General features: G+C 35.9%; 17 protein-coding genes, 1 long non-coding RNA gene and 1 pseudogene across 30 annotated transcripts; 14 read left to right on the forward strand and 5 right to left on the reverse strand.

The window, feature by feature from the left end:
* Positions 1–3,315: 3,315 nt before the first annotated feature.
* On the forward strand, positions 3,316–7,765 carry LOC113697756 (DNA-directed RNA polymerases II and V subunit 8A). The gene is made up of 5 exons (XM_027217336.2): positions 3,316–3,454; positions 3,753–3,855; positions 5,316–5,473; positions 6,555–6,643; positions 7,353–7,765. The coding sequence occupies exons 2-5, from the start codon at positions 3,783–3,785 to the stop codon at positions 7,462–7,464; spliced, it is 432 nt and encodes a 143-aa protein (XP_027073137.1). The 5' UTR covers positions 3,316–3,454; positions 3,753–3,782; the 3' UTR covers positions 7,465–7,765.
* Positions 7,766–9,782: 2,017 nt separating this feature from the next.
* LOC113698752 (polyadenylate-binding protein 2) lies at positions 9,783–15,540 on the forward strand. 2 transcript variants are annotated; one of them, XM_027218682.2, is made up of 6 exons: positions 9,783–10,142; positions 10,261–10,363; positions 11,601–11,671; positions 14,349–14,540; positions 14,938–15,065; positions 15,156–15,540. In XM_027218682.2, the coding sequence occupies exons 1-6, from the start codon at positions 9,948–9,950 to the stop codon at positions 15,202–15,204; spliced, it is 738 nt and encodes a 245-aa protein (XP_027074483.2). In that variant the 5' UTR covers positions 9,783–9,947; the 3' UTR covers positions 15,205–15,540. The 2 variants fall into 2 exon arrangements, with proteins under 2 accessions (XP_027074483.2, XP_027074482.2); XM_027218681.2 differs by having other exon boundaries at positions 9,916–10,142; positions 15,160–15,540.
* Positions 15,541–16,712: 1,172 nt separating this feature from the next.
* On the forward strand, positions 16,713–22,435 carry LOC113697954 (probable serine/threonine-protein kinase PIX13). Of its 3 annotated transcripts, XM_027217590.2 has the most exons (11): positions 16,735–16,873; positions 16,983–17,363; positions 17,465–18,124; positions 18,234–18,362; positions 18,718–18,740; positions 19,503–19,913; positions 20,277–20,602; positions 20,937–21,072; positions 21,174–21,346; positions 21,532–21,661; positions 21,803–22,435. In XM_027217590.2, the coding sequence occupies exons 6-11, from the start codon at positions 19,607–19,609 to the stop codon at positions 21,859–21,861; spliced, it is 1,131 nt and encodes a 376-aa protein (XP_027073391.1). In that variant the 5' UTR covers positions 16,735–16,873; positions 16,983–17,363; positions 17,465–18,124; positions 18,234–18,362; positions 18,718–18,740; positions 19,503–19,606; the 3' UTR covers positions 21,862–22,435. The 3 variants fall into 3 exon arrangements, 2 of the variants coding, with proteins under 2 accessions (XP_071913868.1, XP_027073391.1); XM_072057767.1 differs by lacking the exon at positions 21,803–22,435 and having other exon boundaries at positions 16,713–16,873; positions 16,983–18,124; positions 21,174–21,427; positions 21,532–21,665; XR_003450061.2 differs by lacking the exon at positions 21,803–22,435 and having other exon boundaries at positions 16,714–16,873; positions 16,983–18,124; positions 21,174–21,445; positions 21,532–21,666.
* Positions 22,436–25,325: 2,890 nt separating this feature from the next.
* Positions 25,326–31,718, forward strand: LOC113697798 (proline-rich receptor-like protein kinase PERK9). 2 transcript variants are annotated; one of them, XM_027217386.2, is made up of 9 exons: positions 25,332–26,167; positions 26,326–26,454; positions 26,830–26,852; positions 27,435–27,818; positions 29,532–29,863; positions 30,268–30,406; positions 30,507–30,679; positions 30,881–30,977; positions 31,054–31,718. In XM_027217386.2, the coding sequence occupies exons 1-9, from the start codon at positions 25,551–25,553 to the stop codon at positions 31,380–31,382; spliced, it is 2,223 nt and encodes a 740-aa protein (XP_027073187.1). In that variant the 5' UTR covers positions 25,332–25,550; the 3' UTR covers positions 31,383–31,718. The 2 variants fall into 2 exon arrangements, with proteins under 2 accessions (XP_071913869.1, XP_027073187.1); XM_072057768.1 differs by lacking the exon at positions 31,054–31,718 and having other exon boundaries at positions 25,326–26,167; positions 30,767–30,961.
* Positions 31,719–34,566: 2,848 nt separating this feature from the next.
* On the forward strand, positions 34,567–37,189 carry LOC113697799 (probable serine/threonine-protein kinase PIX13). The gene is made up of 6 exons (XM_027217387.2): positions 34,567–34,881; positions 35,260–35,513; positions 35,771–35,906; positions 36,012–36,184; positions 36,359–36,494; positions 36,642–37,189. The coding sequence occupies exons 1-6, from the start codon at positions 34,740–34,742 to the stop codon at positions 36,956–36,958; spliced, it is 1,158 nt and encodes a 385-aa protein (XP_027073188.1). The 5' UTR covers positions 34,567–34,739; the 3' UTR covers positions 36,959–37,189.
* Positions 37,190–38,963: 1,774 nt separating this feature from the next.
* On the reverse strand, positions 38,964–42,072 carry LOC113699522 (phospho-2-dehydro-3-deoxyheptonate aldolase 1, chloroplastic-like; annotated as a pseudogene).
* A 1,864-nt stretch (positions 42,073–43,936) lies between these two features.
* Positions 43,937–45,373, forward strand: LOC113698645 (uncharacterized). Its single transcript, XR_011817629.1, has 2 exons — positions 43,937–44,455; positions 44,866–45,373. It is a non-coding gene; the product is annotated as an uncharacterized lncRNA (long non-coding RNA).
* Positions 45,374–47,102: 1,729 nt separating this feature from the next.
* Positions 47,103–51,917, reverse strand: LOC113698120 (phospho-2-dehydro-3-deoxyheptonate aldolase 2, chloroplastic). Its single transcript, XM_027217821.2, has 5 exons — positions 51,247–51,917; positions 50,317–50,594; positions 49,779–50,055; positions 48,681–48,926; positions 47,103–47,911 (listed from the first exon to the last, which is right to left on the reverse strand). The coding sequence occupies exons 1-5, from the start codon at positions 51,775–51,777 to the stop codon at positions 47,648–47,650; spliced, it is 1,596 nt and encodes a 531-aa protein (XP_027073622.1). The 5' UTR covers positions 51,778–51,917; the 3' UTR covers positions 47,103–47,647.
* A 4,043-nt stretch (positions 51,918–55,960) lies between these two features.
* On the forward strand, positions 55,961–59,557 carry LOC113698058 (uncharacterized). The gene is made up of 3 exons (XM_027217729.2): positions 55,961–56,816; positions 57,953–58,063; positions 58,993–59,557. Exons 1-3 carry the CDS (start codon positions 56,145–56,147, stop codon positions 59,188–59,190), a joined length of 981 nt encoding a protein of 326 aa, XP_027073530.1. The 5' UTR covers positions 55,961–56,144; the 3' UTR covers positions 59,191–59,557.
* A 536-nt stretch (positions 59,558–60,093) lies between these two features.
* LOC113699259 (uncharacterized) lies at positions 60,094–67,557 on the forward strand. Its single transcript, XM_072057809.1, has 14 exons — positions 60,094–60,490; positions 61,354–61,419; positions 61,531–61,579; positions 62,131–62,270; positions 62,470–62,747; positions 63,337–63,454; positions 63,541–63,650; positions 63,779–63,860; positions 64,876–64,968; positions 65,452–65,516; positions 65,667–65,679; positions 65,756–65,836; positions 66,446–66,554; positions 66,638–67,557. Exons 1-14 carry the CDS (start codon positions 60,359–60,361, stop codon positions 66,778–66,780), a joined length of 1,479 nt encoding a protein of 492 aa, XP_071913910.1. The 5' UTR covers positions 60,094–60,358; the 3' UTR covers positions 66,781–67,557.
* An 8,957-nt stretch (positions 67,558–76,514) lies between these two features.
* Positions 76,515–79,425, reverse strand: LOC113699256 (F-box protein FBW2-like). 8 transcript variants are annotated; one of them, XM_027219481.2, is made up of 5 exons: positions 79,061–79,425; positions 78,819–78,855; positions 78,566–78,691; positions 78,071–78,397; positions 76,515–77,376 (listed from the first exon to the last, which is right to left on the reverse strand). In XM_027219481.2, exons 3-5 carry the CDS (start codon positions 78,577–78,579, stop codon positions 76,728–76,730), a joined length of 990 nt encoding a protein of 329 aa, XP_027075282.1. In that variant the 5' UTR covers positions 78,580–78,691; positions 78,819–78,855; positions 79,061–79,425; the 3' UTR covers positions 76,515–76,727. The 8 variants fall into 8 exon arrangements, with proteins under 8 accessions (XP_027075282.1, XP_027075284.1, XP_027075283.1 ...); XM_027219483.2 differs by having other exon boundaries at positions 78,776–78,855; XM_027219482.2 differs by having other exon boundaries at positions 78,963–79,425.
* Positions 79,426–83,832: 4,407 nt separating this feature from the next.
* Positions 83,833–85,714, forward strand: LOC113699523 (uncharacterized mitochondrial protein AtMg00310-like). Its single transcript, XM_027219890.1, has 2 exons — positions 83,833–83,961; positions 85,157–85,714. The coding sequence occupies exons 1-2, from the start codon at positions 83,833–83,835 to the stop codon at positions 85,712–85,714; spliced, it is 687 nt and encodes a 228-aa protein (XP_027075691.1).
* A 518-nt stretch (positions 85,715–86,232) lies between these two features.
* LOC113699524 (putative ribonuclease H protein At1g65750) lies at positions 86,233–86,943 on the forward strand. The gene has a single exon (XM_027219891.1). The coding sequence runs from the start codon at positions 86,233–86,235 to the stop codon at positions 86,941–86,943; it is 711 nt and encodes a 236-aa protein (XP_027075692.1).
* Positions 86,944–99,853: 12,910 nt separating this feature from the next.
* On the forward strand, positions 99,854–106,288 carry LOC113698028 (haloacid dehalogenase-like hydrolase domain-containing protein At4g39970). Of its 2 annotated transcripts, none has more exons than XM_027217695.2 (11): positions 99,854–100,321; positions 100,423–100,516; positions 101,630–101,674; positions 101,758–101,808; positions 102,004–102,078; positions 102,170–102,203; positions 103,613–103,668; positions 103,746–103,805; positions 105,571–105,630; positions 105,781–105,827; positions 105,974–106,288. In XM_027217695.2, exons 1-11 carry the CDS (start codon positions 99,918–99,920, stop codon positions 106,032–106,034), a joined length of 987 nt encoding a protein of 328 aa, XP_027073496.2. In that variant the 5' UTR covers positions 99,854–99,917; the 3' UTR covers positions 106,035–106,288. The 2 variants fall into 2 exon arrangements, with proteins under 2 accessions (XP_027073496.2, XP_027073497.2); XM_027217696.2 differs by having other exon boundaries at positions 99,855–100,321; positions 105,903–106,288.
* Positions 106,289–107,789: 1,501 nt separating this feature from the next.
* LOC113698195 (7-deoxyloganetin glucosyltransferase-like) lies at positions 107,790–110,003 on the forward strand. The gene is made up of 2 exons (XM_027217912.2): positions 107,790–108,376; positions 108,911–110,003. Exons 1-2 carry the CDS (start codon positions 107,854–107,856, stop codon positions 109,849–109,851), a joined length of 1,464 nt encoding a protein of 487 aa, XP_027073713.1. The 5' UTR covers positions 107,790–107,853; the 3' UTR covers positions 109,852–110,003.
* A 613-nt stretch (positions 110,004–110,616) lies between these two features.
* On the reverse strand, positions 110,617–115,962 carry LOC113699525 (uncharacterized). Its single transcript, XM_027219892.2, has 2 exons — positions 115,786–115,962; positions 110,617–111,768 (listed from the first exon to the last, which is right to left on the reverse strand). Exons 1-2 carry the CDS (start codon positions 115,960–115,962, stop codon positions 110,617–110,619), a joined length of 1,329 nt encoding a protein of 442 aa, XP_027075693.1.
* Positions 115,963–116,663: 701 nt separating this feature from the next.
* LOC113699245 (7-deoxyloganetin glucosyltransferase-like) lies at positions 116,664–119,041 on the reverse strand. Its single transcript, XM_027219457.2, has 2 exons — positions 118,463–119,041; positions 116,664–117,784 (listed from the first exon to the last, which is right to left on the reverse strand). Exons 1-2 carry the CDS (start codon positions 119,034–119,036, stop codon positions 116,844–116,846), a joined length of 1,515 nt encoding a protein of 504 aa, XP_027075258.1. The 5' UTR covers positions 119,037–119,041; the 3' UTR covers positions 116,664–116,843.
* A 4,075-nt stretch (positions 119,042–123,116) lies between these two features.
* On the forward strand, positions 123,117–125,745 carry LOC113699526 (7-deoxyloganetin glucosyltransferase-like). Its single transcript, XM_027219893.2, has 2 exons — positions 123,117–123,674; positions 124,661–125,745. Exons 1-2 carry the CDS (start codon positions 123,119–123,121, stop codon positions 125,614–125,616), a joined length of 1,512 nt encoding a protein of 503 aa, XP_027075694.2. The 5' UTR covers positions 123,117–123,118; the 3' UTR covers positions 125,617–125,745.
* A 1,725-nt stretch (positions 125,746–127,470) lies between these two features.
* LOC113698390 (linamarin synthase 2-like) lies at positions 127,471–135,768 on the forward strand. The gene is made up of 3 exons (XM_027218198.2): positions 127,471–127,767; positions 128,067–128,601; positions 134,590–135,768. The coding sequence occupies exons 1-3, from the start codon at positions 127,501–127,503 to the stop codon at positions 135,531–135,533; spliced, it is 1,746 nt and encodes a 581-aa protein (XP_027073999.2). The 5' UTR covers positions 127,471–127,500; the 3' UTR covers positions 135,534–135,768.
* Positions 135,769–139,682: the final 3,914 nt, after the last annotated feature.

Below are 139,682 nucleotides of genomic sequence, written 5' to 3' on the forward strand. Positions count from 1 at the left end.
GTGCAGCAGCTTGTGGCACTTGTTCCTCATATGCAAGGTTTAGTCCCTATACAGAGAATGGACAGAAACAAATTCATGTTCTGTTACTTGACAGCCATGCAAAACAACAATGGAAGAAATCTTATACATAAAACATACCTTCTGCCTATCACTCATGAAGGTGAGTGGAATATTGTTTGGAAAAAGGCCCAAAGAAATCCTGAAAATAGTAAAAAAATCAACTCCAAACTTCTTTGTTTTCACATTCAACAACAGCAAAAGCTAATGGAAACAAACTGTTGTTCCCATCAAGAGCAATAGTAGTCAACAGAATGCCCCCAAATGCACCTTTCAAATAGCAGCCATCAAATCCAATAAATGGCCTGCAACCTGCTAGGAAACCATCTCTTTGTGCCTTGAAACTTATGAACAATCTCAGAAATTTAGACTCCATAAGAAGGTTTGGCCTATCATAGTGAATTTTCATGATGCTTCCTAGGTTATTAATCCTCAAAAGTTCAGCATATTTTGGTAACTTTCCATAGGCCTCACTGTGTTAGCCTTTTATTTGTTCCAAGGCTTTCTTTTTTGCCCTGTAAATTTGCATTCTACTTGGCAAGACTCCATGCTTCTGCATCTCCCTTGCTTGTTATCTTTGGGTGATCTCTCATAACAGAAATTAATTTTTTTGCAATCTAATCTGGTGTTGCTTTTGAGTTTTTTCTATTCATAACACACGTATGCTCAGGTGTATATGTCTTAACCATGAATGTGGTTGTATCAGCAACTGGCGATGCATGAATCCTCCAATTACAACCCTCAGCACCACACTTGGCAGTGCACCTGCTCTTTTCATTTTTCAACCTCACCAATGGAAATCCTTTCTGAATAGCATAGTCTTTTAACACTGTTTTAAATGCATCCACATTGGTAAATAGCATCCCTTTCTTAAACTCAATGTCCTCTCTTAGATTGTAAGTCCACATTTTTGATAGCATGATTGCTCTTAGAGGATCTGATTCTTGCTCAGATTCTGAATTAGGCACAACTTGTGCATCCTCAATCTCCTCATAATCAGACAAGTCATTTTCCTCCTTGTCACTGGAAGAAATTAAGGCCCTATCTTTAGCTATGACATATTCCAAGTCACTATCTATGTCATCCTTCCAAGAGTCATCAGAACTAGAAGCATAAATCTCATCATCACCTTTACTGTCAACTATAGGAATAGGAGCTTTTTCGACTCTTATGTCTTTCTGTGCATCCTGAAGTTGGTTATTTCTGTTGTCTACCATATTCTCCTCTGTAGTACGAATAATATTCAGGTGCAGCAAATACAAGTTTATAACAAGATCTTGCTCATGAAGTTTGAACATATAAGATACTGATTTGTCACTACTGATGTCCATAAAGCCTGTTATCCTAGGAATCGCACATTTCATATGCACAAGCATGTTCAAATTTCCAGGCAAATCATTTATTGCTTTATCAGTAACATCACCGAGAAAGTCAATATATTGGTAGTTCTTTGGATCGACATTAGGAATTCTGACAGTGTTTTCCATGTAATGGACTACAATATCATGTGCAATAATTCTTCCATCCTATATATCAGTGTGCTCCCAAGAAAAGTCTCAATCAGTTGCTATACGGATCACATATTTAGGTTGCTATAACACACGCATGCTTATTCAAAGCCAAACTCATGTTGCAAAACAGAACCTTTATAGCAGCTTTCATGAACATCATCACCCTCACCAGCTTTTCATTTAAATTTTCACTTTTGTCTACTAACCAACTGTATACACTACACTTAGAGCTTGTCATATGTATTGCAGCTTTAATCTACAGAGCTAAGCTCTTCTTATGTATTACAGCTTCAAAAAACTCAATATTCATCAACTTTTTTTTCATCAACCTTATAAAGGTCAGGCATACATCATCAAATCACACATTCTTTATAGCATCCAACATCAACAATACTTAATAAAACAAGAGCATACAAAGAGTCTGGTTGGATTATAAACTCGGTCATCAAGTCCAACAAAACACAAAAACACAAGGAAAATAGAAATATTATAGGCAAATCAAACAGAAAGCTTCATGACACCTGTATTTTCTCCTATTACATGTTGATCATATCAACCAGCAATGGAAGATTTTTACCTGTTCTGCAGCTTAGTTTTGACAATCACACTTTCAGTCCCACCGAACGCATGCAATTCATTCAAGTGCCATATTTCTCCTCCTCTGCAATATCCAACAAGAGATTTCCAGAAACATAGCTTCAACTGGTTCTCCAAGCTACAAATAACAATCATAGTTATAAGTAGTATTTCATTCCTTGGCATTTCCCGGGCACTTAGATGTCTTATTAGAGCAAAATGGCGCCATGATACACGTATGGAACTCAGTTTCTAGGCGGCAATGGTTTCCCGCTCCTTATACAGTTGCATGCTTAGTGATATTGTCATTTTTTCTCCTTTTATCAGCTGAATAAGACCACAGCAGAAACAAGGGTATTATTGGCAATTGATGAATTTTCATAGTGACTTCTGACCACTACTATCACTTGAGGGGTGGTAGGAGAGATTTTCAAAATGTGGGGGGGAGCTTAGTGATATTTCAAAAAACCTCATGGGAGGTTTCTTATATTATCCCAAAAAAATTCTAATATTATTGGGCCAAATAAAAACAACATTTTTGCCACTACGCAAAGCAAAAATTCTATTATTTTTGAGTAAACTAAAAAGAATTCCACTTTTATTGGGTTAATTACAAATGCTCGTTCATTTTAGTCGAATACATAAAACTTCTTGCAAATTGGAAACATTAAACTTCCAATTCTCGTACTCAAGATGAAAAAGACTTGTTTTTTAACCCTTCTATTTAGTTCAAGCTTGTTAACTCTTTCTCATTTGTGCTCTACGTACCTATTTAAGATTCAATGATAGTTGATTATTTCTAAAAACAATCTTGAGTATGCGTATGCACACAATTTTAAGTGTTTGGATATAACTTTTTTTTTTCTCAAATAATATTTTATTTACATCATAAACATATTTTTCAATCATTTTTTTATATTTTTAATTTTTTTTATTTCACATATATCATATTACAAAAAATTACTATAGTGATATTTCAAATAATCTCCAACCCAAACACATGTTTTCTTTAACTATAAATTTGTTTGAAATGAAAAAAAAAAGAGGATTATAAAACATGTTCATCCAAACAAAAGTAGCTACTACTAAAAGTTGCACCGATCGCACGAAAGCTACACTGGGCCCAATTCTGGTTTGGCCCACCACTTACCACGTAAATGGGTCAAGACAATTTGACCCATCACCAACCACTCATAACCCGAACCCATTTATCCGATTCTACAGTCTCTTTAAATACGGCACTCATTCGGTCCCCCCCTTCATCAGTCTATTTCCGCTCTGTTCTATCTTCTGCAGCCCTCGTCAATCAGGTATCCCAAAATCATCATTTTTTTTAAGGAATTCTAAAACTAGTTTGGGTTTTTTCCTGAGATATGGTAGTTGCAGTTTTAGTATAGTCTTAGGTTTGAAAACCTTAAATAATTAAAGAAAAAACGTTTTCCCTATTATCTCCTATTTTTAGCTCAAAAAGGTAGCTTTGCTCCATCCCTTTACCAGAACCCTTCTTTCGATGTGTGTTTTTTCGAATGGTTAATCCCATGTTATGATTTCATTAACTCGCTTATTTTTTGAGGAGTTTAAAGTCATGGTTTTGAGCTGTTTTTGTAGGTTCAGTTAGCTGTTTCAGAGTAAAGGAGGATGGCTGATACCCTTTTTCAAGATATATTCACTGTTCAAGAGGTGGACCCTGGTGGCAAAAAGTTTGACAAAGGTTTTGCTGATTCTTATTAATCTGTAATCAGTGTCCCTTAAACTGTCTTATTTTGACTTCAATTTGTGTGCTTTTGGGTGTAGTTTAGAAGTGCTTCGTTGCAGGACTCTATAGATTGTTAATGTTGATATGTGTATTGGTGGAAACTTAATTAGGCAATATTAAAGCCTCGTGTTGTAAGTTCAATCGTTTTGTGGAAAGAGGGTGTGAATTTAGTGCTTTTGCCAGTGCATATAGGCATCCTGTTTTGTTGTAATTCATTCCATAATGCTTTTGATTTGCTTATGCTGGAAACCATTTAGAATAATTTGACTTCTGGGAAGCTGAGAAAAATTTAATTCATTGCAGTTCCTTGTTCGTTTCTATCTGTATTGCCGTTGAATTCTCAAATTACTAGTTGAAAATTTCTATCAAAGGAGCGTGGCATAAAATTTTAATTATTCATCAGGGTCATCCAAGTAGCTCATTAGCAAAACTGTAGCTATCAAAATTTTTTACTTGGAAGAGTAAGTTGAAGAAAGTTGTAGTACCAGTGGAATTTTGTTGGTTTTATGTTATTTGACCATTTTGTTAATCCTGTAAATTTTAGATTTTGTATTGTTTAGGTTGCATTATTGATTTTAGAAGTTTAGGTGATGAGGAGCTAATTATCGTGATTATCATCAAGTAGTTGTCTTTATAGGAGATAGACTAGCTTTTGGAGCTTGGATGTAGTTTAGTCTAAAAAAACTCATGGATGCTTTTAACTGGATTGAAGATGTAGAGATTCTTTTGGAATTAAACGTAGAGTAGCGCTAGACTTGTAAAAAAGTTCGTCCAGAAAACAATTTAGTATTTCATGGCTGCGGAAGATTGCTTAGTGGTGGGCCCTTCTTTACTTCCACGTGTGACATGGAGAACCTTTTTCTAGACAAAATTCATTTTCCTTACCAGTAACTTCACTTCTGGCTCATTTATACACCCACGTGTTGTCGTTATAACAGAACTGATATTCCTTGTGTTTGTGTATAAGGATATCCACATAAAAGGTGTAAGCAAAAAAGGAGGTGATATATCTATTTTTAGTTGGAGTTGATATTAACCTACTTGCTATTAATTAATTTTGGACATTTTCTGGAAAGAAAAGGGTAAGGTCAGTCCTATCATGATTTCAACTTGCTTATATATCTTTAGAAATGTTGCTAGTTCCAATATACACACAAGCAGATTCTGCTGTCATTTCAATGCAGCTCACACGTCTGATATGTTAACCCCATAAATAGATTTTCCTGTGGATTAAGTCAGATCTGTGCTGTTAAATTCACAGCCATGGTAACAATGACATAGGGCTTGATACTTCTTAGAAGGATAGGATTTCCTGCTGATCAGGACTTAGTGTTGCATGACATGTTCACAAAACTTATGACATGCTTATGGATTATGAAATTCTCTTATTCTAACTGCCAATCATGTTCATGTAGTTAATCGCATTGTGGCTAAGAGTGAGCAGTTGGACATGTACATGCATCTTGATATTAATACAGACATCTACCCAATGCGCGTGGGTGACAAGTTCTTAATGGGATTAGCATCAACTTTGAACTTGGATGGAACACCAGATAGTGGTTATTTCGTGCAGGTAATCTTTCTGTAATTTATTGTCCATATATTCCTGCTTTAAAATTACATTTCCTGTACTAGGTCCTGACTGCAGATCTATGCTCTTGGTGCGTGGTGACTTGTGTTGAATTTGGGGGGCCTCTGCTCCTTACTAAGTTATTGCATCTTGCTCTTTTAATTGTGTTCAACTTCTTGTGCTGTCAAATGCTAAATTGCAAATAGTTTTAATTCCCACTATTGGACTAAATACTTTCAAATGGTTTTGGGTCCAAACAAGTGGCAAAATTCTATTAAATAGCTGAATAGCCTGAATTTGAATTGTTGGAGGTTTAGGTTTTGGATGCTGTGCAGAAAGGTTCTTCCTATAGCTTTGGACAATTTTACTCTGTGGCTCAAGACTAGCTTTCTACCTGAAATGTTTTACTCATATTTTTTTCCCCTAGATCTTGGGGTAGGTGGCGCAAGTGCCTAATTATTCATAAATCAATCATCTAGATTGAAGTTTCTTTGGATCTAAACCCTTCTAGTCTAGCCTTTTTTTTTTTTTTTTTTCTGGGAAGATCTCTTTGAGGCTTCACAACACAAGAGTTGGGTTGTTCCAGGAAAATTTTCTATAATTCAACTTTCAGCTATAGTTTTACTCTTATGTTATCCAAAAGGGAAATATCCTGGTTTGCAACGCTTGATTAGATAAGATTTTCTGATTAGATAAGATGTTCTGTTTAACAATCTTACAAAATACATGATCTTTCTCTTCTTTGTGTTTGCTTGGTTGAATTGAATGGATAAGTTGTTTCTTGTTTTGTACAAATATTACAACTCCTTTTATCCTTCTTAATGGTTGCAATAGTTTCAGTTATATGTGGAACTGCCTGATGACATCTTTGTGCAAGGAAATTATACCTGTAATGACTTCAATATGATCCTGTGTACTGTTTACTAATTTGCCTTTGGAGCGGAACTGATGCTTAATATACCTGCTTCAAGTTTAATAATTTTTATTGAAATTCTTACAAAGCTTTAATTCTTCTTGATTGTCATTCATGCGATACTGCAGTACAAGAAATATTTGATTTATGACCTTGTACTTTTGATTTCAGGGTGGTAGGAAATCACTTGCAGACAGATATGAATACGTCATGCAAGGGAAGCTGTACAAAATATCCGAGGAAAAAAAGAAACGTAGAGCGTATGTCTCATAACTTGTCCAGTGGTTATACGGAATAATTACTGGATGTTGCCTTTATTTCTGTTCCTGTTCATTAATCTATGTTGTTGCCTCTTTAATGACATTTTACCTGCTTGGGAAATGGGAGCATGAAGGAAGAGGGATGCAAAGTCCAAGGGAAAAAGCTACATATAAAGATTAGTCAGCTAAATATAAAGATTAGCCAGTTAAATAAAATATAAATATTAGGACAATGTGTATCTTTTTAATATCTGGTCACAATCCTTAAAATGGTGCTAGTATGACTTAAGATGAAAAATAATAAGATTGACACTATTCTAAACAAGATAAATAAATGGGTTGATCTACAATACAGTGTATATATGAAGATATTTTTCTATGTTCAATCAGTGTATATTGTTCGCATATATAATGAACCATTATGTGATCTTTTCATAGACGTGCATAAATCCAGATTTGCTTATCAGAGAACCGTCGGAATCAACTGCGTATACGATATGAATTCATAATTAAATGGGTAAATGGATGGATAGTTCCAAAATATGGGTTTTTTTGTGTGCATATAATGATATAAATGGCATGGATATATCAGTTAATATGTTGTATAGTAAGTAGTTTGTGAACTTTTTTATTACAATCATTTAGCAAGTTAAGCATTGTTCTTTCGCACTTCTACCTGATGTCACTCGGTTTTCTGGCTGGCTTTCAGGGAGATATTGGCTTCCTTTGGTGGACTTCTGATGATGTTGAGGGGGGATCTTTCTGTTGCCTCTAAATTTGAGCTTGATCAGAGGTTATTCATTCTCATAAGGAAGGTCTGAAATCCAGTTGTTATTGGAAGCTATGATTCCAAATCCGTTTCTGCCTTAATACCTCAGTAGTCCTTCACTTCCCTTGTAAACTAAGATGAGGTGCTGCTACTTCATTCCAAGCATCCAGAACTTATTCCAATACGAGTATGTTATGGCTGTATCTATGTCTTCTGGCTCTTAATTCAAGAACTCCTGTCCTTTGAGTTGATGGTACAAGTTTCTTAATGGTGAACTGTACGTGAGCTATGCATTCACGCCCTTTTGTTTATGTTGCCATTAATCTATGTAATATATTCCATTTTCACTATTACCAATGACCCTTGTTTTCTTGGTTCTTCTTTTTAGCAGGGAAAGGGTGGGATTTTAAAAGTGGGGAGCGGGAAGGGAACCTGAACTCGGTTATCAACATTTGGATGAGGGCCATCGATTCTTTATAAAAAATCCAACCCTCAGACATTTCTTTTATCATTGAGAATCATCATCATGTAATGTAACTTCATCATCAACAGTTTTGAGACCTCCACTTCCACTTTGCATCTTCCTCTAAACTTCAATTATAAAAATGTATGGCCCATCTTTAAGGGCAAGAATGCTGATCTTCATAGCACCGCTTTATGTGGTTAGGGCATAATCACTAGCTAATGATATGATAGGGGCTGCTACCTCCCCATTTTAGTGACATTGTAAAGGCCCTTCATATGACCAAAAAAAAAAAAACTCCAAAAGTCCTCCAAATCTGAATTTTAATCTCTTAAATTCCATCTAAATTGAAAAAGAAAAATTTGAGAAGAGAAAAACCAGAACAAAGAGCCAAAAAAAGAAAAAAGACCAAAGGAAGACGGAACGGAAGAGCTAAAACGCAGGAGTTGTAGCTATCTCTATTGCCGTTGGAATTCACCACCACTTGTCGAACCATCATCACAATAGCACTATATAGGCTTTTCCCCCTTCTATTTCAAATTTCCTTTTCATAGTTTTTGAGGTCACATGCCAATTGCTTTTCGTCGCTCTTGATTAGCATGTTTGATTCGCTAATCTCTTTTTATGCTCTTAAATTGTTTGAAAAAATGACCAAAGAGAAAATCTTAGTGAAAAAAGGAGAAACTGATTAACCTTTACGTATGGAAAAAATCCCAACCAGTCCAAAGTTGGCTGGAGCCTATGAATTCATCGGAGAGTAGAAGGACAAATTTTGGGAGGTAATTTTTATTTTACTTTATTTTTTTCTCTTATGCTGTTTTGTAGTAATTTCATTAGAATTTCGGTGTGTGAATTGTATTTTGGTGTCTGGGAGAGAGAAAGGCAACTCCAGCAAGGTTAGATGTGATACTGCTTGTTTTCCGGTAAGTTTTCGAGGAAAAAGTAGAACAGCAGTGACAAAACTCCATATTTAGTGTCTTGCACATATTCTATATAGACGAAAAGGTCCCTTGATTATCCGTTGTATCTTGCGCGTGATGCTGTTTCTATTAAACATGACGACTCAAGTTGTTGGAATGGGTACGAGTATACGTTTTAATTAGTTAGAGGGTTAAAATTATCTAGTTAATAATTGAAGGGTCAAAATTGAATTATATAATAATTTGGGGGGCATTGAAGCATTTTGCTTATTAATAAAGCAAGAACTCAAAAGCCTCTAAGTTTCCTCTATGGAACCAAAGGTTCAAACCTAAGGACACAAAAAAAAAAAGCAAAATAACTACTAGCATTATTAGTTTTTATAGTTTTATCTAGGGGTGTTTCGCGAATCGAGCCGCTCGTGAACCGATCGCAAGCGACTCGAATACGAGATCGAGCTAATTAAGTCGATCTCGAGCTCGAGCTCAAAAATATTAAGCTGGTTGGCTCGCAACTCAACTATATATATTATTTTATTTTTTATTTTTTATTTTAATAGTAAAATTACATATATCCCTAATATTTTATTATTTATTAAAAAAATTATTATTTTATACATTTTTAAAAATAAAATAATTATTTTTTATTTTTTAAAAATAAAATAATAATAATTATTTTTTTATTTTTTAAGCTCGAGTTCAAGCTCGAGATCGACTCGAATTTGACTCGAGCTCGAGCTCGAGATCGATATTTTGAGCTCGTCGAGCTCGAACTTGAGTTCGAGCTTCACAAAATTAACTCGAGCTCGGCTCGATTAGCCAAAGGTCGACTCGAGCTCGGCTCGTTTGCACCCTTAGTTTTATCTTTGTAAAAACATATATAAATGGGTTGATAATTTGGATATCAAGAGTTATGAAAAATCTAAAATCTTACGAACAAAAATTTTTTTTGGGTATTTAATCCAATTCAAAACAAAACACGGTACAATATACCAAATAGAGGAAAATCCGGTATATCTTTGCTACATTTGGGCCACGAACTTCCCAACAGATCCAATTAGGTCTTCGGAGGTGGCCAGTGCTATTACTAATTCTGGCCCACAGGTCCCCAGAAGAGGACGACATCGTTTCACCTCACTTATTGTGCGTGCCTGTATGGATAGAAGTAGGGCGCGTGAGACCAGACATCACTTCGGAAGAGAACGAGGGAGTGGGAGAGAGAGAGAGATGGAGGAAGAAGAGCACGAGGTGTACGGTGGTGAAATCCCCGACGAAGGGGAAATGGAAGGCGATTTGGACCCTAACAGCGGCGATGTCGACATGTCCACCGCCGACGACGACGCCGTCAAGGTACTCTCTACTTTCTCTCTGTCACTTTATCCGTTTTTTGTTTTAAAGGTTTTCTTTCTGCCCTGATTGTTGTTGTGAGTTTGGATCTGGATAATTGACCTGGGTTAGGGTTTTGTAGGAATTGGATGAGATGAAGAAGCGATTGAAGGAGATGGAAGAAGAAGCAGCAGCTCTTCGCGAGATGCAAGCTAAAGTTGAGAAGGAGATGGGTGCTGTTCAAGGTGTATAATCTATGCGCTTATTTCTTTTTATTTATTTATACGATTGCATCAGCGCTAGTGTTTTATGAGCGCTGCGCATATATGGAATGGTTTTGCTTTTATCGAAGGTTTTACTTCATCGGAAGTGGTAGATGTCGTATGATAAGATTTTTCCGTTCGATAGCGGCTGAATTTTTGGGGTAAAGTTATTGTTGGTTGACTAATACCTTATGCTTAATAAAGCTGAAATCTTTGGGAGAAAGCTTTTCTTTTTAATCTTTTTTCTTGTTTTTGTGTGAAAAACTAGAATTGTAAGAGTTATAGTAGTTAAAAGAGAATTTAGGAAGTACTGATTTGTTTACAGCTTTTGTTTTTTGCAAATTTGTTATTGTCTTATGCATGCTAAAGCTGAAACACTGTGGAAAAGTTTATATATAGAAATTTGAAGAGTTACGGTTTTTTTTGGGTAGTACTGTAAATTCACTGATTCTGCTCTCGTGGAGCTTGAAATAATTTTGTCTTTGTTATTGGCGTATGCTTGTTATAGGCTTGGAGCTATTGAGAACTTGTCACATACTTATTTTTCATTCTTTCTCTTCTTTTTTGGGTGCTGGGTGGTTTTCTGTAGTGTAGTAATTTCTAAATTTCTCAGTTAAAATTTTATAGCTTGGCGCTAGTGCCTCAAGTGATGGTAATCATTCTGAAGTCCTTGATGCATTACTTGAATTGGTTGATCAAGTTTTGAATGGTAAAAGATCATGTTTTAAGCATCAAATCTGTAGCCATCCAGAGCCATTCACTATCATGGGTTCACCTTTTATATGCAAGTATTGCATGCTCAGGATTTTGGTTATATATATCTTTTATTGTACCAAACATTCTGACTGCTGACTTGAAGTTGGTTATGAAAGAAATTTGGGGTGGGGACCGCTGGGTTTTTGTTTTTTTTTTTTGGGGGGGGGGGGCTGGTGGGCGGGGAAAGGTTGTGTTCTTTGGGAAGAGGCTTCTTCAAATTGAGTCATGGCCATTAATACATGCACATTCCTTTTTCCCTAATTTGACGCAAACTGGCTTTTCAGTCTTTCTTGTTCTGTGTTTTGCGTGCAAATTACTCCGTATCATCTTTACTAAAATTTGTTGCCTTTTAATACATTCTGAGAATCAACTCTTTGCCCTGATGGTTACTTTTTAGTTTTTGCTCTTATTAAGCTTCCTTTTCTCAGACTGATCTAATAGTAAGTTCAAAATGGATTGACAGATCCAGCTAGTGCAGCTGCTTCTCAAGCAAACAAGGAGGAAGTTGATTCACGATCTATATTCGTTGGCAATGTGAGAACAAAATTTGTTGTTATTGAATTAGTTTCTGTAGATTTACTTTTGAGTAGCATAATGAATGATAATTTATTTACATTTAATTTACGTGTCCCATTATCCCCTGGGTGAATGATGTTGTTTGGAGTTATCTCAAGTTTCCAATTTCTTAGTTTATTTGATGATGATTCAAGATCTTATTACCTAGTTATGTCATCAGTCAAGTACTGCAGTCCCTTGCTGCATTACTATTCGTTGACTGATTGAGGAAACTAATTCTTCTAGATTATGATATTTTACATATGATGGGACATGTCTGTTCATGTACAATAGAACTTATGCTGAATAGGTGCTTCTTTCCCGGTTATGTATGGTGGATAATATGCAGCATTGGCCATCCTTTTTTGCATAAAGGACTAAATTCGATATTAGTATAGAACTGGAATGTAACATTTTTGTGGCTGAGGTGACACTGTCTGAGGCAGTGTCAAAGTACTAACAAAACAAGTGCAATACTACTATGTTGAGTTCAAACCAAGCCATTCCTGGTTAAAGGTGTGGCATTTTGTTTGTAATTTATGCAGGAAGTTGTTCTGTTTTTACTACACTCAACACCCCCTTCTCCTCTGCCAAAATAAATAAGTAAACGGAGAAGGAAAAGGAAATTATTATTATTATTATAATATTTGTATTCTTGGGTTTGGTCTTTGAGTTACTTAAGAAACATTAACAATCTTGTGGTTTCTTTATTATTTCACTTTGGGATAGAGCTGCTGACATTGTATTTACCTTCATTGAAGTTCTACTTTTTCAATTTTTTCTATAACGGTGACTTGATATTTGGGTCTTCTTAGTAATGTTCTTCCTTCATTTCTTCTTTGGTTTGATGTCACTTCCTTCTTTTCAATGTGACCTTGGTTTTGGATTTAGATATTATTGAGAGTCATGTTTGACTTTGATTATATCGCAGGGTCATTCGTATTCTGAATTAGAGCTGGAATTATTATCCTGTATTTTGATGGTGAAAAGAGAGCACATCTGGTTTTCAGTAGGCACTTTTACATAGATGTTAATGTACTTGCATTTTTTAATTTGAAGAAATTGTAATCCAAAAAAGTATGTGGAAAAAAGACAAAAGATTGAACAAAAAAAGAGAGGGTGAAAAAGGAAAAAAAATGGAAGATACAAAATAAATAGTTGTGAATCGCCCCATAAAATGAAAAAGCCAATTGTAAGAATAGTTGTGAGGGGAAAAAGGTGAAAAATTGAAGGGAAAAAAGAGAATACATTGAAAAAAGATGATGAATGGGGGACTGAGATGAAGGGAAGTTTGCAAATGATATGAAATTTTATTTTTTTAGGAAGGAGTATGTGTACTTCTTACTACATGTGTTTTCTGTTGGAGGCTGAAATGGATGTTGACCTATGTAACATCTAGAGGTTTGAGTTTTTTGGCTACCCTCTTGGAAGACATATCCACATGTTTGAAAGAGCCAAGTCTAGTGGTTGGAATGCAAATTCTACTTGCTGAGTTTGATTGCTGCTGGCTGGTGGTGGACCTTGTTACCTCATGTTGTTGGGTGTTTAGCCTGATGTGGTGAGGTGTCATTACTTGCCTACAGCTATATGATATTGTTATCCTGCAATTGCCAAGATCAATGTTCAAGAACCCTTTGAGAAATGTTTCCTTCCCATGTTGTTGCGGCGCAGATATATGCTGTACTTCTTTAGTGATCGTTCGCTTACAAAAGGTTGTCTATAAATCTTTCGCATTATTGCAGTGGAGTGGCAATCATTGACTTTGGAAAAATTTTCCCAGTACTATGGTATAGTGCTGATTTTTTGCGTGGAGTTCCATACCTATTTAAGTGGAATAGCTGTTGTTTGGAAAACGTAATGCAATTAATCATTGAAGTTTGAATTTCTACCTTCGGAATTTCTTACCTTGCTTATGATGCTGATAATTACATGAAGCTAGCAAATAATTCAGAATCTTCTCAATGAAAATAAAACAGTGGACCAATTTTACCAAGTTCCTTCTTCTCTTATTAGTATTTCGTTAATGTTCCTAAATTCTTATTAAGATTAATTTACTTAGGATCAAACCTCCAGATCTTTTAATTGATGAGTGCTTTGGTATCAAATTCAGTACGAGTATTGAAAGTCATACTACGGCAGTATGTAGTGCGATTTAGTCTAGTGTTATTTTTTTCCTTTGAAACTTTTTTTTTTTTGGGTTTCATCTTTTTTTTTTTTCTCTAGGTGGAGTTTGCTTGATCCATCCTGGGAACTTGTTTTAGTAGAACAAATAAGGTCGTTAGCATGTCAAAACCAAGGAACCTGAAATTCCACTGCTTGCTTCTTTGGGCATAGATGATTTAGTGTAAAGACTAGTGTCTGGATGTTGTATTTAATGTTCCTGTGGTTGGTTATGGTAATTTTGGAGAAGTTGTTGCTGATTTTGTGCAATGGCTTTGAGGTTGATTTTGATCTAGAGTTTCCTTGATTGTGATGTATGTATTGTACCATTCATTTTGTCAGAATTTCAGCCTAGTCAAGGGGTAAATGTTAAAGCTATTAAGTTTCTGCTAATTTTTTTTACCACATTTTCAGTCACCTGGATCCACCACCTTTTCAGATTTCTTGAATTGCAGTTGTATAATGAATATGGCTTTTGACGAATCTCAACTTTCAGGTTGATTATGCTTGTACTCCCGAGGAGGTTCAGCAGCATTTCCAATCATGTGGTACAGTTAATCGGGTGACTATATTAACTGATAAGTTTGGCCAGCCCAAGGGTTTCGCCTACGTGGAATTCGTTGAGCAAGAAGCTGTTCAAGAGGCTCTACTTCTTAATGAATCTGAACTCCATGGACGACAGTTGAAGGTTTATTATGCTTCCCCTTTCTTGTATTTCTCAAAATCCTCACCTCACCTTCTGCCTACATACTTTTTTTTTCCCCTTCTCCCACAAGAATCCAAGCAATTTGGCAATTCGTTCGTCTGTCAAACAAAAGATGTATTTGCGGTTTTGCCAGTTAAAGGAAATGGAAGCATTGTCGACCAACTTTAAAATCTAAATTGTATAATATCGACATTTGATATTCACCCAATTGGTCATTGAGGAGAAACCTCTATAATGCTTTCACAAGTTAGTAGTTAAACTCGTGGGAATTTTGCATTCTGTGTAGTTTACTGGAAATTTTAATCACCAGGCTTTTGAATGTATTGCGCCCTTTTTTGAATAATTAATCTCTATTTGTTTGTTTATTTATTTTTGGCAGGTTATGGCCAAAAGGACCAATGTTCCTGGAATGAAGCAGTATCGCGGAAGGCGTTTCAATCCCTACCTAGGTTACAGATCTAGGAGGCCATATGTTCCTCCATATTTCTACTCACCTTATGGATATGGGTAAATGCTGTTTTGGTCATTTACTTCTAGTTCTCATGTTTTATTGCTTTTGGGTGAAAAATCATCCGTTCTGCACTTTACATGCGTCAGGAAGGTTCCACGGTTCAGAAGGCCAATGCGCTACATGCCTTACTACTGAAAAGATGGATGGCCATCGGACCGGCATTGATACTTAGTGAAGCGAGACTACTTATTATAATGTGATTCTCTTCTGAAGGTGTATTGAGGATCCTATCTGCCCACGAAATTTGATGTTAGTATTATGAAAACCTCTTATCAGGCATAATGGACATTGTAATATTAGCTATTTGCAGCAATGCATGCAACATCAGCTACTTAATAGAAATTCTGTTAAGACGGTCGAAACTCGAATGTCGAGGATTTATTTCCTTGTTCAAGTCTTATTTCTCCTTGTTGACTATGGGCTGCTTTTAGCTGTTTATAATGTTATATATACTTGGTGGTGTGTTGCTCCGACCTTTATCGTGGTTGAATGTAGCTGCTCTGTGGGGCAAAGGACAAGTACACTTTTTGGTCTCCGGACAATATCCATCTTTGTTGGGAGAGGAGTTTAATACACCAATGTACGTTTAGAATTCCCTTCTTTGTATGTTTCTCTTAGGGTCTGTTCTTCCTAGCGATTGGGCCGGAATGGGAAGTGCTTCAGTCTTTAGGATGGATCAGAGAACAGTCGATTCCTTTCCCCTGTCCCTCTTTCTACAGAGCTTCCTTTAATTTATTTAATTTAGAAAAGTGCATAAACATTCGTTTCCTCGACAAGGCGAGATGGGCTAATGGTGGAGATTAAAAAAATGCATGCCGATGAATTGGCTTCACGTCCTGGGACATGTTCTCCTTTTCACTCTCAACTTTAATCATAGCTCGCCTAAAATAGAAACTTTATCATAGCTTAAGAAATGCCGGCAGCTTGGATGGTGGCCTTCGCACACCGTGGATTTGGTTCGTGGTTCGAATTCCTAAGTTGGGTGAGCTAGATCCTGTAAGATTGTGTTTGGGTGACTTCATCATAGCTCAAGAAATGCAGGCAACTTAGATGATGGCCTCCGCTTACAGTGGATTTGATGCCAAGATTTTTCCCTGACTCCTGAGCTGTGTGAATTAGCTCAGATGAGGTTGTGCTTGGTTGGCTTCATCACAGCTTAAGAAATGCAGGCAGCTTAGATGGCGGCCTTGGCTCAGTGCTCACTTTGCATTTGTTGCTTAGATCTTTTCCTGGTTCTAACGCCTAAATTGGGTGAACAGGACCTGTTTCTCTTTGGTGACAGATTAGGCCCAGTCAGTATTTCAAACCTGACCACGTAATCCAATAAAACTTTCCTGGAATGTGGAATAGCGTTGAATTGGAGCACAACAACATTGCCTCTTTTGCAGTAGAATCTGACTCTGTGCAGCCACAAATTCCACCTTGGAGTTTGGAGATGAAAAGTGTTCTTTTGGACCTTCTGGGTACTGTGCCGCAGTCTACTTCACTCACTATCTGATCATTTCTGCATATCCTTAAAAAGCTGCCAAAGAATTTTCTCAATTTGCTAAAGGATGCTTCAGAATCGACCTGAATTCTGACCATCAATGCAGCAAGTTCTAAAATTAATACAACACATTCAATCTGCTAATGAAAACCAAGACAATCTTTGCTGATGATGGTCAGCAGTGTCTTCGTTGGCTCTAGAGTCCAACTGAGGAATGAGCAAGGACATTCCTCACTCCCACGGAACTGGTCTTGATATTTTTCCGCAAGAAAATAAGTCTGCATTCTCTGGTTAATCTGCAATACCACATATTCCAAGGTACGCAGCAAGTTTGATATTCAAAGTTTTTCCCCTCGTTTATAAGGAATCCATAGTATTACGGCACTGAAAAAGCCTCATCTCTGAAAATTTTTGTATTTATTTTCAGGATGTTTGAGAGGAAGGAGGGTTTGTTTATTTTGTTTCGTTGGACTGAACTACCACTGGGACTTGAGAAAATCAATGTCACAATTTAAGACAAAGAAGAAGAGTGAAATGTCAACGAAGGTTCCATAATCCGTCATAGCAATTTACCATTTCTTTTGTGCAACGCCTTGAACCTGAGTTGGACCAGTGGAGAAGAGCAGAAGAAAAAAGGCGCTCTTTATTTTATTTGATTCTAACTTTTCCCGCGGACCCTCACGTACATAAACACACAGATTTTGGCCTCCGAGATTGCTGTCTTTGACTCTGTGGGAATTGTTTCCCGTGGACCCTGACGTACATAAACACACAGATTTTGGCCTACGAGATTGCTGTCTTTGACTATGTGGGAATTGGGATTTGCTATTTGATCCTGTTAAATACAAGCATTTTAATGTCTATGATCACCAAGATTTCCACAATTAATAGTTTTTGTCATCATTACAGGAAGAAGGGATTGATCATCATACATGGCTGTGATTTATGACAATTGGGAAAGGCTAGTTAGAGCTACTCTGAACGGGGAGGAGCTCCGGCTCATTGCTCTGAGAACCCCTAGTGAAGTTTCCTCAGTATCACTATTATCAGCATCTCCATCCTTTAATTTGAGTTCTCAGATCGGCCAAGTTTCATCTTTAAATTTCAGGAGCTTATCAGTTGGGGATTCATTTACGTATTGTCAAATTCTTCAAGCTACAGATTTCTTGAGCGACTCCAATCTCATCAAGCACGGCCACTCCGGGGATCTCTATTACGGTGTTCTCGAAAGTGGGGCTGAAGTGGTAGTTAAGAAACTTCATCTGTCGCCCGTAGACACAGAATTTTATTTAATATCAGAATTGGAAATTTGTGGGATGATTTATCATTCCAGACTGATCCCTTTTCTGGGATATTGCTTCGAGAGTAGAAACAAAAAATTTCTAGTTTACAAGTACATGCCTAATAAGGACTTGTCCAATTTTTTGCATAGAGAAAGTGTCTCGGGTAGTGATGAGGGTTATAGCAGAGTACCACCGTTAGATTGGATAACAAGGTTGAAGATTGCAACTGAAGCTGCAGAGGGTTTATATATCTACATCATGAATGTTTTCCACCCCTTGTTCATAGGTATCCCAAATCTATTCCAGGCAATCTTCGCTTTTGAGGGCTTGGGAAGGATTTTGAGTGTGGATTATTATCATAAGGCAATTCACTTGCTTCACTTTGATTCTTAAAGAGATATTCGAGCTAGCAGCTTTCTGCTTGATGCCGACTTTCAAGTGCATTTGGGGAGCCTTGCTGAGGTTTGTTTTGAAGAAAAGGACAGCAATCAGAACAGGATTGCAAGGTTGCTGCGGTTGCCAAAGTAAGTTTTTACTTTATATTGATACTTATAGCAGTTCTCTTATTGATGAACTTACAAAAATCGAGCCATAGGTTAGTATTTGCTTGGCTTAAATCTACAAATAAGGTTATTCTTGGGAGAGCATAGATTGATGCTTGCTGTAGCTGACAGTAACTATGATCCAGAGAATCATGTGAGAAAATAGAATAGATTTCTTAATTGTAATTTATGAGAGTTGCTTTGAGTCCTCATGTGCTTGGTACTTCAACCATATTAAATTAAAACTAGCCTCTTTCTTTTGACCAATTTGACTTCATTTCTAAATGTTTCGTTTTTATTGTTGTTGAGTTTTTTGACAGATTTTCTTTGTATGCAGGGGTTATGAACAAAGCAATTCTGGTACGGGACTTTCAGATTACTTTTACATCCTGCACTTTCCTTCTTTGTTATCCTACTTGAAATGCCAGTAGCTTGACTGTTAGTTTTAGGGTCAATTTTTTAAAGCATCTGCAGAGCAGAGAGAGGTCACTAGCAATATCCAAAGATACAAAGATGGCTTGAAGCTGTTACCATGATCACCAGAAGCTCTGTTTAAAACAGGAATTGTTCCGCCTTATGTCAGTGAAATTTTAAAAAACTTGACACCATTGCCATCTAGACTATACTTGGCAAACCATCTTTCTTGACCACCTTGGGACTTTTTAAAAATGTTTGATATCCTTAGAATGACAGATGGTTTGGTTACTTTTCCCATTAGTTGTCTGTGGAATTTCTATTTTTGGCAAAAAGAATTTCTCTCATTCTGGTATAGCATATGATGTTGCAAAAAGAAGCAGACAGCATGGTCTATCACAAAAAAAAAAAGGTTAAAAAGGAAAATTAGCTGGAGAAATGTTCTTTTAAGCAAACAACGTTCAAACAATGTGTTCTTGTGATGTTGTGAAAGAGTTTAAAAGGCAAAAGTATAGAACCTAAGAAGCTGATTCCTCTGCTTATGTGCAGAAGTAAGCTTGACTTTTTTAGGCAAATTCCTTCTTGTTCATTTAACAATTCTATTTAATCTGCTTCACATATAAATCTGGAGGAAGTTTGATTAAAAAGTCCAGAAGGTTAAGGGGCTGAACTGATTTCACTAGTCGAACTCTTATCTTGAATGACCAGGTACATCTAATGCAACATGTGCCTACGATGTATATTGCTTTGGAAAGGTTTTACTTGAACTAATCACAGGAGAGTTGGGCATCAGTGATGCCAATGACTCAATTATGAAGGCTTGGATGGAAAACACCCTGCGTTACATTAATCCAGACAACAAGAAACTCATTGTAAACATTGCAGACCCAACTTTAATCACACATGATTTGATGGAAGTATGGGCAGTTGCTTTTGTTGCCAAGGCCTGTCTCAGAGCCACACCATCTAAGCGGCCCCAAATGGAAGAAGTACTTGAGGCTTTACAAGGTACCAAATCAGCTACCTTCACTGTCAAAAACCTTCAGCGTGCTGGTCATCCCAATTCACTTGGCCCAGCTCTTACAAGGCCAGAAATTACTAAGGGATCTAAAGTACTAGGTAAATTTATCTGATTGCAACACTACATCAGAAGGTGCAACTATTCTTCTGATATTAATATTTAGTAATTCTTTGATATCTTTTTGCATTCAAGAAAAGAAATTTACTTGACTGATGATTTTTTGGCTGCCTTTTTCTTTTGCATTTCTTTACCACTTCTCGATGCAAAAGAAAGAGAGGAGTACTAACTTAATTTTATTGCATGATGAAATACAATGTGTACCAGATTAGTTTTCCTTGTATATGTTTTTGGTGTCCCCTTTAGTTTTGATTTTGACAGCATGGGAACAAGATCATTTCTAGCTTTAGTTCATTACGTACTGATAATCTTATAAATTTTAAGGGCTTATCGGTATGTTGTAGGATGGACAACGCCGTCCAACCACATTACCTCTTCATGCGGCAGCTCCAGTTCAGGTAACCATGAGTTCTCGGATGCTAATGGCACTGAAAAGGTTAAGCCAAATGGAGAGATATTGGACAGCCCCAGTTTATGTGCTTTTACTTATTTGGAACTCAAGATTGCTACCAGAAATTTCAGAACTGACACCTTGCTGGGAGAGGGTGAATTTGGGAGAGTGCACAAAGGTTTGCTTCATTATAAGTCAACCGCAAAGAGTGGCACTCAATCACTAATTGCTGTTAAAAGATTTTACAATGACACTGTGCTAGGACTTAAAGACTGGCAGGTAATACACACTAAACTTGTCACTAACTTATATTTGACAGTCACTTCATATCCAGTTTCCTCTAATTTCTCCTCACTTCACTATTTTTGCTCCAGTCTTTTGATTTGAGTCTCTAGCATATGCTTTACTGAGACCTTCATTTCTGTAAATGTATGCTGCTATCTCTTTTGCAGTAATTAATTTCCTTCACTTCTGAGGTAGATATAAGGACAACCCAGTAGATTAGTCCTCCTAATTATGATCTGTTAAGAAACTTTAACTTTCTTTGTCTACTGCAAAATTCTTCGGATTTGTTCCAATGCTTCACTTCTCTCCCCCTTCTTTTTTTGGTTAGGCTGAGCTAAACATACTTGGAAGGCTTTCTCATCCTAACCTTGTTAAGCTCCTTGGCTACTGTTGGGGGAATGAAAAGCCACTACTTATCTATGAATATATGCAAAGAGGCAGCTTGGACTCTCACCTTTTTACATGTAGATTATGATTCTGATTTTAACAATTTCAGTTAGTCTACCACCAGCTATACTGATCTGCCATCCTAAGAAATCAATTTCGTGTTGCTTTGATTCCATAGGGTACTCTGATGTTCAGCCACTTCCATGGGACATAAGGCTTAAGATTTTAATTGGAGCAGCCCGAGGTCTGGCATTCTTACATGCACTAGAGAGAAAAGGTTCCTTTAACCAGAAGAACATGGGAGAAGGTTTCTATAGATATTTCAAGCCCTCAAAGATTTTGCTTGATGATGTAAGTTGGATGCAGGATTTCAACAAATATTGATTTATTGCAAGCAAGATTTCTCATAAATTTGTTTGCCAAAGCTTGGAGGTTTCTGCCTACACTTAGGTTGCTGATTTCCATTGTTAACTAATGTTGACGACACCATATTAGCAAGACAAGCCTAATTTCCTTGTTAAACAATTTCTTTGTAGGCATACAATGCGAAGATATCAGGTTATGGTGTGACTAGGATAGATCCTCCTGACATCGACTATGAAGCAGATCCCATCAAATGTAACCCGGAAAGTTATGTATATGCTGCTCCTGAGTATTATCCGACAGGTAATCCAACCAGAAATCTCAGTCACTTACGTACTCGAGGTTGAGCAGAAGCTCTGAGTAAACTTTCTTTATAGAAGTTTAATTTGCACAAGATGCCGAGAGAAAGATGTAGTCTCAATTGTGTTAATTCTTTTTAAACAGGGATTTGCTTATGCAGAGCGATGTATATGGTTTTGGTGTTGTATTGGTCCAAATGCTGACAGGTATAGGTGTGAATCATCCAAAGTTTACGAGATCCAGGCTGCATCATTTCATTTCGTCTCACTTAACTAACAGGAGAATGTTGGAGAATATAATTGATATCCGCTTAGAAGGCAAATATTCTTCAAAAGGTGCTGTAGAAATGGCCCAGCTTGCTGTAAAATGTCTTATGTATGATCCCCTATTGAGACCATCAATGGAACAAGTTGTGCAGTTACTAGAAAACATTAAATCTGCGAATTGAAACCCAAAAGGCCTGAAGATAAACTCCTCTGCAAGACAGTTTTGCACGTGGTCAGAAGCACTTGATGAGTTGCATCATAGTTCTCCGCTTCAACAAAGGAATGAAGGATATGTATCCCATGATTCCCATCCACTCCATAAAAGTGCATAGTAGCTGGACTTGCTTTCTTAAAGAATAGCTCATTCTTTATCTGTTTTTTCTGTACACTTTGACCACTTCCAATTTGTGTTCACCAATCCCACCTTTTACAAGTAGTTAAGAGTTCATTATGTTGTTCTTCTAGCAGTACAAATCATATGAGCATAATTGATATAGCTGATCTTTCATCAGATCTTTTTTTTTTTGGTTAAAATCAACCAATTGATGTTCTTTGAATTCGTAGGAAATGTAACTTTTTTTTGGGGGAGTGGTGGTGGGGGGCGGTGGCCATTGAGAAAATTTATTGTATATTAGTTTATTTGTCTATTTATGGCTGTAGTGATCCTATTTGTTTTCTGCCAATGGGAACTTCGTGTTTACCATCTTCTTCCCTGGATAAGTTGCACTAAATTTGATCTGCTGTAAACTGAGAGTTGGTATTTACGTCTAGCTAATGTTGGATATTGTCGAAGCAAATATGTTGACTTGGAAAAAACCAGGCAAGCAGACTTCTACTATTAAACAAAAGATGAACAAGAACCGAAAAAGGGGCAAAAAAAAGGGACCTGTTGGCTTGGAATTAGTTCTTATATCTTATTACGCGACAATACCCGAGGGGGATTTTCTTTTGTCCCATTCAACTAGACAGGACATAAGTCAAAGATTAATAAAAGACTTGGGATTGAAGCCTTGAAGATGCAACCAAGACTCCAACAACACTGATCAATTCTTCTTCAATATCCTCTTAATTACACAGCACCATACATATTTTAAGGAATGTGTTGACGCCAAAATCTGAAGATCTTGCACTAACAATTCACCAGTCAACTTAAAGAAGGACTGATCAATTAAAGATGACTGTAGTTTATGACAACTGGGAAAGGCTGGTCACTGCTGTTCTGCGCAGAGAGGAGCTGTGGCTAAGTGGTCTAAGAACACCGAGTGATGTATTTTCACTATCATCTGCATCAGCATCGCCCTCTTTCAATTTCAGCTCAAACCCACGCCAGGTTTCATCTTTAAGTTCTTGGAGCTTATTAGTTGGGGAGTCATTTACATAACATCAAATTCTTAAAGCTACAGATTTCTTGAGTGACTCAAATCTCATCAAGCATGGCCACTCTGGAAAACTCTTTTACGGAGTTTTGGAAGGTGGGACACAAGTAGTAGTTAAGAAAGTTGATCTTTCCTGCGTTGAGAATGAATTATGTTTAATGTCAGAATTGGAAATTTGTGGCATGTTATATCATTCTAGACTGGTCCCTCTTCTGGGGCACTGCTTGGAGAATGGACACGAGAAGTTTCTGGTTTACAGATACACCCCTAACAAGGACCTGGCAAGTTTTATGCGGTATGATAAAATTAAACAACTACCGTCGTTAGATTGGACAGTGAGGTTGAAGATTGCAACTGGAGTTGCAGAGGGTTTATGCTACCTACATGACAAATGTTTTCCACCCCTTGTTCATAGGTATCTTAATACTAGCATGTCAAGACAGCTTCCTAATATTAACCCCTTTCTTTATGTTTTTATTTCTTTTAAAGGCTTTGGGGCATGCAGAATGGGAATTTTAACTGCTCAGCTTTCCGTAAAATGTCTTTGCTATGAACCCCTTGTCAAGACCATTAATGGAACAAGTTGTGGAGGTACTAGAAAACATTGAATCTGCCAATTAAAAGCGAAAAGGGCAGGAGATGAACTCCACCCGAGGAAGTGGTCTGCAACCAAGGAATGAAGGATATCCATCCCGTGGTTCCCATCCACTCCATATAAGTGCATAGCGGCTGGACTAGCTTTCTCAAAGAGCAGCTCCTTATATATATGTTTTTCCTGTACCCTTAGACTATATTCCAATCATTGTTCTCCAATCCCGCCTCGTACAAGTAGTTAAGAGCCCATTTTTCTTGTAGCGATAGAAATCCTACAGAACAAAATTGATATTTTGTGCTGATATTTTGTCAGTCAGCAATTTGTTGTAAAAATCAACCACTCATGTCCTTAGAATTCGTAGAAAAGGTACCTTTTTTCTGGATATTGAGAAGATTTTATTGTATTTTTTGTCATTTGTCAATTTAAGGTTATAGAGATCTGATATATTTTCTGACACGGGGAACTTCGTGTTCACTATCTTCTTCTTTTGGTAAGCTGTACTAAATTCTGTTCTGCTGTAAACCGAGACATATTGGAGCCAGTTTCTTGTTATGCTAACTGGGAAAGAGTTTATCAGTGGCGGAGTCAGGATCTAAAGTCATAAGGTTCAACTTTGGACACCACATCGAATATAATCAGAGCAAATTTACAACAAAAAAAAAATGCTTATGTTAAACATACTTTCTCCGTTATGTCAATTATATTTTGACATCTAAGTTTCGCTATAACGTGGTGGTAGTTTAAAAATGTCAAAAGAGTTTGTTTTTGAATTTATATCAATAACTAATCTTAATAAGATCTAACACCTTTATGAAGCATAAGAATTAAGAATTCTTAATTTATCAAGGGAGGAAATGTAAATAAAAAAAAGGAGACATTCAAAATTTTAGATGGGTCAATATATAAGTTGATGGAGTTCTCAAACATTTTCTGACCCTATATTTCTTGAGCAGCTGGGCAATAACAAAGGCAAGTTGTTGCTTGCATTTTTTTTTGGGTTTGGGTTAGCCTATAGGAACACTTGACAAGAGTAGAAAGACTTGAGTAGATGGAAACAATCAAAAGCAAACGTAAACCTGAACCCTTGACGAATCTCTTCCACAGTCTCCATCTTAATATCAGACACTTGGTCATCCATCCATTAGCTTTGTACTTGAATGTATGAAAAAATGCGAGGAAAATCCTATCATGATAAATCGGAGCTACATCCTCAAATATGAGTTTTAATATTATTGCCTGCATCTATACTTTGTACGCTGACATGTAAAGGTTGCATGTAGAGGTTTATATAAACACCGTCCAAAGGTTATATGTTATTACAAAATTATTCGAGCAGTTTAAAAATAGATTACCTTAACATTTTTAAATTTTTAAAATTTTTTTTTTGGTAAAGCTTTGAACTTGACTCAGTCAACTGGAGAAAGAACAAAGAAAATTCATTTTTTTCTGTGATTACTGTTCTCCCATGGACCAGGCTGACGTCCATAATACAGCGTGACTTCATCTCCGAGACTGGCATGGCACAATGCTACCTTTCTGTTTTCTACAATTTAGGTTTGGGGTGGGATTAGTCTGTTTGTATCCTGTTGAATACAAGTATTTTGGTGTCTTTCATCACCAAGAATTATACGGGAAGAAGGGATTGATCACCATATATGGCTGCGGTTTATGACAATTGGGAACGGCTGGTTACAGCTACTCTGCGCAGAGAGGAGCTCCGGCTCACTGCTCTGAGAACCCCGAGTGATGTTTCCTCAGCATCACTGTTATCAGGATCACCATCTCTCAGTTTCAGTTCTCAGACTGGCCAAGTTTCATCTTTTAACTTCGGGAGCTTATTAGTTGGGGATTCATTTACTTATAGTCAAATTCTTAAAGCTACACGTTTCTTGAGTGACTCCAATCTCATCAAGCATGGCCATTCTGGCAAATTCTTTTATGGTGTTTTGCAAGGTGGCACAGAAGTGGTAATTAAACAAGTCGATGTTTCTTGCTCTGAGAATGAATTGTGTTTTATGTCAGAATTGGAAATTTGCAGCATGGTTTATCATTCTAGGCTGATCCCCCTTCTGGGGCATTGTTTGGAGAACGGATATCAGAAGTTTCTTGTTTACAAATACACCCCTAACAAGGACCTGGGAAGTTTATTGGGGCATGATGACACTAACCAGTTACCATCATTAGATTGGACCACGAGGTTGAAGATTGCAACTGGAGTGGCAGAGGGCTTATGTTATCTCCATCATGAATGTTTTCCACCCCTTGTTCATAGGTAACCCAGTGCTAGCATATCTAGATAGATTCCTAATGTCACTGTTTTGTCTTTTTCTTTCTAAATTTTTCTGGTGTTGGGGCCTAAGGGAGGGGATTTGATTGTAGAACATGACGTTATGGTCTTCATTTCTGATTCTTCTCTTCTGAATCTTAAAGGGACATTCAAGCTAGCAGCATACTACTTGATGATGACTTTGAAGTGAGGTTAGGAAGCCTTGCAGGTGTCTGCATTGAAGAAAAAGAAAACAATCAGATTGGGATTGCTCGGTTCCTGCGGTTGCCAAAGTGAGTACTTGCATGAGGCTGTGACATTGCTTACAACGATTCTGTATTATTAAGAAGTATTAAGGATAAATGTCCTAGATTTTGCCGTACTTTAACTCAGTTGACTTGCAAACAAAAAGTTTGTTTATTCAAAAATTCCAAAATGATGATATCAGTTTCCAGTATCATGTGAAAAATTTAGAATTCAATTGTAGTCCTAATTTGAGTAATAACTTCTCTGAATTGGATTGGTTTTGAAGCTCAAGCATTTTTGACGACATTTTGGTTCGCTTCATGCTTGCTTACAAATCAGAATGGTCCAAGTTCTATTTTCATAATGCTAGAAACTAGCCTGTCTTTGTTAAGGCATTGACAATCTTTCTTTTTTTATGGCAGAATTTCTGAACAAATCAGTCCAGGTATGGTACTTTTGACGTTTCATCTTCTGCATTATCTTGTTTTATCTAACTGTGTCTCGAAGCTAGAGTGAATTCTTTAAATTTTTTGGTCGTGGTAGCAAGCTATCATTACACATCAGCTGTCAGCACTGTCGAAAAACCAAAGTAATACAAAACACCACCAGAGGTTTTGTTTCAGTATGTATTTGCTCCAGATGTTGGTGATTATGCTAAAAACACTTCACATTCTTCCCATTTAGACCATGACATATTGGGCAAACCATCTGTCTTCCCATATGGACTGATGCAAGGCTCTGATCGAGCACACCATCGTTTGATAATCCCCGAACTATTTAATCACTTGTAGATGTTGTCATTACATATTGCATTAGATTGTTCGGGGCTTTCCTTTGTTTTGGCAACAAATAGAAGTCTCATTTATTAATAGCAAGAGTATGTGTGACGAAGAAGCGCATCAGGACATCCAATCACTTATATATTGGACACGGAAGGATTAAAGTATAAAAAAGTTTGATATGTCAAGCACAAAAGGATGCTGATTTTCAACTATGTCATTGTCTTAATCCATCTCCTGAACTGCAGGTAAATCTACGGCAAGACGCTCTTATGATGTTTATTGCTTTGGCAAGATTTTGCTTGAGCTAGTCACCAGCAAGCTGGGTGCTAGTGCTGCCAATGACTCCATTACGAAGGAGAAGGATTGGATGGAAAAGACCCTACGCTATGTTGTTGTTTCAAAAGACAAGAAACAGCATTTGACAGAAGTTTGGGCAGTTGCTTTCATTGCCAAGGCTTGTGTCCACCACAAGCCTTCTAAGCGGCCCCAAATGTCAGAAATACTCGAGGCTTTGAAACGTGTTAAATCAACAAGGTTCGGTAATCAACAACTTCAAGCTGCTAGTCATCCCAACAAACTTTTCCCACCTCCTACAATGCCAGCAGTTCCTGAGGGATCTAAAACAATAGGTAGGCGTGTATTGATCACTGGGATAGAGGTTCCGTGACGGAGCCAAGATTTTTTCCTTCGGGGGGCCAAAATTTTTTGGAACAAAATTACCTTAATATGTTATGTTCAAAATAGTTCTCATTTATTTAAATATATGACATCTTAAAATATCAAATATTAACTTTAATTATAAAGGCATGTCTATTTCATAAATAAGCAGCACAGTCATAACAAAAATTAGGGCAAGAATTAACCTTTAATTAAATATCTTATAACATCACAAATTATCTAATTTGTACATTATGAGAAGATGCTCCAATATGTCACTTATGCAAAAACAAAATATAACTATTTTTAATTAATAAAAGATAAAAGTTATGTTAGCATATCTTGATATTTCAACCTCTTTTCTTAAAAGTAAATTGAGATTTATGTTCTTTCACAGAACTAAATTGAATCAGTGCTAAATTCTTGAACAACTTTCCTTTTTTTATGTACATTGTTAGACAATCATTCTTTGGAGTTTTGTTTTGATTATATTCATAATTGAAAATGTACGTTCTATAGTTGCAGTTGACACAGGAAGAGTGAGAACAAATATAATCAATCTGTCAACAACAGGATAGATCACTTAATTTCTTATCTTCACCAAGCTTTCAAGTAATTATTTGTATATTTGTATATAAGTCAACAGGAGGATAAATCACTAATTTTACATTTTTTTTTATCAATTATGCTAAGTTGTATATTTGTATATGGACCAATAAAGTAATTATTTTTGGTTTAGCCCATTGATAATTATGAATTGAGTCTTTTATTATTATATATCGACTTGGGTCAATTTACTATGGATCATCAAATTATATGTTTAATTTTTTGAACGTTAAATAATTAGCACAATAAAAAATAAATAACTTTTTTGAAGAAAAAATTAAATCAAAGGTGACAAATTCATATACACATAGATATATATATATATATATATATATATGTATATATAAACTCTCATAATATAAACTAAAATTGTAAAAAATCAGGGGGTCAACTTTGTCTTATACATATATTTATATATTATGAATTAAAATTTTTAAAACTCATGGCCCCCTCAGCCCCCTTGTCTCCGTCATTGATTGAAATATATTCTGATGATCGGCTATGTTTTTCCTATCAAGCCTGTTTAGTTTCTTCGTTTTCTTTGTCAATATCAGCCTTATACAGTTACTTTGAGTTTTCCGGTCTGCCGTTTTTTGATGGGCTGTATGTGCTTTTTGAGTGTTCTGTTCTTTCAAACTTATTTTACTAGTTCACCTTGCGTCCACTAAAAGACCATTTTAAGCCATAGATTCGCTTCTCAGCCTGCTGAGTACAATTTTTATGGGTAATTTTTTGATCAACTTGGAATTTGAAAACCTGATTCTAACTGATAAGAAGTGTCATTTGGTCCTTTATGATGATAATTTCGTATTTTGTTGGTGAACATTGTCAGTTAGCCGACGATTTTTCAAGATATTTACTTCCTTTTAACATCTCTGTAGACACTATACAAAGAACCAGGTGCGGATAAAACCTGAAATTTTGACATCATAACGAAAACATAAAATATTTTTCTTTCTTTCTCTTCTTCCGCCCTTTTGTTTTTAATTGTAGCAGCATGGCGAAAGGATTGCCATTCACTTTTGTTCTTGGAAATTATTGCTGATAAAAAAGGACAACCACTTATCTGTACCATGTAGGACGGATGTCACAGGCGACTGAAAATGCCAAATCCACAGCCAGCAGCACTGCTTCAGGGAGCTATGAGTTCTCAGAAGTTAATGCGAGTAAGAAGGTTTATCCACTGGGAGAAATATTGGCCACCCCCAATTTAAGGATTTTTACTTATTCGGAACTGAAGGCTGCTACAAGAAATTTTGAAATTGACACATTGCTGGGAGAAGGTGCATATGGGAGAGTATACAAAGGTTCGCTTCATGAAAAGTCCATGTCAGAGAGTGGAAGTGAAGCACTAATTGCTGTTAAAGAAGTGTATTCCTGGCGTATTCCAGCATTTCGAAACAGGTGGCAGGTAATTCCCACAAAACATGTAACCAGCCGATCCGTGATAGTCTTGAATTGGTTTCTAACCTTTTGGATCTTATTAACCAAAGAGATCTGACTTTGCACTATAGTTAGTTTAGCACTAAACAATTGCGCCTCCCTAGTCCCTACCCGTAATTTGGTTGTCTCTGGCTCACAATGACTGGAGCACTATATTCTTCTTTGTTAATCTATGTTGCTATCCCTCTTGAAGTACTTTGTCTTGGCACTTCTGACGTAAAATAGGTAATTGTTAACAAATCTACTATTTCCTTCCCCGTGTCACCCATGATCAGAAGACCAATTTGATTTGGTTTCTTATGTAACTTGATATTTCTTAGTTGTCCGAAATGCCTTTTTTTTTCTTTTCAAATTTTTTGTCTCGGTCTGTAGTCTGAGGTGGACTTGCATGGAAGGCTTTCTCATCCAAACATAGTTAAGCTCCTTGGATACTGTTGGGAGAGCAAAGAGCTATTTCTTGTGTATGAGTTCATGCAGGAAGGCAGCTTGGCCAGCCACCTATTTGGAAGACGTAAGATACTCCTTTTGTGCTTCATTACCGAAACAGTTAATCTTGCTTCGCTTACCATTGGTAATTTGTACCCTGTTTTTCGGGGGCTCTGTGCATCTAGGAGGCTCTGCCTTTCAGCCGCTTACATGGGAAAAAAGGATTAAGATCTTAGTTGGAGCAGCTCGAGGTGTGGCGTTCTTGCATCAATCACAGAAACGAGGTTCGATTAGACGGAAAACAGGATATGAGGGTTTCTATGACCATTTTGAGCCCTCAAAAGTATTGCTTGATCAGGTATGTTTGACATGAATTTATGAGCAGTATAAATTTATTCATCAAGAATGTGAGATTTCCCAAAATGTCAATTGTTTAATGTTGTAGATTTCTGCATATGATGAAGTTCTCCTAGATTAGTATCAATGTTACTGATGACAAGAAGATGGTAGTGAAAGAAGTCTCACGTCTTTCCATTACGTGTAAACCATTTTTTTCCAGTCTTACAATGCCAAGTTATCAGATTTTGGTCAGAAGACCTCATTGATAGATCCAGATCCGTATAATGAAGTACATCCAAAACTACTTTGGCGTGAAGGTAATCCAAAAAGATCTCTAAGATTCCACAAAAACTCATCATCATGACTCATAATTCAAGTACCCTTATTTAACAGGGAAGTCGTCCCCAATGATGGATGTATATGGCTTCGGTATTCTGTTGGTCGAGATGATAACAGGTGTAGAGAAGCTAGACACACGTTGTCAGACTGATCAAGAAGTTATGCTCGATTGGATCAAGCCTGATTTATCTGGCCAGCCTTTGTTCGGCATTTTGGATTCCAAGCTAGAAAGAAACTATCCTGTAGAAGCTGTTACAAAAGTGTCACAGCTTGCTCTGTTATGTCTTGAGAAAAATTTTAAATACAGACCATCAATGGAAGCAGTTGTGAAGGAATTAGAGCTTATTGAATCACCAACAAAGAAAGGCGGGAAACTGGGTTGAATTCTGCGAGCCAGATAGCATATATTTACATGGTCATCAACCAGCAGTCCCACAAGGTGCATTCTGTTTTCTATACATGCTTTCCAGAAGAATGGATCCATATTCGGACGTTGTCGCTGATCGATCAGACAGCTTCTCCAGTGATGCACACCACAGAGACTTGGAAATTCTTTCTTCACTTTTGTATGGTTGTTGAAAAACAAGAATCACTCTTGAGCTTAACATTTCTACAAATACGATCTTACTCTCTAGGTGCTAAAATGAAACGGGCTTGATGCATACAAAGTAACAACAATGTTCCACATCTGGAATAATTATCATTTATATGTCTTGTCATGGAGAGATCCCATTACTAACTTTCAAATTTTAAGCGGAAAATCCAATATAAATTTCATAGCTTCATAGTAGGAAGTCTGCTGGCTTCAATTCTTTGCTGAAGTTCTCAAACTGTTAGATGACGAAGTTCTCAAAACAGTTTCTGCTCCTATATTTCTGGAGCAGCTGGGCAATAACAAACGCAAAATCAAGGGTCTGAGAAGCATCAAGCCTGGGATCACAATGGGTCAAATTACTCGTTATATTCATTCAGGATAGGAAAACCTCATTTTTTTTTCATTTATATTACTTACATCTTATCTCGCTAAAATTGGATGGCTATCTTGCACAAATTGTTTAAAACACTTGTTGAAAATGGGTGAGTGCCCCTTCCGGGAAGCTTTATTCTTGTCTTTTAATGTAACACATTGAAGTTGGGTTGATCTATGGAGAAGGAACGAAGGAAAAAAAAATTTTTGTCTCCATAAACAGAGTCTCTTCACCTTAAAGACTGCGACTTAGATACCACTGTTTGGGAAAATGGGCGGTATTAGTCTTTTTTTTGGTAAGAATAATATCCTGCGTGGATCCTGTCAAATTACAATATAAATGTCATTCATCACCAAGAATTCCTGAACTGCATAATCTTGATGGTTATACAGGAAGAAGGGTTAGATCATCATAGATGGCTATGGTTTACGACGATTGGGAAAGGCTGGTTAGAGCTGCTATGTGCAGAGAGGAGTTCCGGCTCACTGGTCTAAGAACCCCAAGTGATGATTCCTCAGCATCACCATCTTTTAATCTCAGTTCTCAGTCTGCCCAGAAATTATCTTTTAACTTCAGGAGCTTATTGTTAGTTGGGGATTCATTTGCTTATACTCAAATTAATTCTCAAAGCTACAGACTTCTTGAGTGACTCCATCCTTCTCAAGCATGGCCATTCCGGGAAATTCTTTTATGCTGTTTTGGAAGGTCGGACACTAGCAGTAATTAAGCAAGTTGATCTTTCTTGCATATGAAGAGCTACGTATATGGTTTTGGTCCAAATGCTAACAGGCATAGGCATAAACCATCCATAGATTACAAGATCCAGTCTACTTTGTTTCATTTCGTCCTACTTAGAGAATGTTGGAGAAAATAATTGATATCCTCTAAGGTGCTGTAGAAATGGCTCAGCTTTCTGTAAAATGTCTTTGCTATGAACCCTTGTCAAGACCATCAATGGAACAAGTTGTGGAGATGCTAGTAAACATTGAATCTGCTAATTAAAAACAAAAAGGGCAGGAGATAAACTCCACCCGCAATAGAGTTTTTGGAAGTGGTCTGCAACCAAGGAATGGAGGATATCCATCCCATGGTTCCCATCCACTCCATATAAGTGCATAGCGGCTGGACTAGCTTTCTCAAAGAGCAGCTCCTTCTAAGAATATATGTTTTTCCTGTACCTTAGACTATTTCCAATCATTGTTCTCCAATCGTGCCTTGTACAAGTAGTTAAGAGTCCATTTTTCTTGTAGCGATAGAAATCTTACGGAACAAAATTGATATTTTGTGCTGATATTTTGTCAGCAATTTGTTGTAAAAATCAACCACTTAAGTCCTTAGAATTCGTGGAAAAGGTACCTTTTTCTGGATATTGAGAAGATTTTATTGTATTTTTTGTCATTTGTCAATTTAAGGTTTATAGAGATCTGATATATTTTCTGACATAGGGAACTTCGTGTTCACTATCTTCTTCTTTTGGTAAGCTGTACTAAATTCTGTTCTGCTGTAAACCGAGACATATTGGAGCCAGTTTCTTGTTATACTAACTGGGAAAGAGTTGATAGTTACGTTTGGCCAATGTTAAATTGGAAAGAACCAGGCAAGCAAACTTCTACTACTATTAAACAAAAAATGAACAGGAAACCAAAAAAGAAAAAATGTTGGCATTGGTTAGTTCTCATATTACTACGTGACAAAACCTCAATGGGACGTTTATTTTGTCGCAGCCAACTAGACAGGACAGAAGACAAAGATCAAGAAATGACCTGGGATTGAAGTCTTGACGATGCAACCTATGTCTCCATCATGAACATTCTGACCGATGTGCTTTCAATATCCTGTTAATTACACACACACACACACGGTCAGCAACCTTAACGATATCCATCCAACCCAAAGTATGCTTGCCTTCCAGAACAGTAGATCCTTTAAAAGTTGTCGCTGATCCACAGACAGCCGCATCTTTCTTCTGCAACAGCTACCTTTTTTCAAAATTGAAAAAAAACAAGTTTGTATATGTTTCTAGTGTTATAAATTACAAAAAAAAAAAAGCGAAATTTTGATTTCACCTTTCGTCAATTGTTGGTAAAAGAGTCGCTGTGAGCTCGAAAATTGCCTACAAATTTGATCTTTTTCTGTAGTTGCTGTTTTAGATGGACTTAATGTGTACTGGAATTCTGGTCCTGGACTTTCTAAAGTTTTCTACAGATGGAAGAATAATCATTCATATTACTCAGTACAGAGAGATCTTAGTACTTATTTTTTGCTAAATCGAGGGGCAATTTGAGATTCATGACAGTAAGACATGAAAATGCAACATAAAATTCTCAACTTGCTACTGAGAAGCTTATTAACTGCAAAGAAAGATTCCACCTCAGCTTGCAACAAATATGCAGTTTATCTGGATGCAATTAGCCTCCCCTTCAGTTTTACTATTATTTTAGCCTATTTATGTTTCTCATTGGTCAAAATACTAATATTTTTCCCAATACCAACAAATGAATGCGACAAAACTGGATAACGAGAATCAATAATTATATTATATGAACAAAGTTGACTAGCTGGCTACGTCAACTGGCATAAACAATTCCAAAAAGATTTTTACAACTGGACCAAGAAGACTCAACAGTGACTCAATTATGTACTTAATTCTGGTGTGCTTTGGGGGGATAGGGTGTGTTGGAATTCGTGAATTTTAGTTTCCATCATATCAAGAATTCAAGGTTTCAAGAAGTAATTCAGTTGTTTATGTCGTGGATTCATCAATGATCAATTATGGGTGTAGTTTATGACAATTGGGAAAGGTTGGTTGATGCCACGCTGCGCCGAGAGGAGCTGCGGAGGATTGCTCTAAGAACCCCCAGCAATGTCTCTTCAGTATCAGCATCGCCATCCTTTAATGCCAGCGTTTTGGAAGGTGGGTAACCAGTAATACCTAAGAAAGTTTGATCATGTTCAAATGTTCAGAATTTGATTAGAGAACTTTCAGATAATTATAGTTTTCTTGGATTGGATGGATTTAATTCTTTATGAGAGAGGGTTGAATTACTAACAGGGTTTTCGATAGTATATTCGCTTGATTTTTGCTATCTTCTTATTTCAAGAATCTTGCTTAGCTAGTATTCATTTCATTGCTTATTCTCCTTCTTCTAATTTTTTTTTTTTTTGGAAGTTCTTTGGAAGTATAATATTGCTGGTACAGGGCAATGCCAGTCTCTAGCTTTCGGTGGGCATCAAATGAAATGGATTAGCTAACAGCTTAACTGCATAACTTTTCTCTGTGGTAAAAGTGCAGGAGCTAGTGGGGGTGAGGAGACTCGTACAGAAGGGGAGACCTCGGCCTGCAACGATCTAAGGATATTCTCTTTTTCAGAACTCAAGCTTGCGACCAATAATTTTGCCCATCGTACGCAGCTGGGGTGTAACGAACTTGGGATGTTACATAGAGGTTCTCTTTGCGATAAAGCTTCATCAATTTGTACAAATGAATCATTGATTGCTGTCAGAAGATTTCATTCTGAAAGTGTACAAGAATTTCATGAGTGGCAGGTAACATTTCAGCTGTCTTGAATGGGTGGATAATTGCTCAATCTTAGGTGGTACTTCTTCTATTCTCTAACTATATCTACGTCTCACACACAACTGGAAGTTGGAATAAACTTTTATTTCTCTGTTATGGATGCTGCCATTTCTTTTGAAGTAATTTATACACTTCTGAGGTACTCCAATGTGTGACAAAGGGTAGTTCACTTGTGATCTATAGGTTTCAAGTTGTTCTGAATTTTCCTTTCATATATTTGGTGCAGTCTGAAGTAAATTTGATTGGAAGACTTTCTCATCCTAACATAATTAAGCTCCTTGGTTATTGTCGGGAGGACAATGAGCTACTTCTTGTCTATGAATATCTGCAACAGGGCAGCTTGGAGAAGCTCCTGTTTGAAAGTGAGACCATAAATTTGCCTTATTAAATTCTCAATTAACCTTGAATCAGCTACTGGCATTTGTATGTCTATCCGATATAGCTTATTGGTGCTTTGATGCCTTAAGGGGACTATACCAATCACCCTCTTCCATGGGATAGAAGGCTTAAGATTCTAATTGAAGCAGCTCGAGGTTTGGCATTCTTGCATGCATCAGAAAGACAAGGTTTGTTTAACCAGAAAGAGGAGAGAGAAGGTTTTTATGAATATTTTGACACCTCAGACATATTGCTTGATCATGTAAGTTTCTTTCAGATAAACAAGTTAATTGCATTTGAGATTTCTTATCTCATTGCTTTATTATTAAGCTTTGAGGGTTCTACTTGAAAAAGTTTTCCAGTTTTGATTGAAAACAAAACTGATGAGGGTAAAAGAAGCCTCATTCCTTTGCACTTGGTAACACATTGTTTTCAGTCTTACAATGCCAAGATATCTGGTTTTAGTCTGGCAACGATTTCAGAGGATCCTCCGCAGCCGGATGTTGAAGTGTATCCAGGTACAGGTTGGCCAAGATGCAGCAGCCACAGTGCACCTGAGTACGTCATGACAGGTAATCTAGCCAGACCTATTTAGCTTCAGTACTGAAGGATAGGCGGCCATTTCAAAGTAAACCTATTAGTAATATTTGCCAATTTAAACTGGAGGAAGATGGCCAGCAGAAAGATGAGGGCATAACTATTCTAATCTTAATTAACAGGGAACTTGTACTTGGAGGGCGATGTGTATGGCTTTGGTATTGTAATGGTCGAAATGCTAACAGGTTTACGAGTAGGATATTGGGCACTTCGGCCTGGACAGTGTGTGCAGGTTGATCGGATCAAGCATGATTTAGCCACCAGAAGAAGGCTAGACAAAATAATGGACTCCCGATTAGAAGGCAAATATCCTGCAAAAGCTGCCAAAAAAGTCTCTGAACTTGCTCTGAGATGTCTTGAGATGCAACCTAAACGCCGACCATCCATGCAAGAAGTTGCGGAGGTACTAGAGCTTATTGACTCTGCTGATCGAAATTAAACTACCAAGGATATATTCCATGAACAAGACAGCTTATTTCCTTGGTCAGCAACCTCATGTTTGGCCACCTTCAACCGAGGAGCGAATCATATCCATCCTGTCCTGTTCCACAATGTTATTGTATTTTTCAAAATTTACAGATCATAATGTTTAGACTTGCTTTTCAGAAAACCAGATCCTTTTGATTGTTAGCCTGATGATTGATTCAACAGCTGCTTGTTTCTTCTTCAATTTAACCTCTTCAGAATTGGGAACCAGTAACAATTCTAGTCCAACGAGTAACAACAAAGACGCGAAATTCTGTTTTCGTCTCTCAGAAGCCTGTTGCTTAATGAGTCATTCTGTGCTCGAGTGTCCTCTTTGAGTATCTCAACCATAAACTGAGTCTAATAATATATCAGCCAAGAAAGATGATTTCTATTTTCTACGCAAGAAGTTGGTGGCTGTTAATATTCTGGGCTAATACTTTCAAACATGTTCCACTTGGTTGTTCAAAATGTAACCTCCATCCTGATTCCTGAAGTCCGTTACATAAATGAGCACATTTGCATCGAAATTAAATTTCAACTCCTGCCTAGCTGATGAAAGAAACTTAGTTATTCAAATCAATGCTACCATTGTTGTAACTACAAATGGTCATCTCTTCCAGCTTATTGCTAATATCAAAACTAGAGATAAGATATAATACTTACTCAGACATTAAATTTTATATGAATACAACAATAATGTTGTCTGTAGGTTGCAACAGTAAACTTCAACCAAGTTACTGAACAGAATAACTCGTAGATTCATCAACCATCAAAGATGGCTGTAGTTTACTACAATTGAAAAAGGTTGGTGGATGCTACGCTATGCTCTAAGAACCACCATCAATCTTTCCTCAGTAACATTATCATCACCATCCTTAAATTTCAGGGTTTTGGAAGGTGGGAGTCAAGCATTAGTTAAGAAAGTTGAGAAAGATCGACACTTCGTAATATCAGAGGTTGAATTTTTTTAGCAGGGTTTTTTCATGTTCAGATAATTACATCCATTTGGGATTGGATGAATTTGATTCTGCAATCTTCTTGTTAACGGCTTAAAAATGATAGTTCTGTGTGCTAAAAAAGCTGCAGCTTGTAGCGGTGAGCAGGCTCATGTAGAAGGGGCTTTAAGGACTTTCACTTTTTCAGAACTCAAGTTTGCAACGAGTAACTTCGCCACAAGTACATTGTTGGGGAGCTATATAGAGGTTCACTCTGCGATAAAGCTTCATCAATTCATGCAAATGGATCATTGATTATTGTTAGAAGACTGCATCCTGAAACTGTAGAAAAATTGCATGAGTGGGAGGTAATCATCTTTCAGCTGTCTTTGTAGTTGGAACAAAGTTTTGCCTTTCTGATGGTGATTGAGGGAGTACTCATAATTTTGCCTTTGAATCATAAGATTGAAGTTGTTTCGAACTTCTAATTTGGCTATCCAAACGCATCATTTTGTGTTATTTTTCAATAGTAGCTTATTCCGGGTCTAGATCCCAACACACTCTTCCTTTCATGAATTAGTACAACGTTTTATGTGATCGCGGATATTATTAATTTACGTGAAAGAAAATGTTGTCTGTAATCTGCATCCCCTAAATTAGAAACATATCATATTGTCCTCTTCTTGTCTGAATATCAAGATAGGTGAGAAAATGTTGATTTTGATTTCATTTCAATTGTGGCTGCAAGGATCACTGTGAGCTCAAAATTACCAACCAATATGATCTTCTTTTCTGGGGGGCTAAATGAAACCAACTGCAAGCTTGTTGACTTCAAACTGTTTAGCTGAAGCAACAGATTCTTGCTGGCCTGGCTTAGTTGTGGTTGACATGTGGAACAATAGATGATGGAGATTTCACGCATTTTCTGATCCTATATTTCTTGAGCAGCCGAGCCATAAAAAAAGGCAAGCTCAAGAGATTGAGAAGCATTAAGCCTGGGATCACAATTAGTCAAATAACGTGTTCCTAGATCGGCAAATGTCAGAGGAACAGAGCCCCCAATGCTTCGCCAACTGCCCTGATAAGATAAGGAAGTTTGGCTCTTAAATTTCCTGCTCCCGTCCTTGTGATCGCTGTCACCCTTCCAGGCTTATTATTAGGATTCAAGACAGCAACAAGATCAACAAGCTCTTTGGGACCCATTTTATCACTCACCTGCAACGATTATAGCTACTGAATCTCTATTTGGATACAGAAAACAAGATTTTGTTTTCATGGCACTTATTAACACAAGCGCCCTCCCATCTATAGCGCATTTTGCATGTAACCAAGACACGATCGATGAGTCCCTGAACACAAATTCTATCATTTATGTCGTATGCACCAGGGCTATTTGAATCGAGTCGAGTTTTGGTTTAATCGAATTGAGTCTCGACTTAATTTTACAAAGTTTGACCTTCAGCTCGAATTCAACGAGCTCTCAATGTAAAGGTCAAACTTGAACTCGACCTCAAATTTGAATCGAGTTGATCATTAAAAATAAAAATAATTATTTTATATTTTAAAAAATGGATAAAATAGTAATTTTTCTTAGCAAATAATAAAATATTAGGTGTATATATATATATGTAATTTCACTAATATATATATATATATATATATATATAATTGAGTTGATTCGTGAACTAACGAATTGAGTATCTTTAAATTCGAGTTCTATCTCGAGCTCAATTTGGTCAGTTCGAGCACCGAGCTTAAGTTTAGTTTTGACTCAAGGTGCTTGTGATGGACTCGTGAATGGTTTGACTCATATGCAGCTCTAGTATACACTCACATTTATTGTCCTTTGAATTTATTATACCATCTATATTGTATGCATTCGAATATTTTGTTTCCTTGAATTTAGACGCCTTTTCATTTTGATATTACAATTTTAAAAAAACTAAGGTCGAAACCCTAGTTAAGAGTACAATAAAGACACCAGTTAGACAAATTCTTGAATAAAGAAGCAAGATTAATAAAGAGTTCAAGGAACCAAGAGTAGAATTGAAATTTTATATTTGACAGAAGTCGCCAAAAGAGGTAAGGGATGGACTTGGGTACCTTAATGCCAATGGGGTCAGCAACTCCTCTGAGAAATTCCCCATTGGGCACCATCAAGTTGCCTGGTACGCTCACCAACCCAAGGCATGTGTGCAGAACGATCGTAGCAGAAGCCAGTGATTGGATCCTCTCTAGTAAGGGATTGCTCATAAGGCAAAAGCAGGCACTCGTGTGATTTCCAAAATTCATCAGCTGATTGTATCGTTGATGGGCAGTCAAGGCTTCGGGATTGTGCTGCTGCAGCCATAAATCCCAGTGCCTCATCAATGCAGCTAGCCAGTTCTCGATACCTGTTAAGCAAACTCCATGTCAAACTAAGATTATATCCAAATCAAAGCAACACTTTCTTAAGGACGTACTGCACTTGAAGATTTGCTAATATTTTTGAAGTGAACAAAATCTTTCTTTTTACACGAGTTAGAAACTCCATATTATTGAAGATCTTTTTTCTCCCTTTTGAATCTTCAGTACGCTTGTCCGTTGGTCCATGTGAATGAGTTGACTCCATTTTTTGACTGAGTCTATAATGTAAACGTTTAATAGGAGTAAAAAAGATTGGAGTTGAATTCATTATCATCAGCCACCAACTAATAAAGTTTTTTTTTTTTTTAAATTTATTTATAAGGAAAAACTTCCCCAATTTTAGGTTTCATAAATGGGTATATATGATGAGTGCGCACTCATACTCGTTATAATGGAGTTCAGGAAATAATATTCAAACAAATTAAAACTAAATTGGAAATGTGCATAAATGCAATTTAGGGAAACAAATGTTAATACATATTTACATAATAGTATCAACGAGTGATTAGTGAGCACCTGCTTAAAAAATTAGACCAAATTAGCTCAAGTTTGAAGCATGCTTGACAAAAAGGAAAAGATGCTATTGCTTCCTAACAAGTGCAACAAACGCACGGAAAGGCCATTCTCCATGTTTCCTAGCTCGTTGCCTATCTTTCTGTAGAAAAATCAAGATTCCAATGGGAAACCTTCTTACTTGGTAAATGGCCTCCACTTACTAATGCCCTGATGACATTCAAAGTAACACCAGATTGATTGTACGATTTTATCACCCTTTGAGGGTCTGGAGTTCTTGATTTTCTATTGAAGTCGTAACCATTAATACTATCCCCTCTGTAAATCGGTAGCCGCAGTCCATCTTTCTCCTCATATGTTGTTGATCTTGGCTTAGCAAACCGACCAGCCATTCTTCCAACCTGATATCGTTAACAAGAGAAATATTGCCAACTTCATAGTTGAATAATTTCTCAATTGGAGTAGAATTTACGAGTTTGAAGACATGCAAAATAGAATGACTTACCACGTTATCTAATCAAACAAGTAACAGCACCTCGATTACAAAAAGCCCATGTCTTGCTGTTCTTCTACATTTTTCATAGTCAGTATATTTTTAATACGTCGCAGCCGTGAACATTTTAGTCCTAATATGCCTTCTCTGGCAAGATATTCCAGTCCCTCTGTATTTTCCAGTCACTTGCATTGATCAACTCTTGCATGCACACGCATCATTGCTGATAGGATTATGTTTTAATTAGTCATTACTCCTAATAATTTAGTTGCACCATACCCTGCAAATCAAACTTAGTTGTTTGTTGTTCAGGAATTGCATTTGTACAAAGAACTTGATTTGATGAAAAATTAGCAAAAAAACCAATGAAGTCAGAGAAGTGACAATAATATCATGCACCATAACAACTGGCAATTGCCCTCCAAACATGAGGACGGTACTCATCTGAGCAAGAGTATTGAAGGTATCAAAAATTTTATCAGCACTGAACTCCTTAAAGCTCTCAGCACAATCCCCTCCTTGTAAAAGAAAGGCATTGCCCGCAGCTGCATTAGCAAGCCTTTCTTCTAAAGCCCTTATCTCACTAGCCAAGACTAGGGGTGGGAAAGATTCCAGTGTCTCAAGCACTGCATTGAGTTCAGTTTCATCAGGATATTCAGGAAGCTGCAAGGCCTTCTTACTTTTCCAGCTACCAACACTCCAATCTAATGACTTTCCATTGGAACTTGAGAAAGCCATTCTTTTTCTCGTCACTACTACTTATTTTTCTTTCAATTAGTGTTGTGAAATGAGGGACTGGTTTAGGATTAATGAGTCACCCTGATTGGGTATTTGTGAACTTGGCTTCAAGAACCACCCAGCCAACCAGGTGGCCATTGCCATTCTACATGATTGCTTGTACTTTTGTTTTTTTTTTGTTCTCTTGAAATATTAGTTCCTTTGTCCGATTTGGCTATTTATTTTTCTTTTTTTCTTTTAATTCTCTCCACTTGCATATTCATTTAGTAGTTCACCAATATCCCTCAGAAGACCCTAGTAACAAAAGTCCCAAAGGATTTGGGTATCAAATTAAGCTACTTGATCATTGTTGGGACCAACAACTACTTCTTCTCTATCGAATTTATGCAAAAGGGCTGCCGTGGGATAACCTATTTGGTACTTAGAAGTGAGTATTTCTTCGGGGACTCTACCATAAAATCGCTTACATGCATGGTAGAGAAGGATTAAGAATTTAATTGAAGCTGATGGATGTTTGGTATTCTTGCACGCATCAGAAAGACAAAGTTCTTTTAAGCAGAAAAAAGAGATACAAGGTTTCTATCAATATATTGACCCCTCAAACATATTACTTGATCATGGAAATTTTTTTTTTTTTTCAGATACTTGAGCAACACAAGTTTATTACATGTGAGATTTCTTATTACTCTATCTACTAAAGTTGTAGGTTTTTTTTTTTTTTTTTTTAAGTTTACAAGAAATACAGAATAGTAGAAGTAATACAAACAAATTATAATTTAACAATATTGTAAACCAACTCACAAACGATGGATTCTGCTTGAACGTAAGGGATAATTTCGCAAACCTCCCCTGAGGTTTATGACAATTGCAGATAGTACCTTTCACGTTAAAATGATAAAAGCAACCTTCATGAATTACTCAATTTAACACCTCCATGAAGTGATGCATTTTTAAAATTAAACTTAACAAATCGTTAAAAAAGAGAGAGAGAAAATAAAGAAGAGCAAGAGTAATAGATTCTTTCTCATTTTAACCACTCAAATCACCTCAATCCAATTTTACATGATATCATATTAAATTGGAAAAAAATTGTAAACTCCTACAAAACTAGGTTACTTACTTAACTGGTATCCAAGATTTTTTTTTTTTTTTGGTTCGTCCGTGTAAATTTTTTTATTTGATGGAAGAGAAATGAATTTGATAGATAGTTTTCTTAAAATATGTGGCAATATATCAGGTTTAAAATTACAAAGGAATTTTATTTCTAAGGGCTATATAGGATTATCAATGGGGATATTTTGCTTACATTAGCAAAGTGTGCCCCAAACTATTTTCTAAGAGAGGTTTATGTAATTTTTTTAACCTAGAGGGTATTCCCTGCAATCATCATAAACTTTAGGGGAGGTTTGTGAAATTATCCCCAAACGCAATGTGCTAGGGTTGGTTGTCAATAAAATGGATGGTAAGATAGTCATAGAGATAGTGATAGTGATTTGGAAGGTGTGAATATGGAAAGTTTAAAATAATACCAAAAAAAAAAAACTGAAAGTGGATTTGTGATTTGTGAATGTTTCAAATTTTCTTAAGAATTTTATAGAAAAGTAAAATATACTTCACAATTATATGAGGATATGTTGAGTTATTCATTCAAAATTTAACCACTGAATAGCTTTTACTATCCAAACAATAAAATCATGGAAGGTATATGTAATTTTTAAACCTCGGCAGTACTATTGAAAAATCTAATGTGAAAGGAGGTTTTCAAAATTATCCAAGAACGTCTTTGGAGTTTATTTTCCAACAATCTTGCTTAAAATCAAAGATGGAAGGTCAATATTCGCACATCAAACTGACAATTCTCTTCTCAAAGTAACACCAAAAACATCTTTTTCCAGTTAGAGCCCTATTAATGCAGTGGAAGAACCATCCCTACCGACCCCATCTTCCTCCAATAGGGGAGTGAGTCTAAAGGATGACACTTCCCGAGTCATCGCCGGGCTTAACAAACATTGTTCCTCGTTACGCCAAGTCTTTTAGAATCTGTGGAATAACTGAGAAAAGCGTTGGTATAAGCAAACTAAAGCAAGGCAAAAAAAATAGAGAAAAACAGATTTTTAGTTTTAGTAACTTTGGGAGGTATTGGAGGTCTTAAAACTTGGTTTGAAATCATCAAGCAAGTTGAAAGAATCATCTAAATTGTGGTATCATCAATAATCAAACATGAGTATAGTTTACGACAACTGGGAAAGGTTGGTGGATGCCACGCTGCGCCGAGAGGAGCTCCGGATGAGTGCTCTAAGAACTCCCACCGATCCTTCTTCAGCATCGCCATGGCCGTCGCCATCGCCATCGCCGTCACCATTCCATTTTAGCGTTTTGCAGGGTAAGATCGATTGTCAAGAAAGTTGAGAGAAGTTCATAATTTGTAGCTTCTGATATTGAAATTTTTTGCGGGGTTTTCTCATTTTCAGATCAATTATATGCATATTATGTAGTCTATTTCTTGTCCAAGGCCGTGAATTCTAGGAAAATTTCTGATTGAATTAGTAATTTGAATATAATTGTCATTGGAGAATTGAATTATACGGACATAATTATTCGTACTTTATGTTGTCTTCTTGATGCAAGAATCTTCCTTAGTTGCTACTTTCATTGCCTGTCTTGAGTGGACATAATTATCCAAAGATTATTTTCCAAAATCTTCTTCTAAGGAGGGACATGTCCACGCGGAAATGCCTGTCTTGAGTGTTCTTTCTTTGTGCTACAAATGACGTGGATTAGTAGTTTTATCAGGGAACCATGGATACTCAACAGCAGCAGCTAGCAGGAGTGAGGAGTTATACCTGAGGGGAGATCTCGGCTTTCCACAATTTAAGGATTTTCTCTTTTTCACAGCTCAAGCTTGCAATGAGAAACTTCACGATGATCGATATGTTGCTTGGGAGCAGCGACTTGGGAAGTTTACGCGAAGATCGGCTTCGCAAAACACCTGCACCAGAAAACTGCATTCTCAAAAGATGCAAGGATTTCAAGTGAGACTGAGACAGGTAATCTGTCAGCTGCGTTGGATTTGGTTACCCTGTGGCGACAGCCGCAGATGATAGAACCAGAATGGATGATTTGATGTGGTACCGATCTAGACTTCAATTCAAAAGCAATTAAGAAAAAAAAAAAGGGGTTTTCTCAACATTTGAAATGAATGAGTTGAATGTGGGTCAATCTGAACTATAAATTCACTCTACAATTGTCAATAGCAACTGCAGAAGCCTCGAAGTTCTTGAATTTGTATCTTATTGTTCAATTCGGGGTTGTATTTCTTCTATTGCTGCAATTTCTGGCTCATGCAGTACTAGACCATAAATTTTCCTTTCTGCTTGTTTATGCTGCCATACCTGTTGACGTGGGACAGAAGGCTTAAAATGTTAATTGGAACAGCTTGAGGTTTGCAATTCTTGCAGGCATCAGGAAAACAAGAAGGTTTCTTTAGCCAGAATAAAAGAAGGGATAATTTCCAATACCTCCCCTGAGGTATATGGCAACTACAGCTAGACCCCTTGTAGTTTTATTAATTCCACGCACCTCCCTTTTTCTACTATTTCTGTAACAAATCAAACCCAAAAATATGACATCAGTAAAAATTTAAAAAAAAATCATAAATTCTTGTGACAAATCAAACCCAAAGCATCGCTCTAGTATATGACTAGATACTCACATCTAAACAATTCATGAATTCTTGTGATAAAATTTTCAAAAAAAAAAAGATGAAACGTATTTTTATCGTAAACGCCTAGAAAAGGTTTAAAAATGAATATTTAGATCTAAAGTGAATGAAAGGTGAAGGGTAGCAGTTGGTTAAAAACAACAGTCATTAAAGAAGAAATAATATTGGATAATCAATGAGTTAGAATTGAATAGAAGTGATTTTAAATTTTAGGTGCTATGATCGGGACGGGGGGGGGGGGGGGGAAGATTTTCTAAGAGAGGAGCTAGGTTCTTTTCTTCCTTTTTCCCTTTCAATCTTTCCCCCAAAGAAATTTTTGCTTATGCTCATTCAAGGGCTATTCTATTAATCCCTTTTGGTGAAGGGAGGTACTTGAGATTATCCCCAAAAATACATAAAAGAGAGGCTGGCTTTCTATCAATATTTTGAGCCATGAGATATTATGACGTAAGTTGATTTCAAAAAGCTGAACAACGCAAGTTTATTGGATGTGGGATTTCTTGTTGCTCTTTATCCTTGAAGCTTGGCTGGTTCTTTCACCAAAGAGCTTGGATTTTTCTCATAAGATTACAAGAATCATCGTAATGAAAGTAATACAAACAAATTATAGCTCGACAATGTCACAATTTACAAACCAATCCACCAAATTGGTCCATTTAAATTTCATATGCAGCAAGAAATTTGTGCACGTAAATCAGGTTTTGAAGACTAAGAAAGACAACTGATTTGGTCTCTGCGTGACAGAATTTCCATGGCAACTTTATCGGGATTGTCCCAATGACAAACTTTGATTTGGTGTCGGTAGGACCTTCTCTCTCTGACTTTCTTCACAAAACTCAAAACAATTTTTTTTTTTTCCCAGCAACGATACATTTGTATAACCTACTCTATCCTAATCTAGGAAGAGGGGGAGTCTAAGGAGACTGTTATAGGGATTAGTGGGTATACAGACCCAACTAGATCAAGGGAGTACTATGGCACAATCGAAACTGTTGTAGGGACTAGTGGGTATACAGACCCAACTAAATCAAGGGAGTATTATAGCACAACCGTAGGATACTATTAATTCCATTCCTTTTCATTTTTTCCTTCCATCTTTTAGCTTTAAAAGTACTACTAACCTAACCTATCTTTTGTCCTGAACTGGCCCAATTGATGGAGCTGATTGCTGCCCTCCGAGACAATAATGATTCCTTGTTTTCATTTATTTCTTTTCACATTTTCCTGGCAATCCGCATTAGATTTGTGTGGCATGACATACATACCCCAATAATTTAACGTTTAAACTTTAAATTAGCAGATCATAAAATTCACTTGTAAAGTATTACAAAAATAAATTTATGTAAATTTGGAGAAAAACACTCATAGTAGTTTTGAGGTAAAAACAACTTACAAAAACTGCTTGCTCTTGAACAGCTCTATTATTTTTTCACGAGCAAAAGCAGTGATACATCAAAACATGAAAAGCAAGCCAAAAACAAACTTCCAACTTAAACAGCAAACAAACTCATAAAACTCGTAGTACAGACTAAATCCTCTCATATATGCCAGCTTCAGATGGATACCATTACTAGAGCCTGAGCTTCTCCAAAATAAGCAATGCAGAATTCTTTGCTCTTTGCAGCTTCAATTCAGGTTAGACCCCATGAAAGATTTGTTCATCAGAAGTTCAAACAAATCAGAAATCCAGCGTGGGGTTGCAACCAAAGCAAAGGTTGATTCTCAGCAATATTGAAACCTTTCTAAATCCACCCAACTGTGCATTGTTTGCTTACTGACATACCTTCTTTAAGCTTAAAGTAGGCTGATCTTAATTAGTTTGCCAGATGACAAAGGTTTGAGCAGATATCCTAGTTACATGCTCAAGGAGAGCAGACGCTGAGTTCCAATCCTTCTTTTTCTTAACCGTTCAGCAATAATGAATGCGAGTTCCAGAGACTGAGAAGCATTAAGCCGTGGGTCACAATGTGTGTGGTAGCGAGAGCTCAGGTCATCATATGTTACCGTCCTTGACCCCCCAATACACTCCGTCACATTCTGCCCTGTCATTTCCAGGTGAACTCCCCCTGGGTGGCTCCCTTCTTGCTCGTGCACGTCAAAGAATGCTCGAACCTCAGCCTGCCAACACTTATGTAACATCATGGTGTTGTCCATATAGATTTCCAATATACAAAACTAAGAAGATCAAAATGAGATACGGGTTACATCTGCAAGATTCTTTGTTGCTTCTTTTCTTCCGAGTACACATGCAAACTACTCCATGTCCATTAATGATTTTCAAAACGTAATTGGAAGGTGATCCCACTGATCACAATCAAATGTCACCAAATTATTACGACCTGACATCCAAGAGGACCCAGACCTAGCAGTGGACCACTAATATAACAAGTGCCCCATTTTGGAGTTATTTGTGATGATTAATTGAGACTTTACTTTTCCACCTACCACCAATAATCATATTCCAATAAACTTGTCATTTGGCCTAAACTCTATAGAACACCACAAATTTTGTTGTTGAGAATGTACTCATTAACCTAAATATGGATAACAATCAACTTAAAATTTTAATATAAGTTGCAGAAAGACAGTATGCTACTAAGGAGTTAAGTCTGTTATTTATCAAAAGAACGACTAGTTAGTCACTTTTTCTTCATTCCATTTTCTTGGGAAAAAGGAACCATTTAGGAGTCAATTTCCAAAAACTCAAAGTTGTTATGGAAAGGTCACAAAATTCAGGGAAGATTTTTCAAATGCAGATTTTTGGGAAGCTTGATACAAAAAATCATCACATATTTCTCACTTTCAGGTTTTGAAGCCACAACCAAAGACAGGAAAGCAAATTGACATAAATAACTAACATTAAGTAGAAAAGAAGAGTATATAATACCAATATTGCATCAAAAGCACGAGTTTTTAGTCCGCAGGGTGCCTTGATTGTGTTCCCATGCATAGGATCACAGACCCAAGTGACAATCTGCCCGGCTCCACGAACAGCCCTGATCAAATGGGCAAGTTTAACCCTCATATTCTCGGCACCCATCCTAACAATTACAGTAATTCTTCCCGGCTTGTTCATTGGATTTAGAATCTCAATGATGTTAACGAGCTCCTTTGGATCCATCTTCTGGCTCACCTGCAATTACACATTATTTTAGGATTAAAGAAATGCAACATAAACTAGTTTCCTGATATCACAGGATGACATCATCAATATGTAGACGTAGCTCAGAGTACAGGTGGATCATTTTTTGCTTGAGAATTTGAAGATCCATATTGCCTTTAATTGCTTGAGAAAATATTCAATGTAACGTTATCCTTACTGCTACTCATAACACCAAATTTAAAAATTAGTAGTGTTGAGCAATCTAATTTAAAAAATTTAATTGCTTGAGCAATCTTTTGAAGATACTTGCTAAAAATTTAATAAACATGGAAAAAAAAAACTAGTAATGCTGATTTTAAAGCAGAAATGTACTTTAAAAGTTTCTCGCAACATCTGCCCAATGTCCCCCACCTATGTGTCAGCCCATCACTTCTACAAGGTATAAAGTTGCGCATGGAACAGTCACACATATAGCATAGTATAACACCAATAGCAGACAACAATACAATGGAAATTTTACCCCCTCTTTGGTAAATTGGAGGGAGACGGATCTAGCTTACATACTCTGTTGATACTATAACAACTAAGGGTTACTGGGAAACCAATTACATCTGATAAAAGTGTTGTCTATGCACAAGATTGCCATATATAATAAACCATACTGCAAACAGAGCCAAATGAATCAGCTACTTGAATTTCTTTTATGCAAGAAAAATGGGAGACAACTCTGGGGCAGGGAGGCAAATTCTGCTTCAAATTATTTCCTAGACAATTCCAGTATTTAAATAGAATAAGCACCACGCATACCTCAGTTCCAAGGGGATTAGCACCATAGTTCAATCAGTTTATAAAGTTTTTAAAGAGAATAAACACCATAGATACCTTAATGCCAAGAGGATTAGCAACTCCTCTTAAAAATTCTACGTGGGCACCATCCAGTTGCCTTGTGCGCTCTCCAACCCAGAGCATGTGAGCAGAGCAATCATAGAAAAGTCCAGAAGTTGAATCCTCCCTGGTAAGTGCTTGCTCATAAGGTAATAGTAAGCATTCGTGGGATGTCCAAAATTCAGTTGATGACATGATAGGGTGGTCAATAGTAAGTCCGGCAGCAGCCATGAACCCTAAGGCTTCATCAACCCTGTGAGCCAGTTCTTGATACCTGCCAAACAATCCAGTAGCACACATAACATGTTAAGAAAGTTTGAAGGACAGTTCCAACTACAAATTGCCACATGCACTAAGTCTGACAAAGTAGATGCTAAAATTGTTGAAAGGCAAGAGTTGAGTTTTATCTTCTTGTCCGAACCATATAATTCCTCCATCTTCTAAAAACTTAGTCAAAAAGAGAATTGAGAATGCCAAGAATTGGTAATCTGAGATGTCCTAAAACTTCTCTCTGTTCCTAAATTCTTTCACACACCTATCTCCCTGTTCACTGTGCTCCACAAAATCAAGATTCCACTCCGTGACCCTCTGCATTGCAGCATAACCACCAGTAGCAAAGGCCCTTAGAAGATTGAGAGTTGCAGCAGATTGGCAGTAGGCCCTTATCAATCTCTGAGGATCTGGAAGTCTCGATTTCTCATCAAAAGCATCACCGTTGATATTGTCTCCCTTATAACTAGGCAGCTTTACACCATCCTTCTCTTCAAAAGGGTCTGACCTTGGTTTTGCAAACTGTCCCGCCATTCTTCCAACCTACATACATTTAATTGTCACCACTAGTTAATACCACCAGAATCAATTTGATCTTAATATACAAAAAAATAACAATGAACTTGCAAATAGACTTGAACTTCCATCAAACAGCTATTCCATCTTCCACACACAAACCACCACCCCCCCCCAATAAATAAAAACCAAAAAAAGAAGAAGAAGAAGTGGTGGCAGCATATCATAATGTTATACCAGACTCATATGAAAATTTGAGCATAAGATGACTTTGGACACCTAAAATAACTCTTTTAAAAGTTTTCAGACATTCCTATAATTACTAGCGCTGACATTAGCGGCTAAAGACTTCTACACACTCTCCCTTTGAAGAACGCATCTCTAACTAAAAAGCAAGAAGTTCCTGTCTGACCTTCAATGTAATCATTCATATTGCAGTAGTACTAAATCTCAACTGACAATTACACTAATGAAACACAAATTTAAATACATCCGATTCATATCCACCAATAACAAGACAATATCAAACAATTCAAAAAAAGTGATCTTGATCGCGTACAAATACCTTAATAACAGCAAATAGAAAGAACCCATTTCATCCCATTTCATCTCCAGTAGAAATAAATAGCAGAAACCAATAAAAGCGAGATTGATTGGATATGGATAGGGATACATTTACCTTAATCACAGGCATTTGACCACCAAACATGAGAACAACACTCATCTGAAGAAGAATTCTGAAAGTATCCCGTGTATTATTAGCATTAAACTCCTTGAAACTCTCAGCACAATCCCCACCTTGCAACAAGAAAGCATTCCCCAACGCAGCCTCAGCAAGCTTCTCCTCCAAATTCCTAGCTTCACCAGCAAAGACCAATGGAGGATAAGCCTCAATAATTTCAAGAACCGATTTCAACTCTTCTTGATTTGGGTACTCAGGCAGCTGCAAAGCCTTCTTGGTTTTCCAGCTATCCACACTCCATTTCCCTGGTCTAGCCGCCACAGATGGCGCAGCCTTGGTAGCAGCAGTGGATGTAACAGGGGTCTTAGCTGGCTCCGACGCGTGAACGGCAGAAATGGGGTGGCGGATTTTGGGTTGCGGGAGGCTGTTGGCGGTGGAGCTTGGGAAAGCTAAACTGGGCTGATGGGGTTGGTTGTAGGAGGGAAGAAGTGATTTTGAAGCAAAAGCTGAGGTGTTTGATAAAGCCATTGTTTTTCTCCCTGAATTTCTTCAGAAATTCTTGCTCTTTTTGTTCAAGAAATCAGGGAGGAAATGGCGGCAGAGGAGGAGGAGGACGACGAGGACAGTGGCTGGTGGCTGGTGGCTGGCTTTATAAAAGAAGAGGAAGAGTTTTGGAGGGTTTAAATAAATGATGAGATGTTGTTTGGTTGGCAGAACTGGGGGGAGTCAAAGGCGCCTGAGGGAGTTAGGTTTGGCGGGGGCAGCTACTACCACGTGGGAACCAACGGCCCTTTGGCCTGTTGGCTGTTACAAACGCTTTTAAGTCTTGGCAGATTTAAATTTTGTCTTCTACTAATGTGTCACTCTGTATGTGATTTTTTCCAAATTTATATGAGCATCCAAATTTATATGAGCATGCAGTGTATTTGTTTCCCATCAATGTGTTACTATTGTCACTATAACTAATTTCTTCCAAATTCATACAAGTATGTAGTGTATTTGTCTTCCATCAATGTATCACTATACGTAACTTCTTTCAAATTCATATAGGTGTGCAATGTACTCATCTAATTAGATGGTGATTCAGTAAATCGATGGTGATTCAGTCCCCGTCCATTTCTCTAAATCTCATTTTTTTTCAGATCCCATTAAGTCTCCCCCCTTCTAAGGTAGGTTAGGATAAGAGTACGAATAAGAGTAAAATTAGATTAAATTAACTATTGCCATCTAATAAAAAAAAAAAGTTACTAACACACGAGTAAATGAAGAAAATGAATAGGGGTATTATGGTATATTCCTTAAAAGTTTGGCAAAATGACCAAAGTGGACCTTTACATTTCAAAAAATTCTTTTTTTGATCTCTTACACATAAAATTCGTACAAGTTAATTTCTCCTATTAACCTATGCACCATCTTCATCCTATAACCTATGCCCAATTAAATTTGCACAAAAAAGAATTACACCCTAGCAACGTGATCATCCTTCTAGGAGTAAAATTAAAACATGATTAAAATCTCCTTTAAAAATAAGCCACACGTACAATCTCCCTCTTCCGCTTTTCTCACATTCGCTTACCACCACCTTCACTTCTCATCTTCTTCCCACTAACTTGCTGCCCTCTTACATTTTCATTGCCAACATCTTAGGAGGGCGATTTTAGGAAGGATAGAGGGGCAAATCGATAGAAAGAAGATTTGGCCTTCAAAGACCAAATTCAGGAGAGATTTTGGAGCAGGAGAAGATGGGTTTGGTGAGGGAGATGGAAAGGAGGAGGGGGAAGGGATCAAGGGAGAGTGGTGGGAGATAATTGCAAGTTAGTTGGTGGGAGACATGTTTTTTTAGCTTGAAATTTGGTCAAAAATAAGTTCTAAAACTAAATTGATACATTTTTTATACGTAAAAGACTATATTACAGCATTTTATATGCTAGGGACCAAAAAAGATTTTTTTTTTTTTTTTTTGGAAATGTGAAGGACCATCCTAATAATTTTTCTAAAATTGATTATATTACAACATTTAGATTGCCAAAAACCGGTCAAATCATGAGAAAAAGGACCAATCAAATGATAACATTTAGTCAATTTAATTTATTTTTTATGTATATCGAAAATAACTAATGGCTTACATGTATGAGCTATGATGGTGATATTTATATACATGCACCGTAAAATTATTTTGATTTTCTGTCATATATATATATATATATATATATATATATATATATATTTCAGAGCTCAATTTATTTAAGTTCCCTCTAATTCAGTCTTTCAATTGATATAAAAACACTACTATACATGAGAAAATGCTTGTTCGACTTCAAAGTTCAAACACTGCATGGGCGTAGTCTAATCATTCATGCACAGCCGCAAATTTTCACCCGCACATGGAAAAAGTCCCATATGCACATTAAGAATTTGTCCCTCTTCCTACCAGTATCCATCACCATGCGACCTTCTCCTGGGATACCGCACCACTCCTCCGACGCCTTTTGCCTGCTAGTTTTCTTTGCAGCATGACATTTTTGGCCGTAACTTTCCTGCACCTAAAAATCTATCCTGCTTTCTAACTTTTGGGACCATTTGTCGGCTTAACCTTTAGCGCTCCTATCATTTTTAATTGACATATAATAGTATTCTCCAAGTTTCTTTTCAAACTAGAGGTGGGCTGGAGCTTTTCATGCATTTGGCACTCAAAAGAAATTCTATATGAATCAATGAAATACTTGGGAGTACGATCGTAGGCAATAATTGGAAGAATGGTGATGTTTTTGGAAGAGTATGTGGTGTGCGTGCTTTCTTCTGCTGTGGACCATGGAGACTGGAGAAGATGTGGCTTTGATTGGAAGGCGTGGAGCCATGAATCACGCGAAATCATGTCGTTGAGTAGCCTTCCTCGGCCCTCCCCTCGTACGGGGACTGATTTCCGTTCGTTGATCAAGTGACCCCTGAGTCCCTTCAAGGGTCCCTTGATCTTATTCACAATCCATGTGCCCATCTGAATCAATTCATACAAACAAAACAAAAGAAATAAGAATGTGCCCAGTTGGATCCTTTTCCCTCACTTGGGCGTATGAATGACTGCATGAGAATCACGTGAGAATCGCTGTGGATGTATTTTCTACAAGTTCCATCTTGTACTGCGCCCACGGTTTGCTGTCGTGGATCACGGTTACGGTCTCGATTGTTTCACATGCGTTGCGACATATTGATTGAATATCGGGTGATATGCATATCAAAACACATAAAAATTTGAAAAAAAAAATTTGAAAAATTTATTAAAATTAGAAATTACCAAAAAAAAAAAAGCACAATTTGAAAAAATTTTCGAATTGACTCCGAATTGATTCAGATATATCTGCCGATACATTGCATTACGAATTCTAATCAATTAATTTCAATCGAGTTAAAGTAAGTTGCCGCGAATATAGTAATATCCGCGATTCGAAAATGAGTATCGCATCGATCCCCTCCGTTCCGATTAAGCCGATTCGTATCGGAATCGGCCAATACCGCTAACCATGACGGCATCCGCTACAAAAGCTCTACATGGAATTCAATTAAATTAATGCTTGGGACACGTTGTCCTTCCCTCTAGAAGAGGTCTCATTCAAGAAGCATGCATGTAATTCACATTTGCAACGCTGCTTTTGATTTTTCTGGTGTAGCTCATATTTTCTTCCATTTTTACCCATTTCATTTGTTACTCCACCGTCACATCTACATCAGAAGTCAAGCTTCAACAAACCCGTACTGAACTCAAGCTAGAATAGCCGTCATTCATGCAAATAGAACTTTTTGTTCACTGGCGCTGAGATGATCATATAATTCCTTGTTCTGTTAATTGATTTCTTAATTACTTGCTGTTTGAAGCAAATTCTGAAGAAGTATAACAACATTTCCCAAGTTAATCAGTAAGTTGAAGGCGCCATGGATTTACCCAAACTCTTTGATCACGACAGGATTCAGTATTCCTGTTTAGCTTGGAATATCCTTCTAGCCGAGGCATGAAGGTCAAGCAGATAAATTCGCGTGGCTGCTTCTTCCAGACCTTTTCGAAGCCATTTTTCATGCACTCGTTGAAATTAAAGAAGGCATAACCCATGCGCATCACAACTTGTCTTCCACATGATCTCCATAATGGTCTCTAAAATAATTAGAGACTATTCATTACAATCCAATAGGAGTACTAGTTGATGAAAAAAATAATGAATTGATTTTTTCTAGACTAACAGTGTATATATATATTAGCAATACAAAACTTAAAGCTCGAATTAAAATTGAAATTAAGTGACTTGAATTCTAAATCCCCTAATATATATATATATATATATATTATTAGTGTAAAAAAGATTAATTGAAAAGAGAATGGCGCACAAATTTAAAAGTACACTAGCTGCATTTGCAATGGTATTAGAACACTAATAGTATATATCTTGCATATTTCGTATCACGAAAAGTGTTACAGTATTATTACAAAATTAATTACGAATAATTTCAAATCCTCAAGCTCATGTCAGCCTAAAATTTATAGGCTAAAACAAAATCTTGGAAAAACTTCGAGGACTCCTAGGTGAATAACCCTTCCATAAAGAGCGCAGTTTAATGTACTTAAACGGGAAAGAGACTAACGTGCACCTACCACCTCACTCGGTCGCCAATTGTTGAACTCATCGAACCTAATCTGTCTCTCTCTCTCCGCCCCGCCATCTCACTCTCAGCTTAGTTCAGCAGTTTTCCTCCGCAGCTTATCACACCATGCATTACCAAGTCCTTCATTTCTTTTTTTCCCGTTTCCATCTTTAACTAATTACTTCAGCTGAATTTTCATTCCCATTATCCATAACCAATTGTTTCAAATTTTCACTATTCCAATCCCCAATAAAGGATAAAATAACATGTCACTGGCATCAAGAAACCTATTGACTAGCCCAATTTCCCAAATCAACACTACAATCAACACCTTCAAAACCCATCTCAGAAACCCGAGACTTCCCCTTTTATCGTATCCAAAACCCTTCTTAAACCCCTCAAGATTCCATGCTCAAAAACCCCATTTCCTGAAGTTTGCTACATTTATACCACCAATCCAGAACCATACCTGGTCCATCCAGGTTAAGTCCTTGGACTTAGATGGAACTGTAGGGGAAGAAAGCCGAAGTGAGAATCCTGCCAACTGGGATGTCAATTTTGATGCATTTCTTTCAATTCTGGAGTTTTTCTGCTTGGTTTCGTCCATCGCGATTTCGGGCATTTTAGCCGTGAATTCTGGATTTTTGGGCGGTCAAAGGATGGTTTTTCGGTGGTTGGGAGAGAAGGGGATGGTGTGGCAATGTGTGGTTTTGGTTGCTGGAGTTTTAGTTGGGGCGGTTATTCGGAGGAGGCAATGGAGGAGGATTTGTCAAGCGAAGTATTTCTCCAGGCCGGTGAATTTAGTGGAGAGAATTGAGAAATTAGAGGAGGACTTCAAGAGCTCGGCTACAGTTATCCGGGCTTTGTCTAGGCAGCTTGAGAAGCTTGGAATCCGGTTTCGAGTTTTTAGGAAGGCCTTGAAAGAGCCCATTGCTGAGGTATTGATGTTATATCCTTAACGTTTAGTGTTTCTTGTCAATTTGGATTACAAATATGGTAATGTGACATGGCTAAAGGTTCCAATAATCTTTTATCTTGTTAATTACTGAGTTTCTTGGATTAAAGGGGGAGAGAATTTGGTATAATTTGTTGCTGAGGGTAATGAATGCATGCAAATGTTATAGAGTTGTATTTTGAATTGGTTATTATGATCACTTATATGAGCCCTCGAAAAATGAATTCTGGTTGAATTACCTGACTTACGTGGTAGCTAATGTTTGTGCGGTGTATTGTTTCCATATGCTTACTTACACGTTAAAATACTTTGATATGTTTGTAGAACTTGTACCTTATTCTTTTGTGCTGTCACCCAACTAAAATGTTAGCAGAAAATTGTGATTAATATGTGGAGAATTCTATTTCGTCTAGAGTATGTCTGGAAATTGACCTTTCAATCATTAATTTGTTGCTCAAGTCGCTGAAAGGAATCTATGTGTGTTTAATGTTATATAAGCAGTCAGGTGACGTGTCTTTTTCTTCCCTTGTTATGGCTTGGAGTGGACTTGTAAGGCAGAATTCATGGAGGCTCCAGTGAACCTTTTTGCATGCAGAACATGAGATAGAATGTTGTGGAATATCTGACATTGGCCTGTCTTTTGGAATTGAAATGTGGCCTCCTTTTTGTTGGGAATTGCATTTGTTTGATAATCGATTCCAGTGATTTTGGTAATTTGGTCAGCTGTGAGTCGAGTAAGCTCCAACTTTGATGTTTTTAGTATATCTGATTTGATAAATTCATTATCCCATATGATTTATTTGATAAATTCATTATCCAATATAATTTGTCTTCAATTTAAAAGCAATTGGTTGGAGTGTTGTCCTTTGTAGACATCTAATTTTGGCGCCTACAACTTTCTGTCATTTCTGTTTGACACTTAATTATGATTATGGCAAATATGTCATCAAAACAGAGTAGTCATCTAGATTTGAAACTTTTATGTATCATTCTGACATGTCATAGGGGCAGAGTTTGAATCAAGTTGCATCATACTGTACATATGCTTCCTTCTCTTGGGCCAACAGTTTATGCAAGAAGTTTATCTCCTAAGTTTTGTTATTGGCTTCACCTGTGTAGACTGCTGCATTGGCCCAAAAGAACTCTGAGGCAACTAGAGCGTTGGCCATTCAAGAGGACATTCTGGAGAAGGAGCTTGGTGAAATTCAAAAGGTTCTGCTGGCAATGCAGGTAAGCTATTCTGGGTACTTTCTCAAGCTCATCTTTGTCTAATAATCTCCGCACGAATTTCTGAAATGAATTCCGGAAATAGGCTAAATTTGGCATAGTTCCATGTGGAAAACAAAAGATGCATCTAGTGATGCCATTGAAAGGCTTTCCAATTCCATAAAGGCAGCTATAAATCACTTCTAACAGCCCTCGGCTACTGATAAGACTAAAGAAAGAATACTGCAGCTAACAACAAAATAGATTCTGAGCGACATGCACTAACATTCGACTGCTCCTACCATGTCCTATTGCCAACTCAGCAAACTTGTTTCCCAAGTTCTTTTTTTTTTTTTGGGGCAGTGTCCCCGTTACTAAGCTTGCTTACTTTTACTTCTCATCTTTACCCTTCGTTTCCAGTCGTGTAAGTGTGACTATTTGGTTATTTGTGCTCCAGAATGCCCCAGCTTACCTATAATTGTCCAGAAGAGAAACTTGGACACATATTGTTGTGGTTCTGCCGCTTTGATATTCCTTACTATTCTGTTACAACTAATCCTGTTGCTATTTTATTTCTTTTATGTTGCCCGTAGATACTTTATTTTATGTTTTCCCTTTTTTTTCGCGTAGACGAGAATTCACATAATGAAAAGAAAACAGCACTCATGCTATATGACAGGTAGACCACGATAGTAAGATTGTTGAAAAGGTGTCCAAATAGTATTAGTAATAGCTGCTCCCTCCTCCCTAAACCCAGGGAGAAAGGAACAACAAAGGAACCAAGACACAGAAACTCACACAGACTTTTATGTCCGTTCAGGATCAAGTAAAACGCTTTGTGATAATAATATCAGACACAAGCAGATTGGCATTATTTTCAGAATATTATGCTACCTACTTTCATATGCGAGTTTGAACTGACTGGCACTGCATTGCCTTGTTTTCTTCTGTAGGAGCAGCAACAAAAACAACTTGAACTCATCCTTGCAATTGCAAAAAGCGGAAAATTATGGGATACCAAACGGGAAGAGAATCATGGAAATAATACACCTGCTGCATCTAATTCAGTTGTGGACGGGGTCCAACAGTTGGGGAAAAACCAAATCCAAGCCGTGGCTGGTCAGAAAGAGAGCAACAATGATAATATGTAGTGGATGTTCCTGGCAGTAACGGGAAATGGACATGCCCGTTTTGTTCATAGATGAAATCCAGTGACTGGACCTTGTTTTAACTGAAGCAGTTGAAATGCCCTTCTGGGGTCTGATCTTCGTGGAAGGATTGATATCCTTGCTTTCAGTTACCCTGCAACAAGTATTTGACTGCATGGTTCAGGGAAGAAGAGGTTATAAAAGATAGAAACAGGAAAACTGAAATGTGTTAGTGTAGTTCTTTTGAAGAAAGCATTATAACAACTAACAATACATGATCCATTCATGTAACTTTTCGATTATTAATCTATCAAACTTTGTAAAGATTTCGCTTGCTCATATATCAAGTGCTTTGGCCTTTTATCCTTCATTTTTCTTCCATTTTTTTTTTCCTCATTGATTCGGAGTAAAGGGTCCTGTCTCCCATGGTGGTTTGGAAGAAAACGAGTAAGGGCAGTCTTGATGAACCTTTGTCCGCTTTAACTGAACTCGGTTATTTTCAGCTGCATTTCTATCTTTTCATTGAGACTAAATTATTGGCCCTATGTTTTGTTTGTCATCAATTCATTAGAGAACTTGCCTGGGTTGCTTCATGGCATACTGAACAATAAACCGTGGGTTAAGAGACCTAGTCAAATAAAAATATTTTTTGGCCATAAAGGTCAACTTTTTGTACGGTATTTTAAAGGCTCGCTTTTTCAGTTAAGTGATCTTTTTAATCATAAAAATAATTTAGTGATTATTTTGATCATTTACTTTGTTTGGAATAATTTTGTAATAAAAATATACTCAGTGTTTTTTAAAAAAAAAACTATTTTAAATAATTTAATGATCATTTTGACCATTTATTCTATTTGAAATAATTTTTTGCTATCCAAATACATTCGATGTCTTTCCTTTTTTTTTTTTTTTTTTTTTATAAAAAGGATGTGTAAGCGGCTTCACTTCCAAGTTCCAATCACGATCACGAGTTAGGGCATCGCTTGCGATTGGGATTTGATTGCCTACGAAGATAAGTCTTTATACCTGCGATCCAACATGTGTTAGTGTAGACTGAAGATTTTGAAAAACAATTCAAGGGAGTCACTTTGTCGCTGAAAAAACGCGAGAAAGGAGGAGATACATACTGTGATACAGTCCGAGTCATACTAGTTGGTGTTGGATAGAAGGAATGGAAGGGCTAAGGGAGCTGGAAAGGGTGCAGAGAATTATAGAGCTGATGGAATCCCATGGCGTCTTGAACCCCAACAACAACATTAATCCTTACTCCAATCGTTTCCTTGCAAATTTCACCCACTTCTTGGTAAATTTTTGGCTTAGCTTTCCCCCAGTTGTCGTCATTCTTAGATTTTCTGTTCTCCCATTTCGTCTGCACTCTCTACATTGAGACTCTTGCATGTGTTGTCTACTGAATTCGGTCCCAACAGGGTACCCCAAATTGTTGAAATAAATTTGTTAATTTTGGTCTTGAAGTTCTCGAAATAAGTAAACATAATCCCTTGGTAGTCTTGTATCTTGTTTGCATGCCTAGCTGATAGCTTTAGTGTCTCGCTCTAGTTAGAGCGAAGACGATGCAGAAAATTAGTGATGATAGGCTTATGGGCTTGTAGGTTTGTTAAATGGGCAAAGCCTGGGTACGATGCTATGGGAGTTGCGCTTATGGCGCCTTCTTCTTGGATTAGACGAATTCCTGTTGTTGTTCATGTAAAAGCCGTAAAGATCAGAGCTTTTTTGGTTCCTGTTTAAGGGAAAAGGTTATTGGTTAGAGCTTGTTTTTAAGTTCAGTTTTTTGTAAGATTTTTCTGGAAGTGGATCAGCCTAACTGCACTAGGTAATGGCCATTCGCAACGTGTAATGTGACTTACTAGGAGGATGGGCAAGCTCTTGCATGGAGTATATGAATTGTTGTATGATGGCTTGATTGTGAGTCATATTGTACTGGATGTGGTAAATATGCTGAAATGGGTGGTTATGAGTCTATAAAAGTTATTTCCTGATCAACGTGAAATCTTTGCCGTTACCCAAGTCCGAATGAACCAGATAATATTAACCAACAATTTCTCTCATTAAAGTTTGCGTGTCATTTTTCTCTTATTTTCCATGCATTAAAAAGTCTCAATTTGTTTCATTGCTCTCCCCTTGTGACCTTGAATCAATTTGGTGAAGGTTCAAACTTGCAGCGAGCTTGACATGGAAATCAAGTGCCAACTGATTTCAGAGTATATGACAAAGGTTACTTTTTTGTGTTGTATGATAACTTGCCTAAGCTTCTTTGGGTGATCTAAGGTTAGAGTAAATGGGATGCAAGAACTCTGCTTATGCTTGTGATTATCCTTCTGACAGATTTCAACTTTATTTCTGGAGGAAGCACTGCAATGTATTGGGGAAGAAGGTAAAGTTTTCCAGTTCTACTCTTTAACATTTTTTGTTTGTAGGCCATCTTCTTATGGATTGTGCCCTCAGCTTCATTACACAATGGAGCTGAGTTTAGGCCATATATGACCTAAATGAATCTGAAAAAGATCGTATGTATTGATTGTCTGAAACTTCTGCAAAATGTCACTTTAAATAAAAAAAATAACTTGGTCAATTTTGTCCTTTTCAGATGATGAAATTTGCCGTTGAAAGGGGCAATGAGTTTGACAATGTATTCAGGTCTTATTGTTTGATGGAATAGACTTGATTCTCATTCTGCTTTTAATGGAAAGATAAACATACATACAAGTTTGGTAGACATTCTCATTTCATAGACAAAATAAAGCTGTGCAAACAGCATGAAAACCATTTACTTCCAAGTAGCAAATTTGTGACTCAACGTAAGTGGCCTATTTTACCATTATGAGGCCTGAGCTAAACTACTTCTTGGAAGGGATATAGGGTATATCTTGTGGGTTTATTAATTCTTCCTGCAAATTACTTAGCTGACTATGTTTTAATTTGTAGGTAATGAACATATTGGAAATGCTGTGCCAGTACATTGTGATGATGAGCAAAATGTTGATCCATCACGAGACAACTTCCTAGATACTGCTGCAATTGGGCTGGACTCCATGCTTCGAGCAAATTCTACATTGGAAGATTTTGTAAGCAATATTGTCTTTGTTATAATCAAACCATACAATCTTTAGCAAAAGTCCTTTTTTAGTGCAGAATTGGGTTTAAAATTTATTCAGGCTGTTTTTACTTTATGCCATATATGAGGATATGCTTGTTCTCGCAATGGCAAGACTTTTCCTTAAGGATTGTCCTCAACATTGTTGGACTGACGGTAACAATGAACAGTGTAGGTCATATTTTATGTTTCATAAGATGGATGTTCACCAGCCGCAGTTAATATTCAAATACTTACCAATACTTTCATTTACAGAGAGTTACATTTATCAGGTAACAGAGCAACAAAAGGCAACTCTCTCTCTCTCCCGCTCGCTCTCTCTCTCTCTCTCTCTCTCTCTCTCTCTCTCTCTCTATTTTCCCTTACTATTTCTGGCTTATATTCTGCATTTTGGTGTGTACATTAACTTGGGACTCAATACATTGTTGGTCCATTTACCTGTACAATAGCTGCTCACTGACTTGCTCATATGTCCTAAATAAAATGTCAAGCTTCCTTACATAGTGCTCTACCCTTTTTCAGAATGGAATACGATAATATCAACAAATCATTATGACATGAAAAAAATTGCATTACTTTTTCCAGTAAATGTGAATGTGCCTACTGCTTGGTACCTATAAATGTGAAAAGTTGTGACAGCAATTGTTCCAATTTTTAGCTACTATGAGTAATGTGTCAATTATGTACCTGAATAGCATAGTGAAAGCCAACATTAACTTTAAAGAATGGGAAAGAACTCTTCTGTAGGGATGATAATCAGCACATAGGTCTAATCATGTGTTGTGTAAATCAGCAAGTCAAACTGGACTGAGAAAGTTCTACCTTAAGACATCATGCTAACTCTGATTACAAGGTTTTGGAGGATGCTTGATTTTCTTTTCTCAGATTTTGGGCTAGACAAAGTGGAAGGGTATGATAGCTGTAAACAGTTCTTTGGCTTGGTTCAGTTAAAGTCAAGTTTCAACATGCTGCATGATTACAATTAGTTTTCTCGACAAATAACTGATGCTGTTAAAAAGGATTTTAGTTCCATAATATGTTTCATTCTTGCTTCCTATGATCTTGATTTTGAATTTACAGTTGGATACTTTGAATGAGAAGCTACTTCAGTCACCAGCTTATGGAGTTCAGCTTGGGGAAATAGAATCCTATGTGGTAAAACCGCAATTTAGAAGATCTTTGTATCACATTATTTTCAGGATTTAGGTTAAAAGCTTGATTTTCACTGTCCTTTGGTGCAGGGTTGCCAAACAGAGGGAAGAAGGGCAATCAGATCCTTGAAGATGTTGGAAGCTGACCCATTTAAACCACTTCTTATCCTACTTGAGCATCAAGGCCTTCTCACGGAGCGGTCTATATCTATTTCTGTTATGATTTTTGTAGTTTCCTTTATGTTCCCTCTCCTCCATGTGGGTTCTTAAAGAGGAGTCTAAAGGTTTTTAGAATCGTAAAGGTTATATTGCCCCCTCCTTTTTTCAGGATAAGAGAAGAGCTTTGGTCTGGGGTAGAGTACTGGAGTCTTGAAAGAAAACTATGTTGTCATCCCTTGAGTGGAAGTGAGGTAAAATTAACAAGTACATTCTATATTTTGACAAATAAAGTTTTGAGACATTTTCCTTTCCTTGTTTGACTAAACCGGTGGCATCAGATTCTATATAGTGCAGATATCTGTTTAATACATGCATAAATTGGTAATCTATTGTATCTGATTTCTTTAATTTGAGTAATAAAGTTCTGCACTTGTGGAGATTTATTGCTACTTCTAGCATCATAAGTAGAGAAACTGGCCCCATGTATTGCAGCGTTTGGGGGAAAAGATTGATGGAATGAATAGAGTATTTCAGGGAGATGTAAGAAAATATATTTATTAAAAATGCAGAGAAAAATTTAAGAAGTGTTTGATGGGAAACTTCAATTTAGTTATTAATTTATTAAAATACCCCTTGGAAAGGCCCTTTACTTTAAGGGAGATGTAGAAAGAATATCAGTTGAAAACTATAATCCTAAAAGAGAAGCTAGGGGCAGAAAACTATACTTGCATGCCAAATAATGATTTCTTCATGGCGCAGATAAACATCAAATGGAGCTTATAATTCTAGCTACCAATACACTTTCTGGTCTTTGGCAGCCTGTCATCATTATTTTGGCCCCATAGACATGGATACTTAATGAAAGCAACTTTGTTAATAAGGCTTCCAGTTTGTTCTGATTTACAAGCTCAGTTCCTAAAACCTAATACCCACACCAACTCCCCCCTCCCCCCCCCCCCCCCCAAAAAAATCTGCTATTAAAATATTACCATGAAAGTGCATGATATTTAATCCATTTTGGCTGCATAAAAGTCAAATGGTTATCTGCAAAGTTGTTATATAAACCAAATATTTAGGAAGAGTATCCTGACTTGGACAAGATGAATTCCAGTTTTGGACTCAGGGAATACTATCTTGCTACTTATTCTATTCTTGGAACATTTTCTTCTCTTAATATATTACAGCAAGATATATAATATCAGTATAGCCTATTATCATCAACATTCATCTTTATTATATTTATAAAACATACTCTGCACTGTGCAGAGTAGTGTAGGAGATGTGATGAGGGCTATTCATCTGAAATCCTTTGATTATCGGGTACTTAATCTGCTGCTGTATCAATTGCGGGGTGAAAAGGTACATTCCTGATTGGTATTTGGAAACTATCTTTGAACTTCCAATTCTATTCTGGCCAAAACATTATTTTACATGAATGTCCTTTCCATTTCAAGCTAGTTTATTAAGTCACCAGTTTATGAAATTTAGGCCATCTTTATCTTTGATGATATGGTTACACGTGTCACTCAAATACCTACAGTTGCTTATCTTGCTTTCAATTTCTGTGACTGGCCTTGTTTATTGTTTCTTTATCTCCTATCTTTTGATTGGAATAAATGCTGTTTATGGTAAAGATGATGAGGGTCTCCCCTTGAATGATTAATTTACTCAAACTATCAATTGTTTCTTCAGGAACTGTTGTAGGATGAGTCATCCACCTTTCAACTTCGTTGAAAGGATATGGAAAGGATTATGAATCAAATGCTTGTGGCAATGTAATACTATTGCTGCTTTACATTGTATTTTTCACTCTGGTCTGCTTTCTTTGAAGCTGTTATGAAGGTGAATGAATTGCATATGGAATTCCTATCAATATCAGAGTTCTTGGTTGAGCTATCCGATGATCTGTGAGTAGTTTTCATGTAAATCTTAATGTTTTGTGTATAAAAAGAAATGTATTGTATTGTTATTGGCAAGATATAACTTTCCATTTTTTATGCATGGGAAGAAGCATGTACCATGTGTTATCATTAATGGATGACAATGTGATGCTGTAGGTTTGACTATGAGGTAAATCATTTTTCTGTTGTTTTTTTCCTCTTATGCCGTTTATCCTGAATATTAAAGATTGTTTTTCACTTGGTAGGATGATGTGTTGGAGAATAATTTCAATATATTGCGCATGTTTGTCAGAATATATGGAGCTTCCAGGGCACCAACCATGCTGGTGAGTAACGGTCATTATAATAAGAATACTTCCGTAAGCTCCATGTAAGCTTATTGGAACCCTAGATTTGTGCTTGGGCTTGTAATGCCAAATATAGTTTTGAGCCATCCAATGGCATTATTAATTTTGTGTGGGTGCACGGAGAGTATTTTTCTGTTTTTGTTTTGGACTAGGAAAAGGGGACTAAACAGTGTCGTTACCCTTAGATCACGTTGGGGTATTTCCTTTCTGACCAATAGGCTATGGGATTAGCTAAAGTTTCCCATTATGAATTTATTCATTGAGAGTTAGTTATATACTGATGTGTCCATATATGTAGGACTTTTCTATTCTACCATGTATTCGCAACATAATGTTAGTATTTACCAAGGAAAGGAGAGTGAACAGACAATCCGGTGAAGTTCTTAATCCAACTTTTCGTGCTTGGTTGTTATGCCATGAAAGGGAAAATAAATGGCTGTCCTCATTTGTAGTCAGAGCATTCCCTGTTAATTGTGTCAGTCCAACTTAGTGGCAAATCTTGCAACCACAGTTTTTGCTTCATATTCATTGCTAAGCTATCAATACATGAATTTTGTTTAGAGTCATCTTCTTGTTCTTTTTCCACAGGCAAAACGTATCACCGAAACTGAGGAGAAGTATGAGAACATGTTGAAATCTTTGGATCCTGAATTGGCCATGAATTATCAGAAAAGGTGTGAAGAAGCTACAAAAGAAGGTAAACTTCTGGTAAAATGAAATTTGTTTTGTACCAAGATCCATGCATTATTTGTCCTATTGCCTTGGGCTCTTCTCTTTTAGGTGGGAAGATATCGGGTCCTTCTCTTGGGACATGGAATATTCCAACCATAATTGAAGACGAGGATTCTTATCGATGCAAAATCTTGAATGTTAAGCCAACAACTGTAGTTCAGGCAGATGTTGACAAGTGCTATAGTTCATAATCTCAATCTAACGAGTCTTGCCTAAATTGTGTAAAATTGATCCGGGACTAGTTACACTTACTGTAGACTGACTTGGACACAGAAATGGTTCTTGGTAGTTTCCCAGATTTTAACCTAGAAGTGTTTATGTTTTCCTGCTGAGGAATATTGGGATTTGGGGGACTTGGATGGCTGCCTTTGTATTCTTTTTCCAAACGTTTCCATCACTTGCTGTTTTGTGGGTGATGAAGGATTATGGGATAAAGGATTCTTGGACTTGGTAACTCTGGAATTATCAGTTGATTATCCGGATGGAGTTTTTGGTCCAGATTTGCACCCCCATTGGATATTCAAAGAGAAACAGTGAAATGTTTTTTCAGAACGATCATGAGCTTCTATGGTATGACACTGAACAAACGATTGTCCAAAATGGGCAGTTTGGATGGTGACCCATTTATGATGACTGGATATCAATGCCTTGCCAGCCTCGTTCAGCCAAGCAAAGGAGTCGAGCGCAATCCTCGATTCTGGGTAGGAACTGATAGAGAAAACCTCCCAAGATCCCGCAGAATCGCTTACTATGGAAGTAAAGAAAAGAGGAAGAATTTCACAATCACGGCTTGCTACCAAAATGTGCTAGCTAGCAAATTATCTGTGTAACTGCATTGGAATGTTTTTGGCAGTGGTTTGTTTCCTTGCTTTCGTGCTAAGCTTTTACAATTCAACAGTATGTTTTGTGCTCAGATGAGGTAATCAACTTCAGTAAAATTTAGAAGATTCTTCCTTTGACAAGAACAATTATAGCGTTCAATTCACCCCCTGTTCATATCAGAATAGATATGGATATTTATACAAGCTACACCTAACGTGAAACAGCAAAAAGTATTGCTACTATAATTTTTTTGCCACGTCCTGTTCATCGTATTATCATAATACTTCAGAGGGATAATTCCAGAAACCTCCCCTGAAGTTTTTGACAATTGCAGAGACCTCCCCTCAAGTTTATTCAATTACCCTTACCTATCTTGCTTTTACTGTTTATATAATAATATAGGGATAATTTCAGAAACCTCCCCTGAGGTTTCTGACAGTTTCACTCCCCTCCCCTGTGGTTTCTGAAATTTTCACAAACCTCCCCTAAAACTAAACAGGGGATGCCAAAATAGACCCAATTTCAAAATACAAACAATAAAAAATTAGTAGCTGGAGAGAGAAACAAGTGTATTCCACAAATGCCCTCATTATCTTGGGTTAGAGAGCTAATGCAATGTGAAGAAAAATGAGGGAATTTAAGAAGAATGAAACTTGAGGGGGTGTAAGTGAGACCAATCAACAGAGAAGCTTACAATGAGGAGTAGTGAACAAATGCAATGCAACGGCTCTTTCTGGCAGCCAGTTCTAATGTCTACATGCAACGGCCAACTTCGAAGGCTATTTATCAGAGTAAAATGCAGCAGCCACAGATGCAACAAACAACAACAGACAAATGTTAATCTGTGAGATGCAACTAAAATGCTTGGTGTTGGATGCAACTGAAGTGCTTGGTGTTCCATCTTGAATTGCAGCAGCAACAAACACACACGCAAATGGCCAGTTCAAGCAACAGAGGTGAATTCTGGAATTCACCTACATCATTTACAATTAGAAATAGATATTGTCGATGTAATCGCAAGGCAACCATTAAAATTTCTGAGAGTGAACGGAATCCACACAAGCTGTACTTTTGCTGCACAAATTGCAGATTCTTTGAATGGTATGAAGGTCCAGAAGAGGAAGAGGTGAGCAGCCAAAGAGAACGCAGACATTCATCAATGCAAAGGGAAGAACAAGTCCAGATTGGTAGAGTTGAAGAACAATACTCCATAGTGACAAAGCTAATGCTACTTAACCTTGTATTTTTAGCAATTTATATGTTTATTCAAATTGTGAAGTCAGTTTAATGAAATCAGTTTATTCAAATTGTCACTTTCAGTTTATTCATATGTGCATGCAAGACGTTGTCTATTATGATCTTAATAAGACAACACCATACAATCTGTGCATACAAAAATTGCAGAACCTGTAGAATCCCTGCATATTGCACTTTACTTCAAAGATACAAAATGTATGTCTTTAATGAATTTACACTACTGCTTGGAATTCAAATGTCAAGCAAAAGACCATGTATAGGTACTAAGTCCATAGATGGTATACAAAACCAAAAGTTACACCAAGCATTTCAGCAAAGTTTCAGCAAAAGTAATAATGACAAAAGTATCTCCAATCGTAAACAGATTCAAAAGAACATCAGTATTCTCTTAGCAACAATATATGACAAGGGAGGCCTAACTATTTAAAACCTCAAGCTATATAGCTGCTGCTGAGATTGTGCGACTCATGATTAGCTGATGTATTGGTGCTCACTGAAGTTTGTAAGTGGGAATTTTTGGTAGAATTGGCGCCAGCAATTGGCATTAATGGCATTGGTTGTGAAGCTGCAAATGAAGTTCTCCTCCTGATGTTAGTTACAGCAGATGTTCCATCTTTCTTTGAGGGCCTTCCTCTCTGAAATGATGTAGGACAAGTGCATAGGGTGAGCAACTCAGAAATGAAAAAAAATGACCAAAAAGCAACTGGATGTACCTTTCTCTTAGCAGCATCCATAGTTGTCTGTACATCAGCTTGAATATTAGCTGCACCAGGTTCAGTTGATGGGCTTGGATTGCTGCTTTGACTGGAAATCACAACAGGCACACTACCCTCTATGTGATCCTGCATTAGGAAAATCTTCTCATAATATAGTTAACAGTTGTTAATTTGATAGTAAACAGTTTCAGCACTCACTGAACATATAATGAAGTAACGTTTACCCAGAGAACAGCTCCTGACAAGCCTGTGTTTGCAATTCCCCTGCCAGGCCTTGCTCCTCTTAGGAATCTGTACATTAAGTTGTATGTCATGATCTTAAGTATGGTGAACAAAGTAACATGATCAATATTAGAAATCAGTTATGAACCTGCTGATTTGTTTGCGAGGTAGAGTTATTTCCTCTCACAGGTGGTCTTTGGCATGTTCTCTTATTATGGCCAAATGCATTGCAGTTCTTACATCTCAGAGTAGTAGACCTCTTTGTCTGAGATGAAGCTGGTTCATCAGGTCCTCGCCTTCTATTCACTCTTGGTCTACCTGGATCTCTCCTTAGGGGTGGTGGTAGGACAATTGCTGGAGTGACATCAGGTAATGGAGGCCATCGTTTCTCATGAGGAATTGGGTGAATTATGCCACTATATGCCTTAATCCACATTTCTGTTGAGAAGCAACCATCACAGTAAGCCTCTACTTTTTGTCTTCTATATATAATGCCTAGTGCAGCATGCTTACAAGGTAGTCCTGACAGTTGAAAAGCACCACAATCACACGTCTTTTGGGTCAAATTGACAATGTATTCTCTGTCCACATCACCAACTTCAAATATCTCCTCACTTGCCATTTGCAGTGAGCATCTCCTAGACAGTCCAACAATTTCCTTCAGCTTTTTAGTGATTTTTGGAGTGATGTTAGAGCTCCATGTGCAGGCCTTGTGATATCTTTTATGCAGCTTTTTCTGAGCTTTTTTCTTAAACCATCAGCAAGAGTCAGTATTGGTTTAGCTCTTAAATCTCCCACCCATGCATTGAAAGATTCAGTAAAATTGTTTGTGACATGGTCACACTTTATCTCAGTTGAGTATGCGTGCCTAGCCCAAGATGCAGGTGGAATCTTTGATAAGTATCTCCATGCTTCTACATTCATGTCTTTAATGGAGGCCATTGCTTCATTGAAGCCTAATGCATCATAGCTCTTAGCAGCTTTCTAGAACAAACTGTTCAGTAATACTCCAGGAAATTGAAGCCTAAAGTTGCTGCAAATGTGTCTGCAACAATGCCTTCCAGTAGCTAATGGAATTTGCTCCTCATAAGCAAGATTCAATCCCTACAGCAATTGAGTTAAAACCATTCAAATAATAGGCATAGCTGGACATATAGAATGAGACATTTGCCATGATAGTAAAGTAAACAAGGTCTATACCTTTTGTCTATCACTCATGAATGTTAAAGGAACACTGTTATGAAATGGTCCAAAGAATTCCTGGAAAAAGTAGAAGAACCAGCTCCAGGTTTCTTTGTTTTCAGATTCAACCACAGCAAATGCAATAGGAAAAATTGAGTTATTTGCATCCAATGCCACAGCAGTGAGTAATACTCCACCAAAATTGCCTTTCAAATGACAACCATCAAAACCAATAAAAGATCTACAACCAGTTAAGAAACCATCTTTCTGACCTTTGAAACTTATAAACAATCTCAAGAATCTTGGTTCGACAAGTAAATTGGGTCTGTCATAATGAACTTTGCATAAGCTACCAGGATTGCTCTGCCTTAGAAGAACAACATATTTTGGTATCTTACTATATGAAGCTGCATGTGTACCCTCAATTTCTTCCCTGGCCTTTTCTCTTGCCCTGTATACTTGTTGTTTGCTAGGATGAACACCATATTTTAGCATCTCAGCTTCAATCCCCTTTCTGGAAATGTCTGGATGATCTCTCATCACAGCAACAAGTTTCTTTGCCATCCAATCAGAGGTGGCCTCTCGATTCTTGCTGTCCATCACACAAGTGTGTTCTGGTGTGTATGACTTTATCATATACGTCACTGAATCTGCTAAAGGTGAGGCATGAATTCTCCACTTGCATCCATCAATACCACACTTGGCTGTACATCTGCTTTTTTCATTCTTCAATCTTTGTAGGGGAAAACCTTTTTGGATCACAAAATCCTTTAATGCTGCTCTAAAAGCATCAACATTTGTGAAAAGCTGTCCCTTCTTAAACTCTATGTCTTCTTTTCGGTTGTAAGTCCACATCTTGCCTCTTAAGGCTTCTCTCATGGGATCTATTTCATGTTCAGATTCAGAATCAGGTACAATATCCTCATTTTCCTTGTCATCAAAGTCAGAAAAATCATCATCACTACTGTCACTTTGGGATACAGACCAATGCTCATCACCTAAATTATCCTCATTGTTACTGTCCCAACCTTGATTCCATGAGTCATCAGAAGTAGAATCACTAATGTACTCCTCAGTCTCACAATTTAATTCATGAACTTCGATATTCTTGCCTCTACCAGTTTTTTCAGTTCTTAAATTCTCATGCTCATTTACTACATTTCTGTTTAGGAAGCTGTCACTCTGTTCTGCAGGGATGATATCCATCTCCAACACTTGTATATTAATGACTACATGAGATTGATGCACCTTGAACATTTCAGCAACAGATTGGTCATCATTCACATCTAAGTACTCAGCTGTACCAGGTATTTCGCATCTCATGTGCACCAGTAGATTGACATTTCCAGACATTTCTTGCAATGCCTTCTCAGCAACATCATTTAGTAAGTCAGAATACATGTAACTCTTGGGATTTACCTTAGCCACTCTTACTTTTCTTCCCATACAATGGACCACAATATCATGAACATCAGTGTTAACCATCCTACAATAGACAATCATAGCCTACTGAAGTTATTGAAGTTACAGAAAATATTAGTTACAAAATTAACCATCTTGCAACATTGGTTGCTGAAGTTACAGAGAAAGCATAAGCTACTAAGGTTTGGCATCTAACTATATCAAACAATCCAAGTCAGACGAGAAATATAGAAGCAATCAAGCATCAACTGGTAGAGGCTTAGCAAACCAAGTCACGTGACAAACCAGAAAATCATAAGCAAACATGTATCAAGCTTATACGAACAACAACCAAATCAGAAGTAAGCTACCAAGGAATATTGAAACAGTCTCTGAAATCTTAAACGCTTACCTGGTAACGCAGTTTGTTTGCCAGAAAGAGACTCTTCTTCAGCAAATGTTAGAATCAACAAGTTTGTTTGCCAACCATCAACCTCAATTGCTATAACACAACAATGGCGGGAACAGACCAAGTTTCTTGCTTCTATATGCACCGTGCCTTTCAAGCTGTTATGTCAATCAGATCAAGAGCATGGCGCCTAAGTTTGGCGCCATTTCACAACGGTCCCTTTTCTATTTTCGTTTTTAGGACTCTAATTTATGGTTAATTACATTAATTGTGTTTATAACTAACTTAACTAATAGCTTTCAGATAATCACAAAATATTAACAAAATTGTAAGGGTATTTAAGTCTTTTTGACACAAATGATGTAAGAAATGGGACCTCACCATCTGACAGGGGAGGTTTGTGGAATTTCAGAAACCACAGGGGAGGGGAGTGAAACTGTCAGAAACCTCAGGGGAGGTTTCTGAAATTATCCCAATAATATAGATACCAAAGGCTTTTTTTTTTTTCTCAAAAATCCTAAACTACCTTTTTTGTACAAAAATAAAATAAAAATTATTTTGCCAATTATTTTCTTCTATATTTCAACAAAACCCGCTATACTAACAAACTAGCCTAGCAAATAATCTAATTCCAAATTCTAAACCTAACCAATTCCATTATCATAGGCATGGATGGGATTAATCAAGTTTAAAAGAAGGAATGCATCATTATGACTATAGAGATCTTCAAGAAATTCATTTTGCCAAAAAATTAAAATTTTATTTATAACTAATCACACCCCAGACTTCAAACCCACTGTCCATGTATTTTCAAAACAAAATGATCTTTTTAACCATCAAATCTCCAACACATGTTAACATCTTAAATACAAAGAAAAAACTCCATCTGTATAACAAAATCACAACCAACAATTATCAAGTATAAAAAATATATAGATGTACTTATTAACATCTTAAAAAGTTTTTTGAATGGATGATAGGCAAATTAACAAATTTACCAATTTTAGCCCCTCTTCCTCTTTTGGGCAATGATTGCATTAATTGTTCCATTATTATTGTGTGTCTCTTCATCTCCTTTTAGTTTGACCATGAAATTGAATTTTACTTCAATCATCAAATCTAATCCCTCAACTAAACTTGTGACCTGGCAATTCTAAAGAAAAAAAAAGAGGAATAGGAATATATAGTACGGTTTGAGGGATCACTTGTGGTATGATTTGTTGCAGTTATAGACAAGGGTTGGTAGTAATTTGAGAGCGGGTTATAAGATAAAGGGGTTGATGGATGAGAACGAAGTGATAGTAAGTGAGAGAAAATCACCGTTAATTGTAACTTGTAAATAGGATAACCGAAGAGATTAGGTTTCTTTTTCTTTTTCTTTTTAATCTCATTTCATTATATTGTGAATTATTTATTAAGTGAAGGTTATTATAGTCATTTTATTGTGATGAGGGAGGTTAGTATAATTTGTAAAACTTGAGGGGAGTCGAGTGAAATTATCATAAACCTTAGGGGAGGTTTGTGAAATTATCCCTACTTCATATTTAAAGCCTCGTCAACCTGACAGACGTAATTTTCTTCATCAAATAATTCTCATTTGATGGAAATGCCTAGATTATATGTCTATTTCATGGTAAACAAGTAGTTTATTGAACTCAGGATTCATTTTTATTTATTCATCATCAAGAAATGACAACCGTTTATTGGCACAGAAAGGGTTGATTGAGTTTCTAGTTCTTTTATTTTTTTTTTCTTTTGACCGAACACGATAGAATCTAATTTAGATCTACTCTTATTCTAGAGTAGGGGAGGGGGTGACCCAAAGCCCATGTAGAGCCTTAAGACTCTCTTGGAACAGTGGAAACAGCAAATGTAGTTGGTTGATTGAGTTTCTGGCTCAAGCTGGTATTGTTTTCAGTTGGGTACATTTGCTGTTTCCACTATCTTTTTCCCGGAATCTTTTTTCCCCTGGGCTCATAGTATATGAGGCCAGTGATCATCATTTAACTAAAGTATATCCAGTGGCTTCTTCACATATTTCTTGATTTAAAAACTATAATGGATGGGGTCATAAGGGACTGAACCCTGCTCTTGATCATCCATGTTCTGCTATTTGGACTTATCCAAAAGGCATCTTTCAGCACCAGAATGACCAGGAGAGACCAAATGCATGCAACAAGCCTGTATAGTGATGCGGCTGTGAAGCCTGTGATCTAATGAATCACAGGTTTCGAATCTTCTCCTACTATTTTGGCTTTTTGACATGGCCAACGCTGCAGGGAGCCACGTTCCTTATCTTTTCTTTGACTTGTAATGTTCTATCGGCTGTTTGTACATGCAAGTTTATAAAGTTCCATCTACATATGGACATACAAACTCTCTCTCTCTCTCTCTCTCTCTCTCTTCCTTTTGGGTCAAGTGACGTGGGTTCTTGAAGAGCTGAGAATGTAATCCATGGATTAGGTTAGTCGACTATCATCTAGATTTGGTATAATTCTCATCCCTTGTAGCCTCCAATATTCATGTGGTACCAGGTGGGTACAAAATCAGTGGCAATACGAATATGTAGACAATTGAAAAAAATTTCTAGAAGATTTATAGTCTATTAGCAATTAGCGACCAAACCTGGTGCATCCATGTTGTCATGATGACTAAGTTAATGATATGCTTTTTCTGTCGCATGTAATCACCATCAGAGGTTGATGCGGTAAGTAGAATCATTAAGTTGAAATTTTTAACCAGCTTGTCACTTCTAGAATAAGCTTGAGCTATTTGCCATTCAATCTTTTATAATTCATGGTGATTCGGTCCCCCCCCCCCTTTTGGCAAGGAGGGTGGTGGGTAGTTCAAATTGAAATTGGATTTGGTAAGTGTCTAAGCTTGTTAGATCTGGCCCTGCTTAGATTTTTTCCTTTTGATAAAAGAAAGTTTGGATAAGCTCAACTTCGATCACCGTTACGGGTCATGACATGTTTTCAAAATCATAGGTTACGTATGTAAGTTCTTATGGATGGTTCATCGACACGGCACTCATATCGATAGCAGAATTTGAATACACGATCTTTTACGAGAAAGTAATATATTCTTTTCAATTGAACCAACTTATATTGACTGGCTCTACTACATGGGAAGGTTGTGCTGGGTACAATGGTTTTTGATGATGAGAATGTACTAAAGAATTAAGACCTCTAATGGAGAAAATTGAACATCTCTACCGGGTCCTTCTTCTCCAACTCCTCCTATGCACCCAAATCAGGAGACCACGTTTAGTATATATCACATACCCTTAACCATATAGACATCCTCTCTTGATTTTGTAGTTTTCCCTTAAACAGATGCTTCTATTCAAAGTACCATCCAGTCTACATAATCCCGTGTTTTCTTTAATCTTGAGGGTCCATTCCACTGAAGTTTCATTTTTAAGCATCTCAGCATTGTAAAGCAATCAAATCACTATAAATCAATGAGATGTCTTTAGTGGGTATTTTTATTAATCACTTTGATTTGGTGCAAATCAAATGACTTTTGCCGAAAGAAACTCAAACCTACTTTCATTAAATTCAAAGACGTCTAATCTTGCACAAGATAGCTAACCTCTCACTCGAGAAGATTAAACATACTTTACAAGAAGTCAATGCTCAATATTTCACGATGCATTCACTTAAGGTCCACTGGCCTAGACAATCAGTGAGCATAGATATGACAGATTTCTTGCAGATTCAGCATGCTGTTTAGTCTTCTACGTGTAGCTATCTGGTTACATCTTTCCCCTTTCTTCTTAAGGAGTTTGGCAGGAAACTGTAAGTTGCAAAAACCAGTTTTGTTAAGCAGCTTCACAAAATCGAGAAGCAAAGATAAACAAGCCCAATGATTCTTCATTTGCTGAACTCCAAGAAACTCAGAAAGAGGCCAAAAGTCAGGCAGAGAAGATCCATTGTATTATTGCTGTGATAGAAAGTTTTTTTGTAGAACAGCAGTATCATATGAAGGCGGCACGCATCTTATATTTACATCTTAAAGGAAGCAGAAAAACTTCATAGAAGCAGTAATACAAGCAGAAACTTTGGTACCATGACCTAGAAAAACAATCATAAAAACTCTACACGCGGTTAACTGACATATATCAACTTCAAGGAGATTGGGGCCAGTCATATCCAGCATCCATTGCCTCGACATCATCGTAAAACCACATTTCAACGTCCTCGATTTGTTGCTCATCTCCCCAATAGCCATCACTTATTTCGTCATAATCATCGCCCATACCAGCAACAAAATCCCAGGCTAAGTAGCCTGAAGAACCAGAGTAATCTGAGCAACTATCCCAACCATTCATATCATAATAATCTACAACATTGGGACCAACAAGCTTCAATCTTGGGAATTTCTTCACAAAGTTCTCATCAAGATTTACATTGAAACACCCACGTACATCCAATAGTTCAAGCTGTCTGCAGTTTGTAAGAATCTCAATCACACTGCTTGTGCTTACAAGCAGGTAAGCAATCTCAAGATGCTTGAGTTTGGGCATTGTAGATGCAATGGCAAGTGCTTCATCATCTTGGGAGAGTTTGTCAATCACCTCTAGTGGGTGCATTATTCGACGTAACCCTGTGAGAAATTTGCAGTTCTTTCCTATTGCTTCGAGTGCTTCTGCTCCGATCTTTATGCAGTAGCTCAAATCCAGAAAAGTTAAAGTCGAGAGCATCCCTGCAACTTGTTCCACTATTGAGTGGCTAATTTGACTTCTTGGCAATCGCAGCGTCTGTAAACATTTAGCACTTGCAACCACACAAAAAGAAATGTCAAGAGGCCCTTCTACATCATAGTGCAACACAAAAAAGCTTTTTGAAAAAACTAAGATTTAAGGGCTCTTGCTCAGTACTCATATTTCAATTCTTAAAATACTACCTTGATTCTTCATATAAAGCTGCAGCTTTTTGTGAATTTTAACAACTATGGTCTGCCTTGGCTAAAAGGGAACAACAATAGGGCGAATAATGTGAGAGTAACAATTACACATCCACTAATGATGGCTTATCTCTGAGACTCCAAAACAACGAGTTATGACTTCATTACACGTATCAATTGTTCAAGTATGTTCACCTTCTTGCAATTCAGTACCACTTGCAAATTGACACCCAGTGCTAGTTTTGAACTCTCTTAAAGGATTGAGAAACTAATATGATCAAAAAGAAAAAGACAGAGCACAGACAAACATTTAAGCAGGACATTAGAATTCAGAATGTCTAACTACTTGAACCCATTTTGGAGATTCACATGCAGTCAACTATGTCTCAGCTCCAGAAGAACCAAAAGAAACTACAATACATTTTTGCTGGTGACTAAATAAGTTGCACTCTGAAAATTTTTGCCTTCTGAATCAAGTTTGGAAACATGGTAAACTGGATGGCATTCAATGATGAACATTGTATTGTAAATGCAAGAATATAAATACAGTGATTGGTTACTCACTGGTTAGCGATATATGCAAAGCTCAGATCATTGGAGATGCCAGAAACACATAGTTTGCGAAACGAACCACAGCTTCTCGTGATGAGCAACTGCAGCATTTGATCGATGTTTTCAGGACTACAGTGCTGGCTCCATTCCTCAATGTCAATCTCTTGCCAACAATAAGGCCCCATAACTGCTTTCCTCCATGATTTGCAAACTCCAGGAACCACAGTAAGTATCTCCAGAAGGGAGAGATTTCTGAATATTAAACCAAGTGTATCAGGTATCAGTTCATCCCATGGTCGAAAATCACATCCCTCCTCCATTCTTTTCACAGTCAGACTACTGCACAACACAGCAAGGTAAAGGATTCCAATCTTTTAGTCCGACCTGAAAATCAAAAATCTAGAGTCACTAAAAAAGCACCTAAATTCGGTTTACGTGACAAGTATTTACACGGTCTAGAACCCCAAATAAATCCAATTGAAGATCCATGTGGTCTTCTGGACTTACTCTATTTCACCCATTGATGCCCACAAGTGGCAAGATTCCAAGGAGCTTAGATTTGGGCAGGAAAAAGTATATGAATTCAGGAATCATGATGCATGTCACATGCAGAGCTTCCAATCATTAGCAAATCTGCAGATTAATTCCAAAAGGGAAAATTAGAATTGCAGATAGGAAGGTGAAAAAATATAAGAAACAGAACACAGAGTGACAGACATTAAAACCAGTACACAGGCGGCAAAAAAAGAAAAGCCACCACCTTTGCAGAAACAACTCAGGACAACAAGCTCATAGTCCTGGAGAAAGACGATAAAAATTCAACCCCGGATGACAAAATATGCCAACAAACCATGTCAAGAACAAAATTTAACCAGAGAAGCTACTAAATTTAATCAATGCCTACATCGGCAATAACAAAATTTACGGAAATGGAAGAAAGCCTCTGATTACACCAAGCAATGGAAACTGATTATTTTTCACATGGATTTTGTACGAACTCACTGATACGAGGATCACTTTCATTGAAAGCAGCATGAAATGCTAGGCCCTGAATGATACATTGGGAAAAACAAAAAACTAAATAAGGGGTTCGGCTAAAAAGAGCAGGAAACAAATGCCAAAGTAGGATATGGATCTGTGAGGAGACCGCTTTATCCGCCTAAAATGCAGGGTGGTTTTATATCTTTACAAAGACTCTTCTTTTTCTTCCTCTGAATGTGAGAGAGAGAGAGAGAGAGAGAGAGACTGAAACAGAGCAAACAAGAAAATATGAAAAAACACTCAGGTATTCTACCCTTAATAACTTCTCGTTTTAAAGAAAGTGAACAATAAAAAAATCTACAGATTTCTTGATGGCCCTTCTGTTAAATGTTTGATGAGGCTGATTCTAGGCAAGTTTATTGCTTTTGTTGTGAAAATGGATGGTCTAGTATTTTACTAGCACAATTGCTATCAATGTTCTGGCCCTTGTGGGCTCAAGAGTGGCATTTTTCCTTTTTCCTTTTTTTTTCCCCTTGCACGTTTCTTTTTCGTCTCTTTTTTTGTCTTTTCAATCTCCTTTCCTGTTTTTAGCTCTGAGTTTTGTCACATCAATTCCCTTGATGAGGAAAGATTTACAGGATCTTCCAGCTAAGAGGGGCAGTAAATGAAGAAGTGATTGCTAAGCAAAGAATCTCCGGTGACAGAATTTGCTACTGCTCCTGCTTCTGCTGTTAATTGTTAGCACGTTAGTACAAAGTTCTGTATCCCTTTCATTTGTTACATAGAAATCGCCTAGAATGAAAAAGTCTTTCGATTTGTCCATTTCATTCTTATGTTTAATACAGATTTTTTGAGTTGAAATAAAGGTCTTTCTCCTCCAAAGCTCATTCTAATTTTTTTTTTTTTATGAAAAATGTGATCCGTCATAAAATTCTAAGAAAAGTTCTTTTTGATTTGAGAAAAAATAGCGACAATTTTAGTTACTTTTCTTTTTTTCTCCGTTATGTCTTGTTGTTACTTGTCAGCATCCAAGTACTTGGAATTTTGTTGTCATGTTGTTTGTAGATAATTGGTAACGTTTGACATTTGGATCAATTGCAATTTGTGTTTAGATTGAGATGGCAAAGAAGGCCTAACATAACACAACACAACACAACATCATTGTCTGTTTTCAATAATCTTTCATTGGAGGCAAGCTTGCAACCAAACATCAAAGTGAGCTGAGAATGCCAATTGATGGGTTGTTGGATGTGTGACCAATTCATTTAGCTGTAATGATATGGTCGAGTTCAATTGTCATTTTTCATAATTTGCAAGTAATGACAAACTTAAGGGGTCTCAACTGCGCAGGGTGAGCCTCAGCCTCACTGTATAGGGTTACAGTTAAAGGTGCCTCACTACCATGAGTTTCAGTCCAAATCCACTGTAAAGCTTCCACTGGTTTTTTTTTTTTTTTCTATTTCTTGTCTTGATAGGACTAGTACTACTATTTTTCTTGACAGAAACTGGACCACAAAATTTAGACGTTGTATCCACCAATCCAAAGTCATCAGTGTTTTGAAAACTAGGCATGTTTTACTACCAGTCTTCCACCATCAAGTCTTCTTCAATTTTTGAGATTTTGAGAAGCTAAAGAAATTTTTTGCACCTTGATGATGGCTTCTGAAGTTGCACAGTTTAGATTGCCATTTTTTCTGAAATATTTTTATGTTTTCGGTGAATATATTTATATTTTTCTATAAAAACTCTAGAAAATAACAATTCAAACGGATAAAAAGGAAAAATGTGTTAGAGCTTTTATCAATATCAACAATCACATGCAAATTAATCAGTATTGTCATTGGATTAAACTTATGGAACAATTTATCAAGTGTAATATTTCGAGAAAAAAAATGTAATATATTTCAAGAAAGGACTGTTTGAACAAAAGGTTGAGAGCCAAGCTAGAGGCTACTCCACCAAATTCATATCAAGAAATGTGTTATTTTCGCTCCAAATGCTGACACAGTTTTGTACTCAAGATGTTGTTATTTGTCAAGGATTAATCTTAAATACACTGACAGTATACATATTATCCTGCTTGGATGGATGTCATTTCTGTTCAATTTGAATTTCAAATCTATATTTTATATATGTGATATTCATTTAACCATAATAATGTATACAAGATTTATTCATTGGTCAATAACGACAATATAACTATCACTTTCATATAATGTGGTCAGAGTCTAGTATTTCTATCAAATGATATATTTACGGTATCCTACCTAACTATCGTGCAAGAAAAACAGAAAATGTGCAAGTCTTAATTTGGTGTTATCTTTTTTCCTGAAATCTTTATTATTTAGAAGAAAGTGGAACATTTTCATTTATGAAAAGAAACAAATTAAAGGGATTACTGATATTGCATTTATTTGCTAAGCGAGTTAAGAAAAGGTTACAATAACGCAAGAAGACAATGGTATTTAGCAATTCATTTTGGGCCATTGATCTTCTGATTTTGGGCTTGGAGTATACCGGTTCGGTTCTTCTCCGTCTCAGATGTTTATAGTAAAATTTTCTATTTAACTCAATCCATTGATGATAATAGGACCAATCGTCCATAAGCTCCTCTTTATTATTATTATTATTATTAATTAGGGCAAATTTCCGTTTGGCCCTTGAACTTTTAGTTTAGGTAAAACTTAACCCTTCAACTATTAATAATCAGCTTTTAGCCCTCTAACTTGTAAAATAAGGAACCCGTGGTGCTTTTGGCTAGTTTATCTGATTTTACAACTGAAAAGACAAATCACGCGAACGGCAATATATTTTATAGAAGGGTTTTTTTGTCTGCACAAAAACAAGCAAAAAGTCAACGATGTATATTGTATCCCCAATCAACCCAACTCCCTAATAGATCTCAACACACGAATTGCAGAGGGAAGGAAGAGAAATGTTTGTCAAGAGCAAGCAAGAACACGCAAATATCATAGCCCTCACCTTCCTATTTGTCTCAACGGTCAAGTCACAAAGATGACTATTTCGTAGACTGATAGAAACCCGAGGAGAAAGTACTGTTGAGAAATGCCAACTTTTCCTACAGATTTTATCAGATTGAGTTTGATATCAAAATAATTTAGTTATTAGAAAAATAAGAATATTTGTTAACCAAAGATCATGTTGGTTTGTTAACAAATATTTTAGCTAAGATTAACCATCGTACTGTAAAAAATGGATAGGTTCGATCTATAGTCATTAGGGCCTCCTAAAAAGATCTACTAAATTCATCAAGTTGTTCCAAAGGCTAGTAGAAGAATATTATATTTTGTTGAGATTTTTAGGATAATTGTTAGTTGGATATTTTGTTAGTTTGTTTTATGTAATCACTATAAATAGTGAGTTGATTAATGTAGAACACAAGCTCATTTTCGATCTTTAATATAAGTCTCTTATAAGCTTTTTTTGCAACACTAAAGTGTTGTTTCTTAGTTTATGCCCCAAAAAACCAACAAAGTGGTATCAAGAGCCTATATCTTAAGGACCTGAGTCTTTTTTTTTAGAGTGATGCATTGATAAGAATCCTTTATAAGTTCAAAGCTATGACAGGAAAGAACTTTTTATCAAATGTTTCAACTTTTAGTGGTGAAACTTACCAAATTGGGGCCATAAAATTTTGGACTTATTTGATAGTGAATGATCTACAGGATATGGTGGAGACGAATTTTGTTTCACCAGCATTTAAAGAGCTGATGGATACACAAATTAGAGACCACAGAGTTGCAGTTAGACAGAGATCCAAGACCAGCATTCACATTTCAGTTTTTGATGCCATTTTCCCAAGGATAATGGCTAATGATTTGATTGAGAATAAATTATTCTCAATTAAAATAAAAAGAAAAAGTTTCACTATGAATTGGTCAGATTTTGACAGTTCTAAAGTGGAACATGATGATGAAATCAAGAATTCAGATCTTGAAAAAATTTAGAAGGAGATCATTGATAAATCAGGAGGTATCAAATTGATTCCTGATATTTATCAAGATTATAATATTACTGTTTTTGAGTCTATAGATTTTGATGATGATGACAAAATGAAGAACCATGCAAAATTTCATATTTCTGTATAGGTTCAAATATCCTCAAAGGATGTTTCACTTTAAACCTATGAGAAGGTTATTTTGAAACATTAAAAAAAATCATCTTTTATTTGGAGTATGACATGAGAAGACAAAAGAAATGATTTGTTGCAAGACTAATATTTAGCTTGCATAAAAACCTAAAAGAAGAAATTCATTGCAAGGCTAATCTTTAGTTGCAGAACCTCTTACAAAAACCTTGTCCAAAACAAGGTTAAAAAATTTGAGAAGACAATTGAAAATCTGCAGCAAAAGTGGCAAGGAGGAGTTTTGAGATATGCCAATCTTTCCTACAGATTTTATCAGATTAAGTTTGATATCAAAATAATTTAGTTATTAGAAAAATAAGAATATTTGTTAACCAAAGATCATGTTGGTTTTTTTAACAAATATTTTAGTTAAGATTTACTAGTAGAAGAAGATTATTTTGTTGAGATTTTTAGGATAATTGTTAGTTGGATATTTTGCTAGTTTGTTTCATGTAATCACTATAAATAGTGAGTTGATGAATGTAGAACACAAGCTCATTTTTTATCTTTAATACAAGTCTCTTATAAGTTTTTTTTATAACACTAAGGTGTTGTTTCTTAGTTTATACCCCAAAAAACCAATAAGTACACTATTTGCTCACAAGAAGTTGGTGGCTGTGGGTATTGGGTTTGGATCAATGAGAAAATGTGCCGCCATTTTATTGAATTGATGCTCGACCTTCTAAGGAGGATCAATGAAATAGAGAAGCAAAGAGAGGAATTTGAAGTTGCAGTATCAAGATTGGAGGCAAAAGTTGCTAAGTTGAAGGCAACAGTAAGAGAAATAGAGGAGGACCGGATTGAAGCATTCGTTTTGCTGCCTAATTTGCCATTCCATTGTTGTTTCAATGTCAATGATACCTAGCTATTATGGAGCCCGAGGTGCAAATTATCTCTTCCTCTTCTTTGTCAACAAAGATTCTCAAGAGAAGATGAAGAGAGGTAAGGAAAAAGGATTAGTTTGAGAGCTTAGTTTAGTTGGGGTAGGGAAAGGAAAGATAATGTACTTTGTTCGATTATTACTTGTTTCTGTGTGGACAAAAATACTCTTCTACAAAGCATATTGCCATTCAAGTGATTTGACTTTCCGATTGCAAAATTTGATAAATTAGTAAAAAGGGCAACGAGTTCCCTATTTTACAAGTTGGAAGGTTAAAAGTTGACTATTAATAGTTAGAGGATTAAGTTTTATCTAAACTAAAAGTTCAAGGGCCAAACGGATAATTTGCCCGTATTATTATTGTTATAGTTGTTAAATATTTTATACTATTTTTCTTACACCAGAAAAATTTTAAATTTTGAATAGAAATCTTTTATACTATTTGAAATTTGAATAGAGATTATGTATCATAAAGGTTGAGGTGCTAGTGTCAATTATTTTTTACACTGATAGTATAGGAAATATCAACATTTTTTTCCTTCTTGTATTTCTTTATTCTTTTTTTTTCTCTTTGAAGCACCATCTATTTTCTGAAAATAGAAACTATTTTTCTTCTTGTATTTTTTGATTGCACACATATTGGATGTGCATTGAGTACTAGCATATAATAAAGCGAGAGTAGGAATTTGATTTGGTGTAAACAATTTAGTGTCATTTTTTGTAATTCTAATTTTACCCTTAAAATTAACTATTAACTAGTAAACATGTATGACACTAAAACTTAACTCCTTAACTATTGATACACTGCAATTCCTTAAATTCCACAACTCCAAAATTACTTCTCCACGATTATAAACTCCTCTTCACCTAGTTACACGTCAAACTAAACTGCTAAATATCACACAACTTCTAAAAATCTTCATATTTACAACTTCCAAATTCTCACTCCATAAAAATCTTTTGCCAAATACTAAACAAAGCACTTCTCCCGTTACCACACCATCATTGTGTCACCGGTTCTAAATTTCTTTGGTACGTTTTGCTTAGAGAAAGATCGTTCATCAATCAATAATTCTTTTGGGTGTACCAGAGTAAGTATTTAGGACTTCCACTGGTCATAGAGAGATCAAAAAGGCAGGTATTTGATTTCATTCGACAGAAGACTGTTAACAAACTTAAAGGTTGGAAGGAAAAGCTCCCGAGCCAAGCTGGTAAGGAGGTATTACTTAAATCTGTGGTTCTAGCACTCCCTACTTATGTAATGTCCTGCTATAGATTGCCAAAGGAACTATGCAGAAATATATGCTCAGAGATGGCTAGATTCTGGTGGGGTCAGAGGGAGGATGAAAGGAAGATTCATTGGATCAAGTGGAGTAGGATGACTGATATCAAGTCAGAGGGGGGACTTGGCTTTAGGGACCTGCAGGATTTTAATATGGCTCTACTAGGAAAACAGCTATGGAGGATTCACACGAGACCAGATCTTCTAATGAGCAGAATAATAAAGGCAAAATATTTTCCTGGGAAGCCTATTTGGGAGGCACAGCAGAGGGGGACTGATTCTTGGTGCTGGAAGAGTCTACTGAGTGCTAAAGGTTTACTGGAAGAAGGGATGAGAATAAGGGTAGGGGATGGTGCCAACAATTAAAGTTTGGGAAGATAGATGGCTGCCTGCTTTTGAGGATGGGAGAATAAGATCCCCGAGGAAGCCAGGTAGTAAAATTCAAAGGGTCTGTGAGCTGATTAGAGATGGGAAATGGGATCAAGAGTTGCTGGGGCAGGAATTTGAGGAAACTGACAGAATTCACATAGCAAAAGAGATGAAGAAAGGGAATGGCTACTGCAAAGAAGCGCTAGAATCGAGTAGTCATGGGAGACATAAGTCTTAGTGCTGGAATTTCCTTTGGAAGCTGAACATGAAGAACAAGCTCAAACACTTCATCTGGAAGTGTCTACAGGGAATCTTACCAACAAATGCTGTAGGGGAAATGTGATAAAGGTGATCCTATTTGCAGCTGCTGTGGTGAGCAAGCTAAGACACTAGAACATATGCTTTTTACATGTAGCTTAGCTAAAGCAATATGGAAAGCTGCTCCACTGAGCTAGGATGGATTGGAGGTTTTTACCAACAATTTCTGGCATTGGTGGGAAGAACTTAGAGGGGCTATGGGTAGGGAGGGTGGAAGAGACCACATTGTTCTCACTGTGCATATTTTGTGGCAAATCTGGAAGGCTAGGAATGACAAGCTTTTCAACAATAATAGTAGAGATCCAATGGCAGTTGTTAACAAGGTAGTGATGGAGTGGAATGAGTACCAATTGGCTCAGGAAGAAAGGACTGGGGAGGTGGGACAGACACTTGGAAAGACTGAGGTAAAGAGGGGTTGGGAGAGGCCACAAGGCTACTGGATCAAAATCAATACTGATGCAGCTCTACACAAGAAGACCTGCAAAGCTGGATGGGGCATTGTGGCAAGGGATAGGAATGGGATGCTGGTAGGAGCCTGGGCATGTCCAACTACAAAATGTGCAGAAGCACAAGTTGAGGAAGCTTTGGCGATTAGGGAGGCAATGGTGGTAGCTAAACGTAAAGGGTGGAGGATGGTGGAATTCGAATCAGATTGTAAGATGGTAGTCGACAAAATCAATGCACAGGAGGAGGAGATTAGCATAGCTACTATATTGGTAGACATATGGCGGTTAAAAACTGAATTTTATAAATGTTGTTTTTCCTTTACTAGGAGGTCTAACAACTCTGTTAGTCACCACATAGCAAAGTATGCTATAGACTTGATAGAAGTAGCTGAATGGAAGTGTGACTTCCCAACATGGCTGTTGGAGCTAGCTCAAGCAGATTTGGAGGAGCGAAGGCTCTAACCTTGTATTAGTTTTTGTGATTAATCTGATGTTGCCGTTTTGAAAAAAAAAATCAATAATTCTTTTGTCTTTCATTTTCCTTTTCCTTTTCCTTTTAACATGATATTTCTTTGTCTTTCATTTTCTTTTCATCAATCTATTTATCTGATTCGAGCAACTAATATTTTATTTTTGAACAGATTGCACGTGCATCGAGTATGACCTAATAACTAGTATATATAAGTTGTTAGCATTTAATTTATTTGAATACTGGGATGAGGGCCCAAAGTAGTGACGCAGGAAGGGGACCAATTAGAATTTAGAAATCCACGTGTGTTGTGTGGAAACGCGGAAACCGTATTCTGGGAAAGGATGGAGAGTGGGAGTTGAAGCTTGGAAGTCCAAATAGGTCGTAATGTATGGACCAGAATAGGTCCTGTAGACTGGGCAATAGAGAGTATCAGCACCGTCGGCATAGTACGTCTAAAAGTGAAGCAGAACGCTGTCGTACCGTCTGAATTTGCATTGGTAAGGCCACAAATAATTGAAGCTTCATTGTCTAGTTGCCTTTCAGGGCCTACTCTGGACCGATGAGCAATCACTATCATGTTTTAAAGAAGCCAAAAGTACATGACTTCCTTCTGAAATCGTATATAAATCTAAATAGTTTCTTGTATTATTTGAAATAGTTTTCAAAAGAATTATATATTTCCTATTATTGGCTTGTTCTTGTAGATTCTGCAAAAACTGACTAAGAAAAGTGATATTTCGTGGATTTTGGATTTTAGTTTTTTGGCTACTCTGGATGAAAAAGCAAGCCAAAAACGCCAAAAAAAAAAAAAACTGAAAAACCTATAACCCGGTGACAATAATTAAAGGAGACAATAATCCGGAAATATGAAAATATCCATTAATTAACTAAACATTCATTAAGTCATTTCTTTGTGAAGCAGTATTGATTTTACCCTCCAAGCAGATATGATACTTAGCAAACTATTGTTTGGATTGCAATTTTTGGAGAAATTGTTTTTGGAGTTTTGCGAGAATATTCTTTGAAAATATTAACCTAATTACCTTTATATATCACGTATATCATATATATATATTTTTTAAAAAAAACAGCGCTATTTTTTTACAAAAACTTTGAAAAATTTGCAATCTAGACGATATTGATCATATTTATGCATGTAGCTTGTTTTTGACAGCACTTATTTGTTCATTCCAATTAGGGGTGGGCAAAAAAACCCGCCGATCCAAAAACCCGATGAACCCGATCCGAAAAATAGGATACCCGATCCGATTTTTCTTAGCGGGGCAGATGAGGGTCGGGTACCCGAAAAATCGGGTACGGATACGGATCAGAAAAATAAAAACCCGCGGGTACCCGACCCGCAGGGTATATTTTATAAATATTAAAAAAGTAGGGATCATTTTATAATTTTGTAATTTTTATTTCTAAGCGCAAGTGAAGTGGCTCGCAGCCTCATATTCTAATCCTATTTGATCTACTCTTCTCATTTTTTTTTGAAGAAAGCGAATATTCTCGGTGAAACATGAACAAAATGAAAAAAAAAATTTGTGAAACTCTGTTATAAAAATTGTTCATCCCTTTCATCTTTTTTATTTTTATTCTACCTCCATCGATCTTTCCTGCAAATCTTGCATCAATTCAATCAAAGATTTTTGTTTGGAGTTTCAATTTTCTGTTAGCTAGATAATTAAAATATTTGTGTCATTCATTTGCAATTATATCTCTTTAATTTGTCTCTTTTATTTAGTGTAAGAAATTTATTTTTCTTTTTCATCACCTTAATACCATAAGGTCTATTCCAAAGATGTAAAGAAGTTGGGGAAGATTTTTAACATTATTTTGGTTATATTTTTTTCAAAAATAATTAGTTCTATTCAATTCTTTTCCGAACTTGATTTCACAATTGACTTATTTGAGACGCGGTCTTGTACCATATTATCCTTGGGGAAGTTACCAAATACTTATTATCCTTGTGTTTGTTGTGTTGTAAAAGTATGAAATGTGTGAAAATGGTGATGTACTCAAAATTATTATGAAACTTCGTTTTGTCTATTAGATATTCTAATATGTACTAAATTTATGAGATCGATTTGATTATTGGATGAAATGTGTGAGAATGGTGATGTATGGACTTTAATTACAATATCTCTACCAATATTAATTGGAAAAACATGTTTTTTTTATTGAAAAACATGTTGATATTAAGTAGAAAATAAATTTTTTTTATTGAAAAATAGTTTTTTTTAGGGGCGGGTACCCTATGACCCGCCCCTTTTTTTCGGGTACCCGCTATTCGGGTACCCGAAAATATTAGGAGCGGGTTAGGGTCGCAAAATGGCTGATCCGATATATTAGGGTCGGGTCAGCCAAATCATGTTAGGGGCGGGTACCCGACCCGTGCCCACCCCTAATTCCAATACATTCCCTATGTGCGTAGATAATAAATATTGCTTATAAATATGAGGGGATAACAAGGATGTCAAGTCATTTCATTTGCTGTAGGTTAGCAATTTTCAGATGCAAAGAAGTAATTAAAAGTTGAAAACATACCTTAGTTAATTTATGACTACAGTTGGAATGTAATAATAGGTATCCGAATGCAGTAATATCTTTTTAACAAAGATATTTTATTGAATAGAATGAAGAATTAGTACATTAATTAACTTTTTGGAACGAAATACCAAATTTCATAACTAAATTATGACGAGCATTTTTGATTGATTACAAAGATTTTCTCAATCATATTTACCTATTAGTTTGATGAAGTGGCACTTGATGAAGGATGATTGCTTCTTCATTCAAATTAGCCTTGTGGACTAATTGATGCTCAAAACAATCATTCAAAGATCATCTGCAATAGTTTCGGCCTTGAGCATTTGTATCAATTTCGAAGTACGAGCACCACCCTTGGTTGTTTTCCCATGTAACTTCTTTTCAACAATTTGCAAGGAACCATTCATTTACAAGGTATTCTTGAAGTCAAAAGTAATAATTTTTGCAACACTTTTTAGAATATGATATATATGTCAAATAATTAATAGAATATACGTTCAGATAATAGTCAGTACTAAAGAAAATTGTGAAAATATAAGTATATCCAAATGGAGATGATAATTATAGGCGTAGACGAATTTAAACAAATCAAACACTTTAGCATTTAAATTTGTTTGATTATTTTGGCGAGTTTAAAATTTGTTCAAATTTGACTCGGTTACTTCTCGAGTCGAATTCGAACAAACTTTTATCGAGCCAAACTCGAGTAACTTGAACTTTTTATATATAAATTTCACTTATGTGCTAATCGAGCCAATCTTGAACCATACTTGAAAGTCTAACAAGTACAAATTGTTGTTCAAGATTCATTTGATTAGTTAGCAAATCAAATTCAAATGAGTTCTCATCGAACCAAATTCGATTTAAGTATCAAATAGTTTAGTTCGCCTACTTATAATTTTCATTCGATATACAAATTAAGAAATTTCTGAAGTTCAGTTACATCAAAGGATTACTACACCCAACGGTGATAGAAAACAACAGATGCCGCTTCAAATGAAGTATGAGCAAAATGTAACAGGAAATATTACTTATAAGCGCTAATCCAAATTCTTGAGACAGATATTTCGGTAGCTTCTCATCTCTTTTTGAAAATGCATTTTGATTGTCCCTAGTGTATTGAAAAGAGTACCTTTTCTCGTAGTATAAGCATTAACGTTGAATATTTCTTATAAATTCTTTTATGTTCGAATAGTGTGTTTGGACAGCCAATTATTTGGCCAAATATATTTGCTGACATCACCATTACAATTTCTAATACACCTTTTTATCTTCTTAATTACCTTTTTATCTCACATACATCACATCACAAAAAGTGCTACAGTAAAAATATTTCAAATAACTTACAATCCAAACACACTAATATTTCCCACCAAGAAAAAAAAATTGATAATCAGAAAATACAATTTTCAACTGTTGTCTATTTTTGAACATTTTGGCATTTACGACCTCAAGTACAGGTGATTATAGCAGGTGAATTCTCTTTGCAAGTATCTATTACAGTATATATATATATATTTTTACAAAAAAAAAAACTTCAAAAAGTTATTACAATCTTAATGTGATAGTCTTCTTATCCAGTCTTGAACACTGGAACTTGTGGAAAGAAAAAACTCAACTTACGATATAGTATAATTTTAAAGAAGGATTAGCTGCAAAACTGCACTGGAACTATTACCAACCTGCTAATACTACTGTTAGAAATCACAACTTCCCCGAAAGATTACCAATTTGCAGCACTCATACAATCAATTTTTTTGCACATTACTCAAATAAACCTGATATAAACTTGAAAGAAAATTAGTATAACAATTACTCGATCCCTGATCCAAGAAATCAAAGTGCTCAAGATACACCAAACCTCTATCTCATCCCATTTCCAATATCACATATTTGGTTTTATATTGCTAATTATCTTTTTACCTTACATGCATTAAATTGATTCTACAAAAATTTCAGAAAATAGCAATTCAAACGAGAATTTTGTGTATGATGGCTTTATGCGTAGTCATGGAAAGCACAGCAAGGGAAATGAAAATTAAATAGATAGACATAGAGGTTCTTTTGTTTTTTTTTCTTTCTTTTCTATATACATACATATATATATATATATATATATGTATAATTTTGGTAACACTAACATGCAAAAAGAGAAATTTGTACTACCAAACTGTCGCATGACACAATTATGCAAAGCTATGGTACTCTGTCGTCGGGGTCATGATATATTGAATGAATTACACCTGTTTCTCCATCTACCAAATCAATCTTCTCTCAACTTTGTCTCAAATGCAGTTCCTTTTCCACGATTAGGAACGTACAACAATAAGGTATTATTCCCAACAGTATTTTTTTCTCCTTTTTTGCTTAAAACTTTTAAAAGTGAGCTTTTACCTCACTGTTCTGAACATCTGATACGAGAATAGAAGCACTAAAAGCTGAAGACACTTTCTTCTCCTCGTCCCAATCTTTCATTACTGTTACTCTCATCGAGAAAAGTTTGACCCCAGCTACTAGTACTGCTAGCAATCTAGCTAGAGCTAGCCTCATACCATATAGCTGCCCAACAACACATAGTACACACATTCACTTCACTTTAGCTCTCCTTCTACATGAGCTGTGATCCTGAAGTTTTGGTGGGACTAATTAAGATGACTTGAATGAGATCAGATCAGCAAATCAGGTAACGAAGAAAGCCTGTGATTCTCACGTCATGAAGCTTATAGTGTGGCATATGTATGGTAGCTTCCACTGACTTGTGTTACTATAAATCATCAGAATTGTCCGTCAACTATTTTGTTAGAACCAAAATAGTCCCTGAACTTTATTTTTACCAATGCCAGGTGAACACTGGATTAAAATAGGAAATCTTGACACAACACTTATTAAAATGTAAAAATGTAGAGGTTTGTCAAGAAATTGACTATGGAATTGAATGATGTAGAGAGTAAACAAAAAAAAAAAAAAAAAAAGGGTTTGAGACTTCTACGAACTCTAATGGTAATACCCAATCTTGTTTAACATGACCTCTTGCTAGTTGCAATTGCAACAACTGGGAAGTTGTGAGTTTTGATTATGGTTTATAGAGGGTTGGGATGCCAATTTTAGGGGTTTAATTTAGCTCGAAGGTGCATTTTTTTTGGCTCTCTCTCTGATTCGCATTCCTAATTTCTCAACAAATGTCCAGTTGTTTTAATTCTAATAAGGGTTATAGGTAACTTTCCTTTTGTGCCTCTACGTTGACCATTATCAGTGCATAATGTTTATAAATTGGGTCTGCTTAGATAGCGAGTTTTTTTACATATTTTTTTTATTTACTTACATCATCAACACATTTTTCAACTACCTTTTTATCTCATATATATCACATTAAAAAAGTGCCACGATATTTTTTTTTTTCAAAACTCATTGCAAAGAATCACTACTATCAAATGAGGACCACATTGGTAATATAAATATAGTTGAGAGATGGCTGCCTATGAGCTTTAGTCTTGATTTGGAGTTACACAATGGAATGTTGGGAGTCAAAACATGAGACTTGGGGTATAAGACTTGTAAATGTATGTACTCATGGATAGGGCTGCAAACGAGTCGAATCGAGTCAAGTTTTGGCCTAATCGAGCCGAGTCTGGATTTAATTTTAGTGAACTCGAACTCGAGCTCGACGAGCCGACAATTTAAAGCTCGAGCTCGAAAAAAATAAAAAATAATTATTTTATTTTTTAAAAAATAAATAAAATAATAATTTTCTTTTAATAAATAATAAAATAATAAGGATATATATGTAATTTTACTATTAAAGATAAAAAAATATATATATACTCGAACTCGTGAACCGGCTCGCGAGCTAACGAGTTTAATATCTTGAGTTCGAGTTCGAGCTCGATTTCGACTCCAACTTGAGTCGAGTTGCTCGCGGTTCGTTTGCAGCCCCACTCATGGAAGTGGGTTGAAAATTTATTGTTGATCAAGAAAATTTTTAAGGAGTTTTTCTCTTCATAGGGCAGTATCCATGCCATCCTTTTATATATATAATTAGTCAGAGAAAAAAGGCCCATGTAAACTAGGGGGATGCACTGGCATACTCTCTAGACCAAACTATGAATTTTATTGACTGCTGGATGCAGTTCAGAGAAGGATTTCAAATTTCTCATGGCAGCTAATTTACCTTTAACAGGTTATTTATGAAAATCCTTTAGGAGGTAAACCTAAATAATCTTTATAATTAAGCAACTAAAAATGTTTTGAACCATGGCCAATATAGGTTTTTTAGAGCTTGGGCCCGTTTAATAGGATAGCATTTCCACTAACATGCAGAGTCACCTAAAACTATAATCAGGGGTTAACACCGACTTACACCTAGTCAAATCTTTGTAATTTTTGAAGCTTCCTTGTCAAATCTTTGTTAGCTGCTGAATTAATGGGAGCATCTGTCCTATGACATCTTCTTCTCCGAGCGTAATTTACTATGCAGCATTGGACACTTTACGGACAAAATTCTTGGGTAATTGCAGTTGCAGGAAGTATTTCCTCCACATGCAGTTCGTTATATACAGTGGAAACTCATCATTTCTTCTACAACGAACTACTGATGAAAGTGTGAAGGAAATTTAATATTGACGTACCGTTTTTGAGGAATAAACGGGGTCGTTTTTTTTTTTTTTTTGGGGGATGCCCAACAACATTAAAGGGTCGTGGTACTTTCTCATATGCTGATGCCAGACTATAATAATAAACGGTTTTACCATCTCTCAGTCTCACTATCTTCTCCACATAAATGCAAGTCCAGCTTCCCTCTGTACTTGGCTAGTTAGCCACTTATCAACACGAATCAAGAGAGTAAACGAGTCTAATCAAGTTGAATACCATAATGTTGAAATATGTTCGATTATTTTAACGAATTTAAAAATGCAATTCAATTTTGATTTGACTAGTCGGTGAACCAAATTCGAACTAATACTTATTAGCCGAATTCAATTCGAACATTAAATAATTTGATTCATCTTTTAACCCTAAACACATATAATTATGCCAATGTTGTGCATATTTGTGAAAAAGCCATATCCCAAAGTTGATTGAAGAAGGTAATTCTAATTCAAATGGACATGGATGATTCAAATGTTATCCTTATATTTGCTGATCTTTTAGATATGTGTATTTGGTGATCATATCTGTTGTATAATGTTTGACGGTTTTTTTTTCCTTGTCATTAGCGCAGATTTGAAGCAATGAGATTATTATTTCCTATGTTTTTGGCTATTTGAACTAAAGTAGTAACTGACATCCCACTTGTAAAATCTGTGGCCGAACTGATTATTTAATTACCTGTCTGAGTTCATGACTAAACTTGGATAGTCAACAACTCGTCACATTTGGTCTCCACCAAAAAAGGCTTGCTGGTCCAATAGGTCATGAAAACTTTTGGGAACAAGTTTTTAGATATGGTGAAATTGGTTAAATTCCAACCACTGGGCCAATGGCTCAGTGGCCATCAGGGAGGGGCTTAAGTCCCTCTTTGGGCTGTAGGTGAGGGTTCAAACTTCACCTGTAGTGAAAAAAATCTAAAAATTATGTCATAACACTCTCTTGGTCTAGTTGAGTCTGTTTCTAGTATTTTTTAGCTGGATTTCACTCCTTTCTAGTGAATTTTCTCTCAATTTCTAACAATGCATGTCTGGAGAAAGAATCCATAGAGAGAAGTCAAATCCAGATGGGTGCACCTGGTGGTGGTTCAGTCCCCACCTGCCCCCATAGGCTCAGTTGGACCTCCCCTTGGATAGATTAGGATAGAGTAAAATACAGATAAAATAGGGACGAATGATAAAAAAAAGAAAAAAGAAAGAAGTCAAATAAATTTTAGCCTAGTTGGCCAGGGTCACTCTTAAGGGTGTTTCAGTTTGCAGTGATCTTTTCAATGTGAATTGAGTTTAACGTTGTGTTGTACTTTACATTAAAGAAAAAAAAAGGACCAATTACACCACTCTTGTATTATAACAAAATCTTGGAACCATGTTTTGCTTTGACGTAGCAGTACCATCAATTATGTGCTAGTCTAGTGCTTGAACATCCTTCTTCCCGGTTATCATTTTCATTCAAATTTAACTCCTTTTCGAAACCTCCATTGCTGTCATGAGACAATTGATAGTAGTTGTTACCCTGCAATGATTGCGTTCTCCAGTACAAATTCAAAGGTGTGTTAAAAGCTGAATATGAAGCAAGAAAAGCCCCCATGAACGGCTTTAGCTATGTTGGTGTGAAAAAGGCAAAATGGCATCTCTTCTCAATTAAGCTAAGAGACTGCAAATGAGTTTATCTGAAAGTGACGTGTGCCCAGAGTTCAGATTAGAGGGAGGGAATGAGGGAGGGAGGCAAACCCTAGCCTTGTTGAATGTAATTAATGCATTTTCTTGGGATGGACTGCGTAAGAAGAATCGTTTTCAGACATGAAAGAGCCAAGTCATCTTCCCCCTTATTTGATTCCTTCAATCCAAAATCTATCGCAGTCAAACCCTCATGTCTCCTGTCTCTGCAAACTCAAATAAAAGTCATGTGCCCTCATTAAATGAGAATTTTAACGACTTCCTCTCATAACATTTATAGTGTGCTAAACCCCTATGGATAATGATATACTTCTGTTTATCTGCATTTTGTTGTTGTAATATAATACAAAAAACATGCTGTTTGGATAGATGATTATTTGAAATTTTTAAAAAAAATTCTAATATATTATTGCACATCTAATGGAAAGTGATTGAAAACATAAAAAAAGATTGAAAAATGTGTTTATGATTCGGTGATTATCCCTTAAATGCTTTAAACAAATGGTAATGCACATTCTGAATTCTGAAACTCCAAACTTTCGACATCAAAATTATTGTATGTATGTCTAAAATTTGAAAAGAGATATGTTCAAATTTGATGACATCTTCCTTCTTTTTAAGGGATAGATAGACATACACGCATCAATGATTATATATATTTATAAGAATTATAGCTTCAAGTTCAGAATTTGCACTAAAAGATATATCTCTTTCAAGAAAAATATGAATGCCATTCCAAGACTATATTTTTCTTGAATATATCAAGCTGTACACTATCAATGCAAAAGAGCAGATAGCTGCAACACCTCAGCCCCACCCTTCGCCTCCCAAATTCCAACTAGTAGTGTATATCATAGGCTGCTAGTGGCCAAATCTCAGTGTTAGTAAAGAAATGAGCAGTGACTAAAAGTCATTCTTTTCTGCTGCCAATCTACCGAGTTTTGTATCCTACTTCTCGACTTGTTCTTTTCACTCTTCTGCCTTCTTTCAGTACAGGACCTTTTTTTCCTTCTCCTTTTCTAAATCTGGTCAGCCTCAGCCATCCCCTCTTTCCAGTGTTTCTCCACTTGCAGACATGATATCCCATCCTCTGCAGTCTATTGCTATACTATACTAGAATCACTCCAGTCTCTTCTTCCTTTCTCTTGGATATGCACCAGCTAATTTGAGAGATTTGATCGAGTCTCATTTGGGATTTTCTAAATAGAAGATTCCTACCTACCTATTAGTCTTTAATCTTCATTCCTTTTTTCTTTTGTGGTTTTCTTCAAGTGGAAATAAAATGCAACCATGGCTATGAGTTCATTTCTTGCATCAACTTTATTATCTTCAACTATACTCGTAGTAATTACATTTCTCCATCTTCTCTCCACAACTTCTTGTTTGAATCATAATCAACCTCCGGATACAGTTCAGGTGAGCCACCGCCCCTGCCGCCTTCTTCTTCCTCCTCCTCCTCTTCTTCGTTCTCTTCTTTTCTATGTTTGCAGTTTGTATGTTTTCTTGAACCTTTCCCTTTTATTTTGAAGGGTTTGTTGGTTGAAGAAAAGACAAGATTGGGTTCAACACCACCAAGTTGCTACAACAAGTGCAACAATTGTCATCCATGCATGGCAGTTCAAGTTCCCACGATGCCAAGCCACAGCCAACTCAAGCCAAGACAAATTACTCGAGCTACAACAACAACGGATAGTTACATTGATTCATCATCACCCTCATCATCATCACCAGCAGGTAACAGGTACTCCAATTACAAGCCTCTTGGATGGAAATGCAGATGTGGTGGCCACTTCTACAATCCTTAGCTTCCTAAAATCCCATTTCAACTTTAGTACTAGTACTAGAATGTAATTGTTCATTTTCAACTTTTAGCACTAGCATGAGTATTATTAATTAACTTATGATTTTATAGATTTATAGCTTCTATCCATGGGATTCTAGTAGAGACAAGACAATCAATTGAGGGAAGTTAGAGATATTAATTTATTGTGTACAAATTGAATAATGCAGCCTTTAATTTGTATAGTGATTAATTGCAGACCATCTGACTACTGATTTTAATTAATGTTACTTTTATGTGTATTGGGAGAATTTGGGGACTTGCAGAGTAGTACTGTACAAGTACTGCACATTTTTATTGTTGATGCACATTGTACAGTTTGCATAAATTAAATTGACATTGCTGTTTTACACATTAATGACTTGTACCACTAGTATTAAAGGTATGAATGTACGAGGTGTTAGTTGAGTCAGCTTTGCCTTTGCCCCTCTCTATATCCTTTTGATTCTATTTTCATTTGTCCTTCCTTACTTTTATCTTCTTGGGATTTTCATGATCTTTCCCTCATGTCCTATGCATTCGAGGGTATCTTCTTGTTACAGTAGAAATTTGGTTTTACTACCTATCAGAAGGCTAGGTTATTGGATGTTTACTAAAGGAACCTTGATGACATGCATATATTTTCCCCTGGATGGTCAGATACACATGCAGAACTGCAGGATTTCATGAGTGATATCATTGCCTTTTTAGCTGTAGCATCCCAGGGTAGTTACCGTGTTTTGGTGATATATGCTAACATAGAGAATCTCTTAGAAAAAAACCAGAGGAGGACAAGAATAGCAGCAGAAACAGTGGTCTCCCTATACTATGCCTGTTTCTTTCTTGTCTCGAGCAGGTGCCTTTGGCCTTTGCAGGCCAGAACTTAGAAATCTACCATGATGGTGACAAAATTGTTAGTCACGATGCATATTTGGCATAATTGGCTAGTGTTGCACACAAGAATGTTTATATTCTTTCATATGCAATTAAACTTCATGGGAATTGATTTTTAACTAGCAAGAGGGATTTTTTTCCTCACCACAAAATTCAGTTTTGAATTTGAATTGATTCAAATTCAGGCCACAAAATGCTTGCAAATGCCTATGAAAATTGTCGACTAGCAAGCCACGAGCTTAAAAGGTCACCTTGCGAATGTGCCATTCTATGGGAAGCCACAAAAACTATCTATATATATATATATATATAGGGACAAACAAGCTAGTTTAAACTTGTGTAAAAATTAGAACACCTCCTCCTAAATGTCAAATTCTAAAGAAAAATATTGGGGAAATGAGCTGACCATGCTCAACTATCTTTTTATTTGAAAGTGAATACATATTTGTAGATTACCCAAAACAAATAGACCAAATAATTTGACATACTATTTTTTTCAAGTTCAAATTTAGATTTTGCGCTCAAAGAGAAAACTGAAGAGATTCGTCCTCAAAACCTAGCTTTAACTGGCAGAGATATTAGTCACGTGACCGTGAGTAGGGCTGCAAACGAATCGAGCGGCTCGATTCGTTTGCAGCCCTACTCGGCTCGCGAGTTTGAATATATATATATATTTTTTATTTTTATTTTTATTTAATAATAAAATTACGTATATTATATATATATATTTTTTTATTTTTTATTTTCATAGTGAAATTACGGATATATCCTTAATATTTTATTATTTATTCAGAAAAAAATATTATTTTATTTAATTTTTTTAAAAATAAAAAAAATTTTATTTTTTTCGAGCTCGAGCTCGGCTCGACTTGATTCGAGTCGAGCTCGAGCTCGAAAATTGCTAGCTCGTCGAGCTCGAGCTCGAGCTCGAGCTTGATAAAATTTAGCTAAGGCTCGGCTCGATTAGCTCAAAGTTCGACTCGGCTCGGCTCGTTTGCAGCCCTAACCGTGAGTTTCTTGTTTGAGTATCAATCCCTCCCACACTAATTCTCATTCATTCTCCCTTGCAAAGCGTGGAAATTCCCATTGAGAGTAAAAAATAAATAAAAAAATAAAAAGGAGAGAGAGGACTTGACTTGGGCTGAAGCTGCTGCTGTGTTAATGCAAGTGTCACTAGGCCCTTTTTGAAACAATGCTCCACAAAATCAAATGGGCTAGTCCAACGTAAAGCCACCACAATTAATCCACACTACCTTCCCCGCCATCCCCCCCTTTTTTTTTTTTTAATAATAAATGTTTGGAAATTGATATCCAGAAGAGCGAAGGTCGTTAAATTCGTTAACACCACTCAACTCATCAGTCATCACAGCAACCAGCAATGGCGTCCTCATCCTCATCATTCACCATGCTCCTCTCCGCACCCAATCCCTCGCTCTCTCCTTCTTCCTCTCGCACCACTCTTTCTACTCTCAGCACCACATTTCTTCCAACACTTTCTTCTTCTCCATCTCCTTCTCCTTTTTCTCCGACGGCGATTAACAGAAGAAGGGGAAAGTCTCTTTTGGTCTCCGCCGCGGCGGCTGGGGCGCTTCAGGCTTTGATATTCGACTGCGACGGCGTGATATTGGAGTCCGAGCACTTACACCGCCAAGCCTACAACGACGCCTTCTCTCACTTCAACGTCCGCTGCTCCTCTTCAGCTACGGAACCTCTCAATTGGGGACTCGAGTTCTACGACGAGCTCCAGAATCGAATTGGCGGTGGAAAACCTAAAATGCGATGGTAAACTTATATGACTTGTGTCTATGTTTTCTTCACTTGTTATTTTTGTTCGATAATCCTATTTGGATTATGATTTTTGTGTTTTCTTTTACCTTTATTAGGTATTTTGGGGAGTATGGATGGCCAACTTCAAGGATTTTTGAGACGCCTCCGGACAATAAAGAGGATAGAGAAAAGCTAGTTGACATTATTCAAGTTGAGTATCCAATTATTTGTTTGCTTTCACTTTGTTGTTAATTATTACTTATGCTAATTGCTCTTTAATTTTCATGCTCAATTCAAAAACTTGCAACAATCATTTCGGAGAGCGTGAATCTTTTATTGTTACTAATTCTTCTCGTGCTTACTTTATTATTAGTTTTTTCATCATGTTAACTTCCCTGTGAGCATTTACCTTGTCCTTGAGCTTGCCAAAATACTAGAAAAGCGTAATGCTGAAAATAGTGTTTGAAAAAGAGCCAAAATTTAGAGATAAAGGTGATGACATTGTCGACTAAGAACCGTGGCCAATAAATTTAGTTTTAATATTTAGAGTCTAAGAAGTAGAATGATTCATACTATCAGGAAAAATTTGCAACAAATCCTAAAGAAAAAAAAAAGACAATTTTGGATATCGTGCATGCTGCTTCGTTCTAACCTTCCCGGGAATACCTTTATGAGCAACTGTGTTGTGTGCACTTAGACCCTTTTGTGGTTTTCAGATTTCAGGACCCTGCCGCCATGGCCATTGATATGATATTTTTTCTTATAGATGGAAACGCCAGTTTACTTGGTGGATCTTGATGATGTTTCTCAGCTATAGCTCTGATGCTGAAAACTTCTAAACCTATCTTGAACCTATTATCAGATCAAGCCCTCTGAAATAGTAGGTTGATGGTTAACCGAGTTAGCACCCATATTTTTTAGATAGATTGCATTTTGTAATTAGTTATCAGCGTGACAAATAATTAAGTCTTAAGTGGATGCTTTAGAACAAAGGGAGAGGGGAACTTCAATCAAGCAGCAGTTTTTTGGGAAGTCTTTCCAATATTTTACTTACGTACTACATGACTTCCGTAATATAGCTGTATGGATTTAAGGCTTAGAAAATGATGTTGCTCTGCATAAGCATTACATTGTACCTGTGAGCAAGTACCATCCATCACATTTGAGTTCATTAGCACTTCTGCAGCCGTAAGCAGTGCTTGATTTGTTACTTATGCATTTAAAATCTTATGATGTATAAATTAACTTTTTACGTATCAATTTCAAGTTCATTTAAACACTTTTATTGTTGACTAAAGTGACTATTTTTGGTGGCTTTTGCAGGACTGGAAGACTGAGAGGTACAAAGAAATAATCAAATCTGGAACTGTAAGAGCCGTTATTGTCCCTTTCTCATTTGTGGTTTGCAATCTTATTACATGATGACGGTGGCTTTCTATAATATTGGGCAGGTTAAGCCTAGACCAGGAGTTTTAAGATTGATGGATGAGACGAAGGCTTCTGTAAGATTGAAATTCTATAAACACAACTTTAACACTCCAGCATGGGACTTAGAAATATGGATCATTTCATCTGCATCAGATCACCAATGACCTTATTGGGTTCTGACATATATTCTTGTCTGTTCCTAGAATGCCACTTTCGTATGCTTCTTCTTTCTTATCAGAAAGGTTATACCTACTCTCTCTTGGTTTCAGGGTAAGAAACTGGCTATTTGCTCTGCAGCAACCAAGAGCTCAGTTATACTCTGCCTTGAAAATTTAATAGGGATTGTAAGCCCTTGCTTAGATTTAGTTATTTCCATTCATTTTCTTTTCTTTAAATAAGGTTTTCACTTATTGTAAACTTCTGATTCTGTTTTAGGAGCGATTCCAAGGTCTTGATTGCTTCCTTGCGGGTACTTCAAACTCTTTAGCTAACATGTTACAGATTTGACTCTGTATTTGCTAAACTTAAAATTTTATTTCTACTAATGCCCACCTTATGCTTTTATGCTTATTATCTGAGCATTTCATATGCATGGTGCTCGAAGGTAACTGGTTGATCCTCCTAATTTATTCTAGAACAGAATATTCAAGTTTATTGTCATGTGACAAATCAGAATCTGCAAGGCAAACCTATTCTGTGATCTGAACTGGATGATATCTTAGGTATTAGATATGAGAAGAAAAGTGGAATCTTTAGTTGTCTTATTTTGGGTTTTGATATTGTTTAACTTTTTCTAAAAGACAAGGATATATCATTGCTTTCTTGACTGACTTCTTGAGGAGGTTTAGTTTTCATAAGTCGCTTATAACTGGTCTAAAAAGTTTAATACTAATCAAAATTTTCAATTATGATCTCTTGAATTACGTATTTATTGCCACCCTGCTCTTCAAAACAGTTTGCTGAGGATATCAGATTCACCTTATTGCTTGCAATGATGCTTGTTAAAATGGTTATAATGATTTTTAGCAATTCTTGTGGACTCTTTGCCTGTTGACATTACCTAGTTGGAGTCCTCGCTTTGGTACCACCTCAACTCAGGTTTAAAATAGCAGAGAAGAAATATACTAATAAAATATACTTTTTTGCTGTTAACTGCTTTGTTTCTAGTTGTATTTGTGATTCTGATGGTGGGAAAATGTGTTGTCCCTGTAATATTGAAGTATGTCTTGATGTACGAGTACTTAATAGACAAATACATGTTAACTAAGTTACATATAAAATGACAAATATTTTCACTTCATATGCAGTATATCTACTATGACACCTTTTGATATGCATACACTACAAATTTAAATGTAATTGTGCATGTATGTATCGAGGTCTATGAGAAAAGTAGGCAGAGGAGGAATAGCACTTGAAAGATAAAATTATGAATTGGAGTTTTCTGAATACCACTTCCCACAATACTTTCCTTGGTCTTCCGAAAGTAAAGAAGCCGTCAATTAGTAAACTTTGTAACTACTTCCTAGTACTGATCAAGTGTAAAGACTTAGAAATATAGCATTTATTTATTTATTATTATTATTATTATCATTATTATTATTTTTTAAGTAGCTGGTCTTGAACCCAAGACCTCCCACTTACAGTCCCTCCCCCCTACCACCCAACCCAACCCAACCCTGCCCCCCAACTTTGAAATATAGCCTAATCTTTGTTGTGCAAAAAATATTATGATGCCTGGAGATAAATTGCAGTATTTTCAGTTTAATTCAATTGATTCAGTAGAATAGTTTGTATAGGGAACCAAATGTGTATTGATTGACCATTTTAATTGCTATTAAAGTCTCTTACTTCCCCTACTTTGTCTTGGGTTTGCAGGTGATGATGTGAAGGAGAAGAAGCCTAATCCTTCAATTTATCTAACTGCTGCTAAGGTTGTCAAAATGGCAAAAACTTTTATTCGTTTTGCTTCTGAGTTACCAATCTGAACATGGCAAATCGAACTCTGCAGAAACTTGGGGTGTCAGGTGGTGATTGCTTGGTGGTTGAGGATAGTGTTATTGGGCTACAGGTTAATCTCTACTTTCTTAAAATCTTTGATTATAATGCTCAAGACCAGTGGCGGAGCCAGAAAAAAATTCCAGTGGGGGAAAGCCAACTCTAAAATTTTTTACCTACTCTTTTTTCAGTTTTTTAAGAAAAAAAATATTCATCAACAAGTACAAATGATGCGTATATTTCATGAAAAACATCAAAAGACAAATTCAAAATTATTAATGTAATAATAATTTTATTTCAAAAGCAAACTAAACCATTTACAATTGCTCATGATGAGTTTTCATATTTTGATAACGGTTTACAACCTTTTTATTTTGAATTTCACGAAGTATATTTTTCTCAATATAAGTAACTAAACAATTATTCATCCAAGTGTCTTCCATTCTATTTTGTAACCGATTCTTCACTATATTCATCATTAAGAAAACCTTTTCTATAGTAGTTGTAACAACGGGTAAAATCAAAGTCAACTTTAAAAGCATGTAAGACACACTTGAAATTACATCAAATTTTTATAAGTATTATAGAAATTTAAGGGGGGCAGTGGGAGCCTATAAACCAATAGATACACAAAACTCTAGGGGGCACATTAAAATTATATCAATTTTTTATAGGTATCATAGAAATTTAAGGTGGCACTGGGGGCACCAGTGTAAATCCGCCACTCAAGACTCTGTCAACATAGGCACATTGTTGAAAATGTTTCAGTTTTTATGCTGTAATTATCTGTGGATACCGACAGAAAATTTTAATATCTGGGCGACTGCATTTGGTTATTTAGACCATTTTTAAGCTGTATTTCAGCCAAATGTAATGAGTTTAAATAGATCTTTTATTAGAATTCTAAATGTGCCACCATTTCTTTGTCATCCTTCATCCCTTTCATTGCTTTTCTGCTAACATATAAGATGCACAATGAAATTCTTTTGTTGATGATGTGGAACCGAAATCAACTAAATTCACCTAAAGCCTTTATCCTATTTGTATCCAATTGAAATCTTAGTTCCTGGGTAAATCACATTTTTAAAATCAAGAGCTTGTCTATACAATCTTTTAAGTTCTCTGACTTCGGACATGCGCGAATTAAAGAAGATGAACAAAAGTAGACATAAGAGATAGTAGATTAGGAGCCCGTTATTGCCCATTATTATTGAGTGATTTCTAAGATGTTGCTTAAAAAATTTGGAAATATGTTATTCTTTTAATAGTTACTAAAATGCCAAAAGCTGTATTTCAAAGCACCTGAGGAGCTGCTTTTTGGAATCATCTTTTATCAACTTAAAAAAAACTCAAAACAGAAGTCAAATGGGAACTATTTTCAGCTTAAAAAAGCTATAATCAGTTGATTTTATGCAACAGAGAGTTGACTTATTATATCCAATTATTGGTGAGTTTTTTTGTAAGGTCTAACTTTCCTAGTGTTGGAATGATGTACATTTTTGCGAGAATATCACTGAGCATAAAGTAGATAATGTTGGTTCACTCAGTCTGTATAGTGTTTCTCACAAGAACTGGAATCATAGAAACATTATGATAGGATATTACACAAGTAAGTGATTCTCCCTTCTACTGATTTCTAGCTTTAGTCCAACAAAATTTCCATGAGGAATCGAAAGCAAACTTGGCAAATTTCATGCATACAAATTTCCAATAATTAACAAGCAAAAAAAAAAAAAAAAAAAAATTCATTGTTTACTTTTGACAGGAAAGCTAATTCATGATTTTCAGTTACTCTGTGATGATTTAACATGTGTAAAAACTGCATAATTTTTTTGCAGGCAGCAACAGGCGCTGGGATGCCTTGTATAATTACATATACATCTTCAACTGCTAACCAGGTAAGACGCGTTTTTGTGTGGTATCCTGTTCAAATACTTGGGTGAGAGGAATGGGTTTCACGAGGTGCTAGATCAGAGTCCGTTATCATCGGAGATACCAACTGTTAGTATGGTATTATATGTTTGAGATTGCTCTTTGATTTGATACAGGATTTTAAAGAAGCAATAGCAAAGTTCCCTGACTTGAGTGATGTCAGGTAAACATTGCTGTCACCAACTCCAAGAAAAAATTGAGTTTGCACTTGATATCCATTTTGTATGTCCTAATGCAGATTGAAGGATTTAGAGATATTGCTTCAGAGTTTTGTGCCAGCCAACTGAAAAAATCTATCCAATATCTTAGAATATGTACAGGTTGCACTGCCGATAGCCAGATTCACAGGTTCGCGCTGTGTGTCATTTAAGGTACCATCACATGACTGGTATTTAATTTTGAGGATATTGCAAGTGAAAAGCTAAGCTATCCTCGACTTAGATCATCATTCATTTTGGAATCTTTTATAAAAAAACAGACATTAAATTGTATCTCTTCCTCCTAAGATATTACACTCTACCCAAGTTATTCATCCGACAAGATATGGAACCTCTGTCTCTGTCTGGGTGATTGTATATGCATGTCCCACATGCACGTAAGTCAACATTATAACATTTGGCAAAACTGAAAACTCCCTGTTGTTTGGGTATCTTGTATTATAATTTATAAACATTGGTTGAGCTTGGACAAGGGAGAAAGACAAGACTATCCTTTAAAAAAATCTTATTTAGTTAAATTGTTTTGTTCTCTCTTTTATGTTATAGACTTTACATAGATTCTAGTGCCAGTAAATTTCACCAAGCTAGCTTGTTGAACCCAGCCGGTTATCACTGCTCTGTCCTGTTGCCTTTCTACTTACCAACGATTACCTGGTGATGCAATAGATGTTTTGCATTTGTATCTATTGAAACCGACAACTATTTGATTCAAATTCATAAATGTGGTGTCTTGTGAAGGTGGAAGATTTGCGGGCTCCAATGTGCCCTCAATAATAAGAGAGAGAGAGAGAGAGAGAGAGAGAGAGAGAGAGAGCTAAGTATTAGTATTCTATTTCTTGATGGATTCTGCGGGTTGGAAGATTTGATACTAAAATGGTTAAAGGGATTTGATTGAGCGGGTAACACACGACTCACGACTTGCTTTGCCCCAACAGAGTCGGCCGTCTTGTCTTTATCTGTTTTATTTTATTTTCCTTTACGTGAAGGTTTAGCTTTTATCGACTACACCAATAAAATTGATATAAGTGACAAAGTAATACTTTGTGAATCTTGTCCACAAAAACATCAGAAACTACAAAAGCTATCAACTGTGTAAGAGAATACAAATGATGATATATTTAGCAACTCACACAAACAGGTTTTGTTTGGTTATTTTTAAAGATTTGGTTCGTTATTTTGAGTTTTAGTTCTGCCCTAATGGACTTAATTAGATGGATTTTTAACGCCAGAAGTTGAAAATTAAAACTCTATGGAGATTGTAAATTGCCAACCATCACTAGAAAGAGTAATATATATTGGTTACCACAAACCAATCAAATACTACTGCTAAATATATACAAGTTGACATTTGACAAAAAAAAAAAAAAAAAAAAAAAAATCAAATCAAATCAAATACTGCCAAACATGACTTAGCACCACTTAAAGTTGCCGTCATTGAACAGCAACTTGTAATGGTCCTTCAACAGCAACTGAAATTGATTACACCGCTTGCTCTTACATAGACAGTGAGCTTTCATTTTATGGAGTAATATCACCGTCCATTTGCTGGACAACTCATCCACCGACGTTGTCACCAGCCTGGAATAAGTCAATGATCAATTGACAAACGTTTCTAATCAAATGCAGTATACTGCTTTCTATCCGATGATACTGATCTTGTATGTGATGATTTCCTCTACATCAATCTCCATTTTCTGGACACCGCCTTTCAAGAAAAAGATAAAATATTTCAAAAACTAATATCGATTTTTTGTTGCTGGCAGAAAAATCTAGTATATGATAATCCATCAATATGGTTGAAGTGTCGTTTTTTCCGTATAAAATAACACTAGGGAAAAACAAGTATGAAAGTTTAAAATATCTATCAATATAAAATTATTAGAAAACTCTAAAGTATGATTCACGCAGCATTATATATTAGCCCCAGCAAATTAAGCTGGACATGAACTGCAAAGGAAAGAGCAATTAACCATGGGGAAACCAGACAAGAAGCCTCACGTTATCTGCATCCCATATCCTGCTCAAAGTCATATAAGCGCAATGCTTAAGTTGGCCAAACTTCTCCACCACAAGGGCTTTCACATAACATTTGTTCACACAGAATATAACTACAAACGTTTGTTGAAGTCACGAGGTCCCAACTCTCTGGATGGTTCACCGGATTTCAATTTTGAGACCATCCCAGATGGCCTCCCCCCATCTGAAAATGATGATTGTACTCAAGATGTTTTCCAGCTTTGTCTTTCAATTGAAAAACATTGCTACGGTCCTTTCGTTGATCTAGTTAGGAAGCTCAACAAAAGGGCTTCAGTTGATGATGATTATCCTCCTGTAAGTCGTATAATATCAGATACTGTTATGTCAACATTCACACTTGAAGCAGCTCAAGAACTAGGACTTCCAAATGTACTGTTTTGGACTGTCAGTGCATTCACTGTCATGTGCTTCTTGCACTTCCCTCATCTTCGTGAACGAGGGTATACACCTCTTAAAGGTATGGAGTATAACTTAATTATTGTTCATTCCACATGATTTGAATATATAAAAGGAAATGAGAAAAGAGTAGACACGTCTTAATTTTTGAATATTAATTTCAGCTAATATGGTGGCTAAGTTTGCAGAAATATGTGTATGAACGATACAACCATATAGTTTAGATACAGTAAGCTATTGGTTAAGTCAAATTTTGTATGTCATTTGAAATTCAAGAGGCCTCTTAAGATTTTATAATTTAATAAATGTTTTCCACTTTATTGTCGATTCTGAAATTCTTTCAAAATATTTAGCACTTTTACCTTCCTCTTTTGTTCTTTAGCATGTCGGACATTCATCTTTTTCATTTCCCCTAACCGGTATAAACTCAAGAATAGTGATCAATTGGAAATAGGAAAATCTAAGTCATCTTAATCGATCCAATTTCCCCAGTTGCTAATTTCCTTCCGTATTCTTTTGACATAAGAAGATGTTGACCGGAATTTTTTTGCCCGGAGTCATAAATATGGTCATGTTTTTCTGTTACAATTTACAGACGAGAGTTATTTTACAAATGGGTACATGGACAACACTATTGATTGGATTCCTGGAATCGCTAGCATACGCTTAAGAGAGATGCCAACAATAATCTGGACAAGTGATCCCAAGGATGAATTTGTGGACTATTTCATAAGGCTAATGCCAAGAACTTGCCAGGGTTCAGCCCTGATTTTGAACACTTTTGACGAGCTAGAGCATAGTATTTTGAAGGAATTTTCTTCAATGATGGATCATGTATACACTCTTGGACCAATTCACTTGCTTATGAACGATATGCTAAAAGATGACCACTCCACTGAATCCATCCAATCCAATCTATGGAAAGAAGATCATACTTGCATCGAATGGCTGAATTCGAAGGGGCGTGGCTCAGTTGCTTATGTTAACTTTGGTAGCATTACAGTAATGACTGAAGATCAGTTGATTGAGTTTGCATGGGGACTTGCTAATAGCATGCAAAACTTTCTGTGGATCATCAGGCCTGATCTTGTTAATGGAGGGCCAGTTGTTCTGCCGCCTGAATTTCTCACTGCTACTAAGGATAGAGGGATGTTAGCAACTTGGTGTAACCAAGAACTTGTTCTTAATCATCCATCAATTGCTGTATTCTTAACACACTGTGGGTGGAATTCTATCCTTGAAAGCTTGTCTGCTGGAGTACCAATGATTTGCTGGCCATTTTTTGGTGATCAACAGCCTAATTGTTTATGCTGTTGCAATTACTGGGATGTTGGCGTGGAGATAGACAATAATGCGAACAGAACACAGGTGGAGAAGGTGGTAAAAGAGTTAATGGAGGCTGAAAAGGGCAAGGAGATTAAGAAGAAGACATTGGACTGGAAGAGTAAAGCCCAAAAAGCAATAAAACCGGGTGGATCTTCCTACTTAAATCTAGACAAGATGATTGAAGAAGTGCTTCTGTCCCCTAAAATTTAAATGATGTATTAAACCCTTTTTTTCATTCCATTCAAGGAACATCATGGTCCGTAGTTATTCAGCATTACGATCATGGACTCTTTACTTTTATTCTTTCTTGTTTGAAGTGTGGAAATTTTACTTAAGAATCCAATGCCTGTCGTTAACTACAAGTGTATTCGCTATTTGGTTTCATCCTCAATCCCACAAAAATGGATGTCTTCAGAGGGTAGAAAGGTAATTTAACCTTTAACAAAATATGACATGATGATTACATGATGCCCTTATATTAAAAGATTTTTTTTTTGTAAGAAAAAATTTGGATGGACTCGACTTGGTTACCATCATAGGTCAAGAGCATGTTTTTGGAACTATAAGTCATTTACAAGATAGTTAACAACCGTTTATCAATATAGTTTTTACATCGACAGCGGAATTCGAACAACAACTTTTTATGAGGAAATGCCCCGTCAATCCATCCTTATTGATCGATAAGTTCTTACAAGCGCACAGGGTTAATCATAGCAATAATTCACCTAAAATATTTCAGAGGTCGACCCTACAGGGATGAGTTAATTTTACATATTTTAATTATTATGAGAAGAAAGCAATAAAATTTAAATTCAAGAGGTTTAATATCTAACTATGAAATAAAAATAAATAGTCAAATTGAACAAAATAGGGTTGAGAAAACATTTGGTAAGAGACTAGAGCATCAGATCTTGACCCAGAGTTTTTTTTTTTTTTTTTGGAGAATTGGCGAGCTTTATATAACAAAATAAGAATTTACACCCTAATCGTCAATTTTCCCCTCTTATCTTCCTCTACAATTCTAAGAAGATCAAGGGGAAAATTTGACTCAAAAATAACTTTATCAACCCTATTGAGATAATTAGCCATAAAGTCAGCAGCTTGATTACATTGGCGATATACAAAAAATATAGTCAGCTCCTTGAAATATGAGATTAAATCCTTTATATCAAAAAATGCAACTAGGGCCTTCCAAGGACAGTCAATTTTGCTATTTAAGATATCTGCAGCAAACTTTGAATCAGTGCGAACCTCAATACGTTCCCATCCTTTGAGTTTAGCAAACACCAATGCTTCTTTGATGGCTTCCAACTTGTGGATTAATATTGCGTCAACGCCTACTCCAATAGCCCCAGCTGCTAAAATGTCACCATTCTCATGTCTAAGGATGAAGCCTGCACCCCCTATGTCTCCTCGGACTGATCCATCACAATTCAAGCATTTAATTCCAGGTCTGGGAGCTTCCCATTTGCACCAGAATATAGTTGGATGAAAGAAAGCAGCGTGAAGTCTCCATTTTGTGGCTAAGGATGGGTTGTCCTTAATTTCAAAGTTTCTCCCAATCTTCTTTTGTACTTGATCTATAACAGTCTGGGCTAATGCTGTTGGTGATCTGCTTTCCTGGCAAAACAAGCGGTTGTTCCTTTCTTGCCATATAAAATAGACAGCAGCACAAAAAGATAGCTTGCGTAAGAGACCCTTTAACTCTACCCCTCTGATATGTGAACAAAGCCAATTGAGAGTTTGTGGCCAATTTTGAGTTTGATTGAAAGTCAGCCCAAGAAGACTAAGGAGAATGTTCCACACAACCTTACTATAAGAGCAGTGAAAAAATAGGTGGTGAACAGTTTCAATATGCAACTCACATAAGCAACAGGTCCCATCATTTGTAACACCATATTCACACAACTTGTCTTTTGTTTGAAGTGCTTCCCTTAGTGCCAGCCAAGCAATGAAAGAATATCTTGGTACCAAACCTTTAAACCAGATCAGATTATGCCAATGCACTCTTCCCTGTCGTGTCCGGATAGCATTCCAAGCAGATTTGGTAGTGAAGTTCCCAGACGGTGAGGGTCTCCAAATGATTCTCTCTTGCTGGTTCTTCAATCTTTGAATAGAGTGTAATTCCTACCAGAAGATGCTTAAACATGGAAGAGATATATCTGGTGGTCTCCATTGCTGTCCGTGGATGATGTTTGAAACTTTGTCGAACTTGCAATCCATAGTAATCAACGGAGTAGTCCAATTGAAGGAATTCCAAATGACACCTCGAGGGTGCCATGGTTCAAGCCAGAGATAAGTAGAACTACCATTACTAGAGTTTGAATTATCTGGTTATTTCTTAACAAGTCATGGATGTATGATACTCAAGTACCTTAGATTATCTTTTGATCCATCTAAATTGTGCCCAGTCAGATCTCATGTCTCTCTCTCTCGAGATTACAAGTATTTAATTTGGGTGATTTAATTATGTAATACAAATCTCAATATACTCTTGTGATTAGGCTAAATATATTTATCTATTTAGTGTATGATTGAATATCCCTTCTTAGTTCAATACAAACCTTTTGAGCATGTCTATGGTGGCCAATCACAAATATGTAATTAAATTAAGACAGATAAATCAAGGTAAAAGTTAAGAATTTAATTTAATAAATAATCAAAACTTCTTCACAAGACCCTAATCCTAAATAAAAATTAGTTCATTATAATTGTAAGAATAAACAAGAATTCAATGTTGAAAAATACAAGACTTAGAATAAAGAGCATGTTTTTCACAGTTGATGAGACTCTGAATTCCAAACCTTGATTTCTAACTTTGATTCTTAATTTTCAAAGAAAAACCTAGAACTAATGTTCAGACAAGTGTTTTTTTTCCCTAAAAACGACATAAAGTACTCATATTTATAGTTTCTTAAAGTTGTGACCTAAGTATGATATGATTAGGTCTCTAAAAGCTGCCAAAAATTGAGTTCGAGCATATCTCCCGATGAATAGGAATGGTAATTCTCAATACGATCCGAAAATACAACTCGAGCTTAACATGAAATTAGTAGGTATGGTTTATTTTCCACATGTTTGGATCAAAATCAGGTAAGACCTGAATAATCTACCAAGCAAATAGGTCCAAATTAGGTCAATCATGGGACCCATTTGACTTGTTTAATGTGTAATTTTATAATTTAATGGAGTAAATAAATTGGGGATATAAAGTAAATTAAAAACTAATCTAGGCTATCAATCAGTAGTATGACGCAACCATAGATTTTATGTGAAAAATAGATTCTATTTGTGAAAGTGTCACATTTTGTTTATATTTATTTGTTTTTTTTGTACCAAAAAAGAAAGCCAAAGAAGTACTACAAGCAGCAATTATGAAATCTAGGATTGGGTTGAAATTTTCTATATTTTTATGGAAATTTCAGTATAGAAAAGTCCACCATACTATCAAGACGAGAAACTCAAAGAAAGAAAAAAAATTAAGCAAATATGTTATTTAGGTCCGATTCAGGTAACCTGCGAAATTAACAGACCGTATTCAGGTCAAGAAAGTTGATCCATTTAATTTTGCGGATTGTATTCAGGTCAAAAAGGTTGATCCATTTAATTTTGCGATCGTTTTCAAGTTGATGTGTCATTCAGACTATTTGAGCCTCAATCCAATCCGCCAACCGACAACTTGACTTAATTGCCACCCCCGACTGATGAAGTCTGGCCCAAAGATCCTTTCAATGTCCAACGCTAGACATGGAATCTGCCCGCAGATCCATATAATCCAGTAGCCCTCATTTGCTTCTTGCTCTGTCTTTGCTCCATTGCTAATTTACTCTATTTGTTTTGTTAAAATTGGTTCATTTTCTTTCCAATTGAGATCTCCATCTATTAAAACAATATAAAGTAGTTTTTATCCATATTATTATTCAAATATTATAATTAACTAGCAACTTATACATATAAAGATATTACAGCTTATGCCTTGTTAATTGAACCAACTAGTGTTGGCCCTTATATTAAAAGATGCAGGAAGCTATAATCAATGCTTGGTTCACAAAAAGAACGCTAATTAATTTCTTTTTGGAATCCCTTAACAATCAATTATTCACTTAAAATCCTCTCCTCCATTCAATCTGCTGAAGGGAACATCAAAATTTGTAGTCGATGAATATGGATGCTGATAATGCTAGTGCTATCATTTCGGTATTGGTTAACGTTTGTTCGTTCGGAACTTCAATAAAAGTCACATAAGGTGCAATTACCCGGAAATGATTACCCTAAACCTTTTGTCTAGATAGGAGATTAGATAAAAGATGTGATTTGATTAGTGATTATGCCTTAGGCAAATTTCAAGATGAGGAATGGATCAACCCTTAGTGTGTCTAACACTTTTGTATACAACTTCTTGAGCCTTTGCTCATATAAGTGCACATCTTTTGCCAATCAATACAAAAACTACCGTTGCAGAAAAAAAAAAGATTATGAAGAATATTTTGGTTTCTTAATTTTTAAAGCATCGACCTTGTTATGTGCTGCACATCCGCATCATTGTCAACTTTTGTTGCTTCCATAAATGAACTAGCACCTTTGAACATAAGTGTTATCTTTAGTCTTTGATTAACCTGCCTACATGGTGATATTTGGCTAGACTTCAAATTCCTATATCGATCAGTTTAAAAAGGCTAGTCTTTACTGCTACCGTTTATGAGCTGTGGAGGGCTAGAGAAGCAAGTTGTTTTCGAATCCAGGGCCTTGCAAATTCCATTTTACTCCATTTCCAGGTAAAATGGTCTATTCAAATTTTGTTATACTATATTCTAACTTAGTTATAACATATTTGAATTTTTATTACACCATCTTCCAATTCAGTTATACCCAAGAAACTTGTCTGAAATGAAATATATGAGGTCTTGCCCGTGTATTTTTCAGTCTAGGCTAGTCTCTTGTGGTAGATTTATGACTACCATGGTGGAACATCTGCATCACATTGTGCTGTACGTCCTGCGGAAAGATTTCTAAACATAGAGAGACATTGGATTTAATACTTGGTTGGAACTTAATACTGGACAATTTTGTGAGTAGTGTTGGTTCATTTTGAAATGTGCAGTTCACGTACATGATTGGTTCTGTTCCTGATTATAAACGTTTTGCTTATTATAGATAAAAATCATTGTTGCTCGAAAAAGAAAAAAAAAATCATCAAATGTATTCTTGCATTAATAGTTGAGTTAAATGTCATATTTGAGGATGACATTCAACAAAATTTAACTTGCAACCTAATAATTTGTTACATGTCATTTTTAAAGAAAGAAAAATATCATCAAATGTCTATAAAAGTTAATTACTACATGTAAAAGACTCTCAATGATGAATGAGATTCATGCAGGATTTATATTCTGCAATCAAAATCTGGAATCTCTAACCACAAAGAGAGTAACTAGCCATGGAAAATCCAATCAAAAAGCCTCGTGCAATTTGCATCCCATATCCAGTTCAAAGCCATATTAGCGCAATGCTAAAGTTGGCCGAACTTTTCCACTACAAAGGCTTTCACAGGACATTTGTTCGCACAGAATATAACTACAAACGTTTGTTGAAATCGTGAGGTCCCAACTCTTTGGATGGTTCATCCGATTTCATTTTTGAGATACAAACATGGTTCGCCATATCCGCCGATACCGATACGTATCGGCCGAGTCGTATTTGGAACGGAAGGACCGGTACGATACCGATCCCCGAATCGCGGATATCACTATATCTGCGACGACTCGCTCTGATTCGGCCGATATTGACCGATTCGAATCCGTGATACATGATATCGGTCGATATATCCGAGTCAACTCGGAATCGACTCCGATATTTTTTTAAATTGTCTTTTTCAGTATTTTCTAATTTTAGTAATTTTTTCAAAATTTTTGGAAACTTTAATGTGTTATAATGTTCATATCACCCGATATTCAACCGATATGCCGCGACGGATATGAAACAACTGAGACCACGACGCGACCGCGACCCGCGATGGCGAACCATGGATACAAATGCATGATCATAGTGCTAAATGGTCGATCAGATGATGATCTTCCCTCGAAAAGATGAAATGGAAAAGAAAACTTTAAGTACATAAATTCAAATTTCAGGGGCCAGAAGCACTTCTTCAATCATCTTATCCAGATTCGAGTATGAAGATCCACCATGTTTTATTGCTTCTTCAGCTTTGGTCTTCCACTGCAATGCCTTCTTCTTTATTTCCTTGCCCTTTTCTCCCTCCATTAAGTCTCTTACCACCGTCTCCACCTCTTTTCTGTTCACATTATTGTCTATCTCCATTAGTCTGTTGATCTGCAAAGAGGAAGATATTTTCTTCTAAAGTTTTTTAACTTGTTAAGTTGGTTTAATGGTAGGATAAATTGCTTAAAAATAACTCTAAGGGGTAAATTGATAAAAATATTATATTTTATGGGGGTAAAGTAATAATAATTTTAATGGTTAAACATGTCTTTTCACTTTAATTAACAAACTCCATTAAGTTTGATCGTTAGTCTTGGGGGTAAAGTGACTAAAAGATAACGTTAAGGGGGAAATTGATAATAACACCGAACGTTAAAAGGGTAAAGTGATAATAACATTTTTTTTTTCAATTCAGTAACAGTTGATCTTTTCCTTTCCTTTTTTTTTTCTTCCTCAATCTAAACAAAATTCAGTATTTCTTTTTTTTTTTTTCCTTCCATTTTAGCCAAACAAGATGGACGAAAATCATCTTCCTCTACTGTCCTTTCCTTCCTCTTCCACCGGTATCCTTTCCTTTCCTTCCTCTTCCTTTCCTTCAATCAAAATGGTGCCCAAAGTAGATTTTCGACATTAGATATGAAAAAAATATAATAATGCACCGACAATTACTCTCTCACTTTCATATATTACACTGCTTCTCATGATGAAGTTATATTTGATTAAACGTACTACTGCATTTATGGACGGGGAAAAGCATTGAAATTAATGAGGATATGATGCAGAATATGGTTGAGGCAGACTTACAGATATTAAATGCGAAATTAAATCTTTTATTTCTTTCAATCCCGTTGTACTTATACGTAATTTTCCAAAATTTAAATACGGATGCATCATGCATGACCATACGGCTCACTGATCAACGACAAACACTGATAATCCCTTGAATAGATGAAATGGAAAAGATGGTTAAAGTAAATAACTTAAATTTTAGGGGCCAGAAGCACTTCTTCAATCATCTTATCCAGATTCAGGTAGGAAGATCCACCATGTTTTATTGCTTCTTCAGCTTTGTTCTTCCACTCCAATGTCTTCTTCTTGATTTCCTTGCCCTTTTCTCCCTCCATTAAGTCTCTTACCGCATTCTCCACCTCTTTTCTGTTCACATTATTGTCTATCTCCACGCCAACACCCCAGTAAGAGCAACAACTCAAGCAATTAGTCTGTTGATCTGCAAAAAACGGCCAGCAAATCATAGGTACTCCAGCTGACAAGCTTTCAAGAACAGAATTCCATCCACAGTGTGTTAAAAATGCACCAACTGATGGATGACTAAGAACGAGTTCTTGATTACACCATGTAGCTAACATCCCTCTATCCTTAGAAGCAATGAAGAATTCGGGTGGGAGATCGATTGGCCCTCCATTGACAAGATCAGGCCTGATTATCCAAAGAAAGTACTGCATGCTATTGGCAAGTCCCATTGCAAACTCAACCAACTGATTTTCAGTCATGACTGTAATGCTACCAAAGTTAACATAAGCGACTGAGCCTGCCTTCTTGGAATTCAGCCATTCTATGCAACTGTCATCTTCTTTCCATAGATTTGATTGGATTGCTTCTGTGGAATGGTCATCCTTTTGCACCTCTTTGTGAAGCAAGTGAATTGGTCCAAGAGTGTATACATGATCCATCATGGAAGAAAATTGCTCCAAAATACCGTGTTCTAGCTGCTCAAAAGTGTTCAGAATGACAGCAGCACCCTTCAAAGTCCATGGTATGAGCTTAACTAAATAATCCACAAACTCATCCTTGGGATCAGTAGTCCAGATTACGGTTGGGATGTCTTTTAATCGGACACTACTAATTCCAGGAATCCAATCAATGGTATTTTCCATGTACCCATTGGTAAACCAACTTGCATCTGTAAATTAAATATATATAAAAAAGCTGTACATTACATACAATTGAAACAAGAAACATTCAATACCTAAAATTGATATCTTAATATGGCAAAGGATGAAAATAAAATACAATATTGGCCAAAACAGGATAAAGTAAGATGCTCTGATTGCCCTATATACATTAATCACCGTCTTGATTCTTGAGTTTGTCTGGGTTCAAGAAGAGAAAATTATTAACGAGAAAACAGTGCCAAATAATTTGATGTGCTGTAAAATATAATAACTATAATTTGAAGTGCATGAGAATTGAGTGCTAAACTTTATGTGAGCAAAGTTTGCTCAGTCTGTATAATCTTTTGAAGGGTAAATTATCTTTTACCCTCCTATGATTTGATGCTTTGAACCATATAGGGGTTATGTAGTAAAACACCAAATTATATGGGGTAAAAGGTAACTTATCCTTTTTTTGAGCCCCTTTGGATTTCAAATTACACGTGCAGTATTTGCATTAGTCACGAAGCTACTCCATTTCTGAGTCCAATCATTCTATGGTTCATAGGATATTTTTCTATCGAGTCAGTCATTATATATACTATCTGAATTACTGCTAAAATATTACCTTTATCCAATTTTCTCATTGCAAGGTTGTTATGTTATTTTTCTATAGAGGAAAAAAAAAACAAAATTCTTTTTTGTACCTTTGAGTGGTGTATACCCTCGTTCACGAAGTTGAGGAAATTGCGAGAAACACATGACGGTTAATGCACTCATGGTCCAAAAGAGTACATCTGGGATTCCTAGTTCTTCAGCTGCCTCAACTGTGAATGTGGACAGAACAGCATCAGAAATTATACAAGTTACAGGAGGAAATTCATCATCCACCGAAGCCTTATTGTTGAGCCTTCTAATCAGATCAACAAATGGGCGGTAGAAATTTTTTGCAGTTGAAAGCAAAAGCTGGAAAACATCTTGGGTAACATCATCATTTTCAGCAGGTGGGAGGCCATCTGGGATGGTCTCAAACTTGAAATCTGGTGAACCATCCAGCGACTTGGGACCCCTTGATTTCAGCAAACGTTTGTAGTTATATTCTGTGTGAACAAATGTTATGTAAAAGCCTTTATGGTGGAGAAGTTTGGCCAACTTTAGCATTGCGCCAATATGACTTTGAGATGGATGTGGGATGCAAACAGCATGAGGCTTCCTCACTGCTTTCCCCATTGCCATTTGCTCTTTGATCAGTTTGCAGTTGAAGTCCTCTTTAATATGCATGGTGGATATTTAATGCTCGTGATGAACTGTTTCCTATTAGTTTTATACATTTTATTCACACAGTTTCTTTTTTTTGGATTGAAAATGCCATTCCAACTAAATTGTATGTCAGATGCTAGAAATTTTATTGGATGCCCCTTATATTATGGCAAGAAGAAATCGAGGTATGAGTTTTGTTAGGAAATTTTTCTCTGATTGAGAAAAGGGTGTTTTGATTTTTTTTTTTTCTAGCAATAGGGTGACAAGAGTGAAGTGTGAGATTTCTAGCAATAGGGTAAGGATATACATGAAATTACCCCCATAAAAAGAACTATTTGATAAAAGATCATTCAATTAGAGGAAAACAAAGATATTGGTCCATTTTCCTGCTGCAAATGTTCGACTATAGATGTGAGCAATGATATTAGAACCGACATGTACAGACATAATAAGTGGAGCTACTTCAACCACTAGTAGCAATGTACTGCCATCGGTCTCAATATTTCTCGTTACAGCCTTACAGGCTGGATGGATGAGACTTAGAGGGGCATTGGAAAGGTACAATTGGAAACTCTAGAAAATTTACAGGGTACAATTGTAGGACCAAATTTAAAATTTTAATATATAACAAACCAATTTTAAGAATCTTTTGGTGTTGGACTTGGCGGGTAAAAGTTGCTCTTGTTATGATTAAGATTTTATCTGCACCTTTTGGTACTGAAAATATATTCTCAAGAAGCCATTAGGACATAATACCTTTTGTGTTACGAAAGGACAAAATGACGGAAAATGTAATACAAGTGAAGGGTTACAACTTTATAATTCAGATAAGCAAGAAATCAAGTACAAAATTGCGCAATATCAAGTCGTGATTCAAGTGTTTTTGGCTGTTCAATCAGGCCATTAAATAACTAGAGTAATTACTCCCAACAAAGAAACTGAAGCCTTGGAGCCACCATCGCCCGACAAGCCCACCAACTTTTGCTGCCAATAATGGCAAGCTTCTAAGAGCCAGCAGAAGTGCAGACCCCTCCAAGCTAACCCTCCAGAATTAGGTTTTCCACCCTTAGAAATTTAAAAATTTTCAATAGATTCTTTACAAATTAAAATTTTTGTCCCCTCAAAAATTTGAAAATATTATAGGTATATGCATCAATTTAAACATGTTAAAACTCATCCCCTCCATATAAATTTTGTGATTCCGTCTATGAATGAATATGTCTCATCCTGAATAGACCTGACTATTCCTACGAATATGCCAATCATGCGAGTTGTAAAGGGATTGGATGACCAAATCATTGCAATAGTCTTCTTGTTTCTCTTAGAAGATAAGACAAATATGTTGAATACTTTTAGTAGATTAATCTTGTTATTGTAAAGGCAGTCAACGATCAAACTCTTAGAAATTAATTTGCTGGAGGCATGATTTGATCCGATTGTTATACTTATTATAGTATTTGGTGTACAATCACATTACGTTATTGTACTCGCAGCAAAAATGATTATGAAGATTAAAATATTTCGCTTTCATTCAATACAACATTATAATGTAGTTATACATAATAAATTTAAACAAACGCAATAATCAGATTGAATCATACACAATACAACAACACGCTTACCTAATCCCAGATTATGCTAGAGCAGATTAAACCGTTTGGAGAAAGTGATGTTCAAATGCATCTTGAAATCATCTCTCTTATCCTAATATAATGGTAATGCGATGTGTGCCCTAAATTTTGTAGCCTACCATTTGATGGACGACGGAGGCAGAAAGGATTGTTGCCAATCATATAAATTACATGTGTGTGATAGTATGGCATGGCTTATAATTTAATAGCGCAACAATTTAGATTGCTCGTCAATCAAGTCTTAGAGTGAACTTCAGTACAAAAGATCAATAATCATGACTTGATAGCACAACCAGAAGTTTGTAAAGTATTCAAAAAAAAAAAAAAAAAAAGGTAGAAACTCAAGATTCACGACTAGATTGAACCAAAAAATTGGACATGCTACTTAAACTTTATAATTGACACCAATAATTTCGTTTATTTCTGATTGCTTAATGATGTCAGGCGCGATGTTAGGTACTAAACTGAACCATGTGACATTAAGAGAGAGCCCTTCTCCAATCTAGAAACCATAAATGGCTGGAGAAATAATTCTTGAAAGAGAAGGATGCTGCAAATGCTCGAGATTCATTGGCTTATATTTAAATTGCCTGTGTCTAGTAAAAATATAACAGCAGAACATGTTCAAGAAATAGTTGAAAGATAACATGAATAATTGAACCAGAAGGTCGAAGTGGTAGAACTCAAGAATCACGACGTAATTGCACCAAACTATTAGACTTCTTCTTTTTACGTTATCGATATTGAGTTAAGTTAATCTCTTTTAACATAGTTTTATTCGTGTGAGATACGGCATTTTTTTTATATTAATTTTCCTGTTTTAGATAATATAGTTTTTGCACTTGACAAGTGATTAGACTATGATGCGTGATGCATGGGGTGTAAATTATACATATGTATCTATCTACCAACATCTGTAAGCAATAATTAATTCCTGGGCATTCTTCATGCCGATTGCAGATGCTTCATATATATATATATATATATATATATATATATATATATATATATATATATATCTGGACATTAACCAAAATTTAGCTATGTCCCTAAATCTCCCATGATTTTAATACATTTTTTCTGATAATTTTGGCCCTTCTCCAAGTATACTGCTATATTGTAGCTGTACGAGTATGATATGGTGCATTGCTGACTCTTGTATTTAACCTGCCGCCTCTCTAGGCTTAGGATGATGCACGTTGAGAAGCAATATTTATTCAACCTCCACAACCAAAGAAAATAACAAACTAAAAAACTTGTTTGGATACTCTTTTTTTTTTTTTTGTGAGATATTTTAAGGATGAATTAATCATATTAGCAAGCATTGCCAGCATTTCAAATTTCCAATAACTATTTGATGTCCTAATTGCGTGCAACTTCATACTATTCAATAGGTGAATGATGATCTCAACAATTTACAAATTTTCTACGGCAATATGGGAACAGTGTAGTTAAGAGGAAATTAAACTTTACTCAAGAATTAAATAAACTTTCTTGTTTTCATAAAAAAAAAAAAAAGGCCTTGTTAGTTGAGGGTCATTATCTCTATAGTTATGTAGCTCAAGTGTGTTATATATTTTGCGATCAGGTTTAAGCATAACCTTGCAGCTATTAATGTAGCCAAAATGTCATTTTTAAAAAACCAAGGCCGTGATCCTCTAAATAATGTATTCTTGCACTAACAGTTTAGCTAAATGTCATTTTTAGTGATGACATTTAACAAAATTTAACTTGCAACTTTTTTTTTTTAACTATAGATTAGATACTTAATATATATATTTTTTAATGAAAACCACCTAGAAATGGTGGGTGGTTGGGTATAGATCCTGATCTGTTTATTAAAATTTTTCGAAGAGTGCATGATAAAAGGATATACCTCTTGATTTTGACTAAATGAAAAGTTTACGAACCTTTAAATAATCCCAACATGCTCCACATTTATGGCACCATGAAGGTGTTTGAGTTTTTTACTTGAAATGTTGTTGTATTTGCATTGCTCTACCAATTTTTGAACACTGCTTTTGTTTTTTGGCCTTCTTTGAAATCACTTTATAGAATTGATCGTCATCAATGTTTTAGTTTTTAACTTGCAACCTAATAATTTGTTACATGTAACTTTTAAAGAAAGAAAAAAGTCATCAAATATATATATATATATATAAGAGAAAATTTAATTTACCCATATATAGAAGAATCTCAATGATGAATGAGAGGTTTAACCTGCAAACTAATAATTTCGTACATTTCATTTTCAAAAAAGAAAAAAGAAAAATATCATCAAATATCTATAAGAGAAAATTAAATTTACCTATATGTAGAAGACTCTCAATGATGACTGAGAGGTTTCAACTTGCAGACTAATTAATAATTTAGTACCTGTCACTTTCAAAAAAAGAAAAATGTCATCAAATAGCTACAAGAGAAATTTTGATTTACCCATATATAGAAGATTCTCAATGATGAATGAGGTTCATGCAGGATTTTATTTGGGAAAGGGAGCAATTAGCCATGGAAAATCCAATGAAAAAGCCTCATGCAATTTGCATCCCATATCCAGTTCAAAGCCATATTAGCGCAACGCTAAAGTTGGCCAAACTTCTACACCTGAAAGGCTTCCATATAACCTTTGTTCACACAGAATACAACTATAATCGTATACTCAAAGCACGAGGTCCAAAGTCTTTGATTGGTGCAGCCGGTTTCAATTTTGAGACCATCCCAGATGGCCTTCCACCAGCTGAAAATGATGGTGTTACCCAAGATGTTTTCCAGCTTTGTCTTTCAACTTCCAAAACCTGTTATGTCCCATTCTGCAATCTACTCAAAAAACTCAACAATAGGGCTTCAATGGATGATCAGTTTCCTCCTGTAAGTTGTGTAATCTCTGATGGTTTCATGTCGTTCACGCTCGAGGCAGCTGAAGAATTGGGGATTCCAAATTTGTTGTTTTGGCCCTTCAGTGCATTAACTGTGATGTGCCTCCTACACTATCCTCATCTTCGTGAACGAGGTTTTACACCGCTTAAAGGTACAAATTAGTACTCGCTAGTTGTGCATAATACAGTCTTAATGATACATAGATTTTAGTAACGACATTAATTAAAAACAAAAGATTCAAACTAAAAATTGATAATACAAGCTTGAATTAAAGGTTCTACCACTTCTTTTTTTGTTGCCCCTAAAAATAGGGTCATCCATGAATTAGATTGACTTAAATAGTTTTTTTTTTTTTTGGTTTCATTTAAGATTTTGAGTAGAAAGCAGATTTTTACTTTTGAATTCCAAAAGGAACGCATGATTCAGAAACCGAATAATTTATCCCACTTTATATGGAGTTATCAAACTCGTGAATCGTAATTCTGCGGTCAGTCTAGATGGTGAGGTGTCAAATGTGAATATTGCACCACCTAGTATAAATCACACATACACCGTGTGAAAAGGTACATAGAAAGATTATAAACATGTAATTTCCAAAGCGACAGGTTCCTAAAATCCAAAAAATTTCTCAACTTATTGCCATTTTGTCTAGTTTATATCCCCTTACAACCTAACTTTTAGATATTTTCACTCCCTAAATTTTAGAAACTCACGGAAATCCGTTAAATCTTAGTTAAGTACGAAAAGTTTTAAATATGACTGTAACCTTCAAAGTTTACGTATTGAACCTGAAAAATGCTTTTCAAGAAAAATAATTATAGAGTATGAAAGAAGCATTGAAGATATGAGAACACGCATGAAATTGACTATGGTTAGATCGTCTAATAGAGACATCCCACCACGTACCATATAATTTTTCCCATACATATGTGACACTTTGGATGTAATATTTTTTTTCTTTGAAGCAGCAAAACTCGGGAATCATGACTAAATTTCAAAGGGAAAATCAAATAGATCTTATATATGATTTAGTCGAATTTGCCAAATGCGTATCTTAATTTCGATGATATGAACTTCTGAAAATTTTATTCTTCCTGCTATATGTCATATACATCTCTTTTTGGGTTCAACTCACAGATGAGAGCTATTTTACTAATGGATACATGGAAAACACTATTGATTGGATTCCTGGAATCGATATCATCCGTTTAAGAGATATCCCAACCATAATTTGGGCGACTGATCCCAAGGACGAATTTTTGGAATGGGTAGTGAAAATAATGCCAAGAACTTACAAGAGTTCTGGTATCATTCTGAACACTTTTGACACTCTAGAATATGATGTGCTGAAGCAACTTTCGAACATGATTGATCATGTATGCTCCCTTGGACCAATTCACTTGCTTCTCAAAGATATACAAAAAAGTGATCATTCCGCTGAATCCATTCAATCCAATCTATGGAAAGAAGATGAAAATTGCATTGAATGGCTCAATTCCAAGAAGCAAGGATCAGTTGCCTACATAAACTTTGGTAGCATAACAGTGATGACTGAAGATCAATTGGGTGAGTTTGCATGGGGACTTGCTAATAGCATGCAAAACTTTTTGTGGATTATCAGGCCTGATCTCGTGGCAGGAGGGCAAATTGTTCTCCCACCCGAATTTGCGGTTGCAACGAAGGATAAAGGGATGTTAGCAACGTGGTGCAATCAAGAGCTTGTTCTAAATCATCCCTCTATAGGTGTATTTTTAACACATTGTGGGTGGAATTCTGTGCTTGAGAGCTTGTGTGCTGGAGTGCCAATGATTTGCTGGCCATTTTTCGCAGATCAACTCACTAATCGCCTGTGTTGTTGCACTCACTGGGGTGTTGCTGTGGAGATAGACAGTAATGTGGATAGATTGGAGGTAGAGAAGGTGGTAAGAGACTTAATGGAGGGAAAGAAGGGCAAGGAGCTGCAGCAAAAAGTTTGGGAATGGAAGAACAAAGCTGAAGAGGCAATAAGGCCATCTATTGGATCTTCATACTTGAATTTGGAAAAAATGATTGAAAATGTGCTTCAATCCCCAAATACTACATCTTTTGGTTAATTTTTTGCCTTTCCGTATCTAGTCAGGGGGTCATTATAATTTCATAATCTCATGATTAAGTGTTAGCATGGTTTCATGTATTTATTGGGAAAATAAATTGTAATACAATACAATTTACTTGTTACTGTATTTTGGTTGAATCTAAAATTGATTTTTGTAGCAATAACAACATAATACTGATTTGTCTCAGCTTAATTGAGCAAGAAGAAAAAAGTGAGGATGTTCAACTATAAGTGATTTTTTTTTTTAAAAAAAAAAGAAAATCTAGGTTAATTGAATTTGTCGCAATTGACTACTTTCATCTTGGTGAAGAACAATCACCTGTTAAGAGACATTTTCCCCCTCTTATTGTGACGTTGGTAAATGTCCCAATATTTAGTAATTTATGATTCTATCATGCCGTCCTTGTCTTTAACTTCCATGGTTGAGAATAACGAATTTTGAGTATATTATATATGTCATTGTCATACAATTTCAAAAAATAATAACAAAAGAAGTTTTCTTACACGATGAGTCTTTGTTTTTTCAACATTTAAGTTTCCTCTAGATCAAGAAATCAACATAATATATACACATGACTCAAAGACAAATTGTCCAGTAATATCAATCTTGCTTGAATATTAAGTTTTGTCAAATATTATGTCATTTTATGAAATTTCCAACAGTAACTAAATATTTTTAAGGATTTCATCCAAAAAATTGGCAATATAAATAGGAAGAGGTCGCTTTTAATATCAATAGGTTGACGTCTTTGGGTCACTACAAGTCTTTATTGCGTACTTTTAAAATTGAATTTTTTTAGTCATAAAATTCTTAAGCTACATTGTACAATTATTGTTGGAAGAGGTTGCTTTTAAAATTCTTGTGGTATAACATCCCCGTGGGGAAAAGGTAACCTAGTCATGAATTATTGAAGTTTCAAATTCTCAAAAAGGTTGATTATAGTTTGCCCCCTGCATGTGGGAATAATTAGCACTTTTCCCTCTAAGTGCAACGTATATTCTCTTTGCGTCGAGAAAAATATGATGTTTGCAATTTTAACCAATAAATTGTTTACAACTTTGACGGTTAAGGATATTGTACAATTATACCCTTCATCAAATAACTCAAAAATGTGTTTCCTCATCCAATTTATATGATTATTTGTTCATTTGTACATGCTTAAAGTTTGAAAATTGAATTATAATATTTTTCTTAAGCTCAACTTATGAAAACAATAAAAAAAAATTTGCTATTATTTAATAAAAATATTTTACTAGCGAAAGTGGACTATATGTTATTGCAAACATATTTAATGGGATCTTATTGCATTACAACATGGTCATTTTGGATTGTTGATGAACCATCTTCAAGTTTGTTAACGGTAATAAATATGCAGTAAATGAATCAGTAATAGTTAATATATATATATATATATATATATATCCTCATTTCAAGTTTATTTTTTGGAAAAATATATATGTTCATAATTAACTTTCGTTACTTCAGTTAAAACTTTATTAAAGGGCTCATTTGTCCTTCTGGCTAATCCGTTAAGCAGATTTATTAGAAGGTTTTTTTTTTTTTTTACCTAAATTCTACAGATGCAGAGTGCCTTTCGTTTATTGGGGCAAGTGCAAATGAACGCCATATTCAAGGGGGCAAAGTGTAATTAACCCATTTAAATATGCACAGCAAAAATTAAAAGGTCCACTTTGATTTTCACTGGACGTGTGTGACCCATGAAACATATGTTTTGTACTATATTTTGTGGTATAGTGTATGACTTTTGTGTAGACCTTTGTGTATGGTCCGAATCAATTTCTGCCCCAAATCCCATAAATGGCACCACCAATTAGGGACTTGTGCATAATACTTCGTCTTCGGGTTTCATTTACACAGAAAATGGGTTCTCTGGAAACCACAAAAACCACAAAAAAACATCATGCAGTCTTGGTTCCAATTCCAGCTCAAGGCCATGTTAACCCATTGATGAGACTTGCTAAGCTTTTGCATGCAAAAGGGTTCCATATAACCTTTGTCAACACTGAATTCAATCACAAACGTTTGATCCGATCAAAGGGGCCAGAATCAGTTAAAGGGTTCCATGATTTCAGGTTTGAGACTATCCCTGATGGGATGCCACCATCAGATAAAGATGCCACTCAAGATGTACGTCATTCAAGGGGTAATTAACCCTTTTAAAAATGTATAATTACTTGATTCAATGGGATATATGCTTGGGACCTATGAAAGGATGTTTTCCATTTATATTTTGTCGCTTTGTGCATCTGGTTCATAGTGGTAAAGAACTGGTACATATGGCATACAACATATGATTTTGTATACCTTTGTCCCAAAAAAGAAAAGAAAAGAAAAATCAATTTCTGCCCCATCTGCTATAAATGGCACCATCAATTTGGGACTAGCTATTACTTTCTGCTCCCGTCTATTAACTTTCATCTACGCAGGAAATGGGCTCTGTAGAAACCACGAAAAAACCTCATGCAGTTTTGGTTCCATATCCATCTCAAGGCCATGTTACCCCATTAATGAGACTTGCCAAGCTTTTGCACGCAAAAGGGTTCCATGTAACCTTTGTCAACACCGAATTTAACCACAAACGTTTGATCCGATCGAAAGGGCCAGAGTCAGTTAAAGGGTTCGATGATTTCAGGTTTGAGACTATCCCTGATGGGATGCCACCGTCAGATAAAGATGCAACTCAAGACGTGCCTCGGCTCTGTGATTCTGTCAGAAAAAATTGTTTGTCAAAGCTATCAAAAGTCCTTTGGGCTTGGAAAAAAAAAAAGATTAAGCTGATCTCGTCTTCCGAAGTGCCTCCTGTTAGCTGCGTCATTTCTGATGGTGTCATGAGCTTCAGTATCAAAGCTGCCGAAGATTTGGGCATCCCTGAAGTTCAATTCTGGACGGCTTCTGCTTGCTCTTTCATTGGATATTTGCACTACAGAGAGCTCATCAGGAGAGGGATTTTTCCATTCAAAAGTAAGTTCTATAAACTTCTTTCTTCTCCATGTCTTTTTCTCTTGTTTATGAGACCTGTAGTGTCACCGTCTTCGACGTCCCAGCTTAATTGGTATGGCTAAGCAATTTTAGGATCTCTTCCTTTTATCGTCTTACTTCTATTTTTGCACTGTCCTAATTATGACAGTGTTGAGAAGTAAAGTGACCATGGCTCAAGTCTTGACCCGGATGTGATCCGTTTTGACTTGGGTTTGAAGATGTTTAATTTTGATTACCCAAATTCAGCCTTGAATTATCCGCTCAACCATTCTAATAAAATTGATCGAATATACTTTAAAAAAATTATTGGTCAAGTATGAATATTGTTATTTTTATCGTATTAGGACTCAAATCCGACTAAACTTGGTAACACGTGTTTGGTCAACGAGTGAGGTGTCCATAAAAGGGGTGGTGTTTATTTCTTGCAATTTAATTTGAAAATAATATTTAACTGTAGGGGTACAATAGATATAAATATGTGCATTCATCTAACACATTAGGTATAATTTAAATATATTCTAGGTGTACTGACCGGTAGCATCTGTTAGAAAATTTCTGTTAATTTTATATGCATTAGTTTTTTTTTTGTCCAAATATGCATTAGTTATGTTATAAAATTTTATTTTACCGTTTCATTAGGTAACAGCTACATTTTTAAGATACGTACAAAACTAACATACGTAATACTTACTTGGCCAAGTACGGCACGGATCATAGGACAGATTTTATTGGTTAAAAAAAAAAACAAACAAACGAAAAACGGAAGAGGGGGAGTGAGGGGGACTCATGAAAGATTCTGGAGTTGGCCTACTTTGTTTTTTAGTAATCATAGAAAATTCGCCCATTGAAACTAGGTCCAGATTTGTGGCCAAAATGTTTATTGCTTTTCTGCAATGAGTAGTGTACTAAACCGAGGCCGATTGACCTCATGCCATGCATGGGAAAACAAATAGAGCACACAACCTTCAACCAGAGGTCCAATGCCAAATTGCCAAGTGCTTCTTTCTTTATGGTCTATTATTCTTGTGTTTAAAGTGTTTTGATTTGTAAAGGGGGTGACTAGGAGTGTATAAAATCAAAAAATTTCGATTTATCGATCGAATTCGAATTGAATTCGAAATTTTTCAAATCGGTAATTTGAAATTCAGAATTGAAACAGGATATTTTGATTTCGAATTATGCGAATTTGGTTCAAATTCGGTAATAGGATTTTTCAAATTGAAAATTCCGATTTTGAATTCACAATTCGAAATTGAAATTGAAATCGGAATTCGGAATTCCAATTTTGATTTCAAATTCATTTTTCATATATATATAATATTATATATATGTAATATAACATTTATATTATAATAATAATTTTTATTTTCATATCGATTTCAAATTCATTTTTATTTATATATAATATTTTATATATATATGTAATATAACATTTATATAATAATAATAATTTTTATAGTCCTGAATTCGGTGAAATCGGAATTTATTGAATTCTAAATTAAATTCGGAACGAATTTGAATTCGGAGTTGATGAATTCGAAATCGAATTCGGTTGGAAATTCTGATACCAAAATTTTGATTTCAAAGTTCCGAATTATCGATTTTGATTCTGATTCACACCCCTAAGGATAACAATTAATGTGCAGGCCACTAAACTATTCACTTTGCATGGTTTTAGTCCTTCAACTATAGGTTGTCGCAAATGAATGCTTGAACAAAAAAAAATTTAGTTTAAGGACTTCCGTCAATTGTGGGTGTTAAATGTAACGGAATTAGGGACAAAACCTACCAAACAAAAAAATTAACCCATGATTTGATTAAAAACCAGCCGTATTAAGTCAACTAACTACATGAAATTTAATGTTTCCTTGTTTTTTTCATCTTCCATCTTTTCTACCCCTAATTAGGCTGTTTTCATGGATTGATTTTTGTTTGGTTGGCTTTACCCCTAATTCCATCACATCTAATGACCAAAATTGACAGAAATCCTTAAAATAAACTTTTTTTTTTATTTAAAGGCTTGTTTGTAACAATTTATAGTTGAGAGGTCAAAATCATAGAGAGGCGATAGTTTAGGGGCTGTCCAAAGAGTTCGCTCTCTCTAATATATATATATATATATATATATATATATATATATATATATATATATATATATATATATATGCTGTTGCTTGGACATATAAAAAAACATGATAGAAGTTTGGGTTGGACCATGTACTGGGGATTGATGCGAAGGGAGCAGATTTTCGAGTTTCGAGGAGAAAATTTTGTCTAGACGTGTGACAGGGCGATGGTTTTGCAGCATGATGGGTTCTCTTTAATTTTATTTTATTAAGAGACTAAGTCTTGCAATGGAAAAGGAGAGATGAGGAGGCTACCGAGTCACAACCAGGATTTTCATGGTTACTTGGCGAATGTCATACCAATTGAAGAAAGAGTTGCAGGTAGGAAAACTGTGGACTAATTAGGAAAAACCTTTTTTAAACAAAGAAAAAATGGGAAAAAGTAGGTATAATATCAGAAACTTCCCTAAAGATTTCTCATAGAGTACTTGGTATTCTTGAGATTTCAATATCTCACCTACCTTTCTTTTTTTTCTCAAACGATAGAGGTATCTCACCTACTTTTATTTTAATTAAAATTTTTTGTAACGTATTAGCCTTCTTGCGAGAAATCAACATTAAAAAACTGCATATTGCAAGAGAGATGATATTTTAGCTTCACGAGAAAAATGCAATTTTGATACCTAAACTTTAACGCACAAGCGGTTTTAGTCCCCAAATTTTGGATGAAAACAAATTTGGTACCCGAACTTTCAAACTTTGAGCACATTAAGTATCCTTGACGATTTTTTCCCAAATTGTTACAGGAAAAAGCCATGTGATAGTCACCTGTCCGGCTGAAATGGAATTAAAAAAGGCCAAAAATGCAATTTTGGTACCTAAACTTTGACGCACGAGCGGTTTTAATTTCCAAATTTTTCATAAAAACAAATTTAGTACCCGAACTTTCAAATTTTGAATACATTAAGTACCCTTGACGATTTTTTCCCAAATTATTATCGAAAAAAGCCATATAACAGTCACGTGTCCGGTCACAATTATATATAAAAAAAGGCCCAAAAAATGTCAAATGCCATTCTAATACTAAGTATTAAATTTAAGGACTAATAGCGTAATAAAGAAAAAATTCAAGGACTAAACAACATCACATGAGTCAACAAAACCCAAGAACTGATACAAATGAGCTCCAATTCCAGACAAATTTTGTGACTTGATTCTTAGATTAATGTACTGGAATTAGAGCTCATTTGTATCGGTTCTTGGGTTTTATTGACTCATGTGATATTATTTAGTCCTTGAATTTTTTTTTTATTATGCTATTAGTCCTTAAATTTAATACTTAGTATTATAATGGCATTTGACATTTTTTGGCCTTTTTTTTTGTACAATTATGGCTTGACACGTGACTGTCATATGTCTTTTTTCGGTAACAATTTGGAAAAAAATTGTTAAGGGTACTTAATGTACTCAAAATTTGAAAGTTCGGGTACCAAATTTGTTTTTGTCCAAAATTTGGCGACTAAAACCACTCGTGCGTCAAAGTTTAGGTACCAAAACTGCATCTTGACCTTTTTTTTATTCCATTTTGGCCGGACACGTGACAGTCACATGACTGTTTCCGGTAACAATTATAGGAAACCACTGTAGCGGGTAAAATGAAGATGATTCTATATAATCCATAAATATAGGACGTTATAATCAAAAACAGCATTGTAGCATTTCGTTTTTGAAATACAAGTCCGTTTGGATTAGTTGTTTTTGGCGTTGTTTTTCAAAAACTATATGAAAAACTTTTACTGTAGATGTTTTTTAGATTATTTTTAGAAGTATTTTTAAAACATATTTTTGGGTTTTTTATAATTTATAATTTATAATTTTTATTTTTATATACATTTATGCATTTATAATATATTTATAAATATTTATAAATAAATATATTTATATATTCGCTAAAAAATATATAAATGTATTATTTTATATATAATACATAATATAAATATATTTATAAATGTATAAGTGTATATTATTATAAATGTATAAATTATAAATGAATATTATATAAATGTCTAAATTATAATTTATAATTTATAATTTTTATATTTTTATATAAATATACATTTATGCATTTATAATACATTTATAAATATTTATGAATAAATATATTTATGTATTTATATAAAACACAGATAATCCTATAAACACAGATATCTACCGAGGTTGTTGACGTTATAATCCATAAATTTTTATATAGGATAATCCATATAATACATTTATTCCTTTCATTTTTCATTTATGTATAAATGTAAAATTAATATTATGTATATTAATATAAATGTATAAATGTATTATATTATATATAATACATAATATACATGTATATTATAAATATACATTAATATATATATTATGTATAAATGTACATTTATATACATGTATAATATATATAATTTATTATATATATTATATTATATATAATTTATATATTATATAATATTCATATAAATATATTATAAATATATAAAAATATTTTTTAAATAACATAAAATGTTTATAATATGTATAAATAAATATATAAACATTTAATATATATATATAATATTAATTAATATTAATTATAAATCTTATAATATTATAAATATGGTGTTTATATAATATTTCAATTTGTAATATTTATTGTATATTTCATTATATAAATATTTATATAATATATAATATATAATTTTCAATTTGTATAATATACATAATATAATATATTATACATTATTACATTATTACATATTATGTATATTATATATTATACATAACATTATTATACATTATTATACACAATAATGTACATAATAATATTATACATTAATAATGTATATATTATAATATAATGTACATAACATATTATGTATAAATATTTACACATTTATGTATACAATATTACATATTATGTATATTATATTATGTATAAGTAATTATTGATAGTGCAAGGATAATGTCGTTAGTTGATGACATTTCATGAAATATCTAGACATTTCAAACTGATAAGGTAAGGAATATTTTGAAAATCTCATGGATGATAAGCAATGACAGAGCCACCCTGTAATGAAGGATGGGCAATTGCCATCCCTCAATTTTGTAAAAATTAAATAGTAGGCTTGAAAGGTTTGAAAGTTTTTTTCTTATAATTGTAACCCCTAAATTTTTGAAAATACAATTTTCGCTTTACATTGCCCCTTATATGTTGAAAAATCCCAATCTCCCCAAACATAACCCTCCCCCCCCCCAAATATTAGTATTTTCTTCTAGACATCTCTCCGTCGGTGAAATTGCTTTGAAACTATTAACATACAAAATTGAATAGGATATGGAAAATAAATAACGTTAGAAAGTTAAAACTTGAAAATTAAAAATAAAATACAATCTTAATGTATGCTACTTTTTTTACATAACAATAATATCAATTTAGGAATGCAGTACGGTCTTGACTCCACCATTAATGCTAAGTGATATTACAAAAAACCTTAAAGAAGATTTCTGAAATTATCACAGAAAGACAGATAGGATTGCAATATGTCAAGTAACTCCTTCAATTAGATCTACTGAGATGGGCTTCCACATGAGCAAGTAAATATGAGCAGTGATAAGTTGTTGATACTAAAACTAATGATACATAGGAGCTGTCATAAACAATAGAAACAGTCTTTCTAATTTTTCGTCTTTCTTTTACCATTTTCATTAACTCGTCAACAACCTCGGTAGATAATCCTATATGAATTTTCTAAAACACAGATACTGAAAGGAATAAAACTTGATAAGGATGGTTGTTCAAATGTCTAAAATTTGATTTTGATTGCTTGATAGTCTTCATAATTATTCCTCAATCTTAAAAAATGATTTTCGTTTTTCTGTCCAGATGACGATTACCTTACTGATGGTACTCTTGATAAGCCTGTTGATTGGATTTGTGGAATGAGCAATGTAAAATTCAGGGACCTTCCAAGCTTTTTAAGAACAACAGATCCCAATCACATTATGTTTGATTTCATGGGAGAGGAAGCACAGAGTTGTCTGAAAGCTCCAGCAATAATCTTCAATGCCTTCGATGAATTTGAAAAAGAAGCATTGGAGGCAGTCATTTCGAAGTTCAATTTCCCAAATATTTATACAATAGGCCCTGTAAAGCTATTAGCCAGGCACATTATTCCCGAAAGCCAAGTCAATTCCCTGAATTCAAGTTTATGGAAGCCTGACTCGAAAGTTTTCGAGTGGTTGGATCAAAAAGCACCAAAGTCAGTTGTTTATGTTAATTATGGAAGTGTAACAACCATGACTGACCATCATTTCAAAGAATTTGCTTGGGGACTTGCTAACAGCAAGCAACAGTTCTTGTGGATTGTGCGGCCTGATGTAGTGCAGGGAGGACAATCAGCAATGCTGCCTGAAGATTTCCTTGAAGAGATTCAGGATAGAGGGTTCTTAACAAGCTGGTGTGCACAAGAGAAAGTGTTGGAGCATTCAGCTGTTGGCGTATTTTTGATACACTGTGGATGGAATTCTATGATGGAAACTATTTGTGCTGGTGTGCCTGTCATCTGCTGGCCTTTCTTTGCTGATCAGCAAACTAATTGTCATTACTCTTGTGAGAAATGGGGAATTGGAATGGAAATAAATCATGATGTGAAGCGCGATGAAGTTGCAGAACTTGTACGCAAAATGATTGTGGGAGAGGAAGGGGAAAAAATGAGGTTCAACGCTAAAGAATGGAAGAAGAAAGCTGAGGAAGCAACTGAAGTAGGGGGATCATCTTACATTAATTTTGACAAGTTCATCAATGAGGCTCTTCATTACCAGGGATGAGTTGCAAAAAATGTTTCCTCTGTGACCTGAAAGGAAAAGATTGGCTGAAATGGCTTTGATACTCAAAATAATTCAATCATCCTTCTTCCCTCCTTTGCTGCTTGTCATCTTTCATTTTGGTCTATATTAGTCCTATTCATTTTAAACTACATCTTTATTTGGAGTTGCATGCCTTGGATTAAGAAGAACATTGCAATTAGAAAGTTCCATAAAGCATCAATTTTTCTTTTTTTTACATTTTCTGATAGGTTGCAATTTCATTATTTATTTTATTATTAATTTCTCCTATTACCTGATTTGATGTGGATTAATTATTAGATTCTACTCACTTTTGATAATTTGCATTTATTTGAAGGAATAAATCGAAAATATCATAACAAGTGCCAATTTGACAGTCATCAGGACAGAGTTCAAGTAGATCGAAAATACCATAACAAGTGTCAATTTGGAGATTTTTCAGCTCAATATCAAACGTAATATGACCCTTATTCAAACAGGTATGATCAAGGATAGCGGGATGATTCCAATTTTAATTATGCAACCAGGCCAATGGGTTTTCAATAGCAAGAGTTTCAACAACCATCATCCATGTCAGGTATGTCTCTTGAAGAAATGATTGAACTACTGGTTACTAATACATATCGATTTCATCAGCAGATACAAGCGATGGCGGATTAAGTGCAACTAGTGACAGTCGGGATGGCAGATCAAGTGTATCTATTGACATCCAAGATAACGCAATTAGCTTCTCACATGAGTGAAAATTTGCCCTCACAAGCCAACATCGACCTTGAAGAAGATAAAAGTGCAATTATTCTGATAAGTGACATGGAGCTATAAGAGTCTCAAGAAAATTGATTTAAAGATGCAATTGAAATGAAAGTTGAAGTGCAAGAAATGAAACCCCAACATCAACTCGTTCAAGTGAATGAATCTAGTGAACAACCTCCAAATGTTGTGACATCTCCTCCATTCCTTAATCAATATTCTCCTAACTCTTATTCGTCAATTCCTGTTAATGAAATTGACTTTATTATACTAGAAAATCTTAAATTTCGTGACAGGAATAAATTAAGAGTGGTGATGACAAGATATCTTGGACCAATAAATACACGTGAGAGAGGAGTAAATGGAGAATTCAAATTATCGCTAACTTGTTTAACGCCATTTACTAGTCCACGAAAGACCGTAACTCGTGTGTTCAAGAATTACTCTATTTACGAGGGTTATCAGGACTATATAGAGGATGAATCATTAAAACGAGTCTCAAGATTTTATCCTCCATGAACAAACATGACAATGTCTAGCCAAAAACATTAAAGAAAGGCGCTCATTGGGAAGCAACCCAATTTCTTTTAGTCATTTGGTCATTTTTGTTTATTAGTTTAAATATGTTTTCCTTGAGTTTGACTGATTTCGAGTTTCAATTTTCATTTTTGATGACTCATAAGTATCTCTATGACATGACGCGCACGCTTCATGTCGTATGGAGAACTTATGGTCAAAAAGATTCTTGCCCTCTTGACGTGCCCATGTCACGTTCGCGGGAAAGGTAAGTAATCAAAATTTGAAAACAGATTTCAATTTTCTGTTACTCTCTAATTTTGAATTTGGACAATAAGTTTTATTCATAATAATAATATTCAAAAAAATTTAAAACATTAAAAAAATTTTAAATTTTTTTTTAAATTACAAAAAAAAAATGGGTCTTTCCGTTTAGCAATAATTTCTGATGTTCAAAATTTGAATTTACAAAAATCTAAAAAATTAAAAAAAGTTTAAAAAAAAGAAAAAAAAAAAACTATTTTGTTTTTCTTTTTCTTTTTTCTTTTTTTTTTCTTTCTTTGCTTTTTCGTTCTTTTTTTCTTCTTCTTTTCTTTCTTTCTTCTCCCTTGTTTCTTCTTCTCTGTCAACCGAAAGCCCTCATCACCGCCGCTGCCATCTCACGTCTCTCACTTCCTCTCCCTCACTCTTCACCCGCGACGACCACCATCCGTAGCAGCCTATCATTCGCTCTCGCACGCCACCGCTACTCGATGCCACCAAGGCGACCCACTCACCGCCGCATGCTGCGGCCCTCTGCTTACTCTCTCCTCAGCGCGCACCTCTCTTCTATGTCACAACTCGCTGCGGAGCACTCCTCATCTTCCACCGACGCTACCTGCAGCCACGGCTGCCCGCTCTCACCAACGTGCGCCGTCGCCAGCGATGCCACACCCTGAACCATTGATGTGCGTCACCGCTCTCTCCTCGCACTGTTCTGCCATCAAGATAGAGGTATTCTGTATTTGGACCCTTAATTTGCTATCTGCTTTTTACATCGCTGAAATTGGGGTTTGTCCTGGTGCCCTATCACTAAGTGGGCTGCCGTAAATTGTTGATCTGGCTTGTTGATCGTTGGGTGGAAGTGAGTTCATTTGTTGAGATTGTTCACCACTATTACTGCCCCTAGCTTGTTCGATTGGTTTATTCGTTGAAATTGAGTGTGTTTGAGCATATTGCTGGGAGTCATTTGCAAAAACTGATGCAGTAATTGGGTTATCACTGGTTGGGTTGCCTGTTTGAGTTGTTTCTTACCTGTGTGTGCACCAGTGGTACTGGTTGTAGTAGTTTGCATATAATTTGTTAATCCTATGTGATTGGCTGCCTAATTGATTGCTGGGCATGTGTGACTGAGTTGTTCTTGTGCAATCGGAGATATTCGGAGAGATTTTGGGTAGGCAAGTTGTGTCGCTCTCTATTGATATTTGGGAGGCACCGGTGGCTATTAAATTATTACTGCTTTGAATTTGCTGTTTACATTATTTGTGGGCAATTGTTGTCTCTTGTTGATTGGAGTGATATTTGGAGAAAATGGTGAGACCCAAGCCCTCTTCTTCTGCACCTCCCCCACCAATGGCCTCGGATGTTAAGTCGCACCACTTGCGGGCCCAGATTCACCGCGTAGATGAGAGAGTGACGAACATCACCCGCGTACTTCCACCACATCGATTTTCCTCCACCGTTCCCGCTTACCCCTTAGCCACTCGACAGAGAAGTTCCGTTGTCCTCTTTGCTCTCTTTGCTTTATGATCTCCATTGAGGACAATGTCGAATTTAGATGTGAGGGAGAGCTGTGGTACAGCTAGTATTTCTAGTTTTTAGTTTTTAGATGTTTTTTTTCTCTTTATTTTTCTATTTTTCGTTTATTTTCTTTTTACTTTTATTCGTGATCAGGTCTCCTATGACTGTCAAGATTTGATGATGGTTGTTGACTCTATTTCTTCTATTGTCAAATTTTAAAAATAAAAGTGTATCTAGTTAATGTGGTTGAATCCAAAAACATCTCTTTGGTGAATATCGGTGATTATTTGACTCTTCTAACTTTTGATTAACTTTTCTAGGCACTGAGAATGATTGTTGGCATTTTCATGTGAATTGATCCAGTGATTAACTTTAATTCTCCATGTTTGGAAAAAATGAGGCTAGCTGCTTTTTCTTTGTGATATTGAGTTTTTGTGTTATTTAGTTGTGAATAAGAGTTGACTGTACTCCGCTAGTCTTTACTACCGAGTAACCGGGGATTTTCACCAAAAGTGTCGATTCTCGCATCAAAAAGTAGTAATTTCTATGAGTATGTGGTCGCTTGGCTGTAGGAGCTGAGTAACCGGACTCTTTCATCTAATAAATGTCGGAACTCGAGTCAAAAAGCCCTGATGGTTAGAGACCAAGTCTGGTGTGAATATTGAAAAACAAAAAAATTAAAAAAAAAAAAGAGAGGAAGAAAAATTTTAAAAAATGATAAAAAGGTGAAGATTGTGATTAGTGTGTGAAAAAGTCAGCTTACCAATCTATGCACTTAACGTTGAGATTTTGGTTAATAGTTGGACCATTTGCTGATGAATGTTGAACGATCATTCCTTTTTCTTAGATCAGTTAATCTGAAATTGAAGGAGTTTGTGGTTTAGAAACTAACCGGGGTGATGTTTCTCGAATTTTGATCACTGATGCTTGATATATGATTTTCTCTTGGTATCTTGGTAATATGGTAGATAGAGCAATAGTCATTGTTAAATATTGGTGTTTGTTTGTTGTTCTTATGCTTGAGAACAAGCATGATTTAGGTATGGAAGGAATTGATAGGTTGCAATTTTATTATTTATTTTATTA

This window comes from Coffea arabica, chromosome 7c (assembly GCF_036785885.1).
Source record: "Coffea arabica cultivar ET-39 chromosome 7c, Coffea Arabica ET-39 HiFi, whole genome shotgun sequence".
In the NCBI taxonomy this organism is placed as follows: Eukaryota; Viridiplantae; Streptophyta; class Magnoliopsida; order Gentianales; family Rubiaceae; genus Coffea; species Coffea arabica.

Excerpts from the sequence above, each read along its gene's own strand:
- LOC113697756 (XM_027217336.2), top strand. The coding sequence starts at position 3,783 with ATGGCTGATACCCTTTTTCAAGATATATTCACTGTTCAAGAGGTGGAC. Across the intron at positions 3,856-5,315 it reads TGGCAAAAAGTTTGACAAAG|TTAATCGCATTGTGGCTAAG; the intron begins GTTTTGCTGATT and ends ATGTTCATGTAG. Across the intron at positions 6,644-7,352 it reads GAAAAAAAGAAACGTAGAGC|GGAGATATTGGCTTCCTTTG; the intron begins GTATGTCTCATA and ends GCTGGCTTTCAG.
- LOC113698752 (XM_027218681.2), top strand. The coding sequence starts at position 9,948 with ATGGATAGAAGTAGGGCGCGTGAGACCAGACATCACTTCGGAAGAGAA. Across the intron at positions 10,364-11,600 it reads GGAGATGGGTGCTGTTCAAG|ATCCAGCTAGTGCAGCTGCT; the intron begins GTGTATAATCTA and ends ATGGATTGACAG. Across the intron at positions 11,672-14,348 it reads GATCTATATTCGTTGGCAAT|GTTGATTATGCTTGTACTCC; the intron begins GTGAGAACAAAA and ends CTCAACTTTCAG.
- LOC113697954 (XM_027217590.2), top strand. The coding sequence starts at position 19,607 with ATGAAGGCTTGGATGGAAAACACCCTGCGTTACATTAATCCAGACAAC. Across the intron at positions 19,914-20,276 it reads TAAGGGATCTAAAGTACTAG|GATGGACAACGCCGTCCAAC; the intron begins GTAAATTTATCT and ends GGTATGTTGTAG. Across the intron at positions 21,662-21,802 it reads TCCTGAGTATTATCCGACAG|GGATTTGCTTATGCAGAGCG; the intron begins GTAATCCAACCA and ends CTTTTTAAACAG.
- LOC113697798 (XM_027217386.2), top strand. The coding sequence starts at position 25,551 with ATGGCTGCGGTTTATGACAATTGGGAACGGCTGGTTACAGCTACTCTG. Across the intron at positions 26,168-26,325 it reads TTTCCACCCCTTGTTCATAG|GGACATTCAAGCTAGCAGCA; the intron begins GTAACCCAGTGC and ends TGAATCTTAAAG. Across the intron at positions 26,455-26,829 it reads CGGTTCCTGCGGTTGCCAAA|AATTTCTGAACAAATCAGTC; the intron begins GTGAGTACTTGC and ends TTTTTATGGCAG.
- LOC113697799 (XM_027217387.2), top strand. The coding sequence starts at position 34,740 with ATGGGTGTAGTTTATGACAATTGGGAAAGGTTGGTTGATGCCACGCTG. Across the intron at positions 35,514-35,770 it reads AAGAATTTCATGAGTGGCAG|TCTGAAGTAAATTTGATTGG; the intron begins GTAACATTTCAG and ends TATTTGGTGCAG. Across the intron at positions 36,185-36,358 it reads CAGACATATTGCTTGATCAT|TCTTACAATGCCAAGATATC; the intron begins GTAAGTTTCTTT and ends CATTGTTTTCAG.
- LOC113698120 (XM_027217821.2), bottom strand. The coding sequence starts at position 51,777 with ATGGCTTTATCAAACACCTCAGCTTTTGCTTCAAAATCACTTCTTCCC. Across the intron at positions 50,595-51,246 it reads GTCAAATGCCTGTGATTAAG|GTTGGAAGAATGGCGGGACA; the intron begins GTAAATGTATCC and ends AAATGTATGTAG. Across the intron at positions 47,912-48,680 it reads GTGCTTTTGATGCAATATTG|GCTGAGGTTCGAGCATTCTT; the intron begins GTATTATATACT and ends AAGTGTTGGCAG.
- LOC113698058 (XM_027217729.2), top strand. The coding sequence starts at position 56,145 with ATGTCACTGGCATCAAGAAACCTATTGACTAGCCCAATTTCCCAAATC. Across the intron at positions 56,817-57,952 it reads TGAAAGAGCCCATTGCTGAG|ACTGCTGCATTGGCCCAAAA; the intron begins GTATTGATGTTA and ends TCACCTGTGTAG. Across the intron at positions 58,064-58,992 it reads AGGTTCTGCTGGCAATGCAG|GAGCAGCAACAAAAACAACT; the intron begins GTAAGCTATTCT and ends TTTCTTCTGTAG.
- LOC113699259 (XM_072057809.1), top strand. The coding sequence starts at position 60,359 with ATGGAAGGGCTAAGGGAGCTGGAAAGGGTGCAGAGAATTATAGAGCTG. Across the intron at positions 60,491-61,353 it reads CAAATTTCACCCACTTCTTG|GTTCAAACTTGCAGCGAGCT; the intron begins GTAAATTTTTGG and ends AATTTGGTGAAG. Across the intron at positions 63,455-63,540 it reads GGGAAATAGAATCCTATGTG|GGTTGCCAAACAGAGGGAAG; the intron begins GTAAAACCGCAA and ends CCTTTGGTGCAG.
- LOC113699256 (XM_027219485.2), bottom strand. Across the intron at positions 77,377-78,070 it reads TTTGCATATATCGCTAACCA|TGCTAAATGTTTACAGACGC; the intron begins GTGAGTAACCAA and ends TGTGGTTGCAAG.
- LOC113699523 (XM_027219890.1), top strand. The coding sequence starts at position 83,833 with ATGTGCCGCCATTTTATTGAATTGATGCTCGACCTTCTAAGGAGGATC. Across the intron at positions 83,962-85,156 it reads TTGCTAAGTTGAAGGCAACA|AGTAAGTATTTAGGACTTCC; the intron begins GTAAGAGAAATA and ends TGGGTGTACCAG.
- LOC113699524 (XM_027219891.1), top strand. The coding sequence starts at position 86,233 with ATGGGTAGGGAGGGTGGAAGAGACCACATTGTTCTCACTGTGCATATT.
- LOC113698028 (XM_027217695.2), top strand. The coding sequence starts at position 99,918 with ATGGCGTCCTCATCCTCATCATTCACCATGCTCCTCTCCGCACCCAAT. Across the intron at positions 100,517-101,629 it reads AGCTAGTTGACATTATTCAA|GACTGGAAGACTGAGAGGTA; the intron begins GTTGAGTATCCA and ends TGGCTTTTGCAG. Across the intron at positions 102,079-102,169 it reads TTGAAAATTTAATAGGGATT|GAGCGATTCCAAGGTCTTGA; the intron begins GTAAGCCCTTGC and ends ATTCTGTTTTAG.
- LOC113698195 (XM_027217912.2), top strand. The coding sequence starts at position 107,854 with ATGGGGAAACCAGACAAGAAGCCTCACGTTATCTGCATCCCATATCCT. Across the intron at positions 108,377-108,910 it reads AGGGTATACACCTCTTAAAG|ACGAGAGTTATTTTACAAAT; the intron begins GTATGGAGTATA and ends TACAATTTACAG.
- LOC113699525 (XM_027219892.2), bottom strand. The coding sequence starts at position 115,962 with ATGGAGATAGACAATAATGTGAACAGAAAAGAGGTGGAGACGGTGGTA. Across the intron at positions 111,769-115,785 it reads TGGATAAGATGATTGAAGAA|GAATTACACTCTATTCAAAG; the intron begins GTGCTTCTGGCC and ends ATCTTCTGGTAG.
- LOC113699245 (XM_027219457.2), bottom strand. The coding sequence starts at position 119,036 with ATGCATATTAAAGAGGACTTCAACTGCAAACTGATCAAAGAGCAAATG. Across the intron at positions 117,785-118,462 it reads AGGGTATACACCACTCAAAG|ATGCAAGTTGGTTTACCAAT; the intron begins GTACAAAAAAGA and ends TTTAATTTACAG.
- LOC113699526 (XM_027219893.2), top strand. The coding sequence starts at position 123,119 with ATGCAGGATTTTATTTGGGAAAGGGAGCAATTAGCCATGGAAAATCCA. Across the intron at positions 123,675-124,660 it reads AGGTTTTACACCGCTTAAAG|ATGAGAGCTATTTTACTAAT; the intron begins GTACAAATTAGT and ends TTCAACTCACAG.
- LOC113698390 (XM_027218198.2), top strand. The coding sequence starts at position 127,501 with ATGGGTTCTCTGGAAACCACAAAAACCACAAAAAAACATCATGCAGTC. Across the intron at positions 127,768-128,066 it reads ATAAAGATGCCACTCAAGAT|GAAATGGGCTCTGTAGAAAC; the intron begins GTACGTCATTCA and ends TCATCTACGCAG. Across the intron at positions 128,602-134,589 it reads AGGGATTTTTCCATTCAAAA|ATGACGATTACCTTACTGAT; the intron begins GTAAGTTCTATA and ends TTTTCTGTCCAG.